Source organism: Mesocricetus auratus, unplaced genomic scaffold (assembly GCF_017639785.1).
Source record: "Mesocricetus auratus isolate SY011 unplaced genomic scaffold, BCM_Maur_2.0 Super-Scaffold_6723, whole genome shotgun sequence".
Lineage (NCBI taxonomy): Eukaryota > Metazoa > Chordata > Mammalia > Rodentia > Cricetidae > Mesocricetus > Mesocricetus auratus.
Genome location: NW_024429183.1, coordinates 12,819,837 through 12,941,053, shown reverse-complemented (window position 1 = coordinate 12,941,053; position 121,217 = coordinate 12,819,837). Strand labels below are relative to the sequence as shown.

The window sequence follows — 121,217 nt, the reverse complement described above, 5'->3', positions numbered from 1 at the left end:
TGGCAAGTTTGAGGCCAGTCTGGGATATATGAGACCGTTTCTCAAAAGAAAAGTGAGCAAAAAATGAATTCACTGTCCCCTCTTCAGATTCCTCTAAAGAGTAAAAGACCTGGAAAGAATTCCTGGCTCACCTGAGAAGTGCTTTTATAAATGCAGGCCTCCACTAGAGGTTCATGTTGATACATCTCAGCACCCATAAAGTTGTCCTTCCCCATGGGGAGAGCCTCTCTGGAGTTCTCCTGCCTTTGGCATTTTTCTGCTGACCCAGTAACAATCCACAGGCCTCCCATCTTGCTGCCAGGGTAACAAGGCGCTTTACAGGAGTGGTTCTCTGGGAGGACTGCTGAGGCACAGTGCCCCCTCGGCTTTGCACATCATTAAGGATAATGCTTAAGGATAAAGGTTAAATAAACTTAAGGAGGGTAGCAGGGGAAAAATGGTGGATCTGTACCTTAACTCACTAAAATAGATGTCAAATGGATCACAGAACTGAATTTAAAAACCCCTACAAGGAATCCTTTTTAATATACTGTCACATTTTAGGTATTGCAAGTTTTGTAGTTAGATTTTCCTCCCATGCTTTATGGTTCCCCCTATAATGAAGGCTTTAATTTTATTTTTTTTTTATTCCATTTTGTTAGAATACTCTTTACAGCTATTTTAACTCATTCCTATAGTCCCTGGGAGGCTGTGGAGGCATGCCATTTAACCAAACACTAATAGGCACTTCCTTGGTATCCTGGTCTCTGTGGCTTTGCACTCTGGGTATTTAACTCTTCTGTCATGATGAAGGCTTCTGAGTATAGGGATAGAGGACTGTCCCTTTTGTTAGAATAGGGGACCAATGTAGAGAGGCTGCATCAGCATTATTCATAGAAACAACCTACCAGGGCTGACACTAGGGTGCTGTACAATCAGCTGTGACCTGGGATGAAAGCCATCACTCCATCACCAGTCCACAGACTATCTGCCTTGCTTTTTTTTTTTTCTTTCAAGACAGGGTGGTTGTCTTGTGTATGTGTGTGGCCCTGGCTATCCTACAACTTGCCAAGACCAGGCTGCATTGAACTCAGAGATCCACCTGCCTCTGTCTCCCAAGTGCTGGGATTAAAGGTGTGCGCCACCACTGCCTGGCTATCTGCCGTGTTTTAAAGTAAGATATGTTCTGAATCATAGTGCTCATATCACAACCCTTCTCTGGACCCAAAACCTCTCACACACAAAGAGCTATGGTGCCTCTTACGTGAACACAAAGCACTATTACACACACTTTTGAATGAGCATGTATTAGTCTAGTAAGCAGAAAAATACAAATAACAAACCATGATTAGTAAAATGTTTCTCATAGTCACTTAAAAATTTCTGAAAATGATGTTATCACTGATTTATCTCATTCATACAATGTATGAAGTAACCCATAAGTCTGCTAACGGCATAATGTTTTTGTTTGGTCAGAACTTCCTTTCTAAATTGCTGCTTGGCATGAAATCCCATGGACTAGAACCAAACAATCGAGTCAGGTACAGAACAGATGGAGTGAACATGAGGAAAGACAGGCCCCATCTTCAAAGGGCCGAAACACCAATCTTCCTCTGAGTCTGTGATTTTGTTGACTTCCATCTTGTCTGCCAATCTGAAGGATAAAGCAGCAGCCAAGATACTTGCCGAAAGGAATGGGTGGGTGGGGCACTCAGGGCTCTACTGGTTCTATAAAAGGTATCTGAGCTACAGCCAGGGCTCTCCTGGCCTGTCTGAACCACTTTTGCCTGGAGGGTTAGTTCAAACACATTGGAGGCAGAGTGGGCAGCAACTTCTGGGCCCAAACATCACCAGCAGCAACAATATTGCCATAAAAGAAAAATGTGGCTTTAAAGGGAGATAGAGCTAAGGACTCTTTTTTTGAGACAAGGTCTCACTTTGTAGCTCTGGCTACCCTGGAACTCTAGATTGGGTTGGCCGGGAATTGAGATACTCCTGCCTCTGCCTCTCAGGTGCTGAGATTAAAGGTGCTGAGGCACAGTGCCCCCTCGGCTTTGCACATCATTAAGGATAATGCTTAAGGATAAAGGTTAAATAAACTTAAGGAGGGTAGCAGGGGAAAAATGGTGGATCTGTACCTTAACTCACTAAAATAGATGTCAAATGGATCACAGAACTGAATTTAAAAACCCCTACAAGGAATCCTTTTTAATATACTGTCACATTTTAGGTATTGCAAGTTTTGTAGTTAGATTTTCCTCCCATGCTTTATGGTTCCCCCTATAATGAAGGCTTTAATTTTATTTTTTTTTTATTCCATTTTGTTAGAATACTCTTTACAGCTATTTTAACTCATTCCTATAGTCCCTGGGAGGCTGTGGAGGCATGCCATTTAACCAAACACTAATAGGCACTTCCTTGGTATCCTGGTCTCTGTGGCTTTGCACTCTGGGTATTTAACTCTTCTGTCATGATGAAGGCTTCTGAGTATAGGGATAGAGGACTGTCCCTTTTGTTAGAATAGGGGACCAATGTAGAGAGGCTGCATCAGCATTATTCATAGAAACAACCTACCAGGGCTGACACTAGGGTGCTGTACAATCAGCTGTGACCTGGGATGAAAGCCATCACTCCATCACCAGTCCACAGACTATCTGCCTTGCTTTTTTTTTCTTTCAAGACAGGGTGGTTGTCTTGTGTATGTGTGTGGCCCTGGCTATCCTACAACTTGCCAAGACCAGGCTGCATTGAACTCAGAGATCCACCTGCCTCTGTCTCCCAAGTGCTGGGATTAAAGGTGTGCGCCACCACTGCCTGGCTATCTGCCGTGTTTTAAAGTAAGATATGTTCTGAATCATAGTGCTCATATCACAACCCTTCTCTGGACCCAAAACCTCTCACACACAAAGAGCTATGGTGCCTCTTACGTGAACACAAAGCACTATTACACACACTTTTGAATGAGCATGTATTAGTCTAGTAAGCAGAAAAATACAAATAACAAACCATGATTAGTAAAATGTTTCTCATAGTCACTTAAAAATTTCTGAAAATGATGTTATCACTGATTTATCTCATTCATACAATGTATGAAGTAACCCATAAGTCTGCTAACGGCATAATGTTTTTGTTTGGTCAGAACTTCCTTTCTAAATTGCTGCTTGGCATGAAATCCCATGGACTAGAACCAAACAATCGAGTCAGGTACAGAACAGATGGAGTGAACATGAGGAAAGACAGGCCCCATCTTCAAAGGGCCGAAACACCAATCTTCCTCTGAGTCTGTGATTTTGTTGACTTCCATCTTGTCTGCCAATCTGAAGGATAAAGCAGCAGCCAAGATACTTGCCGAAAGGAATGGGTGGGTGGGGCACTCAGGGCTCTACTGGTTCTATAAAAGGTATCTGAGCTACAGCCAGGGCTCTCCTGGCCTGTCTGAACCACTTTTGCCTGGAGGGTTAGTTCAAACACATTGGAGGCAGAGTGGGCAGCAACTTCTGGGCCCAAACATCACCAGCAGCAACAATATTGCCATAAAAGAAAAATGTGGCTTTAAAGGGAGATAGAGCTAAGGACTCTTTTTTTGAGACAAGGTCTCACTTTGTAGCTCTGGCTACCCTGGAACTCTAGATTGGGTTGGCCGGGAATTGAGATACTCCTGCCTCTGCCTCTCAGGTGCTGAGATTAAAGGTGTGCACCACCACACCTGGCTAGGACTATTTTCTAAAATGCAAAATTGTTCCTTGAATTTCCCCCTACTCTATGCACAAATTTGTCAAGTCCAAACATGATTCTGAATGAGGTAGGTAGTCTCTACTCAGGCCTTGGTCTTTGAGGTGCCCGTCAAGGCCTTTGCCATGAAAGCACTAGGCTCCCAGGCAGGGACAGTGCTGAGGGTGGCGCCAGTCGCTGGTGAAGCTTCTCAGTTGGCTATTTTCTCGATCTCATCCAAATCATCTGTGTCCAATCTTTCTATCTTCTTATCTGAGGGAAAAACAGATTGGAAGACCACCATGAACTACCATGGAGATGCAACAGAAGTCATCTAGAACAAACATCATGGCAGTCTGGGGAGGTGCTTAGCTGTGGGACAGTGGTGCGTCCTCCGGGCACAAAGCAAGCTTTCTGAGCCTGAGCAGCTGACTACAGGTCCCTGGTCACGCATACTGACATCCCAGGGAAGTTGTCAGGTTCTCCTAGCTCGGTGTCAGGGCGCTGATACTCCAGTCCCCCAGCCCTGAATGTGCAGGTGCTCTCCTGACAACATCCAGGTGGAGCCAGCTGTGCAGGGACAGAGCCCACCTCGGGGACAAAGGAAACCTCCCCTCCCCCACACTCCCCTCTGAAAAGGGTTCCAGGCACAGCTAACTCAGGGACTCACTAAAATGCTCCTGGATTCTGTTGAGGATGTTCATGCTGTGCTTGCTGTCAACCATGTTTACTGCCAGACCCCTCTTGCCAAAGCGGCCAGTGCGTCCGATGCGATGCAGGTAGGTCTCATTGTCTGGGTTCCCGTCCTTGTCCACAGGAAGGTCAAAATTGATGACGACAGACACTTGTTCAACATCAATACCTGCACAAAGGGGTTGCAGGGAGGCAGGCAGGAGACAAAGGGGCCACCGTCAACCACAGAAACTACTGGAAACATGGCTTGGGCAGGTCACTGGTCGCTAAAGAGGACACCTACAGGGCTGTAGCCTAGGCAGAAGGACAGAACTCTGGCAGAAGAGAGAAAGCAAGTGTCTGGAAGCCTGAGTGTCTTCCCACCAAGGCAGGACTGCTGGCTTTGGCTTCTTCCAAGTGTTTCTGACTGTCCTCCTACAAAGGAATGTCCCTAAAACCCTCCCACCTCCGTGAGACTACTTTTCTTGCTCACAGGGCCTGGGACCCCAAGCCTGGTGAACGGGACCAGTGTCTGCTCACCACGGGCACACACGTTGGTGGTCACCAGGACCTTCTCTTTGCCTTCCCGGAAGCGCTCAATCACAGCTGCCCTCTGTTCCACCATCATTTCTCCACTCAGCAGAGCCACCTGGTGTCCCTCTTTGGAGAGTTCTGCTGCCAGCCAGCTAGCTGTTTTGCGGGTCTGGGAAAAAAAGCCAAAACCAAAATCAAAACAACAAAACAAAACAAAAAACACCAAAAACCAAACATTTAAAAAATATTAGCACTGAAAGAGACTATTGCGGACCTAGAAGACTCTCTGAAATTTACCAGGTAAACATTACGTAAGCTAAAACTGCCAATCTTACAGTACAATAACAAGCAGAAATGTCACCTGGGAAACAATTTTACAGTGTTACCACTATAAAAATACACTTGGGTCTAAAGACATGGTTCAGTGGGCAAAGATACGATGCTCAGGGTGATAACCAGAGTTTGAATCCAGAGACTCACATGGTGGAAGAAGAAAACCGACTTCCCAGATATCCTGACACACTGTGGCATGTACACACACAAATTAATTAATTAAAAAAAATACACTTAACGCTGATGCAGAAAAATCTGAAGTTGAAGGCCAGTCTGAGCTATATAGTAAGACCTTATCTCAAAACCAAAACAGATCTGGATGGGTCACAAGAGGGGTAAGGGAAATCAGAGTCTTTGAGCTGTCCTTGTCCTGAAGAGAAATGTCAAGAGTTTGACATGTCAGACATGCTATGTCAGAGACATGAAGGGATGATTCTGAGTAAGGGAATTCTCAAGAGATAGGACTACTGAATGCAATACACAATCCTGGACTGACTGCCTCAGGTTTAACATAACATAAAGCAAAAAGGGCTGAAGAGATGACTCAGTAGTTAAGAGAATATATTGCAAATTTAATCACAGCACTTGGGAGGCAGAGGTAGATGACTCTGAATTTGAGGCTAGGTTGGTCTACAGAGCCTGTTCCAAGACAGCCAGGGCCACACAGAGAGAAACTCTGTCTTGAAAAACCAAGGCAAAATAAAATAAAGATCACAGTAGAAAGAACTGTACTGGCAGAAGATGAAGTGTGAGAAGGGGCTGAAGGAAGGAGTGGCAGTGCATCCCCTGCAGGCCTGCGGCAGCTACTCACATGGCAGAAGATCATGGCTTGGGCGATGGTGATGGCCCCATACAGGTTGCACAGGGCCTGGAACTTCTCCTCTCTGCTATTGCAAAGGACATAATACTGTTTGATAGTGTCCAAAGTCTCCTCCTCACGCTTAAGTTTGATGATGTTGGGGTCTGGGACCACTTTCTGGGCAAACTTCCACACTGAGTCTTCAAAGGTGGCAGAGAAGAGCAGCATCTGGCAGTTTCTGGGCAGCATCCTGCAAGTGGAGGCCCAGGCACTTTGCACGACTCCAATGTTTTGATCAGAAAGAACACAAGCCCAGCCTCTGCAGCCTGGGTGGGCTGCAGCCCCAGCAAGCTGAGTGGCATATAGAACATCCTGGGGAGGGAGGAGCAGACCCAGTGTGGCACTGGGCTGAATGAGGGTTCCAGGTCTCCCTTCTCAGCACAGGCTGGGAGCATGGTGAGAGCATGTGGAAATGGCCCAGCACGCAAATACTGCTGCACAGACCAGAGCAGAGAACCCAGAGATGCAAGAGGAGGCTTTGGCTCCAGTCCCTACCTCTGGATGCGGATGCTCTGGTCTTGGTGGCCCTGAGTTGCTATCATCACGTCAGCCTCGTCCAGAACAAACACCTTGATCTTCTTGGGGTCAATGAACTTCAGCTTGGAGCACCAGTCCAGGACGGTTCCGGGGGTGCCAATGACAATCTGCTCATTGACCTTCTGACCTCTGTCCACTGTGGAAAAGACATGTTTTCTTCAGGTATTCCAAAGGAAAGCCAGCTCTGGAAATAAAAGCCTTATACACCCTCTCAGAACTGTCAGAACAAATAAACTCCAGATTTCAAAACACCTATGGAGGCTGGTAAGAAGGTCAGCATGTAAAGGCCTCTGTCAGGCCTGAGAACTGAATTCAATCCTGGGAAGCACATGGTGGCAGGGAAGGACTGACTCGCACAAGCTATCCTCTGACCTAAACACACCGTGGCTACTATTCTCCACTGCACAAACAAACACACACTCTTCAACTGTGAAGTAGGACAATCCCTGTACAGTGCATTTTAGAAACAAAATGTGTGTGCTGATATATTATTTATGACTTAATAAAGATTACCTGAAGGATCAAAATGCAAAGCCAGCCACACTAGTTAGCTATAGAAGCTGGGCAGTGGGCTGGGCACTGGTGGCGCATGCCTTTAGTCCCAGCACTCGGGAGGCAGAGGCAGGTAGATCTCTGTGAGTTCGAGACCAGTCTGGTCTACAAGAGCTAGTTCCAGGACAGCCTTCAAAGCCACAGAGAAAACCTGTCTCAAAAAACCAAACAAGCAAACAAAATTAAAAAAAAAAAAAAAAACCCACAAAAACAAAAACAAGCTGGGCAGTGGTAGCACACATCTTTAATCCCAGGACTCAAGAGACAAAGGCAGATGGATTTCTGTGAGTTCTAGGCCACCCAGGGTTACATTAGAGTCAATCAGTCTAAAAGAGAAACAGTTCACACAAAGGAGACCTCAGCATTTGAGATCCCACGCCTTTAATCCCAGCTCTAAACAGGTATATAAGATAGGAGCGGGCATTCAGTATTCAGTCTCAGGGAATTATTCTCTACCCACACTGAGTACAAGACAGCCCTTTCAGTCTGCGGTAGAGGTAAGAGCTAGTGGCTGGCTGCTTTGCTTCTCTGATCGTCAGCTTGAGCCACCATATATGTCTCTGGGTTTTTAATTTTTGTGTTACAATGTACAGGTTTCTTTCTACTTTCTCCTAAAAACTTTGAAAAAAAATTTTTATTAGATTGTGGTGGATATGCTTGGTGCCTTCAAAGGCCAGAACGGGGATCCAGATCCCCTGGAATTGGAGTTATAGATAGTTAGCTGCCCCATGTGGGTCCTAGGAATTGAACCTGGGTCCTCTGAAAGAACAAGTGCTCTCTCTAATACTGTGAGCCATCTCTGCAGCCTCTCCTAAGCTTCATATCCGGCCCTTGTTAACACTGTTTATCATCCTCTTCCATGCAGCTCACTTCTTTCCTCCTGAACTGGGTGGCCTGAGTCAAGGATCCCGGCACAGACTCTGTCTGCTTTCTCTCCTATAGACATTCTATTTGTATAGCGAGTTTCCCAAAGGACACATCTGTAGCTTAAAACACACACACACACACACACACAAACACACACACCCATCCACCCACCCCACGTCTCTGAAACTGTTACTATTTTCAGGTCTTACCCCATATACTCACATTTATTGCCTCGAACAGCATAAGCTAGCTTCAGTTCTGGATGAAATTTGCCCATCTGCTCAATCACCTTTCCTGTCTGAAGTGCCAGTTCATATGTTGGGGACAGGCACAAACACTGGCAGAGGAATTGCAGATGAGTTTAGTAATAGACAAGAGGCATAAGCCCACAAGTACCTGATGATATTATCTTTTAAATAGTGCTGGGGACCTCTTCCTCAAGCAGGCCCACCTCTCACCTGCTGAATGAATGCCTTCAGTAGGGAACCTGCCCTAGTGGGAGCCCTGCTTCAGTATTGGTAGAAGCCTTAAGAAACTACTGCTTAAATTTGCTGTCAGCAAAAGAATTCTACCCTGTCAAAGACTGAAGCACTTAACCTGCTTTGTGGGAGCCAAAGACTAATGTTAGTCATACCTCACCAGCTGGCACTACACTGCCTCAGGACATGCAAGCCAGAGCCCCCAGGCCTCTAATGCTCACCTGAGGGTATCTGTCTGCTGGTTCCACTCTGCTGAGCATAGCTAAAACAAAGGCGGCTGTTTTCCCAGTACCAGACTGTGACTGGGCAATAAGGTTCTGTGGGCTGCATTGACAAAGAACAGAAATAATTTAATATTGGAGCAAGATGTGGTGATCCATGTTTTTAACCCTAGCAGTTAAAGAGTCAGAAACATGCAGATTACTTTGAGTTCAAGAGCAGACTCCAAAGTAAGTTCTGCTAGGCAGAAAAAAAGTTAATATTGGTTAAACATAATCAAACATCCAGGGCTGGTGAGATAGCTCAGAGGTTGAAGAGCACTGTCTGTTCTTCCAGAGGTCCTGAGTTCAATTCCCAGCAACTATATGGTGCCTCACAACCATCTATGAGATATGGTACTCTCTTCTGGTGTGTGCATACATGTAGGCAGAATGCTGTATATATGATAAATAAATAATTCTTAAAAAAAAAAACATAGTCAAAAATCTGCCAGGTGGTGGTGGTGCACACCTTTAATCCCAGCACTCCAGAGGCAGGTGGATCTCTGTGAGTTCGAGGTCAGCCTGGTCTACAGAGTGAGTTCCAAAACAGCCAGAGCTGTTACACAGAGAAATCCTGTCTCAAAAAAAGAAAAAAAAGAAATCTCAAAATGTTTTTCCCTAGATAGTATGAATTTCTCTCCACTTAAGTTTCTTTATATTGTCTATGTTTCTGCACTGAAGAGAAATTAACCTTAATACATTATTTCACCTAGAATGCTGAGAATTGGACCTGTGCCCTGGCACATGCTATGCAAGCAATCTGTCACTGAACTATATTCCTTTTTTTCCCCCTGAGACAGGGTTTCTCTGTGTATCCAGGATAGACTCCAAAGTTACAGAGAAACACTGTCTGGAAAACACCAACTCCCTGCCTCAATAAAAAGAATTGATTATTTAGATGGGTTCACACCAACAAAACTCTGATTCCAGACTTTGCAGTGTCCTAGTTTTATGCCCCAAATGTACTAGGGAGATCAAGAATGCAGAGTAAGAGCTGGGCCACCAACGTCCCAGTGATGTTTTCTGCTGAGTTAAATAACATGTTCCCAAATTCAGCTCTTTCTGAACACTCTCTAGATCTAATGGGTGTTTTAGAAGGAACCTTTTCAATCTATCTCATCTGACTCAATAACCATGGTGTTTTGTCATTAAAAAAAGAAGTTGAGCTAAAAAGTCATACAAAATACTGTATCATTTGTCTAAGCTTTAAAAATATGCAAGCTGCCCTTAGATAACTATACACATAGTGAAAGTACAAACACCCAAGGAGATAATAACCATCTCAGATGACATTTGCTTCAGAACAGGTAGGCAAGGGGTGGGAAGGAGGGTTTAAGGGAGATTCCACAAACAACTGAACTGATGTTATATCTTATATTCTAAAGCTAGAGAGATATTACTGGTATCCTTCTGTATAGTTTTTGTTATGGAGCTTAAAATTTTCTAAGTAGTATTTTTAAAAACTTTTTTATATGTATGGGTGTTTCACATATGTATACAAAGAGGGCATCAGATACTCTGGGATTAGTTATACACATGGTTGTAAACTACAATGTGGTTGCTAGGAATTGAACCTGGGACCTATGAGAGAGGACCAAGTGCTCTTAACTGCTGAGTCAGCCCTTTAGTTCTTCAAAAACAGTTTTTTGAACCAATTTTTTTGTTTGTTTTTGAAAAGGCAGAGATTAAACCTAGGTCATCAAGAATGCCAAGCAAGGGCCAGGAGTGTTAGTACACATCTTTAACTCCAGCACTCAGCAGAACTTGAGGCCAGCCTGGTCTACACAATCAGCTCCAGGCAGGCCAAGACTACATAGTGAAACCCTGTCTCAACAAAACCAAAATGAACGAATAAACAAACAAATAAATAAATGAAAAGAATGCCAAGGAATCGGTCTACAATTGAGGTAAGTTCCAGATACTATTTCTGGATTTACTTATTCACTTATTTAATTTTGAGATAATGTATCACTGTAGTCCACTCTGGTCTTGAAATCAAAATCCCCCTACATCAGCCTCTCAAAGGCTAGAATTATAGGTATGATCCACCAGATACTCAGCTCCAAAATATTATCTAAAACATAAGAAAAAAATTTTTTTGAGACAGGGTTTCTCTGTATTGTTTTGGAGGCTGTTCTGGAACTAGCTCTTGTAGACCAGGCTGGTCTCAAACCCATAGAGATCCATCCACCTGCCTCTGCCTCCCAAGTGCTGCCTCCCAAGGCGTGCGCCACTACCACCCATGCGAAGAAAAATATTTTAAACATAAAATCTTATAACTGTCTAAAACATTAGTTCTCAGCCTGTGGGTTGAGGCCTTTTGATGTTTTAACAGCCCTTTCATAGGGGTCACGTAAAACCACTGGGGAAAAACACGTATTTACATTACCATTCATTAACAGTAGCAAAATTAAAGAAAGTAATTTTATGGTTGTGGGGGTCATACAACATGAGGAATTGTATTAAAGGGTTACAGCATTAGCAAGGTTGAGAACCACAGGCCTAAAATGGATAATTATTTCTATCTATCTTTTTTTTTTGAGATAGGGTTTCTCAGTGTAGCTTTGGAGCCTATCCTGGTACTCACTCTATAGACCAGGCTGGCCTCAAACTCATAGAGATCTGGCTGCCTCTGCCTCCCGAGTGCTGGGACTAAAGGAGTTAATTTTATTTTTACTGCTAAATGGAAACAATGAAGAACTGAGTGCATGGGGGGCATGGGAGGATGGGAGAGGGAACTGGGATTGATATATAAAATAAGATTGTTTCTAATTTAAATAAAAAAGTAAGAAAGGGTATTTAAAAAACTGAGTGCATAGAGATGTGGAGTTGTCTCAATGGTTAAGAGGACTTCCTGCTCTTTCACAGGACAGAGGTTCAGTTCCCAGGATCTATGCAGGGTAGGGCACACACCACCTGTAAATCCAGATCCAAGAGATCCAATGTCCACTTTTAGACTCTGCGCACACACATGCACATGCTCACACACAGATACATATACATCTATGTACATAATTATAAATAAATCTTTTAAAGAATGATTTACTATTTTTTTATTCAGTGCATTGTTTTGCCTATATGTATGAGGGTGTCAGATCACTGGAACTGGAGTGACAGACAGTTGTAAGCAGCCATGTGGGTGCTGGGTATTGAGCTCTGGTCCTGTGACAGAGTAGCCAGTATTCATGACCACTGAGCCATCTCTCCAGCACTTGAAAATAAATCTTAAAAAATATATTTACATAAAAAAGAAATTTGAGGGGCCGAAGAGATGACTCAGTGGTTAAGAGCACTAGCTGCTCTTCCAGAGGTCCTGAGTTCAATTCCCAGCACCCACATGGTGGTTCTATCTATAGTGGGAGGCCTTCTTTTGTCATGTAGGCAGAATGCTATACACATAATGAATGAACTTTTAAAAAAAGAAAAAGGAAATGTGAGCCAGGCAGTGGTGGCTCACACCTTAAATACCAGTAATCAAGAGGCCAAGGCAGGCCTTGGATCTCATGAATTTGAGGTAAGCCTGGTCTAGAGTAAGTACCAGGACAGTGAGGGATACACAGAGAAACCCTGTATTGAAAAACCAAACTAAAGATGAACAAACAAACAAACCCCAAGAAAAAGAAAAGAGCTCACATCCATGCGATTCTCCCTGCACTTCTAAAGCTCTTTTCCTGAGAAGGCGGGTTATCCCAGACAGCCCGTTTTGTGCCCAGAAACAATGAGCCATTCGCGAAACACTTAGTTAAACCAGATATGAAGAGGTACAGCTGGGTCTGTACTCACGGTTCAGCAAGCATCATGGGCAACGCATTCTCCTGGATCTTGGATGGTCGATTGAAGCCCATGGCATAGACTCCCTGGAGAAGCTGGGGTTTCCTAGGAGGAAAGACAGAGATGAGATGGGTTTCTAGCAATTAAAATGTTTTCAGCGGTTCATCATATATCAAGACATGATGCCTCCTATCTCAATCAAACTATTATTCTAAAATCTACATTTATTTATTCTCTATGTATGCATGTGCCATGGTGAACAGGTGGAGGTCAGAGGGTAACATGAACAAGTCAGTGCTCTCCTTTCCCCATGGAGGTCCTGGGGACTGAACTCAGGTAATCAGGCTTGGTGGAAAGTGCCTTTACCCAATGAACCACCTCACCAACTCCAAACTATTATTTAAAAAGATTTATTTTTACTCTATGTGTATGAATTCACATTTATGCAAAGGTGTGTGGGTGCCCATGGAAGGCAGAAGAATGTAACATGAAAAATAAATGAGCCAGAGACAGATACTGGGGTTCAAGCTTCAAGATGAAGATCAGAGAAGCAAAGCAACCAGTAGATCTTACCTCTACCCAGCTGAAATAGCAATCCTGTCACCATGAAAATTGTCAGAGGCAAAAGCTCTGAATTTCTGTCTCCTCCTCCTTCTACTCCTTTCCTCAGCCAACCATGTCTCCTAGTGCTGGGATTAAAGGCGTGTGATCCCAAGAGCTGGGAGTGAGCTCTTACTCTTCACGCTTGTGTAGGCCAGGGTGGTCTTGAACTCAGAGCGATCCATTTGTCTCTCTCCTTAGTCCTGGAGTTAAAGGTGTGTGACACCATTGCCTAGCTGCTACTGATAACTAGTATGGCTGTGGCTGGCTTTGCTTTCTGATACTTCGGGCAATCTTTATTGAATCATAATTAATATATCACCATAGAAGGGGGCACTGGATCCCCGCAAACAAGCAGTTATGAGCTGCTTGATGTGGGTGCTGTCCTCTGCAAGAGCAGCACCTAGTGCTATGGATGAACCATCAGTCCAGCCCTCACCCATCCAAAGCATCACCTTACACTATAAATGTCACTCTGAGACTGTTACAGTTTCTTAAATAGACCTGAAGAACCCACACTTTCAGCAAGCCATCCTAGCTGGTCATGAAATACATTATAAAGGTAAATTCCTAAAATAAACACTGCTTGCTACAGAGATGTAATGTTCAATTTCTTTGGAAAAATGGAATTTTCAGGGGTTTTTTGGCTAGTGTCTCAAGTAGCCAAGGCTATCCTTAATTATTTGGTCTTGCCTTTTATTGGGGCAGAGAGGGATGTTTTTTTAAGACAGGGTTTCTCTGTGTAGCCCTGGCTCTTCTGGAACTCACTTTGTAGACCAGGCTGGGTTCAAACTCAGAGATCTGCCTGCCTCTGCCTTCCCAGTGCTGGGATTCTTTTTCACCACTCATTTTTCATAACTATTTTTATTTCTTGGAGACAAGGTCTGTCTATGTAGCCCTGCTGTCCTGACTGTCTCTTGAGTATCACCAGTTATGCAGACCAGGATTGGTGCATGCACTAGAACTGCACTGCCATCCTGAATTTCAGTATTTCTCTATTTAGATGTCAAGTGTGAGCCCCAATTTTGTGTACTCAGCTGGCTGAATACACAGGGCAAGAAAAAGGAAGAACAGTGATTAAGCTAGTTTCTATTTGTTGATATGGTAACCCGGTAAGTGTGGTTGTTGGGACAGTTTGAATGAAGTCAGAGGCCAGAGCTAGCTACTAGTCAACCAAGATTAAACAGAGGTTTTGGAGGACTGAGGAGAGAGGACAGGAGTAGTATGGCAGATGGGAAGGGATCGTGGCTCTTTTGGAGGCAGGAACAGAGCAGTAGGAAGGCCTGGTGGTTGCTCTGTTTCTCTGATCTTTCAGGTTCTTAGCCCGATACCTGATTCCTGAATTTTATTGATAAAGAACAATTAAATTGGCCAGGTGGTGGTGGCACACATCTTTAATCCTAGCACTCGGGAAGCAGAGGTAGGCAGATCTTTATGAGTTCGAGGCCAGCCTGGTCTACAGAGTGAGTTCCAGGACAGCCTCCAAAGCTACAGAAACCCTGTCTCAACTCCACCAAACAAACCAAACAAAAACAGAACCAGAGGTTTTGGAAGACTGTAGACAGACAGGACAGGAAGTGGTAAGGCGGGGCTGAGAGGGATCAGGACTCTTTTGGAGGAAGAAATGGAGCAGGTAGGAGAGGACTGGTGGCTTCTCTGATCCTTCAGATTCTTACCCCCATACTGACTCCTGAATTTTTACTGATAAAGAATAGATTAACACTTGACTTATTTATCATTACTGTGTGTACTGCATGATGTATCTATGCGTGTGGGTCTGACAGTCATGGTCCATGCACATGTGGATTTTTCAGGAGTTAGTTTTGTTCCTCTACCATGGATTCTGAAGACTGGACTAAGGTTATATCCAGTAAAAAGACACCTTGCCAGCCCAGCAAGCTTTTTGCTTTTGTTTTTAAAGGCTGGCCTTGAACTCATTATGTTGCTGAGGGTAGCTTTGAATTCCTGATCATTTTACCTTTCACCTCCACCTTGAGTGCTGTATCACCGCCCACCCTTCAGAGCTCAGCTTTTCACAGAAAAGCTAATAGCTGGGCATGGTGTCTCACACACTAAAGAAAGTTGAGGTAAAGGACTGCCTCAAGTTGTGTACTATTCCGGACTACACAGTGGTAGTGTATATTGGATCTGGTCAGCCTAAGCTACTGAGACTTTATCTTTAAAAAAGAAAGAGGTGTAGGGAGAGGACTAGCGAGATGATATGAGTATGATCTGTCAGATGGGACCCACATGGTAGAAAGAGGGAACTGACTCCCACAAGTTATCCTCTGACCTCTGCACATGCATACACACATACAAATAAATGCAATAAAAAAGTTTAAAAGACAAAGGGGCTGGAGAGATGGCTCAGTAGACAGCTGTTCTTCCAAAGGAACTTACTTGGTTAGATTCTCAACACCCATGTGGCAACTTACAACTCCAGTTACATGGGATCTGACCGCCCTCTTCTGGTCTTTCTGTGTAGGCAAAACATCCACACAGAAAAAAAATGAAAATTTTATATTTTAAATAAAAATGGTGGCTCAGGCCGGGCGTTGGTGGCGCAGGCCTTTAATCCCAGCACTCGGGAGACAGAGGCAGGCGGATCTCTGTGAGTTCGAGACCAGCCTGGACTACCAAGCGAGTTCCAGGACAGCCTCCAAAGCCACAGAGATACCCTGTCTCGAAAAACCAAAAAAAAAAAAAAAAAAAAAAAAAAAAAATGGTGGCTCAGAGGCAGGCAGATCTGGGTTCAAGGCCAACCTGGAAAAAGAGTGAGTGCCAGTCTAGCTAACAGGTAAGCTATGAGTTCATCAAGAGACCCTGCCCAAAAACAGGATGGGAAATAATAAGAACAGTGTCCCCAATGTCATTGTCTGGCCTCCAAGTATGTGCACATGCATTCCCATGCACAGGTACACATACACAAGTCCCACACACACAAAATGAGAAAACCCCAAACAATAAAATAACCCAAGTACTCTAGGCAATCTAGGTTCCATCCAGTTACCTTCCATCAAATAAGTAAGAGAAAACCTGCCTAAAAGAACAATTTAGGAGCTGGAGAGATGGCTCAGCGGTTATGAGCACTGGCTGCTCTTCCAGAGAACCTGGGTTCAATTCTCAGCACCCACATGGCAGCTCACAACTGTCTGTAGCTTCAGTTCCAGGAGACATGACACCCTCACACAGACATACATGTAAACAAAACACCAATGTGAATGAAATTAAAAAAAGAAAGAACAATTCAAGCTCCAAGCAGTAGCTCAGATCTGCAAGTGCAGTACCTGGCTGGCCAAGGCAGGAGGATCTGTATGAGCTCCAAGTTAGCCATGTGGCTACATAGATTCTTTCAAAAAGAATCAGCAATCCATCAGCAGCTAAACTGAGAGTACAAGTCTTTCAAATGAAAGGCATTTAAAACTCAGTGAGCTCAGAAGAATTCATTCAACAGTTGAGACAACTGGCTCATACCTGTAATCCTAGCACTTAGGAGGATTACTGAGTCCTAGACTAACCTACACTACCTAGTTGACTAGACACAGTAGTGTTCACTACAGACACAATAATGTTGACCTCAGACACTGTAGTGCTAACTACAGACACAGTACTGTACAGTTCAAATAATTAAAAACAGAAAACCCCGGGACTGGAGAGATGGTTCAGTGGTTAAGAGCAAACTGCAGCTCTTCCAGAGGACCTGGGTTTGATTCTCAGCACCCACACAGCATATAACAGTCTGTAACTGAAATTCCAGGGGATCTGATGCCCTCTTCTGATCTGCAAGCATTGCATATACATGGTGCACAGACAAACATGCAGGCAAAACACCTACACACATAAAATAAAAATAATAAATCTTTAAAAAAAAAAAGAAAACTCCTTCTGAGAGCTATTAAGTACATTTATTATTAGGGGGGGTTCCTTCCCTCAATGCTGGCCTATCAAAGGCTTCTATGTATTTTAGGTGTCAAGAATCCAGGCTCTTCAGACAGTTTCTAAAGCAGGCTAAAGTTTGTAAAGCCTGTAGACTTCCAAAGGGCTTACCTAATTAGACATTTCTGACATCCAGAAATCACCTGTCAGCCAATATTTTATTCAAAGCTCTAAGACTATAAAAGAAAAAAAAAAGATTTTCAGCTATGATGAATAAATCTGTAGCACTTCAGTTTCTACTAAGAAAATCATGTACTGTGGTACAACACCTGTAGTCCTAGTTACCCAGGAGGCTCAGGTGGGAGGATCCTTGAGCCCAGGTGTCCAAGGCTTGCAAGGGCAACACAGTGAGATCCCACATGCACACTGTAACCCAGGCAGATCCTGAACTTCTGAATCTCTTACTTCAAAGCAGCTAGGTCATGGGCCTGCATCACTACCAGGCCACCGAGATTTAGTATCCAAAGAAAAAGAAAAAAGTTATACTGGAAGCAAAAAGGGTAGCCAAAAAAGAGTGTAGAAAACCATCACTTATTCAATACAGTTTCATTTGTCCTAGGCTGGCCTCAAACTTGCTGTATAATCTAGAGTGACCTTGAGTTTTTAAAAAGATCCTCCTGCCTGCACAATCCCCCAAACGCTAGGATTACACGTGTGCCATCTAATTCCTGTTTTGTGCAGTGCTAGGGATCAAACACACGACTTCATATTTGCTAAGCAAGTACTTATTCTATTACAACTCTCAACCCTCCCAAACTAATGTTTGAGTCAAGTAGATTTATTTGTTTGTGTTTTTTTTTTCCAGACAGGGTTTTTCTGTGTAGCCCTGGCTGTCCTAGAACTCAGAAATCTATCTGTCTCTGCCTCCTGAGTGCTGTGACTAAAGGCATGAGCCACAACTGCCCAGCAAATCATGTAGATTAACTACTCAAAAGATGTAAATATGATTTTCAAAACAAAACAAACAAACAAACAAACAAAAAACCCCACATAACCTTTTTTTAAAGCCAAAGATAAAGTCCAGAAAATGTAACCTTGGCTGTCCTGGAATTTACCCTGAAGACCAGGTCTGCCTCTGCTGACCAAGGCATGTGCTACCACCGCTGACTTTTAGTTGTTGCTGTTGTTTTTTGAGATAGGATCTTTCCACCTAATTCTGGCTAGACTGAACTCCACTTGCTTCTGTCTACTTGGATTAAACATGTGCACCACCATGCCCAGTTCAGAGATGTTTTTTCACTGGGACTGGGTAACAGCTGTTCAAAGCAATGGATACTCACAGGCGAAGCTCTTCAAAAGACTTCACTGAGTAGAGAGGGGAGTTTGGGTCCCTCTGCAGGACTTCTACTTGGTTGGTGTTATCCACAAGATTGCTTCTGATGAGCTTGTTGAGTAAAGACTGAGCAGCTCTGTCCTCTGTCAGGAAGAAAGCAGATGTTCTTCATCCACATGAGGCAAGGCCTGCCCTTGAGAAAATACACTCCCTATTTCTGCATCAGACCTTTACAAGCACTCAGTTGGAGAAAAGCCCAATTCCACTCCCTTTCATTTTTGATTTATTACAGAGATTGTCTCACATGAACTCACAGTTCTGGGAGTCCTGCCCTTGCAATGAATAAGCTATTTTTTGTTTTGTTTTAAACCTCATTTGCCTTAGCTTCCCAAATAGCTTAGACTGAAAGCATGATGCTTCTAAATGACCTTATCACCTACAGTGACACCCTTTTGTTTTCTGTTTCTCCAGTGTTGGGGATAGAACTCAGAGTCTAGCATACATGTCCAGCCTGACACACTCCCTTTTTGCTTCTTGTATGTGTATGTAATGTATGTGTTGCTATGAGCACAAAGATGTGCACAAGTGTACACATCATGCATCTTCCTCAAATGCTTCGTCACCTTATTTTTTGAGATGGGGTCCTTCAATGAGCCTGCAGTTTATTAATTTTTTTAGACTGGCTGGGCAGAAAGCTCAGGATCCCCGTTGTCATTCCATCCACTCCTCCATCCACCACCAGAGCTATGCTTACAGATGAATTACTACTGCTCATGGTTTTCTTGTGGTACAAACTGGGGGTATAAACCCAGGCCACCACTTCATGGGGGGCAGGCCACTGTTGAAGACATTTTCTTTGGCTTCAAGTTCAGCGCACTTTTGTGGAATATTAGTTGAAAATGAATTACATTTGTTTATACTGTGGAATAATTCATTTAATGATGCAAATGCATTGCATTCTTTTATATTGCATTTGTTTAACTCAGTGAAGCTGTGTTAGTTTGCCTGTCTAAAATACTTGATTGGTCTAATAAAGAACTGAATGGCCAATAGCTAGGCAGGACAGGGATAGGCAGGGCTGCCAAGCAGAGAGAATAAATAGAAGGAGAAAAAGAAAACAGGGAGGAGGTAGTAAAGGAGGAGAGGAGGATGCCAGGGGCTGCCACCCAGCCACACGATGGAATATATAGGAGAGGTATACAAAACTAGAGAAAGGTAAAAGCCCAGAGGCAAAAGGTAGACCGGATAATTTAAGAGCTGGCCAGAAATAAGCCAAGCTAAGGCTTGGCATTCCTAAGAAATAAGTTTCCATGTGATTATTTTGGAGGTGGGTTAAAAACTACACGCTCTTTTGATGTCCCCATCACTTCCCTGTCTTATAACTCAGTGTTTCTAGCTTCAGGTAGGTAAGCCTTGGTTATACCAAGTCTCTCACAAGAGTACCTCAAAGAATGGTTACCTTTCTCTTCTTCCTCAGTCTTCTCCGCAGTGGTACTGGTTTTGATGACACCTACACAAGAAAACAGTCGTCACCAGGAAGACAAACACAACCCACGTATAGGTTGGGACAATGGAAACACTAACCCTAAAGTGAACAAACGTAAAGAACTGGCATTTTTAAATGCTTAGTGGATTCTGTGTTTACAAAGCATGTAAGAGCTTAAGAAAAAACTTAAATTTGAACACAGAATCACAAAAATATTGGTTTCTGGGCTGGAGAGATGGCTCAGAGGTTAAGAGCACTGACTGCTCTTCCAGAGGTCTTGAGTTCAATTCCCAGCAACCACATGGTGGCTGACAACCATCTACAATTCAATCTGGTGTATATGTAATTAATAAATAAAAAAATCTTAAAAAAAATATTGGTTTCTGACTTAGTTATCCTAAAAAAAAAAAAAGCATAGCATTACATAGCAAATTCTATTTCCTATTTTTTACCTATAAGACTAGAAAAAACTCGGCCGGGAGTTGGTGACACACGCCTTTAATCCCAGCACTTGGGAGGCAGAGGCAGGTGGATCTCTGTGAGTTCGAGGCCAGCCTGGTCTACAGAGCTAGTTCCAGGACAGTCTCCAAAACAATACAGAGAAACCCTGTCTCGAAAAACCAAAAAAAAAAAAAAAAGACTAGAAAAACTCAAAAGTCTGACTAAACATTTTGTGATTAAACTATAAGGTAACAGATACTTTCAGGCTCTGTTGACAGAAATATAAAATTGTAGAATACTGCCTTACATGATGGTGAATGTCTGTAATCCCAGGACTGGGGAAGCAGAAGCAAGTTCACTCATGAATTTGAAGCTAGCCTGGTCTATATATAAATTCTATATCAGTCAAGGCTATATATTGAGACCCAAACCACTAAAAATAAAACAATTTTAGAGAGGGAATTTTATGCCTTGTTTTTGAGACAGGGTCTCATGTAGTCCAGGCTGGCCTAGAGTTTGTTATGTAGCAGGGAATGAAAATGATACTGAATGTGTGATCCTCTCGCTTCTATTTCCAAATACTTAGATTATAAAGATGCAGCAGCATTCCTGATTTATATGATAGTAAGGATTGGACCCATGTTCCTGGACACTATCTAGCAGCCTACCCCTACTTGGAAAAATATTTTTAAGCCAGGTGGTGGTGGCCCTCGCCTTTAATGTCAGCAGTTGAGAAGCAGAGGCAAACAGATATCTGTGAATTCAAGGCCAGCCTGGTCTACAAAACAAGCCTGTGATACAGAGAAATCCTAACACACACAAACACACAGTGAATGATTGGGTAAAAGTATTTGCTGACACACACACACACACACACAAAAGTATTTGCTGACACACACACACACACACACACACACACACACACACACACACAGTGAATGATTGGGTAAAGGTATTTGCTGCCAAACATGATGACCTGAGTTCAATCTCCAGGTCAGACTCGGCAGACAAAAACAACTTCTTTAATTGTCCTGACTTTCTTTTTTCATCCCCCCCCCCCCGCTTTTTTTTAAGACAGGGTTTCTCTGAAGCATTGGAGCCTGTCTTGGAACTCCCTCTGTAGACCAGGCTGGCCTTGAACTCACAGAGACCTGCCTGCCTATGCCTCCTGCCTCCTGATTGCTGGTGTGTGCCACCATTGCCTGGCTATAAAAATTTATTACAGACTTATTTTTGCTGTAATTATATAATGTCTAAGCACATGAGTGCAGATGTTCTCAGAGGCTAGGAAAGGAAGTATTTATAGGACACTGTGAGTTATCTGATGTGGGTGCTGAGAACAGAAATGAGTTTCTGCAAGAGCAATGAGAACTCTTAACTACTGAGCTATCTTTCCAGCACACCACAATTTTTTCTCAAAGTCTTATACTCTTGACCTAGCAAATCCATTCAGAGTAATTAGTGTAGAAACACATTTCACAACATGAAGTATTGAAGCTCATAGTTATTCTAAGACATACTGTTTATAATAATACCAAATTGAGACAAACCCTAGATAACTGATTAATGACATATCAACATAATGCAATGCTGGTCAATATGGAGAGCATGCAAAGGAATATTGTGGCATGAAAAAAAAATACAGTATACTGTGCATTGTCTTGTCATCTCTCAGAGGTAGGGAGTGATAGGGAGAGAGGAACCAGAGAACAGAGACAATGAAAATATGAATCCCTATAAACCTAAACAGTAAGCAAAACGAAACTAAAATGTCACTAACAGTAGTTACTTATGTGTCACAAATTTAACTCAGAATTCCTAAAATTTATTTATCCTGTCCTAACCCCCAGTACCTCAGAAAGGCACCTTATCTGAAAATGGAGTTAAGTGTGCCCAACTCCAATATTACTGGACCCATATAAAAAGGGAAATCTAAGACTGAGGAGTAACAGAGCACTTGCCTTGAATGTCTAAGACTCTGTGTTTGATCCCCAGCATTTCCAATCACCCAGTCAATCAGTTAATCAACAAAGAAAGAATGCTATGTAGAAGAATACCATGTGAGATCTGGGTAAAATCATTAAAACCCAACGAACAGCAAAAACTGCCAGCCAAGGCTTAGAATAAGGTCTTTTTACAAGCTCTCAAAAACAACAAACCTTGCTGACACCTTGATCTTAGAATTCTTATCTCCTGAGCTTTCAGACAATAAGCTACTATGGGTTGGTTTTTGGGTTTTTGTTTTGTTTTGTTGTTTGGAGAAAGGGTCTTACTCTGTAGCTCTGGCTGGCCTCTAACTCAGAAATCCACCCACCTCTGCCTCTTCTGGCTTACAGCAACACATTTGGGAGCTATTGTGGTTTTAACTACCCACCTTTGAGGTGGTTTGTTAGAGGTACCCCAGCAAATGAACACAGGTAGTCACAGAACAGTAGACACTGGGGCAGTGTGGAAAAAGGAGGCCTTGTGCCTTTTCATACTTTCTTTTTTATTTGTTTCTGAGACAAAGTTTTGCTATGTAGCCCTGGGGAGGGGTAGGGGGATGGTCTAAAAAACTTCAATAATCCTCCGGATCACTGGCATCACAAATGGAAGCCACCACGGCTGGCTTTAATCTAGTCCCGTTTCAAAAGATTTAAACATTAAGTAAATATGAGAGCAATCCAATAGTGACTTGTGTGTGTGCTTTGGGGTTTTTTTTCCCCCCAAGACAGGGTTTTTCTGTTAGTCCTGGCTATCTTGGAACTTACTCTGGCCTCGAACTCAGAGATTCCCCTGCCTCTGCTTCCCAAATGCTGGGATTAAAGGTATACACCAATACCACCTGGCTGTGACTTTTGTTTTTAAGGCTCCATTGTGGTGCTGACATCTGTTGAATGACTCTAGGACAGTTCACTGCTCACTGCACATGTGAGCGGTGGCACAAGCACAGGTGTAACTCTGGTACCTAGTCTGTAGTTACCCATGACTCACCATTGGTGTCTGCTTTGACTTTTTCTTCTTTGATCTGCAAACTGCTCATCTGAGTAAGAATAAAAGGAAACAGTAAGCAAAAGATCTGACCAAGGAAGGCAGTGGGGATGCATGGTGAAAGGTTAACAGAAACTACTGCAGAGCTGGTTGGGGGAACTAGTTTGTTCTACCCAACACAGAAGTGCTAAAAGCCTGGGCAAAAGCACCTCATGTTTCCTCAACAGCATAAAAAGAGGAGGTAGGCATGGGTTAAATGTAATGGTATAAGGAAAAGTGGGGGAGCTTGAAATTTACACTCTCTAGAACATCTCCAAGTTTTTGTTTGCCTAGGTTTGGATGATGATAGGGTAAACCCAGGACACAGGACTCGTGGCCTTTATTTATATTTTTTTTTGTTTAAGATTTATTTATTGTGTATACAGTATTCTGCCTGCTGTATGCCTGCAGATCAAAAGCACACTAGGACCATGTGCGTGCTGGGAGTTGGAACTCAGGGCCTCTAGAAGAGAGCAGTCAGTGCTCTTAATCAATGAGCCATCTCTCCAGCCCCCAGTACTTGTGTCCTTAATGGCAGATGTGCTACCAGAAAGCCATGCCCCAACTTCTTTAACCCTATCAACAGCAAATCAATCAAAGTCCTCTATCCTATCAACCACCTGCATGGTAGGTTACTCTAAAATGCGTTACAATAAACTGGGTGTGGTGAAACAGCACTTGGGGATGGAGGCAGGAAGAATGAAGCTGAAGGTCGTGAGTTAGAAGCCAGTTTGTGCCGCATGAGACTTTGCCTTTAAAAAAACAAAACAACAAAACTATTACAATGAAAATTCTAGAACTTCAATAAAAGTTGTTTTTTTAAATTAACTGTTGGCTACATGGTCTTTATCAACAGAAACTGGATTGTTAATTTATAACAGAAAATACACTCAGAGCAGAAATTAATAAATTTGCAATCAAGTCTCCACTTTCACAAACTTTAAAATTTATTTCGCCTGCATGTCTGTCTGTGTGAGGGTGTCAGAAGCCCTGGAAGTAGAATTACAGACAGGAGTGAGCTGTCATGTAGATATTGGGAATTGTACTGGGTTCTCTGGAAGAGCAGTCAGCGCTTTTAACCACTAAGTCATCATTCCAGTCCCTCACAAACATTTCTTATGACCTAAAAACTGCTAAGAGTGATTTGAAGATGGTAAAGATGGTAATCTTGACTGTCAACTCGACAGTCCTTAGAATCAATAAAAGACAACCCTCTGAGGAGTTTACCTGAGGGAGGAAGACCACCACTACACCAAATCTGGGCAGCACTACTCCCTGCATTAGGGTCCTGGACTGAATGAGAAGGTGAGTGAAGCATCAATCATCATCATCACCACATCATCATCATCAATCTCTCTCTTAAGGACCACTGTGACTCCCAGCACCATGCCTTCCACCATAATGAACCATGTGTCCGTCCTTCTTAAACCATGAGCCAAAATAAACTTTTAAGTTGTTCTTGTCATGTATTTTGCCACAGCAAAGATCAAAGCAACTAATACACTGGTATTTAAGATATGTTCCCAGGGCCCTAGGTCTGCCCCCAGGTCCCTTAATGTCAAGAGTTGTTGGTTTTTTGAGACAGGGTCTCTCTACATAGCATTGGCTGTCCTGGGACACACTATGTATACCAGTCTGTCCTTGAACTCACAGAGACCCATCTGTTTCGGCCTCCTAAGTACTAAGATTAAAAGCGGGAGCCAATACACCTACCATGAACTGTTATCCTTCCTGGAATATTGCTCTCAGAATTACTATACTCTGCTAAATGATAATGTCTTTTCCAAGTTGCCCTCTCCAACTGACACTACTAGGCCTTTGAGAAAAGGAGATCTACTCACACATGCATAACTTACCTTTCTATGGCTGTGATTTAAAAAAACATAATCAGGACAATTTACAGAAGAGTTGACTTGGGCTTGTGGTTCTAAGAGTTATTCTAGGGTAAGAGTCCACTATGGCAGATCAGAGGCATGGTGACTGCAGCTAGAAGCTGAGGGCTTTCATGTTGAACTGCTTTTGAAATAGGGCTTTTATTTTCCCCACAAGGCTTGTCTCCAGTGGCCAGCCAATCAAATGCCGCACACAACCTCTAATGATTAATATTGCCTCTGTGGACAGGAAATGTACACAGGTCTACGTGGCGAAAGGTGTATGTGTGTTGGGGTGGTGGTGGTGAAGCATTATCTCAAGGGGCATCAGGTGTATGTGTGTTGGGGTGGTGGTGGTGAAGCATTATCTCAAGGGGCATCAGGTGTATGTGTGTTGGGGTGGTGGTGGTGAAGCATTATCTCAAGGGGCATCAGGTGTATGTGTGTTGGGGTGGTGGTGGTGAAGCATTATCTCAAGGGGCATCAGGTGTATGTGTGTTGGGGTGGTGGTGGTGAAGCATTATCTCAAGGGGCATCAGGTGTATGTGTGTTGGGGTGGTGGTGGTGAAGCATTATCTCAAGGGGCATCAGGTGTATGTGTGTTGGGGTGGTGGTGGTGAAGCATTATCTCAAGGGGCATCAGCCTTCTAATCAACAAGCATAATGGCTCGGTAAAATATCAAGGATGTCTATCTAGGTGATACCGGTGATCTTCATATTATGAGATTAGGTACATATTTTTTACCCTTGCAGTGCAGGGTGTCCACCTGGGCCTTGTTCAGGCTAGGCAAGTGTAACTTACAAAACTTAAGTCCCCAGCTTTGGATAGTACACTTTAAAAAATGAGAAAGGTAGGTATGGTGGTACCCTCCTGCAATTCCAGTTAGGACAGGAGGATTAGTGGAGTCCAAGGGTTTGAGGCCAGACTGAGATCTCCTTCTCAAACACACATAATTAAATTGAAAACAATTCCCAATCACTCTTTTAAGGATAATCTCATATTAAACATTAGATTTGAATCTTCAGATGGAGCTCATAAAATAGTTCAGTGGGTAATTGCATGTCATCAAGTCTGGTGAACTGAATCCATCCCTGGGACCACGCTGTAGGATGAGAACCTAGCCTCACAAGTTGTCTTCTGACCTCCACACACACCATGATGCATGCATGCTCAAAACGCATACATACACAAAATACAATTAATGGTTAAAGAAATAAATACTGGAGCTACAGTGAAGGTTCCGTGGTTAAGAGAGCTTGCTGCTCTTGCAGGAGTTTAGGGTTTGGTTCCCAGCATCCACAGTAAGGCTCATGTTGGTTTCTACCTCCATTTCCCTCTTCTAACATATGTAGGCACAAAAGGAGTGCACAGATAAACACAAAACAAACAGAAGCAGATATTAAAGAAAGTATTTGAGCCACCCGAGCTAAACAGTGATCTGCAGGCCATCCGGTCTGTCTCAAAAACAAAACAAAGGCAGCAAGCCTGTAATTCCAGCAATTAAGAGGAGGTAGAAAGACATCAGGAGTACTTAAGGACAGCCTCAGCTACCCAGCAAGTCAGAAGCCAACCCGGACTAAAGGAAACCCTGTCTCGAACACACCAACACACCACCACCACCACCACACACGTCTAAGAAATGAAACTAAATGTCACTAAAAAAAATTTTTTTTTTTTTTTTTGGTTTTTCGAGACAGGGTTTCTCTGTGGCTTTGGAGGCTGTCCTGGAACTAGCTCTTGTAGACCAGGCTGGCCTCGAACTCACAGAGATCCGCCTGCCTCTGCCTCCCGAGTGCTGGGATTAAAGGCGTGCGCCACCAACGCCCGGCGTAATGTCACTAAAATATTAACTAAAGAGTTTGTATTTGTAGCTATGCGAAGCATTAAAGCAAAGCAAAAAAAAAAAAGTTATTCCGGAGAGCTACAAACTGCCAAACACATTACACACATGTAAGAAATTGGGTGAAAAGTAGCATAAATGCACCCCAAAACTTTCCCTTAACAATGGAAAAGAGAACTTTATGTTGCCATTTGTTATAAAAGGACAAGAGAAGGAGCCAGTTTGGGGCCTCGCACACATAGTGAGGACAGAGTCACCACGGGAAAACTTTTCAGTTCAAATTCGGATACGAAGCTCGCTGCGGATTTTCTTCACTCTAGAAGCAAATCAGCACTAAGTGATTGCCCGCAGCAAACTCCTGCGGCGCGCGGGCCGACCCGACTCGGAGGTCCCGGTGCTGGAAACAGCGTCCGCCTGAGTCCCCCATCCCCGCCAGGCCACTGACCGACTTGACAGCGGCTTCCTGTTCGTCCACCGCCAACGCCCAGGAGTCGGTGGCCATGGTCCCCGAGGCAAGCGGGATCTGCAGAGGCTCCACACCCCGCCAACACCAGCGTGAAGTCCCAACCAGCGCCAAGCGCCACTCACGCGGAGCGGAAGGAGACGTGCGCGGGGCTGACGTCAGTTCCTGTCCCGCTTGGTCGTCATCCACTCGCGCCCCCCTCTCAGGACAGAAAGCATGCTGTGTTTTAAGAACCTATTTCGTTAGGTGTGGTCTGATTGTGAGTTGTGCCCAAGAGCGCTGCAAAGAGTAACTTTTAGTACTCACTGTATCTCTTCATTTCATAGTAAAATAGTTTTAAGTACGGTTTTGAAACTCTGTGGTTTTGAAACAAGGTTTCTTGCAGTTAGCTGCCTTAAACTGTTTTCTCCTTCACTTGTCAAATGCCGAGATAACAAGGGATCCGACGCCTTTTACTAGCCTTTTCGGTCGCAGACATATACATGCATACACATAATGAAAAATAAAATGAGCCGAGCGGTGATGACACAGGCCTTTAATTACACAGGCAGGTGGATCTCTGAATTCGAGGCCAGCCTGGTTTACAGAGCAAGTTCCAGGACAGCCTCCAAAACAATACAGAGAAACCCTGTCTCAAAAAAACAAACAAAAAGACCCCATCTCAAAAACAAAACAAAACTGTATAAAGGGCTGGAGGTGTGGCTTCATCACTACAGAGCGCTTGTCCAGCATAAGGGATGCTTGGGTTTTGATTCCCAGCACTAAGATTAACAATGAAAAAATGATTGTGAAGTATTTTTTGAGGATATGTAAAACTTTCGAAGACATTAATATGGCACATTTTGCAATCCCTGGTGTTGCTTGCTATCTCAGAATTTAGTAGTAAAGATGTACCTCCTTACCCTTACTGTACTGGAGTACAAGGGAAGACATATATAAAGAAGCAGATCCCAAAGGGCAGGAGCAAATATGAAGTAATGTTAAGAGGGGTCTGGTACCAGAAAGTCTAGGCTTATTATGAATTTGTCTCTTCCTAACGGAGTGTTGTAGGCCCATTCACCCATTTGTTGTGAAAACTCAATGAATTAATTGGCTTTGGAAGACTGCTTGACATTATGTCAATAAGGGAAGTACAGGGCATTATGGGAGATTAAGACAGAAATGGAGCATAAGATTTTACCACTGAAATAGGAAGAAGAGATCCAGTGCAAAGTGGAATTTAAGATTCATGGGACTGCCAGGCCGTGGTGGTTCATGGCTTTAATCCCCAGCACTTGGGAGGCAGAGGCAGGCAGATCTCTGTGAGTTTGAGGCCAACCTGGCCTACAGTGTTAGTTCCAGGACAACCAGAACTGTTACACAGAGAAACTCTGTCTCAAAAAAACAAAAACAAATTTAAAAGGGGGGAGGAGGGCTGAAGAGACAGCTCAGAGATTGAAAGCACTAATTACTCTTCCAGAGAACCTCAGTTCAATTCCCAGCACCCATATGGCAACTCACAACTGTCTAAGATCTGACACCCACACAGACACACACATTCAGGCAAAACATCAATGCACATAAAATAAAAAGTGATTTAAAAATTCATGGAATCGCTGGGCGGTGGTGGCGCATGCCTTTAATCCCAGCACTCGGGAGGCAGAGGCAGGCGGATCTCTGTGAGTTCGAGGCCGGGCTGGACCGATAGCCTCCAAAACAATACAGAGAAACCCTGCCTCGAAAAACCAAAAAAAAAAAAAAAAATTCATGGAATCACAAATTGTTTGGAAAATCTAGGTGGCAGAGAAGACGCAGCCTGCAGGGTCGTCAGTGTGTTGAGCTTTTTTTTTTTTTTTTTTTCTGGGTGAAGGGGGTTTAAAGACAGTTTCTCTGTGTAACAACCTTGGTTGTCCTGGGACACACTTCATAGACCACACTGGCCTTGAACTCAGAGATCCATCTGCCTCTGCTTTCCAAGTGTTGGGATTAAAGGCTTGCACCACCACAACCAGGGAACTCATTTTTTTTATCTCCAGTCAATAGGTACTAAAAATTTTATTTGTAAAATATCAATATTAATCGGAAATTGGTAGCACACACCTTTAATCCCAGCACTCAGGAGGCAGAGGCAGGTGGATCTCTATGAGTTCGAGGCCAGTCTGAAGTGCCAAGACAGGCTCAAAAGCTACACAGAGAAACCCTGTCTCGGGAAAAAAAAAAGACTTTTTGCCTGCACTTATATTTGTGTGTCAGATCCCCTGGAACTAGAGTTACAGTGGTGAGAAGCCATGTGGGTGCTGGGAATTGAGCCTGGGTCCTCTAGAACAGCCAGTGCTCTTAACCATGGGGCTCTCTCTCCAGCCCTGAGATTTTTCTAAGAGAACAGGATTTTCAGGAGGGGACTGACAGTTTGTCCCCTCCCCTTGTATTGTGCTTCCTGACCCTCTGCTGCACTAGAGGGCTCCTATTTCCAAGTCCCCTTTCCTTCCCCCCACATTCACATCAGCTAGAAGCCTGGAGGTGAAATTTTCTACTCACCTTAACTATGGCAATTTCTTCCCATTTTTGTTTTTGCTTCAGCTTGAGCGGGATGACGTGAAGAACTGAGAAATTAGGAAGGAAAGTACACAGGCCCATCACATTAGAACTGGAGCACAGTACGGGCTGCGTGAAACAGGATGCATTTGAATGAAGCAGGCACCTGGACTGGAGAGACCCTCTCAACTTCATTTTGTACTTGAAACAAAAATGAAAAGTGGTTTCTGTCTTCTTTTTAGATCCAGTCTCGCTTTGACCTCACAGTTCTCCTGCCTCACCCCTCTGACTGTTGAGATTACAGGCTTGTGCTACCAAGCATAGCTAAGGCTGTGTACATCTGGTTGGCTTGGAACTATGTAGACCAGGTTGGCCTCAAACTCTTAGAAATCCACCTATGCCTGTCTACTAAAAAACTAGGATTAAAGTCATGCATTGGCACATCTGACAAGCCATTGTTTGGAGACACAGCAATGGACAACTGATCCAAAGGACTTGGTATTTTATTGGCTGAGGAGCAGGAAGCAAGATTTATGTTGAATTCCAGGTTTCTAATTTGAACAATAGGCAACTGTGATGCCATTTTGTGAGGTCAAGTTAGAGGAGGAACTCAGAGCAGGGTTAAAGGTTTGAGTTGGTGGGTTTGCTGGGCTCCAGTATAAGCACAGTGGTTTCTGCTACCCTAGAATTCAACAATCAGGTCTTGGGATAGGGTTTTCTTTTTTCCTTTTTTTTGGGTGGGGGAGCAGGTGTTCCAGCAGATAGAGCCAAAGGATTAAAGAAAGTTACCGGTGGCAAAGAGGAGAAAATGACCAAGAACTAAGGCATGAAGAGATTAATAAAAGCATCAAGGAGCTTAGGACATGGTCAGAAAAAGACCAAAAAGTAGCTAGAATACTCTAGAATAGCTCTAATTCCCGTAGAAGTATCGTTGCATACTGATGAGAAATCAAGTATGAATAGAAAATGTATTCCAGATTAGGCTTGCACAGACTATCAGTGTCCTTTTCAGGAGAACTGTGGGGAGCAGAACTACAGAGGGAGTACTACTGGTGGTCAATGCATTCAATAACCCTCTTGTAACCTTTGGCCAGAAGGCGCAAGTGCTGGAGCTGGTGTAGTACTGTACACTTTTAATGCAGATACTGGAAAAGCAGAGGAAGACTGAGTTTAAGGCCAGCATGATCATGTCTCAACAAGATAGGATATAAAGAGATGGTTCAGTTGTTAAAAGCACATACTGCTCTTTCAAAGGAACGAGGTTTGGGTCCCAGCTCATAATTGCCGGCAAGGAGAGTTCTAGGGATTGGATGCCCTCTGCTGGCTAGGGTTAGGGTTAGAATGCAGACAAACCACCCACACACAGTTATGAAAATATATTTATTTAAAATGGTGAGCAAATCTTAAAACTTAAACTTTGTGTGTGGATATGCACCATTGCCCCACTAATAAGGTCTAAGGGCAACTCCCTCAGGCAGGTTTTCTACCTTTAGAAGCTGGTTTCTGGGATGAACTCACTGAGCCACTAGCCAGATCTTGATAATGTCTATGCATATTTAGCAGCGAATGCTGTCAGATAACAAAATAAACAGAGCACACACACACACACACACACACACACACACACACACACACACACACACACACACACACCAGGCTGATTTGGCCACATAACTGGAGTTGTCCTTTTTTCCCTGCCTGCCTGCCTCACTCCCTCCCTCCCTCTCTCCTTGAGAGAGCATTTCTGTGTAGCTCTGGCTGTCCTGGAACTCACTCTGTAGACCAGGCTGGCTTAGAACTCAGAGATCTGCCTCCTGAGTGCTGAGATTAAAGGACGCACAACCACAGCCTAGCCTGAGTTGTAAAAGGGAGGCTTGCCCTCAGGGATAATTATAGTAACCTAAACTCAGTAGACTGTTCTTAAATTGAGGAATTTTAGAGTTCTGGGAACACACTGATAAGGATATAAGAGAAGAGTAAAGACTGAAAACAAGTGCTGTCTTTTAGGGAAAGCTGTCTTTTACCTTGGCAAAAGCTAGCCACAGTCCCAGGCTAAAAGGGCCCAGAAAGGTCTGCACTCTCACTCATGTCCCTCTTCTGTCCATGAACTATAGCTGAGGCAAAGGGGTGAGTGTCCCATTTGGAAAGCACACATGTCAGGCATCTCTGTCAAGTTTCACCTCACCTTTTATTTTGGTGAGACATGATCTATATATATAGCCTCACAACAGTACTCAAACTTTCAGCCCCTCCAAGTGTTAAGATTACAGATGTACGCCACCATAACCAGCTTGTCCTGTATGCCCCCCCCCGTTCTATTCCAATTCCCCATTTAGTAACTGAAACTACTACACAGAAGCCACCTCCTTGGCCCCTGGATTCTAAAGCCACTGCAGTCTGGAGGCCAAGAAAAGCATGTGCTATCCTCATGTGTCTGTGCCTTCACACTAGGTTTTCAAAGCTGTTCTGGGGAAGCCCTATCTCAGCTAATGGATTAAAAAAAGCAGTGTATGTATTAGTTGGGTTAATCTCATGCCCCAGGGTCCTTTATGGAAGATACATCAACATCTGGTCAACAAAATACACCATGTTTATTCTCAGGCAGAGAAAAAAGTTCATATAAAATTACAAGGGTTTCCCAAGAACCTGGTGTGTCTAATGAGGGAGGGCCAAGAGAAACTTGAAGAGGATCCCTTAAATCTTAATTACCTTGGGTGGTGCAGGTGAAGGAAGCAGTCAGTCTAATTTCATTACATTTGTGATTTAAGAATTTCTGAATGTACTGCTAGTGCTTAATGTTGACTCCTCAGCCTCCAGACCTGCTGCTGGCTACACCTGTTCTTCAGACTTCCCAATCCTGGCTATTCTGTCACAGCAGAATAGTGGACTATGACACAGTCAAAATCTAATTACTGGGTCTTGGTAGTCCTGCCTAGAATCCCAATGCTCAGAATGCTGAGGCAGAATTGCTTTGATTTCCAGGCCAGCCTGTGTTAAATAGTGAGACCCTCACAATCACAACAACAAAAAACATTCTATTCTGTAAACCTTGACTTTTCTCTCCCACACACGGCCAGACTGAACTCTGTCTTCCTAGTATATCTCTTTTAGCCTTGTCAATTGACTTTGGAGTCAAAGTGTACATATTTCTAATTAATTCCTGTCAGCCTGCCGAGTGCTGGGATTATAGATATGCACCACTGTAGTACTTTTTATTCTAGTCTTCTGCTTTCTGTGACGGGGTCTCCTGTACACCAGGCTGATCTCAAATTCTCTTTGTAGCTAAAGATGACCCTGGGCTCCTGATCTTCATATCACTTCCTAAACAATGGGATTACTGGCATGTTTCACCATTCTAAGCTTTAGTCTTAGTATTTCCAGGCTGGATTCCTCTTGTCACAAGACTGCTTTCTCATGTACAAACCCCACTCCTGCTAGTGCTGGGACCGACAGGTGTGACCCATCATCACTCTTGGTCTGTAGCCATACTGCCCTATTTATGCGCCCCCCCCATGACTGAGAGGATGTATCTACAGACTGAATTTATCAGCAATGACTTTTATCTGGCTAGTTAGCCTGAACCCTGTTTTACTGCAGTGGGGTAGGAATTGTGTGTGTGTGTGTGTGTGTGTGTGTGTGTGTGTCCCTCTGGCAAGTAAGCAGAATCCTGGGTCAATGGAGAATTCCAAGAAACTCATGTTAGAACAGTACCAACTGAAATAGACTAACTAGGCAATGATTAGCCTAAGGCAAACATGTGACTTCACTTAATAGCAACAACCATAAGATGCTACTTCCTTCTTATAATCATTAAAGTCTTAGTAACATGAACACTTCATAATTAACATCAGTAAAGACTATGTCTCACCTTTAATCCCAGCACTTGGGAAGCAGAGGCCAAATTCAAAGCCACCTGGTCTATCACAGAGTTAGTTCCAGGATATCCAGGGCTATAGAGAAACACTGTCTCAACAAACAAACAAAAGTCTATGTCTCAACGATTAGATCTTATGAATACAACAAATAAATGATACTCAGAACACCTCAGTCTGGCATGATGGTGCACACCTGTAATTCTAGCACTCAGGAAACTGAGGCAGGAATTTGGAGTTTGAAGAAAAAAAACAAAAAACCAAAAACCAAAAACCAATAAAACCTATTGCTTGTGGATAATGAACATCACAAAAATTTTCATTAGACAAAAACATTTCTTTCCCTGAGCTTCTCTCTTCTTTTCCTGAGCTTCTTTGTTCTAGGGTTCAATTTACCATTTCATAGATACATAACTTTATTGAAATCAGTCACAAAGAATCCCTGGGCCCAAGGATTGGCAAGCTCAATATATTCTTAGACTCCTGACAGCACTAAGCTGGCCCTGGGGGACAGGTGGTGGTAGGAATGAGTGTGGACTGTGAAGGAATATGGCCTACAGTGACATCAGTGACATTCCAGAATCATCCATAATTGTGGGTCTAACCTTTTTAAAAAGTATGTCATCCTTTGAGTCCTCCCAAGAAATTATTTAAACTCAAACTAAATGCATATACTTCACAGACATCATGAACCCAGCCAGTGAATTCTCAGGGATCCAAAACACTAAGAACGGCTGAGCTACACTTCCACCAGAGGCCACCGGAGAATCTGCTGCACAATTTCCCCATCTTCCTCTTCATACTTAGGAAGAGTCTACATACTTCTCTAGGTATAGTCCTTGTTTTTAGTTATTTCAAGTTTGGTTCACAGGATTTTGGGAAAACAAAAAATTTCTCCTCTGCTAAGATAGATCAGAGTTGGCCAGGAGCAAACAAAGAGTTCTACTCAGGCAAACGCCCAGATGATGGAGCTGGCCTTTAGATACAGGAGCACAGAAAATGCCTCTTCCATGGTTGGGAATAACAATTTTTCAGTGTAAAGTCTTAGTCTTACCTAGCATATGTAAGGCTTTGGGTTTGAGTCCCAGCACAACACATACATTAAAAAATCCTAGAAAGAGGAATCACTCTATGTCCAAGTCAAAGAACTGAAGAAGATGCCTTCTAGCTCATTTCATCTCTGCTGTCACTTTGTGGGCACCTACGGCCTAGCCAGGTGTGAGGAATTCTCCATTTCTATTGTTTGCATTTACTAACTCTACTCACAGGTGCCAAGTGAGAAAGGAGCAAATGCTCGGTGATTATTCTTGTCTTGGACAGATAAATGGCTGTGGTCCATCTTGTCCCTCACCACACTCCTTTGTATTCATTCCAGGCACTGTGAACACAGATGATCAGAATCCCTTTAGAATCGAGATGCCCAATGTCTGTAAGCATTACCTAGCTCTGACAGAACTACCTTTTGGAACTGCATGCAAAGCAAGAATTTTTGACAACTGCTGATCATGTCTAGACCTGTTTAGATTGAAGCTGCCCGTCAGAAACTTGAAGCTACAGTATTCACTGAGTATCCGAATCTCAGGTACCCTTTTATTTGGCTGGCACTAGTAAGGGTTAAGGTGATGTTACAGATGTAAAAACGATGGTGCAAGTAACCCATGATACGTTTTGTGTGATGACTTTTCCAGGGTCTTGCAAAGTATGAACCCAGAACCAACTAATAACCAGATATGTACTGCACACAGATTGCTACCTGCTGAAAAGAACAGGTTATGTTTCTGAGGTACAAACCTGAATAGAGAGGCCCCAAAGGCATTTTGGTCCAACATAGTAAATTTCTTCCTGGAATGAGTTAGTCATAGCACACCAAGTCCTAAGCAGCAGCTCACAGACCAACTCCTCACGACATCCTCTTGACACTAGGACTGGCTTACATACCTAACCTACTTGGGGACTCTGCCTCTGTGAGCCCTCATTTCTCCTGCACTATCACTTCCACAGGGCTGGTCTGCATACTCTGAGTCAAAGAACAGCTAAGGTTTCTCATAAGAAATCGGGGCATATGATCTAGACTAGATAATGATGGAGAAATTATGGCCAAAAAAAAAAAAAAAAGACGGAACTTCTAAAAGGTAAATTTCTGTGTATTCATGCCTAATCTTCCAAAGTTGTGTAAACAAATTTTCTACCATCCCCCATCATTTGCCCAAACGTAATTCTGAATGAGGTAGGTAGTCTCTACTCAGGCCTTGGTCTTTGAGGTGCCCATCAAGGCCTTTGCCATGAAAGCACTAGGCTCCCAGGCAGGGACAGTGCTGAGGGTGGCGCCAGTCGCTGGTGAAGCTTCTCAGTTGGCTATTTTCTCGATCTCATCCAAATCATCTGTGTCCAATCTTTCTATCTTCTTATCTGAGGGAAAAACAGATTGGAAGACCACCATGAACTACCATGGAGATGCAACAGAAGTCATCTAGAACAAACATCATGGCAGTCTGGGGAGGTGCTTAGCTGTGGGACAGTGGTGCGTCCTCCGGGCACAAAGCAAGCTTTCTGAGCCTGAGCAGCTGACTACAGGTCCCTGGTCACGCATACTGACATCCCAGGGAAGTTGTCAGGTTCTCCTAGCTCGGTGTCAGGGCGCTGATACTCCAGTCCCCCAGCCCTGAATGTGCAGGTGCTCTCCTGACAACATCCAGGTGGAGCCAGCTGTGCAGGGACAGAGCCCACCTCCGGGATAAAGGAAACCTCCCCTCCCCCACACTCCCCTCTGAAAAGGGTTCCAGGCACAGCTAACTCAGGGACTCACTAAAATGCTCCTGGATTCTGTTGAGGATGCTCATGTTGTGCTTGCTGTCAACCATGTTTACTGCCAGACCCCTCTTGCCAAAGCGGCCAGTGCGTCCAATGCGATGCAGGTAGGTCTCATTGTCTGGGTTCCCGTCCTTGTCCACAGGAAGGTCAAAATTGATGACGACAGACACTTGTTCAACATCAATACCTGCACAAAGGGGTTGCAGGGAGGCAGGCAGGAGACAAAGGGGCCACCGTCACCACAGAAACTACTGGAAACATGGCTTGGGCAGGTCACTGGTCGCTAAAGAGGACACCTACAGGGCTGTAGCCTAGGCAGAAGGACAGAACTCTGGCAGAAGAGAGAAAGCAAGTGTCTGGGAGCCTGAGTGTCTTCCCACCAAGGCAGGACTGCTGGCTTTGGCTTCTTCCAAGTGTTTCTGACTGTCCTCCTACAAAGGAATGTCCCTAAAACCCTCCCACCTCCGTGAGACCACTTTTCTTGCTCACAGGGCCTGGGACCCCAAGCCTGGTGAACGGGACCAGTGTCTGCTCACCACGGGCACACACGTTGGTGGTCACCAGGACCTTCTCTTTGCCTTCCCGGAAGCGCTCAATCACAGCTGCCCTCTGTTCCACCATCATTTCTCCACTCAGCAGAGCCACCTGGTGTCCCTCTTTGGAGAGTTCTGCTGCCAGCCAGCTAGCTGTTTTGCGGGTCTGGAGTGAAAAGAATTGTTTTTATTTATTTTATTTTATTTTATTTTATTTTATTTTTGGTTTTTCGAGACAGGGTTTCTCTGTATTGTTTTGGAGGCTGTCCTGGAACTAGCTCGGTAGACCAGGCTGGCCTCGAACTCACAGAGATCCGCCTGCCTCTGCCTCCCGAGTGCTGGAATTAAAGGCGCACGCCACCAACGTCCGGCTTTATTTTTATTTTTTTTAAATTATTTTATGTACATTGGTGTTTTTCCTGCATGAATGCCTTTATGTGAGTATTGAATCCCCTGGAACAAGAGTTACAGACAGTTGTGAGCTGCCATGTGGGTGCTGGGAATTGAACTCAGGTCCTGTGGAATAGCAGTGAGGGCTCTTAACTACTGAGCCACCTGTCCAGCCCCCATGAATTGTTTTTAATGAAGAGCCATATAAAATAAAAATAAAAATAAAAAAGATACCCACAAAAAGATGGATCGTGACCTATATGATACTTCAGGCTCTGATGAATTCAGTGGGCTGTCCAGGTTTAAACTTTCTCATGTGTAGAAGTTTCAGAACGATGGCAAGATGGTGGGGGCGGGACACGGAACTGGAATAAAATAATCTGGCTGCCAGGCATTGGTGGTGCACGCCTTTAATCCCAGCACTCGGGAGGCAGAGGCAGGCGGATCTCTGTGAGTTCGAGACCAGCCTGGACTACCAAACGAGTTCCAGGACAGCCTCCAAAGCCACAGAGAAACCCTGTCTCGAAAAACCAAAAAAAAAAAAAATCTCTGCCTAGGACTGGAGAGATGTTTCATTCATTAAGAGCACATAATGCTCTTGCAGAGGACCTGAGTTCAGTCCCCAACACCTACATTAAGTGGCTCAAAACCACCTATAACTGCAACTCCAGGGATCTGATGCCTGAAGCCTCTAAGGCACTTGCACACATGAGCACATATACATACCACACATACCACACAGCAGATCACAACAGATTAAAGGAGAAAGAAATGGCTTAAGATGTTTTCTTGCATGGAATTTTGGTCTTATAATTAATTTGGATAAACTAATTAACTGCTGTTACTTTTTCATGTAAGACTATGTTTAGCCAGGCATGGAGGTGCACACTTTTGATCCCAGCACTTGGAAGACAGAGGCAGGTGGATCTCTGTGAGTTTTAAGATAGCCAGGACTACACAGAGAAATCCTGTCTTGAAAAAACAAAGACCAACTATATCTCCATTTCTGAATAGTCCATATACTTAATGTTTAAAAAATTATAAGCATGTCGGGAAAATGACTCAGAGCATAAAAGCGAATGTTGGTACAATCCTGACAACTTGAGATCATATCCAAGCTGATGTAAAAGTCTAATGTACACATTTACAGGCTAGTGAACCTGGAGTATAGACTGTAGCTGCAAACAGGAGAGACCCTGCCTCAAAGACAAGGTAGAAGACTCATACTGTAAAAATCTTCTCTAACCACCTCACAGCGCTATTCACATACATGCACAACACATTATTGATTGATTGATTGATTTGTTGGGTTGCTTTTTCGGGACAAGGTTTCTCTGTGTAGCACTGGATGTCCTGGAACTTACTCTGTAGACCAGGCTGGCCTCTAACTTACAGAGATCTGCCTGTATCAGTCTCCCAGGTGCTGGGATTAAAGTTGTGCACAACCACGGCCCAGATCATTCATTCATTCATTCATTTAATTTATTTATTTATTAGACAAGGCCTCTCATTGCATATCAGTGAGATGGTCTTGAACATCTGCCAGAGACATCTACCTGACTCTGCCTCCTGCTAGGACTTAAAAGTATATGACTGGCCATAGTTTTTATTTTTTTTTAATTTATGTAGTGTTTGATAGGAAGGAAGGGGTGAAGCATGAACATGCTACTGAGCACTTGAGGAGTTCAAATGATAACATTCAGGATTCAGTTGTCACTTCCAACCAGGCGGATCCTGGGAATCAAATCCAGGTGGTGATGCTTGACAACGATCACCTGTACTCATTGGGTCATCTTGGCAGCCTAAGTGGTTTACTTTTTAAATTTTTATTATATTTATGTAGAATGCATGTATGTGTGTACACAGGCAACATGTGGGTTCTGGGAATTAAGCTGGGGTCATTATCCATCATCTATTGAAGTACACTGAAATCCAGGGCTGGAGAGAGAAGGTTCAGTGGTTGAGTATACTTGCTCCTCCTGCAAAGGACCAGTACTCAGTTCCCAGGACCACCTGTAACTCAGCTCCAGGGGGATATAAAGTCTCTCCTGCTTTCTACAGGTACTCACACACATATGTGCATACAGATACATGCACACACATAAGATACATTTTTTAAAATTGTATAAACAGGCATGGTGGTGATGCTTTTCATCCCAGCACTTGCAGAGGCAGAGGCAGAGGCAGAGGGATCTGTGTTCAAGGCCAGCTAGGACAACATAGTGAGACTCTGCCAAAAAATAAAAATTAAAAAAAAAGTTATCAGCCGGGCGGTGGTGGCACACGCCTTTAATCCCAGCACTCGGGAGGCAGAGGCAGGAGGATCTTTGTGCGTTCGAGGCCAGGCTGGACCGATAGCCCCCGAAACAATACAGAGAAACCCTGTCTCGTAAAAACCAAAAAAAAAAAAAAAAAAAAAAAAAAAAAAAGTTATCAGTGGATTTTCTTTCTTCCTTTCTTTTATTTTTTCCTAGACAGACTTTTTCTGTGTATATAACCTTGGCTGTCCTGGAATCAGCTGTGTAGACCAGGCTGGCCATGAACTCTGAGAGATTGCTTGCTTCCTGAGTGCTGGTGTTAAAGGCACGCACCATCACCATCTGGCTTCAGTTTTTTGTTTTTCTGCTTTGTTTTTGTGGTGCTGAGTATCAATTCTAAAATAATGCATGTTAGTCAAATATGCTACAACTGAGCTACATTGTCAGCTCATTATTTGTGATTTGGAGAATTTCCTTTTTTTTTTTTTTTTTTTTTTGATAAGGTTTCTCTGTGTTTAACAGCTCTGGCTGTCCTAGAACTCACTTTGTACACCAGAATGGCCTCAAACTCACAGAGATTCACCTGCCTCTGCCTCCCAAGTGCTGGAACTAAATGCTTGTGCCGCTACTGCCCGGCAGGAGAATTTCTTTTAAAAGGAATCTGTAAATATGCTCAACTAAATCAACAATAAACTCAAAAATCCAAGGAGACTATTGCCCAGGCAGGTGGAGGTGGACTGTCACTTCCCTTCATTGCAATTGTCCTCTTCAGCTGAGCAGTGGAGATTACTGCCTCCCCGAGGTGCCAATGACAATGCTATTCATTGGCCTACAAACAGCAGGGAAGAGCAGTGCATCCCCTGCAGGCCTGCGGCAGCTACTCACATGGCAGAAGATCATGGCTTGGGCGATGGTGATGGCCCCATACAGGTTGCACAGGGCCTGGAACTTCTCCTCTCTGCTATTGCAAAGGACATAATACTGTTTGATGGTGTCCAAAGTCTCCTCCTCACGCTTAAGTTTGATGATGTTGGGGTCTGGGACCACTTTCTGGGCAAACTTCCACACTGAGTCTTCAAAGGTGGCAGAGAAGAGCAGCATCTGGCAGTTTCTGGGCAGCATCCTGCAAGTGGAGGCCCAGGCACTTTGCACGACTCCAATGTTTTGATCAGAAAGAACACAAGCCCAGCCTCTGCAGCCTGGGTGGGCTGCAGCCCCAGCAAGCTGAGTGGCATACAGAGCATCCTGGGGAGGGAGGAGCAGACCCAGTGTGGCACTGGGCTGAATGAGGGTTCCAGGTCTCCCTTCTCAGCACAGGCTGGGAGCATGGTGAGAGCATGTGGAAATGGCCCAGCACGCAAATACTGCTGCACAGACCAGAGCAGAGAACCCAGAGATGCAAGAGGAGGCTTTGGCTCCAGTCCCTACCTCTGGATGCGGATGCTCTGGTCTTGGTGGCCCTGAGTTGCTATCATCACGTCAGCCTCGTCCAGAACAAACACCTTGATCTTCTTGGGGTCAATGAACTTCAGCTTGGAGCACCAGTCCAGGACGGTCCCGGGGGTGCCAATGACAATCTGCTCACTGACCTTCTGACCTCTGTCCACTGTGGAAAAGACATGTTTTCTTCAGGTATTCCAAAGGAAAGCCAGCTCTCCACTCTGAGACACTTTGTAGCTATTTTGTATTTAATACTAATGATTTTCTGTTACTACTTTAAGGAAAGTTTGGATGCCACTATAATATCTAATGGGCACATTTAATCAAATTTAGAATTTATGAAATCATAAAGGTGTAACAAAGCATGATAAAAGAGGAGTTAGGTATGGTAGTGGACTTCTATAATCCTAGTACACAGGAGGCTGAAGCAGAATTGTAGGACTAGACTTTAGCAACTAAAGAACATTTTGACTACAAATGGGCAAGGGTAAAGCAGATATTAGTTTTCTAGGGAACTTTAATTTTCTTGGTTGGAACAAGGGCATTATATTATATAATGTCCACATGAGACGCATACTGAAAGACTTAGGAAGAATGAATTACAATAAGACAATTTACTTTCAAGCGTTCCACAAAAATGTATAAACATATCAATAAAGAAAATTCGGCCGGGCCAGGCAGTGGTGGCGCATGCCTTTAATCCCAGCACTTGGGAGACAGGAGCAGGCGGATCTCTGTGAGTTCAAGACCAGCTTGGTCTACAAGAGCAAGTTCCAGGACAGCCTCCAAAGCCACGGAGAAAAACTGTCTTGAAAAACAAAAAAAAAAAAAAAAAAAAAAAAAAAAAAGAAAATTAGGCAAATGTTAAGTTTCTGAATCTGGGGAGCATACATGTGTTCACTGAACTGTTTTAACTCCTGGGTATGTTTTGAAGTGTCTCAAAATTAAAAGGAGTTATTAGATTTATTTATGATCTAGTCCCACATACTCATACTCACATTTATTGCCTCGAACAGCATAAGCTAACTTCAGTTCAGGGTAAAACTTGCCCATCTGTTCAATCACTTTTCCTGTTTGAAGAGCAAGCTCATAGGTTGGAGAAAGGCAGAGACACTGTAGAGAAGAGAGTGCAGAATAAGAACTCTTGACAAAAGTCTGTTTGGCCCCGGGGGCCTTCATATTAGAAGCTACCCATCCATCTGGGGCCACAGGAAAAATTATATAAAGCAGACGTTTGTCAAAAAAAACAAAAAACAAAAAAGCACTTCTTTTTGCTTTCAGGACAAGGTTTCTCTGTGTAACCTGGCTGTCCTAGAATTTACAGAGATCCGCCTGTCTCTGCCTCCAGAGTGCTGGGATTAAAGGTGTGCACCACCAATGCCCAGCTAGCAGTAGTGCTCTTAACTGCTGAGCCATCTTTCCAACCACAACATTTCACTTTTAAACTGCTGGGTCACAGCTAGAATTATTAGTGATTAGACTATGGCTAGGTAAAGACACTTGAAAATAGAGACTGCCAGCCAGGCATAGCAACAAATATCTTTGATCCCAGCACTCACGAGGCAGAGGCAGGTGGATGCCTTGAGTTTAATGCCAGAGTGTTCTACAAGGACAGCCAACACTAAATAATGAGCTTCACAATGAAAACCAATTTCGAAAAAGGAAGAAAAGGAGCAGCAGTTGGCCACTGAAGCATACACACACACACACACCCTACCCATGAGCAGCTGTGCTAGATACATTTTGTTGTATTTCTACGACAACACCCATAATTTCAGGAGGAAAGATGTGGGCTTAAGAGGGCAGACTTCATCATGCTGAGGAAGCTGTAACTGCAAAAGTATGAAGTATCTGGTCACATTGCCATTGCATTTACAGTCAGGAAGCAGAGAGACAAATGCTAGTGCTTCCTATCCCCCTTATAAAGGGATGACGTCATTCACACTCAATTAAACTCACTTGGAAACACCCTTACTGACTCACCCAGAGGCATGTAGACATCCCAGGTTTTTTTTTTTTTTTTTTTGGTTTTACGAGACAGGGTTTCTCTGTATTGTTTTGGAGGCTGTCGGTCCAGCCTGGCCTCGAACTCACAGAGATCCGCCTGCCTCTTCCTCCCGAGTTCTGGGATTAAAGGCATGCGTCACCACTGCCCGGCATCCCAGGGGATTTTAAATCTCATCACATTGATGAACAAAGTTTGAAATTCCAGTTGAAGATTAGGTTCTTTCTCACTTAGAAAATTCTCAGAACTTTCTCTTCTTTTTCTCCCTCCTTTTTAGGGGCAAGGTCTTGCTACATGGACCAAGCTGATCTCAAGATGACTATAGAGCCCAGGGTATCCTTAAATTCAAACTCAACTTCTCTCTGCCTCTTAAACTCTAAGATTACAGGCATACACTATCATGCCTGGCAGTTGTTAGAACTTTCTAACTTATGAGGATTGTAAAATGAAATTTTTTTTCTACAAGAAAAAGCATCAAGCTTAATAGCAGTCGTCAAGGATTTCTACATTCTATCTGTATTCAATTTGAATTCTGGTTTATATAAAATGGGATCAAGCCAGATGTCGTGTCCCATGTTTATAATCCCAGCACAGGAGAGGCTCCGGAGGGTTGCTGGAAACTCATGGCTAGCCTGAATCATTGTAGTAAGTTTCAGTACAGCTCAAACTAGAGGGAGACCTTAAAAGAGGAGGAGGAGGGAGGCCCTTTCTGAAAAAATGATAAAAGCTTTTTGGTTTGGTTAAGATGAACATATAAAGAACATTTCATAGCTATATAGAATGGAATACTATCCAAAATTTGTAAAATGGATGGACTTAGAATTTATTAAGGGGGGCTGGAGAGATGGCTCAGAGGTTAAGAGCACCAACTGCTCTTCCAGAGGTTCTGAGTTCAATTCCCAGCAACCACATGGTGGCTTACAACCATCCATAATGAGATCTGGTGCCCTCTTCTGGCGTACAGGCATACATGGAGGCAGGATGTTGTATTCATAAAAATAAATAAATCTTTAAAAAAAAAAAAAGAATGTATTTAGGAAGGTCATACAACCTTAAAGGAAAGAAACACACTTTCTCCTTCACTTGGGAATTCTAGCCTATAACATGTATGTAAACAAATATACATGTGGATACAGTATAACCTGTAGAAAGGAGAACAAGAAAGGTAAATATTGGATAAAAGAAGAGAGAATCCAAGTAACAAATTTTAGGCCAGGGCTTCATAATACAGAGACCCTGTCTCAAAAAACAAAACAAAACAAAACAAAAAATATGATAATGAAAGTATTAATGATCTGGGTTTTATTCCCAGCATTCACATTGAGGCTCACAACCCTCTGTAACTCCAATTCCAAGGAATATGCTGCTTTCTTCTGGCTTCTGCAGGAACCAAACACACCTGGTGCACAAACACACTAATAATATAGGCAACATAAAAGTAAAAACAAAAATCCTATGTGGGTGTTGGTGGCACATGCCTTTAAAACCTGCACTTGGGAGGCAGAGGCAGGAGGGTCCAAAGCTACAGAGAAACCTTGTCTTGAGAAAAAAAAAAAAAAAAAAGAAAACTTCAATATAAAGCACCATAGGTTCAGAATGATTCTCTGTGTAGCTCTGGCTGTCCTGGAACTCACTCTGTAGACCCGGCTGGCCTGGAACTCAGAGATCCACCTGAATCTGTCTCCCTAGTGATGGAATTAAAGGTGTGTGCCGCCACCGCCGCCAACACCCCCAGAATGATTTTTCTAATTGTATAAATCCATTAAAATGTAGAATTTGGGTTTGGCTAATAATACTGCATAATTATTTTTATATAAAAGTATTTTCAATGAAGGTTTTGTTTATAATATATATATTTTTTTATTTTTTCAGATTATAATTACATCATTTACCCTCTTCTGTTTCCTCCCTCCAAACTTTGCCTTGTACCTCACCACTGCTTTCTTTCAAATTCATTACCTGGCTGGGCAATGGTGGCACTCGCCTTTAATGCCATCATTCAGGAGGAAGAGGCAAGTGGATCTCTGTGAGTTCAAGGCCAGCGTGGTCTTTGTACAAAGCAAGTTCCAGGACAGCCAGAGCTAAACAGTGAAACCCTGTCTCCAAAAACAAACAAAGCAAAGCAAATTCATTGCCTCTTTTTTCCTAAATATATAAACATAACCTGCTCAGTCTAGTTAGTTACATGTATGTATATGTTTCAGGGCTGACCATTTAGAAAGAGAAGAAAAAAGACAGGGTTTCACTCTAGCCCAAAACAGCCTGAAACTTTTACGTACATGCTACCCTCAAACTCACAGCAACCCTCCTGCCTCTGCCTGCCATGTACTGTGATTACAAGTGCAAATAACCTGACTATCCACACACTGGCTTTTAGTTCAGGAATACTGTTATCACCTTTAGCCTATATGATAGTCAGAAACTCAAATTCTCAAAGTTCTTACCTGGGGATAGCTGTTTGCCGGCTCTACTTGGCTGAGCATGGCCAACACAAAGGCAGCTGTTTTGCCAGTACCAGATTGAGATTGGGCAATTAAGTTCTGTGGGCTGCACAAGGGAAAAAAAGGTTCAGGAGCTCCACCATCAAGTAAGTTTTCAAAGGGCTAGTGAGTTGGCTTAGCAGCTAACTAAAGCAATTTCCAAAACACAGATGGTGGTTCACAACTATCTGTAATTCCAGTTCCAGGGGATATGATACCTTCTTCTGACATTGTCCGGTACCAGAAAAGCAAGCAACACACATACATTCACACAGGCAAAACACACAGATAAGAAAGTTTTAAAAGTTTTTCAAAAACAGAAGTGAACAAAGTTTAAAAATGAGTTTTTGGCCAGGTGGTGGTAGTACACACCTTTAATCCCAGCGCTTGGGAGGCAGAGGCAGGCAGATAGATCTCTGTAAATTCGAGGCCAACCTGGTTTGCAAAGTGAGTTCCAGGACAGCCAGGGCTGTTACACAGAGAAACCCTGTTTCGAAACCCTCCCAAAAAGAAAGAAAATATCGTAATAAAATCCACTATTTTGTCAATTAATAAGCTAACAAAAATACAAATTTGAGAAAAAGAATAGACAAAACTTAAGAAAATAAATGTCAAGACCAGAGAAGTGTCTTCTCATCACGGTAGAAATAAGAAATTCAGGACGCTGGGGATGTGTCTCAGTTGGTAGACTATTCCTCTAGCACGAAGAAAGCCTTAAATTTGACCCCTATCATTGCATAAACGTGGTATGGTGGTCCATGCCTATAAATCTAGCACTTGGGGGTTTAGAAATTCAAAACCATCAAGTCTGGAGAGAAGGCTCTATATTTACAACTGCTTGCTGTTCTACAAGATGTCAGTTTGGTTCCCAGCAGGTCAATAGTCTAGGGGATGTAGCTACTTCCCTCTTCTGGCCTCTGAAGGTACCTGTACATGTGTTGCATACACTCAAACAGATGCATTACAAAAGAAAAAGTCATCTTCAGCAACATAAGAGAATTTAAGGCCAGCCGGGTCTATACTGAGATTTTTTTTCTCAAAACAACTCTTATTGTCACCAAAATCAACCTCATACCTCACCAAAAACAAGCAAAAAAACATCAAAAAGATTAGTAGACAGATACATGAAAAAATAAAAATGTTGCCGGGCGTTAGTGGCGCATGCCTTTAATCCCAGCACTCGGGAGGCAGAGGCAGGCGGTTCTCTGTGAGTTCGAGGCCAGCCTGGTCTACAAGAGCTAGTTCCAGGACAGCCTCCAAAGCCACAGAGAAACCCTGTCTCAAAAAACCAAAAAATAAATAAATAAATAAATAAATAAATAAATAAATAAATAAAATAAAAATGTTACTGGTATAATCTAGGTTGTAGGTATATGGGCATTTTTCTATAAAATCTGTTCAAATTCACTGAATGTCTTAGGCTTTTCATAACAATATATTGAGAGTAAAAATAACAAAATGGCTCAGTAGGTAAAAGGTGCTTGCTGCAAAGCCTGATGACCTTAGTTTGATTTTCTAGGAACCACATGATGGAAGTCAAGAACTTGACTCCCTGAATTTATGCTCTGATCTCCATGCACATGCGCATGCGCGCACTCTCTCTCTCTCTCTCTCTCTCTCTCTCTCTCTCTCTCTCTCTCTCTCTCTCTCTCTCACACACACACACACACACACACACACACACACACACACACACGTAATAAAATCCTTTTTTAAAAGCCAGACAAAGCCAAAGCAGAGGCAGGTGGATCTCTGTGAGTTCGAGACCAGCCTGGTCTATAAGAGCGAGTTCCAGGACAGCCTCCAAAGCCACAGAGAAACCCTGTCTAGGGGTGGGGAAAAAAAAAGCCAAACAAATAGCTGGTATACATTGTGGGGTTTTTTTTGTTTTGTTTTAAATTGCTGAAGCTGGACTTGAATTCACTTTATAGCTTGAGCAGACCTTCAACCTTTTATCCTCATGCCTCAGCTTCCTAAATATCTGGGATTATTAGTCATGAACCAACAGGCTTAAATTGTTTTAAAAAATACCAAATGACAGATGCTGTAGTTTTATGGAGTTACATACGGTTCAGCAAGCATCAAAGGCAATGCATTCTCTTGTATTTTGGATGGACGGTTGAAACCCATAGCATAGACTCCCTGGAGAAGCTGTGGTTTCCTAGAAAAACCATTAAAGATGAAAGTCACTTAGATTGAGGAACACAGCAAAGTATACAGGAGATTTTTTTCCTCTTTTTCACTTGTACACATAGTATCTAACTGAGAACTGAACACAATGTGGGAATACAACTAAAGCTTTTACAGACTGCCTGAACATTGTATTTAACAGCCTGAAGTACCTAATGCATATTATTACCTCATGTAGGTAAACATATGCTGTATGAAAAATACGTATAGCCAGGACATGATGTCTATATGACTGCAGAAAGCAATGGATACTCACAGGCGAAGCTCTTCAAAAGACTTCACTGAGTAGAGAGGGGAGTTTGGGTCCCTCTGCAGGACTTCTACTTGGTTGGTGTTATCCACAAGATTGCTTCTGATGAGCTTGTTGAGTAAAGACTGAGCAGCTCTGTCCTCTGAAAAAAGAGTAGGGGAGTATTTAAAGTCCATAAATTGAGTTCCAGGACAGCCTCCAAAGCCACAGAGACCCTGTCTCGAAAAACCAAAAAAAAATAAAATAAAATAAAATAAATAAATAAAGTCCATAAATTTGGGGGGCTGAAGAGATGGCTCAGAAGTTAAGAGCATTGGCTGATCTTCCAGAAGTCCTGAGTTCAATTCCCAGTTATAGATGGTGACTCACAACCATCTATAACAAAATCTGGCACCCTTTCTGACATGAAAGTGTATATGCAGGTAGAATACTGTATACATTAGAAATAAATAAATCTTTAAAAAAGTCTGTGAACAGCCTCCAAAGCCACAGAGAAACCTTGTCTCAAAAAACCAAAAAAAAAAAAAAAAAAAAAAAAAAAAAAGGCTGTGAAATTAACAGTCATAGGTATTTAGGGTTAGGGTTAATTTTGATTTTAAAATATAATAAAAAATGGAAAATTTCTCTGAAATATAAACCATTAATTCCTTTACATGCTGATTAAACTGAACTTTATCTTAGCACTGTAATACCTACTCAATGTCAACACAAGTTGGGTCTAACAGTGAAGCCTCATGCTAGCAAGGAAGCAAGCTGGTCCTAAGACCTGCTGGCAAGTAGTCTAGCTGAATTAGAGAACTCCAAGGTCAATGAGAGACCATCTCAAAAAATAAGGTGGAAAGATGATTAATGGTTGCACTAACTTTTAATCCCAGCACTCAGAAAGCAGAAGCAGGTGAATCTCTGTGAGTTCAAAGTCAGCCTGGTCTACAGAGCGAGTGCCAGGATAGGCTCCAAAGCTATACAGAGAAACCCTGTCTCAAAAAACAAAAACAAAAGCAACAACAACAAAAAATTAATCCCAGCACTAAGGAAACAGTGGCAGAGGTAGGCAGGCCTCAGTTCCATATCCATGTGAGCCCCAAGACAGACAGACAAGGCTACAGAAAGATGTGAAGAGTGACTGAAGAAGATACCTGATGTTAATCTCTAGCCTCCATATGCGAGTGCTTGCACGCACACATGCATGCGCATGCACACACCCCCCTCAAACTGGGTGTGGTGGCACATGTCACTAATCCCAGCACTCGGGACAGAGGAAAGAAAATTACCACAAGTTCTAATTCAACTGCATAGAGTTACAGGCCAGCAAGGGCTACATAGCAAGATCTTGTCTGAAAAACTTAATAAATGAATGAATGAATGAATAAATGAAGCCTTGTCATAATTTTTTCTAGAAGATTGAACCTCATTTACATAGCTTAAAGGCTATATTACCTTTCTCTTCTTCATCTGTTTTCTCTGCATTAGCACAGATTTTAACAACAGCACCTTGATCAGATACAAAGTAGATGTTACTCAAAATCTTATCCCATATCTAGCAACCCAGACAATTCTAATTCTAAGGGGAGAAATTATCAAATTTTTACAACAAAACAAGTAAGGAAACCAAGCCACTACTAAAACAAATTTATTCTCTCTAAATAAAGTTTAGAAGGTCTGGAGAGATGGCTCAGTGGTAATGAGCACTGACTGCTCTTCCACAGGACCCCAATTCAATTCCCAGGTCCCACATGGCAGCTCACAGCTTTCTGTAACTCTAGTTCTAGGGAACCTGACACCTATGGCAAAAAACCAATGCACATAAAATATATAAATTAAAAATAAAATTTAGAAACACTGCTTATATAAGATTATTTGCCTTGTACTATTTTAAAAACATGCATAGTTCTGCCACAGCATTGACATTTCTGAAATAGTATAGAATGGTAGCCACAGCACTGATTAGAAAGCATCTTTGTGCGCAAAATACCTGCAAATCATATCGTCAATGTGAACACAATGCCATAAAAATACCATATATGTAAATTACTGACTAATAGAAATATATAGTCAAGTAATATTGTAATTACATAAAAACATACACATGATTGTGTTTTCAAGTGAGATAAATATTAACATTGCTCTGATCTTGGTTGTTTGCTTCTTGTGGTTCTTGAGAACCGAGGGCCTTGTTTGTATATGTAGGCATGCACTTTATATTACGCTTAAAGCCCTACTCCACCTTACATTTTTTAACAGATATAAAGTCAGGTTGACATTTAGAACATGTAAACTGACAAGTTGCTCAAACTTTATGTGCATCCCACTATAAACCAAAGAACAGTTAAAAACAATCATCCCTGTCAACATAGTCCTACAATAAGCAATAAACTGAATAATTTACATGCTAGGTAGGTATTCTCATTCTTATATTAAACATTCTTTAATTATATAACCCAGTTTATTGATACCCAAGTCAAACAAATATCAGTATCCACTACTGTCCTTTGTCTAGTATAAATGCACTAAATTTCCAGGTAGTTGCTATATCAAAATAGAAATACCTAAAAATTCTCTTCAAACTAGCTTTAGTTACTCACCATTGGCATCTGGTTTGATTTTCTCCTCCTTAAGATGCAAGTTGCTCAACTAAATGGAGAATGTGGGGGGGAACGGAAAGTGTCAGGAAAATCACTTAAAGACCGAGTTAACAGAGCCTCCCTAACAACAGTGGAAGAACTATTCTCAAGACCTATTCGCTAGGCGTATTCAGTAGCAATGATTCATTAGCTTGTTCTGCTGGGTTCCTTTTACTTCCAAATGGTTAAAAGAAAATAACACAATTTGCCATAAATACAGCAGTAGGAAAGAAAACAAAGATTATACAGTAGTCCCGAACTCACATTTCCTAATTACAATTTCTACGAAGAATTATAATTTGTAAGCTTGCTTAATGCTTTCTTTTACAGAGACTTTCTCAGTAAGATTTCGTCAGAACTGTCTCCGAAAATTAAAGAAATGCAAAGACTGGGAAAAATGTAGTCTCCCTTTAGATAGCCAAGACCAGGCAGAGCAGCAGTGACCCAATTTAGTTATATGGCTGGGTAGGTCTGAGCCAGACCAGGACAGCTAACACGCAGCCGCACATTCAAGCTGCTTTGTGCTGGGTCTGACATTTTAACTAGCACATCTTGGAGCACTGTGGCAACAGGCACAACCAAAATTACCCAAGACAGGTTCAACTGGGACTAGAAAAGAAGAAATCGATCAGAGAAATGTTCTAAGACAAGAATTACCAGGACTTTGTCAAACAGTATAAATTAGAAATATCCTGGTATGACTTATGTCCAACAATGAAAATGTAAATATCTTAATAGGGGGCTGGAGAGATGGCTCAGCAGTAAAGAGCACTGACTGCTCTCCCAAAGGTCCCGAGTTCAATTCCCAGCAACTATATGGTGGTTCATAACCATCTACAATGAGATCTAATTCCTTCTTCTGGCATGCAGGAGAGCATGTAGGCAGAGCACTCACATATATAAAATAGACAGACAGATAAATGCCTTAATGACAGGGAGTATTTTTTATTTGCATCTAGCACAAAGCAGTAACACTAATCATGAAATATATTAAGTAGATACTCAGTTATCATCTAGCAAAGGGTTTAAAGACTGAGGAATCATTATAATGAAATGGTTATTTCTTAAACCAGTGCCAGGTTCTCTAAGTCCATAAACAAGGAAAAGAGGAAAGTTGAATTGGTAGCTAGATGCAGATGGAGGAACCCCACTGGTCTTCATGGAAACTAAAACTTACAGAACCTGTAGTGTTACAGAACAGTAGGGAGGAACATATGAAAGACAGTAGACAAAGAAGATTAGCAGAAGGAACAAAGGAAATCTTAAAACTAAAAATCCTTCATTCAGCCAGGCAGTAGTGGCAGACGTCTTTAATCCCAGCCCAGCACTCCGGAGGCAGAGGCCCCCAAATTTCTGAGTTCAAGGCCAGCCTGGTCTACAGAGAGAGTTCCAGGACAGCCAGGGATACACAGAGAAACCCAATTTCAAAAAACCAAGGTGGGGGAGGGGCTAGATACTGGGCATGGTTACCCATACCTGTGATCTCAGAACTCAACCAGTGAAAGCAGGAGGCTTAGGAGTTCAAGACCATCCTGGACTACATGGTAAGTTGGAGGCCAGCTCAGGCTCCATGAGACCCTGTGTCTAAAAGGAGGAGGGAAGGACAGGAGGAAGAAGAGAGTACATTCAACAAAAGAGAAAGGAAGAAAGAATGCCTCTGAATGAGATGGATAGCAAATCTGCAGCTTTCCCTTCCCCTCCAAAAATGAGCTGTACTCTAAAAATAGGAGTGGCCTGGTAGTTCAGCTTGAATCAGACTAAAGGTCATGAAAGAAACAGGGGTATTAGAATGCTTGATGTACTTGGACATCTTGATATAAAGACTACTAGCATAGAACTAAGGAGTGCACTGCTAACAAACAAACCACAAAGCAATTAAAAACTCCAAGAAAAACAAGTTTTATCGAGTAGGTAAGGGACTGGCCAAGGAGACTCAGTGGGTAGACATTTGCCACCACACTGAAGACCTGAGTTCACCCCTCAGGACCTATGAGGTACAAGGAAAGAAGCAACTCCTCCAGTTCTCTTCTGTTTCCCACATCCATGCTATGGCAGATCACTCCCCACACACACAGTCAAATACATGTAACTTAAAAAATGGAAAGAGCTAGTCATGATGGCAAATGCCTTTAGTCCCAGCCCTTGGGAGGCAGAGGCAGGTGGATCTCTAAGTTCAAGACCAACCTAGCATATATAATGAGTTCCAGGACAGTCAGGACTATGTAGAGAGACCCAGTCTCAAAAAAAAAAAGTACGTAGGAAATAATAATATAAATAGAATGTCCATTTAATTAAAAGATAACATTTTAATCAAAACTGGAATCTTGGCCTGGTGGCTCATACCTGTAATCCTCAAACTGGGGAAAGTAAGGCAGAAGAACTGTTGAAAGTTAAATTCCAGTTGGGCTACATAGTGACTTAAAGTTTATAATATATGTTAACATACATAAAATTACATGCAAACAATAAAATTGTCTTAATTTTTTAAAAGAACTGCAAAAATAAACCTCCAAGCCCCAAATCATTCAATCAATGAATGAGCCAATCAACTAAATAGATACCCCCCAAAAGAAAACAAACAAACAAACAAACAAACAAACAAACAAATAAATAAATAAATGGGACTGGGAATGTAGCTCAGTTGGTAGAGTGCTTGCCTACCACACAGGAAATTTGAGTTCCATTCTAAGAACTGCATGAACTGTGCATTATAACTATGCATTCCTGTAATCCCAGCACTTGGGAAATGTTAACAAGATCAGTTAATGCAGTCAATACAGAAATCAGTATGGACATAAAAAACCAGACAATAGAACATGATCCACATGATTCGGCTATACCACTCTTGGTGTGCTCAAAGGATGGAAGACAAAGTCAAGATACCACAGAGATACTTACACATATGTACTTATAGCTACAACAGTCAGGAAATGGAACTAGCTTGGATGTCCATTCATAGATGAATGGATAAAACAAATGTGGTATACACAGTGGAATTTTATGGAGCTATAGAGAAAATATATCTGCACAAAATGAATGCGACTGGAAATCATTATGTTAAGCAAAATAAATCAGACCAAGGAAAACAAATACATGTTTTTCCCTCATAATGCAAAATTACATATGTGGGTGTTTGTACACCTATTTATATGTGTATTTATAGGTCACAAAACTAGAAAGGGGATCCCGAGGGAGGTGAGAAATAGGGGATAGCTGAAAGCAGAAACAGGGCTTCAAGGGTGAAGAAAGAGACCCAGTGGAGGGAAGGGCCTGAGGGAGAGTACGGGAAGAGAACAAAGAAAGCATCATGACACATATATATAAAGATGCTACGGCAAAACCTAGTACTTTGTATACTAACTTAAAAATTCACCAAAAATATTTCTCGCCAGGCAGTGGTAGCATGCACCTTTAATCCCAGCACTCAGAAGGAAGAGACAGGTGGATCTCTGTGAGTTCCAAGCCAGTATGGTTTATAGAGCAAGTTCCAGGACAGCCAAAGGCCTATAATCCTAGCACTCAGGACATAAGAGACAGAGGATCAGGAGTTCCAGTCCTATCTATCTATCTATCTATCTATCTATCTATCTATCTATCTATCTATCTATCTATCTATCTCAAGGTCCTGTCTCATAAAAATACCCTCCTCAGTGAACAAAGCCCAAAACACCACTTTTCTTTAAACTACATGGATTAATAACTATATATATTATAGTAAAAGTTTTGACCTAAAATAAGCTTTTTTCTTTCAGGTTTGCCTTGAACTCCTCCAAGAGATACGATGAGAGGTGCCACATCATGCCAGCCTGAACCTTTACTATTTAGAAGCTAAACAAAAGAGCCTAGAGACACAGGGAAGGGCCCAGGCCCTGCCCCAAATGATATAACAAGACTTTGAAGATCCCCTCATGGAAGGTCTCACCCTCCTGGGAAGCAGTAAGGTATTGGGATGGGGGCTGGGGGGGGCAGGGGAGGAGTGGAGGGAGAAGGGGGATTGACATGTAAAACAAGCTTGTTTCTAATTTAAATTTTAAAAAAAGGAAAAAGCCGGGCATTGGTGGCGTATGCCTTTAATCCCAACATTTGGGAGGCAGAGGCAGGCGGATCTCTGTGAGTTCGAGGCCAACCTGGTCTACAGAGCGAGTTCCAGGACAGCATCCAAAACAACACAGAGAAACACTGTCTCGAAAAACAAAAACAAAACAAAACAAAAAGTTAAAGTAGACAAATCCTTATTCTTGGAAAATTCACAGACATATGTACTGAGAGTTACATTCAAATCTCTACCAAATTTCAGAATGTGTAGAAATTGATTCTACATAACAGTATTTAACTCAAGTCTTGCTACAATGTATCAGGCTAAGAAAAAAGAGCTAATCAAGAGAGGATTTACTGACAGACAGACCAGTCAATCATCCAGCACTAATAACCAAGTGGAAGGATTTATAGAGGAGTAAGACATGGTCCCTGAGCCCAAGAGACTCATATCTGAAGATACATAAAAATTGCCATCCGAGGTTATGAGTGCAATCGATTATCAACCCTGATACCAGGAAGACAGGCAGGTGGCTGGATCACCCAAATTGAGTTTATACAACGTGGGAGGAGCTGGATAATCAAAGTCAGCTTTGGGGTCAAGTCCCATTCCCGCCAGGCTCCTCCGCCCTGCACTAACCTAAACAGTGTCCTTCTAAAAAACCGAGATCCTGACAGGCACTGGCCCCCTGGTCCTCCAGCGGCTGGTGAAAACTCACCGACTCGGCCGCGGCTTCCTGTTCGTCCACCGCTAGGGCCCAGGAATCCGTGGCCATATTCCCCGCTGCCGGGCCAGTGCTGACAGGCTCGCCCGCTTAGGCTGTGCGGCCGCGGGCTCAGATGGGTCGCAGCGAGGTCCAGCTCCGCCCCGGGGGAATCATTCACCACGGCGCAGACAACCGGAAGCGGCGCACCGCGGTGTCGTCAGAGTCCGCGTCAGCTCTGCGCCCCTATAGTCCAGGGGACCCGGCACCTCTAAGGTAGTCTTCAGGTCCCCGCTCCTCCCACTCTGCCGCAACTGAGGCAGGCACCCAAGATTAAATGCTCTCTCGGACTAAAGGAGGGAAATCACACTCACACCCAGCACGGTGGCATAGAAGAGCTCATATAATTGTTAGTCAGAATGCATAAGCAAGCAAGTAGCTGTTTTAACTTTTCATGTTATTTAAAATGTCTCAACTTACTGGACTTTTAGCTAAGATCAAGATAGTATCTGTTCTTATCAATTTAATAAGATGTCTAAGTATTGGCAATCAGTCCCATGAAACAAAGGGTTAAGTGCTCAAAGATCTGTTCCAAATTGAGCTTTGAAAACACCAAATTCTTGGTAAATTGAAATTTCTTGGTAAAATATCAGATACCAGAAAAAGTCAGTTTGTCCAACCAATCCAATTCAATTCCTGGTGGCAAGAGTCACTTAATAAGGAAATATATGGATTTTGGAATCATCTATGCCTTCTTCGGATGGCCAGCTCTCCTCTCCTATGTAAAGGTTGTGTAGCTAGCATTTTATTTATTTAGTTTTCAATAATTTTTTTTTTTGGTTTTTCGAGACAGGGTTCCTCTGTGGCTTTGGAGGCTGTCCTGGAACTTGCTTGGTAGTCCAGGCTGGTCTCGAACTCACAGAGATCCGCCTGCCTCTGCCTCCCGAGTGCTGGGATTAAAGGCGTACGCCACCAACGCCTGGCTGTTTTCAATAATTTTTAAAAGACTTGCATATTTTATGTGCATGGGTGTTTCACTTGCATTTCTATGTGTATCGTATGTGTATCAGGGGCCCATAAAAGTCAAAGAGGGTATTGTATACCCTAGAAGTGGAGTTATGGATAGCTGTGAACTACAATGTGGGTATTGGGAATTGAACCCAGGTCCTCTGCAAGAGCCGCTAACACTCTTAACCTCTGAGCCATCATTTTTCCAGCCTTAGTTTTGGATAATTTTTAAAAGGAGGAAATAGCTCTAGTTTTTAAAGTACTAAAATAAGGACCAAAATACTTGCTTTCCCCTAAATGGGATCAAACAGGACATTATCCCTGGTTACTTCCCTAGAAGCAATTGGAGCATTTTCCTGGAACTTTATGAGAACATTTTACTAATATTACATGACAAATTAATCTCGAGCAATGTTGAGCAGGTAAGGATGGTGTAGTCAAGGGGAAAACCAAGCACAGTCTGGGAGCTATGACCACATTTCGTAGTCAGAAGAAACCCTGGGGAACATCATCTAGAAAGACATTCAGTTATTTTCTATTTTTCAAGGCTACCGAAGGTTAAAAAAATTCCAAACAAATGAACTTAAACAGTAAATTATGCAAGATGAAATATAAAGCAGTAGGTTCTCCTTGCTCAGCAAAATGAAACAAACTCACATAGATGTGTGTGGAGAATGGAAGTCATCAGAAACACAATGGGGACTATTTATGAGGGGTTTTAATTCACAGTGATCTGCCTGCCTCAGTCTCCAAATGCTGGAATTACAAGCACGAGCCATCACCCCCACCTGAAACTTCATTTTGAATTCTGAAATTATTTTCCATGTGCTCATTTACTTTTGAGACAGAATTCCAGAAAACCAAACCCAAACTAAAAATTGTACATCAAGTCATGGTGGTACAACCTAATCCCAGTATTTGAGATGCTGAGGCAGGAGAATAAGGAGTTGGAGATCAACATGACCATCTTATTTAAAAACAAACAAACAAACAAAAAAAACCTTAGTTTGGTGATACAGCCTTTAATCCCAGCACTCAGGAAGCACAGGTAGGCTGATTTCTATGAGTTCGAGACCAGTCTGGTCCACATAGTTTCAGGCCACCCAGGGTTATAAATAGTGAGACTATCTCAAAAAAAATTGTTTTTACCTCATGTCATGAAGGGAATACCTCAGCTTCTGGGGAATGGGAGGAAAATTAAAGAGGGCATGAATGTGACCTGATGTGCTATGTCCTTTATAAAATTGTGAAAAAAATTTAAAAACAAGTTACACACACACACTACCTAGGCTCCTACCAGTGGGCTTAAGAAATAAAACAATAGCCGGGTGGTGGTGGCGCACATCTTTCATCCCAGCACTCAGGAGGCAGAGGCAGGCGGATCTCTGTGAGTTCCAGGACAGCCTGGTCTTCAAAGAGTTCCAGGACAATCTCCAAAAACTACAGAGAAACCCTGTCTCAAAAAACAAAAAATAAAACATCAGTTGGCTGTGATGGTGCATGACTTTAATTCCAGCAAGCCCTGTGAATACAAGGCCAGCCTGGTATACAGAGCGAATTCCAGGACATCCAAGGCTACAGACACCCTGTCTGGAGAAACCAAAAAAAACATGAAACTGGGGCTGGAGAGATGGCTCAGAGGTTAAGAGCACTGGCTGCTCTTCCAGAGGTCCTGAGTTCAATTCCCAGCAACCACACAATGGCTCACAACCATCCACAATGAGATCTGGTGCTCTCTCTTGGCTTGCAGGGATACACGCAGACAGAACAATGTATATGTAATAAATAAATAAATCTCAAAAAACATGAAACTATTCTCTTGCTTAGTAGGACATGCTAGACCCTGAATGTATTTGAAAACCTCAAATGTTCTTGCATACCTCAAACACAAAATTTCAACTGAAGAACCCTCAAATCCCAACCAGGTGGTTTCCCTTGTAATTCCTGTACTTGGAAGGTAGAAACAGAAAGATCCAGTACAAGGTCATTGTTGGCTATATAATGAGTTTGAGGGTAACCTAGGCTAGTGTGATGTTTCAGGATCTCAACAAAGGAAAGAATAAAAACACCCTCACAACGGGCACAGCTATCCTGAATTAAATTTTGTGTTAGCTGGATGGTGGTGGCTCACATCTTTAATCCCAGCCAGCACTCAGAAGGCAGAGGCAGGTGGATCTGAGTTCAAGGCCAGCCTGTTCTACAGAGTGAGTTTCAGGGCAGCCAGGAACACACAAAGAAACCCTGCATGAACAGCGACAACAAAATAATAATAAATAAATAAATAAATAAATAAATAAATAAATAAATAACGTGACTCTCAGACTCCACCTGTAATAAAGCTGAGCAATGTGAGACTCTTGAGAAGGGCGTGGAGAAAGACCCCTTATGCACTTTAATTCAGTCTCCTGTATTTAATCCCTTGTAGCGGTTGCCAGTCTGTTTCCTAATTTATGGTAAGCAGACAACTGGGTTCTGAGAGATCCCAGGGACCTCGGGCCTGGTGCTTAGCTGTCTTCTCCCCCTTCTTTCTTGCAGTGGGGAAAGCACCTAAAGGAACACAAGGAGAGCTACCTGCAAAGATACTCACGCCACTTAAGGTCAGGGAAAGTGGATTCCGCCCTTGTGCTCGGGCTCGGGCTCGGGCTCGACCCGGCCAGCAGCTCCGGCCACCACGGCTCAACATGGCGGTTAGGCTTCCTCAACTGCCACTCACAATCTGAGCCAAGCCTAAGCTCCATTGGCTGAGGCTTTGAACTCGGCTCCTCCTAGCCAATCAAAAGAGGGCAGGGAACGGCTCTTGCATGGGCACGTGCACATGAGAACTCTTGCCTCCAAAGACCCATAGAAACCTTGCCCAGAAGGTCTCTTGAAGTCTCAAGTTTGTCATTTGTTGCTGCCTTGATCACTGACTAGAAATCCCTTGACAAAAGTACAGTGTCTATTTTTCAGGAAAGGCGAGTCTGAGCCGGGTCGGTGGTGGCTCACGCTTTTAGTCCCCGCACTCGGGAGGCAGAGACAAGCAGATCTGAGTACGAAGCTATTCTGATCTCTATATTAAGGTCCTACAGAGTATTCAAAACAAAACAAAAAAAGAGAAGGTCTTGCTATGAACTTGTGAACAAAAACTACTGAAAAGAGGCTGTGTGTGCAGATACTGGTCGACTGATTAGATGATATTTCAGTACTGCAGAGAGATTGGACTGTGGCCAGTCCAGGGACTAATTTCTTTATTTTGAGCTGGTCTAGCCCTCTAGAAACAGGCCTTCTTTACCCATCTCTGTGTTGGACCTAAAATCTTGTACCAATAGAAACTATTTGGAATCTGTTAACTTAGCGCTAGCTGACTTCCACCAACCCAAAAGCTAAGGATGCCTTCAGATAACATCTTGGACCTATAGAAAACTTTCCCCACCTTGTTATATTCACCTCTCTGATATATCCACCAATGTATTTTAGATTACCTTGATTTATGACTTCTTTGTTCTGTAAAACTAATGAAACAGTTTCCATGTTGGAATATGTAATTTGGGGTTTTCTCATTTGTGAAAGGGGAATACTAGCAGGCATAATGATACAGTTTAAAAATTAAACTTTGTGTGGGATATTTAGTGTAATGCCTTGTTTATTAATTTTTGTTTGTTCGTGTGTTATTTTGAGACAGGGTCTACTATAGCCTAAAGGTGTTCTTGAACTCCGAGTCCCCCTGCCTCTACCTCTCAAGTGCAGGAATTAGACGTGTGGGTCATCATTAAAGGCTTTCCTCGGAATGGTGGTAGGTTTTCTAAAGCAAATGGAGAGACGGCTGTCCTTTAACTTGTGTTAGGTCATTTCTATCTCTTCACAACCAAGAAACTGGAATAAGAAGGACAATACAAAGCTATGCCTGGTAGCACAGGACTGTAATCCAGCCTTCTCTGGAGGCTGGGACAACCTGGACCACTTATCCAGACCCTGTCTCAAAAAGAGAGAGCTGGAGCTACTGCTAAGCGCTAAAGCACTTTGGGGTGGTTGAAACACTTACTGCAGTCCAAAGTACCGTTAAACGAGAAATTCAAGTTTACTTGCGGTAACAATAAGAACATTTGATTGGTGCACACGTGTATTCCTAGCTCTTGACAGGCAGGGTGGCAGGAAAATACCCTGATTTCGAGGCCAGCCTGGTGTCTGTTTTTAAAAGGTCGAAAAAAGAACCTTTGAGGTCTGTGTATCACTTTGCAGTTAAAACAGGAGTGCTCTGCCAAAATCTGTAATCGCCACCAAATTCATGTTTTCATCCCTCTTATCTGTAGACTACTAGGGAATTACCAAAATGTCGGCCTCCTAGAGCCAATGGCCAACCCTGTCACGTGACACTCATGTCCCAGCTTTCTAGATCATTGCATCAGCCGAGCCCAGCAGCCTTCCCAGAAACCGGCTTGCAAACTCATTCGCGCTCCGAATGATTGGCGTGTGAGTGGACCAATAATATCTGTGGAAGAAAAGGCGTAACGGAGCGCTTTTCATGAGAGGGCTCTGATTGGATGGCGAGGTACGCGTCTGGCGCCGGTTGTGGCGGCCGGGTACTGCTGTGTGTGTGCGCATCTGAGGGAGCAGGTAACGGGGGCGTCTGGCGGTGGGCTTTGGGCGAGGGCCCGGACCCTGGAGGAAAGCAACAGGGGCCTCGAGAGCTCTACGAGAAGAGCCGGCCCTTGGAGGGGGTGGGGCAGCTGCAGTCGGCCGCCGGGTCGGGCCGCCCCGCCCCTGGCCTGGGGAGCGGGATCTAGGCTGCAGCCGAGCCTCAGGCTCGGTAGGAGCTCGAACTCCAGAGTAGCTTTTGCTGTTCTCTCGGAGCACTGAAAGTAGAGCGGCCTCGGGTGGACTTGCCCAGGCCCAAGACCTTGGGAAGATCGCGGTCGTTCAGTGACCACCCAGTCCTAAGGGTTTATCTCCTCTAGTTTTAATCCCTTAACGAATTGGGGGGGGGGGGCTGAAGTCCAGGGTGACCCTGGTGGGTGGAGTCCAGGTGAGAGACATCTCCATGCTTTTTAGGTTCTCATACCTTATCCCAGACTCAGCTCTGTAGACCGGGCAGGCCTTGAACTCGAGGCTGTTCTGCCTGGGCACTTGGAGTGCTGAAATTACAGGCGTAAGCCACCACTCTCAATATCCCTTCCTCAGCCTCCTGAGCGCTGGGATTTTTTTGTCTGGCTGGGGACACAGCTTTGACAGTCTTCATCCTCTGTAGGGCTAATAACCAACGTGTTAGATCCCAGTTAACACTTGTTATTTCTGTATATAGTGGTCTCCCTATGGAGGGCACTGACTGACTCTCCACCTTGGTTTTCAGTACAATACATGTTCATTATGTTGAATAAGTAAGCAAAGATAGGAAATTCAAATGTTCTTTGGAATGTGACTTTACCTCAGGTTACCTATTTAGAGAAGCAGTTTTCCTTACCAACTAGGACTTGTTAGAAGGGTAAATTCATTTTTGCAACCATTGTTGAGAGAGGCATGCAGAGGAGGGTTGAAAGAAGGCTATGTGACAAGACTTCTGAAAACCTTCACCTTGACAATCCTTATGAACAGCAAGAACCAGTTTTTTTCACTCAGCCTGGTTTAGCATCTTTTTACCCCTTTGGGGCATCTGAGTGATATGTTTGAGTTGTAAGTAAATCAGTTGGAGTTGTGGTTGGCTGTGTCAGGATGTGGCTATTTTTAGAAACTCTATGCTTAGCCGTGCTGTGGTGGTGGTGGTGGTGGTGGTGGTGGTGGTGGTGGTGGTGGTGGTGGTGGTGGTGGTGGTGGTGGTGCACACTTTAATCCCATCACTCCAGAGGCAGAGGCAGGTGGATCTCTGTGAGTTCGAGACCAGCCTGGTCTACAGAGCGAGTTCCAAGACAGCCTCTAAAACAACACAGAAACCCTGTCTCGAAACACCCCCCCCAATAATTAAATAGACAAAAATAAAAACTATGCTTATTGATGTAAATAGTATTTATTTCATTAGGTTTTGGTCCTCACAAAATCCTGTTCAATACAGGGACTAAACTCAGGCTAAAGTGATGCAGGTAAGGTTAGAGCTGGGTCTAGAATTCTACAGACTTTTAGATAATATCACGAATGAGATAGTTGTCATTTTTCTGGATACCCAGTGCAGCATGGCACTACATCACTAGGCAGTTACTGATACACTGACCAAAACTTGTCTTTTCTCCCCTCCCCCCCCCACACACCCTGCCTTTCAGAGACACATTACATATGCAAAAGGCTTTGAAACTGTAAAGTTGCCTTTTTTTTTTTTTTTGACTTCTCGCTCTTCTGAGTCCCTGTGCTTATTTATTCAGTCGGCTTTTCTTCCTATAGCATGCTCATTTTGAAACAATGCATACTTTCACTGAGCTACACCCCCAGTTTTTTTATGCATAATAAATAAACAAATCTGCAGGCCAGAAGAGGGCACCCAATCTCATGATAGATGGTTGTAAGCCACCATGTGGTTGCTGGGAATTGAACTCAGGACCTTTGGAAGATTGGAAGAACAGTCAGTGCTCCCAACCTCTGAGCCATCTCTCCAGCCCCCACCCCCAGTTCTTAGTAAGCCATATATATGTGAATGATTAATTTTGTTTTATGTACATTGGCTTGAGGTTTTAGATCCCCTGGAACTCTGGAGTTGTAGACAGTTGTGAGCTGCCATGTGGGTGCTGGGAATTGAACCCAGGTCCTCTGGAAGTTCTCTTTACCGCTTGCTGAGCCATCTCTCCAGCCTGGGTTGGTACATTCTTGATACTTTAGGGTGGCCCGTGGAACATATAGGCTTATCCTTGGGCTCACCAAAGTGTCAGCCCAAACCTAGCAGCTCTGGCTTTGGGGATCTGGAACTGTGAACAACTCTTAGGATGCAGGTTAACAAAGAGTTTGAAAGATCTAGGTGAGTAGATACAGGCCCCTCCTTTCGTTGAAATGACTCCCTCAAGGATTCAGATTAGAATCCAGGTCTCCTAATCTCTCCGCCTTCCTCACTGGGACCGTAGAGACCATGAAGTCCGTGATTCTTTTCTGATTCCTGGCATTGGATGCTCAGCGCGTGTTTGTGTAATGAATGAAAACATGAGGAAGTCACCGCTCTGCTTGATGTCTGCTGAGGTTGACAGGTGTAGAATGGCTGGCTGCTCTGCGAGTGCGGCAAAAATCTTTCTTTGACAAACACTATTCCCTGGGACATTGCAACACAGAGAGTTTAAGATCAAAAAAGAAAAGCTAACCTTTGTCATTCTTTGACTTGGCTTGAGAAGCCACGAGTCTTGCATAATGCCTACTTTTAGTTTTATTTCCCCTAGTTTCCCATCATCCTTTCTTTTGGTTAGTTCCCTGAGGTGCCTTTCAAGATGGACTCCCCGCTAACAGCAAGAGAAATCCGGGAGCGGTTTATAAATTTCTTCAGACGGAATGAGCACACCTACGTCCACTCTTCGGCTACCATCCCGCTGGATGACCCCACGTTGCTCTTTGCCAATGCAGGCATGAACCAGGTAAAGGTTTTCTTTCTTTCTTTCTCCCTGACGACTGACTGACTGACTGACTGAAGGAGCAGAGCGGCAGGTAAAGCTCTTGGAGTCAGACAGACTCTGGGTTCTGTCGCTTACCAGGTAAACCTATGTGGCTTCCTGCAGTGACCCCGAGCTTCTGAAATGAAACAGTGCTGCTTGGGGATTATGTTTTGTAAGAGGGGTTGGAAAGATGGCTCTCACACCCGGCCAATACATTCATTTTTAGTGAGTCTTGAAAAGATGATTTTTTTAGCATTTGAGATCAAGGATTTGATGGGCCAGGTGATAGGTGCGGGGTGTGAAAGTGTGTTGCTTTAATCCTAGCAGTTGAGGAGCAGAGGAAGATGGCTCTGCTTGAGGCCATAGTGATCTTCAGGACAGCCAGGGCTACATAATACAGAGATCCTGTCTCAAAAGAAAGATAGAATTTAAGAGAATTTGAGGTCAAACTAGTATACACAGTAAGACCCAGTCTCAAAGAATTAAAAATTTTTTTTCTTTTTGGAGCTCAAGACAATTTTTCTTTCTTTCTTTCTTTCTTTCTTTTTTTTTTTTTTTTCTGAGACAGGGTTTCTCTATATTGTTTTGGAAAGTCTCCTGGCACTTGTTCTGTAGACCAGGCTGGCCGAGAACTCACAAGAGATCCACCTGCCTCTGCCTCCTGAGTGCTGGGATTAAAGGTGTGCACCACCAACGCCCAGCTAAGAACAATTTTTCTTAACATTTCAAAGAGAACCCCAAGACAAGCAAACCTGTGCATCTGTAGCAGTTGCCTAGAGGAGAAGGGAGAATTAAAAAGCCATGCTGCTTGTGTTGAGCTGTCACGGTGGTCAGTCAGACAGGCAGGGAGAGAAGCGTTAGAGGAAGAGAGTAAGGAAGTCGAAAGTGTCTGAGAAAGCATTCTCAGAGCAGAGGTAGAAGGAAGGAAAGAAACCATACTTTACTGCATAATTGAGAAAACGGGCTGACTCAGAAAGGTGTGTGGCTACAGCCCTGTAAGCTATTGCCCCACCCCCAAAAACAACGTTTCAAGATTTTATCTTTTCATTGTCTCTTTCTTCTGAGGACAAAAAAACTATTTTTCTTGGAGAGTTTGGGGGCTAGAGAGATGAGCACTGGCTGCTTGTCTGGAGGATACAGGTTCAATTCCCAGCATTCATAGGGTGTCTCACAATTATTTGTAACTTCATTTCTAGGGATCCAATGCCCTTTTCTGGCTCCTTGGGCACAAGACGAACACATGATATACAGACATATATGCAGGCAAAACACTGATGCACATAAAAATAAAATTAAAATTTTTCTTAAAAATGTTTACAGCGGGAGCAGTGGTAGTTCACGCCTTTAATCCCAGCACTTGGGAGGCAGAGGCAAGTGGATCTCTTGTGTGTTTGAGGACAGCCTGGTCTACAGAGTGAGTTCCGGGACAGCCAAGGTAGAGAAACCCTGTCTCAAAAAACAAAAAATGTTTACAATGTTTTCTTTCTTTTCTTACTGGAGATTGGACCTGGGGCTTCAAGGTGTTATCAGCAAGGACCAGGCTGGCCTAAAACTCACAGAGATCCATTTACCTCTGTCTCCCAAGAGCTGGCATTAAAGACATATATCACCACACCTGGCCTAGCCTAGCAAACATTTTTTAATCTTTTTTATGTTTATTTTGTTTTATATGTGTGTGCATTTTGTCTGTATGCTACATGTATACCTGCCAGAAAAGGGTGTCAAAGTCCTTGGAACTTGTTGTGAGCCATCATGTGGGTGCTGGGAATGGAACATGGTTCTGTCAGAACAGCAAGTGCTTTTAACCCTGAGCTATCTCTTCGCGCTCTTAAAATCTTTATTTATTTTCATTTTACATGTATGCATGCTGCTTGTACATATTCATGTACTCCACGTGCATGCTGTGCCCACAGAAGCCAAAAGGGGTAGTTGAATTCACCTAGAGTTGGAATTAGAGACAATTGTGAGCTACCACACACATGCCGAGAACTCAGCTTGGTTCCTCTGCAAGAGCACCAAGATCTCTTAAATGCTGAGCCATCTCTCTGGTCACAAGTAGCTGCTGGTCTCTAAGTTTGAAAACATGAAGTTGCACAGGCCTGGTGAGAACAATAAACCCCAGCTGAATGATTGGCAGTGACACGTCAGAGTGTGATCGGATGAATTCCCAGGACAGGGCATAGCAAGCCTGCGTGTCCAAGCTGTCATCAGCTGGTGGTGATTACACTTCTCTAATCCATCTCCGTGTTTTTCTTCTTTGTCACCTTTACTCACAAGTGTCACATGAGTTTTACCAGAAGGATGATCTGAGATAGTAGTTCTTTGCCTGTGTATGGGTTGTGACCCCTTTAAGGGGGGTCACGTATCGGATATCCTGCATATCAGGTATTTCATTGCAATTTTTAACCATGGCAAAATTACAGTTAGGAAGTAGCAAGGAAATAATTTTATGGTTGGGGGTCACTGCAACATGTGGAACTGGATTAAAGGGTCGCAGCATTAGGAAGGTTGAAAACCACTGATCTAAGTTATCAGGGTTGTTACAGACAGTTTCACACATCTGCTTTCCCTGTGCAGGTGCTATTACTAGCAGTGGTGGAGACCTTTATTTAGGGAATTAGGTCTAGGAAGCAGTTGCTCCAGATGGTCTTTGCCTTGGTTCCGTCATTCTCCTGCTTCTAAGTATCAAGGCTCACAAAATCCAAACCACTTCCTGCCAGGTTAAGGACACTTGACATAGCCTGCAGTCCTTTAAAAGTTAAACTGTTCCTTTCTCTTTTTTTAGTTCAAACCCATCTTCCTAAATACAATTGACCCATCTCACCCTTTGGCAAAGCTGAGCAGAGCTGCCAATACCCAGAAATGCATCCGTGCTGGGGGCAAACACAACGACCTGGATGATGTGGGCAAGGACGTCTACCACCACACCTTCTTTGAGATGCTGGGCTCCTGGTCTTTTGGAGATTATTTCAAGGTAAGATCAACATAGGTGACTTAGTTTTCTTGTTTGTTTGGTTTGGTTTGGGTTTTTTGTTTTGTTTTTATTTTTGTTTTTCAAGACACAGGGTTTCTCTGTGTAATAGTCCTGGCTGCCCTCTGTAGACCAGGCTAGCCTCAAACTCACAGAGATCCACCTACTTCTGCCTCCCAAGTGCTGGGATAAATAAGACATGCGCCACCACCTCCTGCGTAGTTTTTTATAACACGAGGATAATTTCCACAAAGGGAACAAGTTACTAATTTTTATTGTTTTAAAACATGAAATTATCATTTAGAAGATTCAGGAATAAAGGCATTTAATAATTCTGAGACTCCCTAGAAAACTTTTGTCATTTGATGGTTTCAGTTTCTATTTCCTATATAAATTGAATCTTTGTAGTTCATAATGAAGAGATATTGAGTCCATGTTCTGTGTCTTTCTTTTTTTAGGAATTGGCATGTAAGATGGCCCTGGAACTTCTCACCCAGGAGTTTGCTATTCCAGTTGAAAGACTCTATGTTACTTACTTTGGCGGAGATGAAGCAGCCGGCCTAGAGCCAGATCTGGAGTGTAAACAGATCTGGCAAAATTTAGGGTAAGGGGGCTGGAGAGATGGTTCAGTAGTTGAGAGCTCAAACTGCTCTTGCAGAGGACTGGAGTTCTGTTCTTAGTCCTGAAGCTATGGTTCACAGCAAGCACCTCAAGGGGCTCTAACACCTCTGGCCCCTGAGGTACCTGCATTCACATGGACATCAATTTTACAAGTTCTTTAAAGAAATTCTTAAATATTAAAAAAGGGGGGGTGTTAGAGATAAGAATGTAACCTGCTTAGTGAGAGAGATTCCTAAATTCAGGATGGTCAGCCATCCACCCATAATCCTTCCCTTTCTTTTCAGTGGGTTCCAAATATATCCTCAGTCACTCAACTATACCCCCAGCTCCTTGGCAGTTACTACATTTCAGTGTATAGCCCAAGTTTGATGTCATACCTATAATCCTTATACCCTGGTAGCAGAGATAGCAGGGTTCTGAGTTCAGGGCCAGTTTTGGCTACAGAACAAGCCTCTGTCTTAAAAACAAAAAAAAAATTTCATTTTAAGTTTTGACAGGAACATGCCACATCTAAACCATGGTAGTCTTTGGAACTTTTGTTAAGAAAACATGTCATGTAGTGAATCACAGCATTGATGCCAGCACTTAGACGGCAAAAGCAGTGGATTTCTGTGAGTCAGCCAACCCCATCTACATAGCTCTGTTCATGCCAGCCAAGACTATATGGTGAGACCCTGTCTCAGGAAAAAAGACAAGAAAATTTGCTTAAATTATGTTCATATTCAAAATAAATTTTTGTTTCGTTTTTTTGAGATAGAATTTCTCTGTAGCTTTGGGTGCTGTCTTGTAACTTGCTTAGTAGACCAGGCTGTCCTCAAACAGAGATCCGCCTGTCTCTGTCTCCCAAGTGCTGGGATTAAAGGTGTACCTCACCACCACCAGCCAAAATATTTTTTTTTCTAGGCTTTATCTGTATCTTGACATATTGGGTTGTGATCATAGAATTATGAGGAGTCATGTTCTGCTTCCTTAGTAGGCTTTGAATGTAGGCTATAAGTGATTGCCAAAGAGGGAGACTCTCTGGCATTGTGTGGTAGAAGCAAGTCTTGAAAGGAATCCTGTTGATGGCATCAGATGGGTTTATCTTGTTTGCTCTTTGCAGATTGGATGATGCCAAAATTCTGCCTGGCAACATGAAGGACAACTTCTGGGAGATGGGTGACACGGGCCCCTGTGGTCCCTGCAGCGAGATCCACTATGACCGGATTGGTGGTAGGGACGCAGCACACCTCGTCAACCAGGATGACCCCAATGTGCTAGAGATCTGGAACCTTGTGTTTATCCAGTATAACAGGTAGTGTGGGCCCTGCTCCTTCCTGTTAAGAACAGTCCCTTTTCTTTAACCAAGCAGAGAAAGAGAAATAAGCTGTACAGCTGTGTCTATGGCTGAAGTTTGTTTGGGATCTGTATTTCTGGAGACAGTGAGCAGCTTCAGATGCTCCTGGGATCATGCACTTTTTAAAATTCTATTGTCAGGGTTCCATTCTGATTGGAACAATGTACCTCCTTTAGAAGCTAATTTTGTGTCATATAATGCCTTGCTGAGCCATTTGCCTTCTGTTTAAGAATAAGGAGCTGGGAATGGTGGCGTATACCTTTAATCCTGGCATTCAGGAGGCAAAGGCAGGATGATCTCTATGAGTTCAAGGCTAGCCCGGTCTACATAATGAAGCTACACAGCTAGGGCTATGTAGAGACCCTGTCTCAACTCTACTGCCAACTCCCCCAAAATAAGAAGTAAGGCAAGGGTGCTGGATATGTGTCTACCCCTCTCTTCACAAACCACACAAGGGCACATGGTGAATAGTAACTTTCAAACAATGCTAAGTGAGTTTTAACCAACAGGGCCCAGAGAAATAGCCTGGGTCTTTGCTTCAACTTCCTCTTTTTATCATACAGGGAAACTGATGGCCTTCTGAAACCTCTTCCCAAGAAAAGTATTGATACAGGGATGGGCCTTGAGAGACTAGTATCTGTGCTGCAGAACAAGATGTCCAACTATGACACTGACCTTTTTGTTCCTTACTTCGAAGCCATTCAGAAGGTACTGATCCTTCTATGGAGGTTTGCAGGTTAGACTTTTAGCACTGCCATCATAGATGAATGGCCATGTGCTTTGACAGCCCAAAGTACTTGTTGCCACCTGCCTACTTCATTATTGTTAGCATATCTTTGTCTGAATAAGGGGAATTCTGTGTGTCGGTCTAGGACCTGGCTTGATGCTCTTTGGCTCTTTCCACTATCACTTTCTTGGATTTGTGGGATGTGGCAAGGTAGTCATCCTTTCTTTCCCAGACCTCCTCGCCCTCTAGGAGCCTGACTGTCATCGCCCTCTTCTGCTCTTTACCTGTAGGGGACAGGTGCCCGGCCGTACACTGGGAAAGTTGGTGCTGAGGATGCCGATGGAATTGACATGGCCTACAGGGTTCTGGCTGATCATGCTCGGACCATCACCGTGGCACTGGCTGATGGCGGCCGACCTGATAACACAGGACGGGGGTAAGTCACTCTCTGGGCAGGGTTTGGACTGGATTTTAAGGCCATACTTTTTATTATTGCTCTGTTGTTGTCTTTTGGAGAGGTACAGGAATCCCCTCCTCCCCTCTTTCTAAGAGCTAAAGGGAGTTTTAATTTATTTTAAGACTATATATTTAACAGTTTCTACTAAGTACTGAGGGAAAGCCGGCACTAAGGCTGTCAGACAGGATCTTGGCTCACCCCAGGAACCTGCAGTCCTGACAAGCTGGCCTAGGATAGGATCTTATACATCAGTCTGGTTTTGTCTTAGTAGGCAAACCAAATTTCTGTGAAAGCAGAGGGGAACAAAAAGTTCATGTTGCTCTGTTTTGAGCAGGGTCCTAAAGGGCCACCATGGAACTCCAGCTGTGGTGTTTCCTAGTGGATACTAAGGTCTGCTTTTCACAGGTATGTGCTGAGGCGGATTCTTCGCAGGGCTGTTCGATATTCCCATGAGAAACTGAATGCCAGCAGGGGTTTCTTTGCTACATTAGTTGATGTTGTCGTACAGTCCCTGGTACGTAGAGAAAGTTCCTGCTTTCGTTTTCTAGTCCAAGAGGCATGTAGTGGGTGGCATACTGTTAATGGATTTTTTTTTTTGTAAGATTTGTTTTGCCGGGCAGTAGTAGTGCATGCCTTAGTCCCAGCACTCAGGAGCCAGAGGCAGGTAGATATCTGTGAGTTCAAGGCTGGCCTGGTCTACAAAGTGAGTTCCAGGACAGCCAGGACTGTTATACAGAGAAACCCTGTCTCGAAAAACCAAAAAAAGAGAGATGTATTTATTTTATGTATGAGTGCTCTATCTGCATGTACCCTTTTATGCCAGAAGAGGGCTTCAGATCCCACTAGAGTTTATATTGAGCCACCTTGTGGTTGCTGGGAATTGAACTCAAAACCTCTGGAAGAGCAGCCAGTGCTTCTAACTGCTGAGCCATCTCTCCAACCCTTTAATGGATATTTTAAGAGCAAGATTGTGGAGGTCAGGTATGATGGTACACTTCTTTAATTCCAGCACTCGGGAGACAGAGGCCAGTGAGTTTGGGGCCAGCCTTATTTACATTGCAAGTTACAGGCCAGCCAGGATTATATACATCTCAAAAAAGAAGGGGTATGTCGAGGAACAGTCTCTGGTCTGACTGAGCCTCTTTTGTCAGGGAGATGCATTCCCTGAGCTAAAGAAGGATCCAGACATGGTGAAGGATATCATTAATGAAGAAGAGGTACAGTTTCTCAAGACACTCAGCAGAGGGCGGCGCATCCTGGACCGAAAAATTCAGAGCTTAGGAGACTGCAAGACCATTCCTGGTGAGACCCAATTTTCACCTTCCTCCAGCAGGCACAGGGAATCCTTCTGAGAAAGAGTGGTTTCTCACCTCTTCCAAGGCCTAAAATATTTTAATTAAACTGCTTTTGGTATAAAGTAAGACTTAGAGCAAAAGTAATTATAAAAGAATTTTCTGTGGTAAAAGTATTCAAACAATGCAGACGTGAAAAGCGAATACCTTTTCCAAATACATTTTTCGAGGCAAAACAACAACAGCACTGTTAGGAGTTAACTTGTTGGTACCTGCAATCTCAGCATGCTGAGGCAGGAGGCTTACAAGGCCAAGTATGTGATACAGAGCAAATACAGTCTCCAGAAGATAACAAAAGATTTTTGTGTCTATTCGCATGATATCGAAAAATAAGTGTTTTGTTGTTTTATGTTTGCATATAGAAATAACATTTGGGTCAGGGTGGTGGTGGTGCACACCTTTAATCCCAGCACTTGGGAGGTAGAGGCAGGTGGATCTCTGTGAGTTTGAGGCCAGCCTGATCTACAGAGCGAGTTCCATGACAGTCTCCAAACAATACAGAGAAACCCTGCCTCAAAAAACAAAAAGCAAGCAAATAGAAATAACATTTGGTGTGTGTCATCTTTATTGTTTTGGAGGCTGTTGGTCCAGCCCGGCCTCGAACTCACAGAGATCCACCTGACTCTGCCTCACCATTGCTGGGATTAAAGGCGTGAGCCACCATTGCCTGGCTATTTTCTTTTTATTGGTGTATAATGTTTAAAGAGAAAGATTAATAAACTCAAGAAACAGAAATTTACCTTCTGTTCAGTCCTAAAGGATTAGACTTGCCTTAACTCTGTTCACTTTGGTCACTCCCAGCAGTCCCCTGGGAGGGCTTGGCCTGGCTAAGGAAGGGTTTGTCCATGTCATTTTGATGTAATTCCTTTTTACTCTAGGAGATACTGCTTGGCTCCTCTATGACACTTACGGGTTCCCAGTGGATCTCACTGGGCTGATTGCTGAAGAGAAGGGCCTGGTGGTGGATATGGATGGCTTTGAAGAAGAGAGGAAGCTGGCCCAGGTAAGGGATGGAGAGGGACCTGGGGGTGCCGGTCTTCCCAGCTCACCTCTGTCTCCAGGGTGCCTTCTCTTTTTCTTTTCTTTTCTTTTCGCGTTTTTCGTTCTTTCCAAGACAGGGTTTCTCTGCGGCTTTGGAGGCTGTTCTGGAACTCACAGAGATCTCTGCCTGCCTCTGCGCCACCACCTATCCACCTTCACCTTTTTTTTTTTTAAGATTTATTTGTGTATTATGCATACAGTGTTTACCTACATGCCTGCAGGCCAGAAGAGGGCACCAGATCTCATTACAGTTGGCTGTGAGCCACCATGTGGTTGTTGGGAATTGAACTCAAGGCCTCTGGAAGAGCAGGCAGTGCTCTTAACCTCTGAGCCATCTCTCCAATCCGTCTTTTTTTGGTTTTTTAATGACAGTGTTTTTCTGTGTAACTCTGGCTGTCCTGGAACTCACTCTGTGGACCAGGCTGACCTCGAACTCAGAGATCTACCTGCCTCTGCCTCCTGAGTGCTGGGATTAAAGGGGTGCACCACTAATGCCAGGCCTGATTTTCTTTCTTAAAAAAATAGTCTCTATTTTTCTTATCACCAACACCAAAAAAGAAAAGAATGTGTAGTGTAGGCAGGAAAGGCAAGAGCTACTCAGGTACAAATCAGTTTGACTTCTTTCCCTTAAAAGTCTTTTCCTGCCGGGCGTTGGTGGTGCACACCTTTATTCCCAGCACTGGGGAGGCAGAGGAAGGTGGATCTCTGTGAGTTAGAGGCCAGCCTGGTCTACAGAGGGAGTTCCAGGACAGCCTCCAAAACAAGACAGAGAAACCCTGTCTGGGAAAAAAAAAAAAAAAAAAAAAACCTCTTTTCCTGCTGGGTGGTGGTAGCATGTGCCTTTAATCCCAGCACTTAGGAGGCAGAGGCAGGCGGATCTCAGTGAGTTCAATGCCAACCTGGTTTACAGAGTTCCAGGACAGTTATACAGAGAAACAATGTCTTGGGGTCAGGGAAAAACAAACTCAAAAAAGCCTTTTCCCTAGACCAGTAACTCTCAGCTGGGGCATTTGCAATAATGTGTTAACAGCAATTTTAGTTTTCACCTCATCTTGTTGATAGAGCTTAGAGATGCTGCTCAGTGTCCTGCATGCAAGAGGACAGCCCCAAAACAAAGGCTGGTCAAGCTCCAAATACCAGCAGTGCTAAGATTAAGAACACTATTCTTTAGTTTTTCCCGGGCCATGGATTAGCAAGCCTCACTTCTCTTTTCTCCTCCACTGAGGTAACTCAGAGTTTTTTTTTCTCTTGTTTTGACAGCTGAAGTCACAAGGCAAGGGAGCAGGTGGGGAAGACCTCATCATGCTGGACATTTATGCTATCGAGGAGCTCCGGGCAAAGGGTTTGGAGGCGACAGACGATTCTCCAAAGTATAACTACCATTCCGACTCCAGTGGTGCCTACGGTGTGTTGCTGTTCCTTCTGCTTCCTCTTAAGTCTCATAGGCATCCTTCCTTGGTGGTTTCCTTAACTATTTTGAATTATAGTTACAGAAAGTTGTTTTTTAAAACATCACAGGGGGGCTGGAGAGATGGCTCAGAGGTTAAGAGCACTGACTGCTCTTCCAGAGGTCTTGAGTTCAATTCCCAGCAACCACATGATGGCTCACAACCATCTAAAATTCCATCTGATGTATATGTAATAAATAAATAAAAAACAAAAAATAAATTAAAAAAAAAAACATCACAGGGAAGTTCCAGCTACTTTTCCCTTACTTGTAACACTTTACAGAAAAAAAAAGGCAGTTGGCCTTGAAGCATTATGTTGAACTCTGCACAGGCATAATATAATTTTAAAGAATCTAAATAAACAAATAAATATGCAGTTCTCTGCCTGGCAGAGATATTATACCAAAATCCATTTAGTGAGGTTGTTATTTATTTTGCCACCCCCCCCATGGGAAGGAAGTTTTATTGGTGAAAGGGAAGGGGAAGAAGGTAGAGAGGGAGGGAGACAGAGAGACTTGGTCTTTCAGAAATGGCAGGAGAGTTTGTTTTGTTTTACATTTCTTGAGACAGCATCCTACTGTGTAGCCCTGGGGAGTCTAGAACTTCCTACATAGACCAGGCTGGCCTTGAACTCACAGGAATCCACCCGTTTTGGCCTCCTAAGTGCTTAGATTAAAGCCATGTACCACCATGCCCATCCCAAATCCATTAGCTTTAAGTGTGTGTGAGAGTCAGAAACAGAGTAAGAACTAGAGTATTACAGCTGTATGAAGCAGAATCAGATTTACCAAGTTTGTTGTCTAAGATAGAGAGTGACCAACTGTCCAGTTTGTTCAGACATGCCTCAGTGTTAACACTGAAAGTTTGTACCCTAGAAAACCCCAAAGTTTTAGAAACTGGAACAGTTAGTCAACCTACTGAGTATTGATTCCCTGGTAGAAAATCAGTGTGCTAGTTATTTTGTAAAGTCTAATGATCTGGCTTTCAAAATAAAATTAAACAATTAGGACCTAAGTATCAAGAAATAGAGTTTAGGAAAAGTCAGCTAAGAATATGTGATTGGAGCCAGGTATGGTGTTACATGCTTTTAATCCCAACACCCAGGATGCAGAGGCAGGTGGATCTCTGTGACTTGGAGGCCATCCTGGCTTATATAGGCCAGCAAGGGCTACATATTAAGACCCTGTCTCCAAAACAACCACAAAGAGAGTATGTGAATTGGGCTGGGGATGGTAACTCAGTGGTGAAGTGCTTGTGTAACGTGTGAGTGTCTGTCAATTGTAACACGGGGAATATATGTATCAGCCAAGTCCCTGACCTCTCTTCCCCTATTTTTGTTTGTTGAGCAGTGTTTGAGTGCACAGTGGCTACGGTGCTTGCTCTGCGCAGGGAAAAGATGTTTGTGGAAGAGGTGGTCACTGGCCAGGAATGCGGAGTAGTGCTGGACAAGACCTGTTTCTATGCTGAACAAGGAGGGCAAATCTACGATGAAGGCTACTTGGTGAAGGTTGATGACAGCAGTGAGGATGTAAGGCCAAACGTCTTTCTTGTTGGCTGTGGAAGGCTAGGCATGGAGCTGGGTGGCCTCTTTTGTTCCTTCATACTCTGGGCTGTGGAAGCTGGTTTGACAGATGTTTGGGTTTTAGTCTTTTGTTGGTGTATCTTCTGCAGACAAGAGAGCTGCTTCTTTTTTTTTTTTTTTTTTTTTTTTGAGACAAGGTTTTTCTGTGTAGCCCTGGCAATCCTAGAATTTATTCTGTAGATCAGGCTAACCTCAAACTCAGAGATCCTCCTGCCTCTGCCTCCTGAGTGCTGAGATTAAAGGCGTGCACCACCACCACCTGATGAGGACCGCTTCTTATATGTGTGGCCGTCTCAATGTGTCCCCTTGTAAGGGGATCCTTGAAGCCAGTATGCAATGCAAATGTTAGCACTTGCTTCCTTATGAATGAGGATAATAAGGACACTCTTCACTTGTTGATTGGTTTTGTTGGCTTTTTTGTTTTATTTTGTCTTGTTTTGTTTTTGGAGACAAGCTTTCTCTGTATAACAGTCCTAACTGTCCTGGAACTCTCTCTGACCAGGCTGACCTCGAACTCACAGAGATGGCCTGCCTCTGCCTCTCAAGTACTGGGACTAAAGGTGTGCGCCACCGACCCAGCTTGTTTTTTGGCTTTTTGAGGCAGGGTCTCACACATATAGCTCAGGTGGGTCTTGAATGCCCAGTAACCTGCCTCAGCCTTTCCTGTGCTGAGAGTAGAGGCGTGCATCGCCATACCCAGCAGAGACTACTCTTGAAGGGCGAACATTTTACAGAAAGCTCAGCCTCTGACTTGGCCACTGCTAAGTGTTTGGTCCTGATGAGAGAGTCACTTGGTCTCCTTTGGTAGCTGATTTCTACCAGTAGGATAGGACCCTTTCATAGAATGTTAAGATGTTCCTTGCTGAGGAAGTAGCTCAGTTGGTAGAGCACTTAATTGGCATGAACAAGTGGGGCTATGTACTTGTAATCCTAGCACTTGTGATGAGAAGCCAGAAGATTAAGTTTCCCTAGGCTACCCAACACATTAAAGTACAGTATGTGTATCATGTAATGGTAGCTAGCGGCATATGTGTATAAAGGAGAATTGATATTTATTATTTGGAAATTTTCATTTTCCTATTGGTGTCTTTGACTCTGCAGAAAACTGAGTTTACAGTGAAGAATGCTCAGGTCCGAGGCGGGTATGTGTTGCATATAGGAACAATATATGGAAACCTGAAAGTGGGGGATCAAGTTCGGCTTTTTATTGATGAGGTAAGTTGTATATGCTAGTACATGCTTGATGTTTATTTATTTACTTAGGTCTTTTGTTTGTTTGATTTTTTTTTTTGTTTTTTGTTTTTTTTTGTTGTTTTTGTTTTTGTTTTGAGACAGGGTTTCTCTGTGGCTTTGGAGGCTGTCCTGGAACTAGCTTTTGTAGCCCAGGCTGGTCTCGAACTCACAGAGATCCGCCTGCCTCTGCCTCCCGAATTCTAGGATTAAAGGCATGCAGGCATGCATCACCATACCTGCCTTTTTTTTTTTTTTTTTTTTTTTTTTTTTTTTGGTTTTTCTGTGGCTTTGGAGGCTGTCCTGGAACTAGCTCTTGTAGACCAGGCTGGCCTCGAACTCACAGAGATCCGCCTGCCTCTGCCTCCCGAGTGCTGGGATTAAAGGCATGCGCCACCAACACCCGGCTTCCTGCCTATTTTTAATATTCTTTAAAGTATATTTATTTTATCTCTGTGTGCACATGCGGCAGCATGCATGTGGAGGTCAAGGACAACTTGAAAGAGTCAATTCTTACCGGTACCAGGTATTGACTCAGATTGTCAAGCTTGGTGGCAAGCACCTTTGCCCACCAAAACATTTCTTTGGCCTATCCTAAGTGAAACTGTTAGCAAACTGCAATAGTAAATTTTGGTGCATTTTGTAGATTGTAAGGGAAGACACTAACACTAAAGCCTATTTGCTCCCAAGTTAATCTTTTCATAAGTGTTTTATTTATTCTTTGACAATATCATACATGTATACAATTTATCTTGATCCTGTCTTAGAAACACCCCCTTCTCCTGTGGGTTGCTTTTCAAACTCCAAGAACTTTTTTAGGAGCCACGGAGCCTGTATTAAGAACCACGAAGGCAATGTGTGGGCCTATCTGCCATCCTTGTTCTTGGGCTTAAGCAGGAGGATTAAGAGTTTGAGGTCTAATCCCAGCACTCGGGAGGCAGAGGCAGGCAGATCTCTGTGAGTTCGAGGCCAGCCTGGTCTACAAGAGCTAGTTCCAGGACAGCCTCCAAAGCCACAGGGAAACCCTGTCTCGAAAAACCAAAAAAAAGAGTTTGAGGTCACCTCTGGGTTACACAGTGTGACCCTGTTTCAAAAAGAGAACAGAACTAGGCTCTGTTGGATGTGGCAGAGCCCCAGAGTAATAGCTTAAAAGCCGATAGCTCTGTTATATATGAATCAGGGGCTGTTTCTCCTTGCTTGTTGCTCATCTCTAGGCTTTGCTCAGGATTTGGTTCCCTGAACCAAAACAGTAGTTGTGAGACGTGTTGTCCAGGCCAGGGGTTAGCAAGCGTCCTTTTGGAAAGGGTTGGATCCTAAGTGCTTTTAGCTCTTAACACTATACAGTCTCAATCACAGTTCGTCAGCTGTGCTGTGGTCTGTATGTTTGCTGTGTATAAACAGATGAATGTAGTTGTGTTTCAATAAACACATTTATAAAACCAACAACAGGCTTGGCTTGGTGGCATGGGCGTTTAATTCCAGTACTCAGGAGGCAGAGGCGGGTAGAACTTTGAGTTCCAGGTTAGCCCAAGTTTCATAGTGAGCCACTGTTTCATAAAAAAACAAAACCCAAACAGACAACAAGTCAGATGTGGCCAGTGAGCCCTGTTCTATGCAGAGGAAAGGGGAGCTTAGTTGTGCACCTACACTTACCTATAAGGAAAGCTGGGGAAACTGTTTTTACCCTGAGCAGCCTTATATTGGACAGATTTTTCTAGTACTTGGGAACAGCTTTCTAGCAGCCATCTCTGCCCTCTGCAGCCCCGGCGAAGACCTGTCATGAGCAACCATACAGCCACGCATATTCTGAACTTCGCCCTGCGCTCCGTACTTGGGGAAGCGGACCAGAAAGGCTCACTGGTTGCTCCTGACCGCCTTCGGTTTGACTTCACTGCCAAGGGAGCCATGTCCACCCAGCAAATCAAGGAGGCTGAGGAGATTGTCAACGCCATGATTGAGGCAGCTAAGGTAGGTTCTCGGGACATGTGCTCCCTCTTCCTGCACTTTCTGCCTGGGAGGCTCAGCAGTCCAGATGGTCCCACTCTATTGAACCATGTCCTGACTCTTCATGGAGACGCTGAAAGCGATGGTTCTCTGACTGCTTTTATAGTGGTGACCCGTTAGCAGCCAGTGTTTTACGCTTACTTACATACAGTGTTTTCACTTCAGATTTGGATCACAGTTTAACAGAAAGGTTAGAAATTCCTGTCTGGCTTCTTTGCTCTTGCATGAGATATTTTTTCAGAAGACTTAAGGTGTGTGCCAGACTCAGTGGGGTTTCAGGCCCTGCTCTCTCCACGGCTGCTTCCTCACCTTCACAGGTTTTCCAGCTTTTTTTCTCTTGTCTTCTTTTTATGGCAGCCTGTCTATACCCAGGACTGTCCCCTGGCAGCAGCAAAAGCCATCCAAGGCCTTCGCGCCGTGTTTGATGAGACCTATCCTGACCCTGTGCGAGTCGTCTCCATTGGGGTCCCGGTGTCAGAACTGTTGGATGACCCCTCGGGGCCTGCCGGCTCCCTCACTTCTGTTGAGTTCTGTGGAGGAACGTGAGTACCTTGGTAGGAACAGCCACAGATGAGCTCACCTGCTGTTGGCACCCCACTTTGAGGATATGAAACAGACTAGACCAACTGTCATATTCCTTTGGTTGTTTATTATTTTGCCATGCTAAGCAAATGTTCCACCATTGAGCCTCAGACTCTCCTATTTCTAAGACTTTGTGCCAACCTCAGAATTCAACTGAGTGTTAGTGCACACTTTGAGTTTCCTGAGCAACTGGAGAATAAGCCCTATTTTTAGATCCATTTGTTTTAAGGCAATGTGTGAAGACTTTTAAAAGTAGGACTGGCCGGTTGTGGTGGCGCACGCCGGTAGGATTTGCTGAAGGAGGCAGAGGCAGGAGGATCACGAGTTCGAGGCCAGCCTGGGCTACACATTTTTTGGGGCTGGAGAGATGGCTCAGCGGTTAAGAGCACTGACTGTTCTTCCAAAGGTCCTGAGTTCAATTCCTGGCAACCACATGGTGGCTCACAACCACCTTGAATGAGATTTGGTGCCCTCTGCTGGCTTGCAGGCAGAAGACTGTATACACAATAAATAAATATAAAAAAAAAAAGTAGGACTGGAGAGATGGCTCAGTGGTTAAGAGCACTGGCTGCTCTTCTAGAGGTCCTCAGTTCAATTCCTAGCACGTGACAGTTTACTGTCTGTAACTTCAGTTCCAGGGGATCTGACACCTTTGTACAGACAGACATGCAAGCAAACACCAAAGCATATAAAATAAGAATAAATAGATCATTTATGGGTGTTTGTTAGTTTGTTTTTAATACTTCTTTATTTATTATGTATACACACACCAGAAGAGGGCACCAGATCTCATTATAGATGTGAGCCATCATGTGGTTGCTAGGAATTGAACTCTAGACCTCTGGAAGAGCAGCCAGTCCTTTTAACCTCTGAACCATCTCTCCAGCTCCCTAAAAAAAGTGTTTTAAAAAAAGTTTTTTGTCTCGGAAAAAAAAGATTTTTTAAAGTAATCTTCCAATATTCTCACCTACATAAATTTTACATATATTAAAATATAGCTCATGTTCCACCAAAAGATCAAAATGTCATTTGCAACCTAATGTGTCCCCTTTTATACTTGGAATGTTCTGAGGCCCTAGCTTCAGGCTCAGCCCAGCCTTCCCTCCCCCCTGTCCTTTCTCTTGCCTTTGCTTCTGGCCTATGATCTTAAACTCCCTTCAGAGTGAGAGGTCACTGGGGTGGCAGGTGGTGGATGTTTTTAATCCCAGCACTTGGAATGCAGAGGCAGACAGATGTCGGAGTTTGAGGCCACTCTGGGCTACATAGTGAATTCTTGGCCAGCCAGGGTTACACAGTATAAGACTCTTGTCTCAAAAAAATAGATCTTTACCTACTGCAAAGGATTGGATTCTTTTTGGGAGGAGGTATCTCACCCAGGGCTCCCAGACTTCCTCTTCTTCATAGCCTTTTATGCTCTGCCCTTCAGGCATCTACAGAACTCTAGTCACGCAGGAGCTTTCGTCATAGTTACTGAAGAAGCTATTGCCAAGGGTATCCGGAGGATTGTTGCTGTCACAGGTGCTGAAGCCCAGAAGGTGAGGTCAGGCCAGTGAGTGGGCCCTGCCTGTCAGAGGAAGCTATCACTGCACAAGATTTCTAGCTGTCAATGTTTGTCTTTTACATTGTGGGCCCGGTACATAATGGCACTTGCCACAAAGACTAACAACCTGAGTTTGTTGCCAGTGACCCACAAAGTGTAAGAAGAGAACTGACTCCATAAAGTTGTTCTCTGACTCCCACACATTCTGTTCTGTGCACACATGCACACACCACACACACACATCACATACAAAATAGTAATAGAAAGAAATTTCCCAAAACAGCATCACAATACATAAACTCTGCATCTTCCTCCCCACACAGCTGTGTGGGAGGGCAAGTCAGAGTTCTCCTGCTTCATGTGCTCTCCACATAGCCCGCATGTCCTCTCCACATAGCCTGCATGTCCCCCTAGTGTGAGGGACATGGCACAGAGGACCGTCGTTCTGTGGTGGGGACTCTAGCTTGTTTTGGATCCTGGGGAATGGTCATTTCACCAGGTGAAGGGCTGCTCATTCGTGAGTACCTGCTTACCCTTGAACCTGAGTTACAGTGCGGCCTTTGCTGGCAAGGTGTGTGTGGCTGGAGCACTTGCTTCCTGAAGGAAAGAAACCCCTGGTGTTTACAGCTCTACTTGTTCTCCTAGGCCCTCAGGAAGGCAGAGAGCTTGAGGAGATCTCTGTCTATCATGGAGGCCAAAGTGAAGGCCCAGACTGCACCCAACAAGGATGTGCAGCGGGAAATTGCTGACCTTGGTGAGGTGAGGATGGCCTCTCTCTGCTTCAGGATGTGTTCGCTCCTTAGCAAACCTGAGGAGTAAGACCATCCCTATGCTTGAACCTTCTGTCCTTTTATTTGTTGTACTTGTTTTGAGACAAAGTCTTATTTTGTAGCCCAGACTAGCCTAGAACACTCGATAGCTCAGGGTGACCTCAGATTTGTTCTGGCTATCATCTCTCTGCTAAATGAGCCACACACTGGGTGGGGGAGGTGGGGCGTAGGGTTTTTTGTTGCTGCTGCTGTTGTTTGAGAAAGGATATCACTATGTAACCCACTGCTCTTGAACTGTGTATAGCACAATGTCTGGTTATTTCTTAGTATGTTAAGCTTCCAGCGAGTTCACAGGGTATGTTAAGAGCTAAGCCCTCTTTATAATGACATTTTATCTCCAGCCCTGTTGTGATAGCTGCTACATTAATAGAGTGCCTGGTTTTGTTTGTTTTGGTTTGGGTTTTTTTTTGTTTTGTTTTGTTTTGTTTTTCAAGACAGGGTTTCTCTGTATTGTTTTGGAGGTTGTCCTGGAACTCGCTCTTGTAAACCAGGCTGGTCTTGAACTCACAGAAATCCACCTGCCTCTGGAGTGTTGGAATTAAAGGCCTACGCCACCAAAGCCCTGCTTGTTTTGTTTTTTTATCCAAAATTTTTTTGGGGGTGGGGGGATTCTCCTTCTCGCCTTCCCTCCTCCTCTCTCCTCTTCTACCCTCCCCCCTAGAGTCTTAAAGCCAGCAGATATTGTTGTGGTGTTTCTCTGTTCTCTCAGCCACTGACTATGGAAAACTTTGGCTCAAAGACGGTAGGGTGGGTTAGAGTGGGCTTGAATTTCATCCTACCACCTAGTAGTCCAAACCTGGACAGACTTGTGTTTTGGTTCCAGGCTTTGGCTACTGCAGTCATCCCCCAGTGGCAGAAAGATGAACAACGAGAGACTCTGAAATCCCTGAAGAAGGTCATGGATGACCTGGACCGTGCTAGCAAAGCCGATGTTCAGAAGCGAGTAAGTCTTGGCCATGGTGGCAGCTGGAAGAGCCCGAGGTTTCCCTGGACAGAGGCTCGTGGGGTTCAGAGTCTGGGCTCTTAGCCTGAGCCTCTCTCCTGGGCTTCTTGTAGGTGTTAGAGAAGACAAAGCAGCTGATTGACAGCAACCCCAACCAGCCCCTGGTCATCCTGGAGATGGAGAGCGGCGCCTCAGCCAAGGTAAGCAGGGACTAGGACCAGGGCTGCCCTACTTGTGAGCTGTGTGTGTTTTCCCTCCGAGCCTTGTCAGACCTCTGGTGGCTCTAAGGCCCACTGCTTAGTACTGAAGCTAGGCTGAGCCATGGAGAGATCTGGGAGCCTGAGGAAGAAGGAGCTCCCTGGGAGAGGGTTTGGGCAGGGCCCTGCCTTTGGTCTTCACATGGGTTCCTGGGGACAGCATCTGCTAAGGAAATGGGGTGGTGCTCTGAGAAAGCAGGGCTCCCTTCCCTGGTGCTATGACTTGACATGAAGTTACCCCACAGGCCCTGAATGAAGCTTTGAAGCTGTTCAAGACACATTCTCCTCAGACGTCTGCAATGCTCTTCACAGTGGACAACGAGGCTGGCAAGATCACATGCTTGTGTCAGGTTCCCCAGGTCAGAATTCCCTACGGCCTCACTAGATCAGGCAGGCTATGGTGGTACACGCCTTTAACCCCAGCACTCTCAGGAGGCAGAGGCAGGTGGTTCTCTGTGAGTTTGAGGCCAGGCTGGTCTACAGAGCGACTGCCAGGACAGAGGGGGGAAAAAAGCCTGCAAACCCCTATGTCAGTGGGAAATGCTATCTGTAGCTTCTCAGAGAGGGGTTCTTGGTAGTATTTGCCAAGACACTGTATGTGCGTGTGTGCACACGCGTGTGTGTTCCCCCAGGCCTTCCTGTTGGTAGATATATTAACTACTGGCTGACGCCTGGCATTGCTTTTTGTTTTTACCTTGATAGTGGCTATAGCTGCTCCCCTGTAGCAGCTGTGAGTCAGTCAGTCTTGGCCTCTGGTAGTGTCACCCAGGATATGAATGGGTATTGGTGTCTGCCCTCCTCGTGGTGTCCCACTGTTCCCTACCTCAATCCCATTTTCTATTCTAACTACCATTTCCCTTTCCTGTCTTCTAGAATGCAGCCAACCGGGGCCTAAAAGCCAGTGAATGGGTGCAGCAGGTTTCAGGCCTGATGGATGGTAAAGGAGGTGGCAAGGATGTGTCTGCCCAGGCCACAGGCAAGAACGTGGGCTGCCTCCAGGAAGCCTTGCAGCTTGCTACTTCCTTTGCCCAGCTCCGCCTGGGCGCTGTCGAGAACTGACAGGAGGGAAGCCCTCACTGGGAAGCATTTCCCCATCCGCCAGATGTGTCAGAGTGCTGACTGCATCCAGGAGCTCCCTGCCACGAAGACGTCTGAGTCTTGGACTTTTCAGTCGCCCTATCTATCCGTCCTAATCCAGCAGTAACTGGAGCATACCTGGAGCTGTCCTGTGACTCCTTGCCCCTTTCCGTTACTGCTCTGAGCCATATGTGTCCACGCCATCTGTCTAGAATCACTACCCCAGGAATGCTGCATAGCATCATCATGATCTTGTCTAGATAAGGTAACTCTGCCAACCCGAGACTTCTGGGTCCTCTGCGGTAGAGGAAGCCTTGTTGCTGCAGAAAATAAAAAGGACCATGTGCAATACTCAATGCATCATTCTCCTTTTTCTCCGGGGGTGGACCCTGACTTCCTGTATGTCTGCAGAGTACAGGCCACAGGTCCAGCTCGTTTCTGATTGATATTATCACAGAATACATCCTAGACCCCTGACCGTGAGGAGTGGCCCCTGGGATAGCAGAGACAGAATGGATGGGCTGAATTGAGGCATTCAATAGAGTGGGGAAGATTTCTACTCAAATCCCAAGTGGAGAAACAACTTTCTCAGTCTCTTGGGACCATGGGTGTCTCTTCTCTGCCTCCTTTTGAAGTTGCTGATATGAGGTCAGACAACTAATACAGGAAGTATAAGCATGCAGGTATCTGTCTCCCAGAAACTCTGTTTCTTAATGTAGTTCAAGGCCCTGGCCTGGCCCAGCCCTAAATGATTAGTTTGAGTCTACAAACAGCAGAGTCCGGAAGCAGTAGTGTGTGGGAGGTAGAGATATTGCCTGCTCGTGTCAGTTCGTCAGGGTGTTAGAAATATGTATGTATATGTATATATATACATAGATGTGTGAATGTGTCTATATATCCAGTATAGGAAGAGTGATTTCCATCAATTTATTAAACAAGTGTTAAAGCTAGCTGGGGGACTGAGTACAGGAGTGAACGAAAAGCCCTCACGTGCAAGTTTATGTAAAAAAGTGTGAATGCAAAATTCAAGAAATAACCTTAACAGGTCAGAGTCACAAAAACCAGGCCAAGTCCAGCTGTACCTCCTCCACGCCTCTAGGTGGCGGAGCAGCCACCTACCACTCTCCCGATAGGCTTCGCGCGGGCGCGCCTGTTTAAGCAGGCGGAAGAGCCGGTGCGCAAGGTAGCTCCACAGGCGGAAGTGGCCCGTACGCCGGTAGCCGCCATGCCGGGAGACCACCGTCGTATCCGCGGGCCGGAGGAGTCCCAGCCGCCGCAGCTGTACGCGGCCGACGAGGACGAGCTGCCTGCTGCCCGCGACCCGACGCGGCTACGGCCGGTGTACGCGCGCGCGGGGCTGCTGAGCCAGGCCAAGGGCTCAGCCTACCTGGAGGCGGGAGGCACCAAGGTGCTTTGCGCCGTGTCGGGCCCGCGCCAGGCCGAGGGCGGCGAGCGCGGCGGCGGCCCTGCGGGAGCGGGCGGCGAGGCCCCGGCCGCCCTCCGTGGCCGCCTGCTCTGTGACTTCCGCCGCGCGCCCTTCTCCGGTCGCCGACGTCGCGCGCCCCAGGGCGGCGGCGAGGAGCGCGAGTTGGGCCTGGCGCTGCAGGAGGCTCTGGAGCCCGCCGTGCGCCTGGGGCGCTACCCTCGCGCCCAGCTCGAGGTGTCGGCGCTGCTGCTGGAGGACGGCGGCTCCGCGCTGGCTGCGGCTCTCACGGCTGCGGCGCTCGCCCTGGCCGACGCGGGAGTGGAGATGTACGACCTGGTAGTGGGCTGCGGCCTGAGCCTCGCCCCGGGACCCTCGCCCACTTGGCTGCTGGACCCCACGCGGCTCGAGGAGGAGCACTCTGCGGCCGGCCTCACCGTGGCGCTCATGCCGGTGCTCAATCAGGTGGCCGGGTTGCTCGGCAGCGGGGAAGGCGGCCAGACTGAGAGTTGGACGGACGCGGTGCGCCTGGGCCTGGAAGGCTGCCAGCGCCTTTACCCAGTGCTGCAGCAGTGCTTGGTGCGGGCTGCCCGCCGGAGGGGCGCCGCCGCCCCGTCCTGATTGGAAAAGCTGAGCAACAAGGACACGCGCGGATGTCTGCTGTCGTCCTTCTTTCCCAAACGCACCGGCTGCTGGTCGCCTGGCTTGGCTGAGCTGAGAAACGAGAGTGGGAGGTAGCTCGCCCCGAAACAAAGCACCGGACAGCTGTGTTGGAGCGGCTTAAAGGGCCTGAGCAGCCTTACTCCCTAGTTGGAAAGGAAGGACTTCAGCTGGATTACCTGCTGAGTGAGCTGTGGTCTTGTAAGGGGCGGACCCTGTGCAGGCCAGCCTTTGGCTCCAGTGTATGATAAACTGCTTCTTTTGAGAGGACGGACAAGGGGACTTTGCCTTCTCACTACCAGAACTAAAACATAAAAACCTTTTTTATACCTGAAAATACATCTTGTGGTTTTTCTTGGTACTTGAGTTAGAAACAATGCTGTTTTGAACTGGGCGTGTGTTGAGTCTGTATTGTACTGCCTTAAATTTCCCTGTCTCTTAGCTCACTGTAAGTGAAAAGGAGTGACGTGCCTTAGAGGAGAAAACTCCTGCCCCAGAAGCAGTGTCTGAGGTGAAAAGACCGACATGTCAGAACAGCCAGAGCTGCAGAGAAACCCTGTCTCGACTAAACGACAGGAGAGTTAAATGGCCTCAGAAATCTGGGTGCACACCTATCCTCCCCTTTGGTTTGGTGAAGGACAAGACCTAGGAGTTGGGGACTGAAAATTTATGCTCTAGAAGGAAGCCTGTCACTTTCTCCTTTGGCCAGTAGAAGAGCATGACTGGAGGTTTCCATGAATTTGCAGAATGGTAGTGCAGAGCTTTAAACCCAGCACTGGTGGAGCAGAAGCAGGTGGATCTCTGACTTCTATGGCTGCAGAGCTACATAGAGAAACCCTGTTGCAAAAAAAGGAAAAAAAAGTGGAGTCCTGGGCTGGCTTCATCATCTGGTGTCTCCTGTCCAGTGTTGGCTCCTGGGAACAAGGCTCAGGGCAGCAGTGGACTACCAAAAGGAAGAATTCCTAAGTACTGTGGCACCATTTACAACCTGGCTACTCCTTAGGCAGAGCTGACTTGACTGACCAGGAGTGTAGGGTCCCTAATCTACACTGAGTTGAAGGAAGCTTTGTGAGGCTGTTACGGGTATCCTAGGGGTCTGCTCAGTCTCTTATGAGGACCTCATTAGAGCCCCTGATCAGGATGAAGAAATACACTTTTTCTTTTTTCCCTTGTGACATGACTCTTTGTAGAGCAGATCTGAAGTTAGTATTATACCAGTGAAAATCAAGATTAAAAAAACGGCATAAACGTTAATCTGCTTACTTTGAAGGATAGCTATGGCTTTGTAGGGTACATGGTGGTGGGTTTAACCAAAAGGGGTTGGTTAGGTGGGCACACATATAACCTCACAGTTGGGTGTCACTGTAGGGACACAAGTGTCTTTACTACTGTGGCTGAAGAAAAGAGCTTCCACACCACCAGGTTTAGCGGTGCATGGGGAAGGAAAATAAGCAGTCTGCATTCAGTGAGGGCTAATAGTGTTCTTTGGGGTCAGGGTCCTCCTGCAAGACTGGGGATGGTGAGATACTGCTGGTTGTGGGACTTCCCTACGCTGCCCACCCCTGGATTCATGGAAAAGACTTCAAAAGTTAAACCCACTACCATCGGGAGGTCTTCTGGGTGGGTTGGCTGAATCATGCTTCCATTTGCATCGCCCCAGAAAGGTTACTTCAGGTTGTGTGGGGTCTTCCAAAAACACAAGACAAGGAAACAATACACCCAAGAAGTAACACTGGAGCCTGGAAGGGTCCCCACCTCTGGGCTATCCAGGTCCAATGCTTGATTCTTCACCTGTAGGATTAATAGGAGAGGCTGGCTTAGCACGAGTGGGAGGCATAGTTTAGGAGAGAACCTACCAAAACCTAGGTTCCCCCATTCCCCTCCTACCCCTATGTCTTGGGACCTTTGCTGAGTCAGAGACTAGAATAGATTCTTTGGGGGATAGGAGGGTGCTGGAGATTGTCTGTGCTAAGCATACCCACTACCACTGAAGTCTGGAAACCCAGAACTAGCAAACAAGAGCAAACATTCTTTCCCTAAAGCCTATTCTTTTTCCAGGGCAATTGTGGCTTAGGCCCTAGGGAGCAGTGAGGACTCTCCTGAGCCCATCCAGCCTGAGTTAGGCAGGGGGTCATGAAGGAATTGACCATTACCAACCCTGACCTTGATGAGCAGACTTGGGAAGCAGTGTGGGACAAGGGTAGCGGAGGAAGAGACAAGAGGGCAGAGAAAACAAATAGTCATCAGTTCAGATTTGGATTGTTTCAATGTAGGCACATTAGTATTCCACAGCCTCCTTCGGCAGCATGGTACAATGCAGCCCCAAGACCCAGAGGCAACCAATGGGATGAGGCCAGAAAAGTGGCAGAAATTCAGATTTTTAACAAGCTTACGCCGCCCCCCCCGCTTTCCTTTCCAGAAGATGATATTTCTACCCAAGATTGACTCAAGTGTCCAAATGCCTGGCAGTAGCCCCTGATATAGCTGAGCTGAGATAACCAAACCCAGAGTTAAAGCTGGGGAGGCTGTCCTCGGCATTGCTCTTGGGTAGAGGTTGTAAGTCATTGTCTGGACCCTATGACTATAGGTTCCTAGACAAGCCAAAATGCCCTGTCTTTGCTCAGAGAGGCCACAAGTAGGGTGAAGGAGAGCAGACGGCTCACTGCTGGCCCCTTGTCTGTGCTCTGTGCTTCCCACTGAGCAGCCCCTTGGTAGGTAGGTCTCTGGCCCCTGGACACCTGCTGGAGCTCAGCATTTGTGCCTTGCTTCCAGGACACCTGTGACAAGTTCTGTCACTTTCTTTTGTTCCTGTTCTGAGAGTGGATAGTCAGTTTGGAGGTCCCCGCTGAGTCAACCAGGAGCCCAGCAGTAATCTAGAACTGCAGAGAACAAGAGTGAAAATGAGGCATCTGGGGGGTACTAGGACAACCTAGACATCACAGAGGTCTTCTGCTCATGGGAACTGCCAGGTGAAATGAAGAAGTATAATACTGGAGGCCTACAGTGAGAGAAAGCCACAGACAGAATCCCCAATGCTGGTATCTGCAGGAGCAGGAAAAACTGGGACTCGCTGTGAGTGTGACCTGGGCACCCTCTTGAGTACCTGACCTGTGTGCTGATGCCACTGCTGCTCCATGAACTCCAGACTCTCCAACAGGCTGTCCACCTGGGCTTTGATCTGGCTCAGCTCCCGCCTGATGGAATTCAGCTCCTCGGTCTGGACTGCTGAGAGAGGGGGGCAGGGTTGATGCCCACGTGAACACAGAGGCCGCAGGGAATGAGAAATACTGCCAGGGTTTCCAAGCATCCCTCCCTTCAGATCAGGCCACCCAACGCCTCCCTAGCACCGACAGTGAGACCTGAGCCCCTCACTCACTCTTCCTCTGCCCCGGGGGCAGATGGCTGTTCCTGCAGACCTTGTAAGGGCTGTAGGTGTTCTTGACCCTCCGACTTAGGTGGACCCTGCGGCTCTTGGCAGGCACCTGGTTGATGACTAGAGGGGTTCTCTTGCTTCCATCCACCCTAAAGACACAGGAGAGGAGGGAGCAGTCAAGTCAGCTGGTTCCACCTCTGCCTTCCCCAGGCAAAACTCACCCACTAGCTAGAGGGGTAAGCCTTCTCTGTTCCACTCATAGTTCAGTTCATAGTCACCACTGCTGTGGCAACAAATGAGGGGAAACCAGAGTCTGTCTGTCCCTCAGCTGAACTTGGGAGGCCAAGTATACAGTTCCCTCCCTCCCTCCCTCCCTCCCTCCCTCTCTCCTTTTCTTTCACCAGTCTTACATAGCCCTGGTTGGCCTCAAACTCCCTTTGTAGCTGAAGCTGCCCTTGAACTCCTGACCATCCTACCCCCACCTGTCACTCTTCCTTTGAATGTCATGATTCCTCCGCCAGAAGACACCCTAGGGTCCTACCCAAAGTCATTTTGGAGACCACAGCAAACCAGCTTCTCCATGATTGGACTCTGCCACCCCCACCCCCACCCCCGCAGGTGGCAGTAGGGGGACAATGTCCTGCAGCCCGCTGTCCAGCCAGAGCTCTTCTGCCTGAGCCAGGCACTGCTGATCTTCGGGATCTTAGTCAGGCAGAGGATGAAAGGGAAAACTTAAGCCAGAGCCCAAGGTCTCAGTGAGGGTATGGAGACTTTAGTCCTAACATGGAAACTGCCAGAATGCAGAGGTCAGCAAACTCGGAGGCCAGCAGCAAAAGTTAAGGCTCCCGCTAAGTCACCTGTCCTTGGCTGCAGGTCATGGAAAACGGCCAGCTCCTAAAAGGTACCAGGCTCTAGGGTCGCTCTCACCCCGCTTCACATGAAGAGATCTGTGCAGACTAGTGGGTTCCGTACATGAAGGGCTGGTGCGAATACACAACGCGTTGAGCCCTGTAGGGGATGAGGCTGGTGAGCATGTTGCGTTGGGAATAGGGTCTAAAGTTAAGCAACTGTATCCCTTAAGGTGATGTTGCCGTCGTGCCCAGCTCAAAGGCGGACTCCGAGATCCAAACGAAGGACAGGTTGCGGGTCGCCCTTTCAGGGTACCCAGAACTGTGATGAGATTTCCGGCCACCTCTGCTTCCTGGCTTCTGGAGGGCTGGGTGGGCGGTTGATGACATTCAGAGCTGCTTCGGATTCCGGCCGGTAGGAGGAAGATCGAGCGAGCTGGCGCAGGTCATGGGGGGAGAAGGCGTGCAGCCCTCCCCAGCGATGTGGGTCTGATTACAGGGAGAAGTTGTACGTCTAGGGCTCCAGATGATGAGTTTTAGAAACATCTGTTCCATTCCCTAAACAGAGACTAAACATCTGAACCAGTATGACACCTTCCTTCAGCACGGCATTGGTGGTTCAGTGGTAGAATTCTCGCCTGCCACGCGGGAGGCCCGGGTTCGATTCCCGGCCAATGCAGCGCTTATTTTTCTTTGCGTCTTTATCCTTTATTTCTAAAATTATTTTTCTTAAATAGCCAGAAATGAGTGTGTGAAGAGAGACTACTTCGTCCAAATATGAGACTGCAGGGTTATCGCATTCATTCCTGCATCCTCGCCAGTTGCCAGCAAGGAGTCTCATGGTTGAGTTAGTTCCTTCACGTACACAGCGACCCCGACCCTTGACTTTTTCTTCCAAGAGGAGCAATCTGGTTGCACTAGGGCTAATTGCTACAGTCTGTCTAAAAACTTAAGACTTTCCACACACGAGAGAGCGGAGGACGAGGGGGGAGGGAGGAGGGGGAAAAGGGAAGCGAGCGGCTGGGAGGAGAGAGGGCTCTAGGCAAAAACCAATCTCCCAGAGCTCCACTTTGGAGCAGAAAGGAACACGTATGGACCACTCCTTTCCCCACATCCTCCACATGGACCAGGTCGTTCAACCTCAGAAAAACATGCTAGAAACCAGTTCTTCTGAGGGCAATCCAAACCAAGAGGATCAGACCATGCTGCTCCCATCAACTGGGGAAAAATTTAGAAGTGTCCCAGTCCCAGTGAAAGCCACTTCTGTTTGCTTCTGCCCACATCTTGAATGCCCAGAAACCCTTCTGAACACAGCTCGAAGTCCCCATCGGTCCACGTGCAAACCTTTCTCTTAAAGTGCTCCAATAGAGGCTAACAGAATTGGATTCAAGCTTCGTAGGCCAGAAGTTGGAGTGAAAAATATGGACTTTAACAACAAAAGTATCAAGACCAAAAGTGTCAAGAACTGACCAACTGTACAGGCCCCCACGTAGCCTCAAAATGCCCTTGTTTTAAAAAAAAAAAAAAAAAAAGCAGGAGCTGGGTGGTGGTGGGGCAAGCCTTTAGTCTCAGGCCTCGGAGGCAGAGGCAGGCAGATCTCTGTGAGTTCATAGACCAGCCTGGTCACTCTCTGTGAGTTCAAGACCATCCTGGTCTACAAGAGCAGCCTCCAAAGCCACAGAGAAGAAACCATTCCTCCCAAAATAAATAAATGAACAAGAAGCGGAATTGATGGCTTCTGAGCCTTTTAACAGAGAAGCCTAGAGTCCCAAAACCAAACTCAAGTTGTTAGTCTTGTTGGCAAGCACCCTTACCCACTAAACCATCTCAGTAGCTCTGTTCTTTTTATTTTTTGTTTTGTTTTGTTCCAGACAGAATCTCACTATGTAGCTCTGGCTGTCCTGGAACTCACTATATAGTCAAAGCTGTCCTGAAACTCACAGAGATCCTACTGCCTTTACTTCCCAAGTGCTGAGACTAAAGGCAAGCACCACTAGCCCAGCCTGCTCTTATTCTTTTAATATCTGATATGTCCTCTATCCAAGGATTATATAGTAAATGAATTTTTGGTTTAGGAAGATAATCCTTGCTGTACTCATTATCTCCAGGAAGGGTGCACCCAATCTTTAATCCCAGCACTTGGGCAACAAAGGCAGGAAGATCTCTGAGTTTGAGGCCCGCCAGGGCTCCACAGTGAGTTCCAGGCCAGCCAGGGTTAAATAGGGAGATCTTGTCTAAAAATTAAATAAACCAATGAGTGGAAGGGAGAGAGATGGATGGGAGCATTAGGGGAAGTTGAAGGGAGTTAGTGGTGAATGGATATGATCAGTATACACTGTATAATGGTATGAAACTTTCAAGGAATAAAAATATTGTCTTAAATGAAATAGCTGCATAGTGGTGGCGCATTCCTTTAATCTCAGCACACAGGAGGCAGAGGCAGGTGGATCTCTGTGAGTTCAAGGCCAGCCTGATCTACAGAGCAAGTTCCAGTACAGCCAGAGTTAAACATAGAAAGCTTGTCTCGAAAAAAAAAAAAAAACAAAATAAATAAATAAAACAAAAATGCAGATAAACACATATAAAACAACTGAATGGGTAAAGTGACTCAGTGGGTAAAGGTGCATGTCACCCACACTGATAGCCTGAGTTTGATCCCCAGGACTCACATAGTAGATGAAGGGAACCAACTCTTGCAAGTTGAAGTTGTCCTCTGACTTCCACACAGGAGCCATGAAATATAGACACTTGTGTGAATGGACACACACACACACACACACACACACACACACACACATGCAAATTAATAAATGTAAAATTTAAATTCTAAAGTAACCACAAAAAATAAGTTTTCCTAAAAATTGTTTTAGGCATGCCAAGCTAAGGACAAGTTGTCATCCAGAAATGTCCCTAGACATCTAGAAAAACATTTTCTGACTCCCCACAGGAGAGGTTCTCCTTGGAAGACTCCCTGACTCTAGGCTGGCAGACGTCAGGTAATGTAGGCTTGATAAGGTGGAATGCACTGACTCAATTCCCTCAGTAACAGACAAGACCTGAGGCTCAAGAATAAGTCACAGAATTGAGCAGCCTGAGTTGCAGAGTGGGCAGCACACTTAGGGAATCTAGATTCCCTTTTCCATCTCAAACAAGTGGATGATCAGTCTCCCTTGCTGACAGGATGGACTCACTGGAAGATGGCCGTGTCCTGTGTCCTCTTCTGGCCTGGATGGGCAGAGCCTGGCCTGGACTCTCCAGCCATGTTCAGTCTGAGGGTGAGAGAAGAGTGGAACAGAAGCCAGGGAATGAAAAATGGACTGTAGGAGGATGGGTCCTGTGCACACAACAATGGGCAGCCTGGTTTTGGAAAAACCCTGGCAACCCCTATCCAGGGCTATGCTCAAGCTCCAGAAGGCCATACTGGAAGTCCCCTAAGGATTCCCTTTGCATCTTTCGAAACAAGAATTTCCTAAGGCTGGAAAGGTTGCATTATTTCCTTCAGACCCAAACCCACCTCGTTGCCCAGGCCCTGGAGTTTAGGGTGGCACCATCAAAAGACAGGAGGAAGAACGTCCGTGGTCCTTGTGTCCTCTGAGGAGACACCCAGTGCTGGGCCCGGCTAAGTCTTGAGAGTCCTCCCACTAGCAGCCCAGGATGGAGAGTGCCCGTGGCAGCCAGCCTTGGCTAGCCTGCCCCTGTCAGACCCACGCCCAGCACCTGCTCCTGAGCTAAGCCTCAAAGAGCCAGGGTTGCTGGGAGCCAGAAGCAAAAGGAACTTTTAGAATGCTATTTTTTATTGTTGGGGGTGAGGCACACACCACAGAGTGCATATGGAGGTGGGACAACTTGCTGGAGTCACAAGATAAAACTCAGCTTGTCAAGCTTGCCCAGCAAGAACATTACCCACTGAGCCATCTTGCTGGCCTGAAAAAGGAACTTGTTTTTCTTTAAATCCTAAATTCACAGGATTTTGGCCTTCAGTCAAATAGCTTCCCAGATTCCAGACAGAGATTTTTGTTTTTTGTTTTCTGTTTTTGTTTTTGTTTTTAACTCGAAGGAGGCACATGCCTGTGCACTCTGACGGCAGGACAAACAGAATGGAGAGTTTAAGGTCAACCTGGACTACAGATCTGTTTAATACAATTTAATAATAACACTACTGGCTTTTCCAATAACCTAAGAGTTGCAGCTCCTTCTGCCCATATGTAATCAAGTCCCATAGTTCAACTTATAGAGGATGCTGATTGTGGATGCCTCCACTTATGGACCCCCACATTTCTGCTCTAACTAGTAGGCCAGGCTGGCCTCTAATTCACAACCCTCTCACCTTAGACAGTCAGCAGAAAGCCACAGGCATTGACCACCACACCAAGGAAAATATTTTAAATACAAAACAACCTCTCAGCTCATATTGTGTGTGTGAGACAGAGACAGAAACAGAGAGACAGAAAGAAACAGACACACACACACACATACAGAGAGACAAAGACAGAGACAGACAGACACACCCACACACACCACCCACACCCACACACACACACACACACAGACACACACACACACACACACACACACACACACACACACACACACACACACACACGGAATACACCCAGAAACCAAAAAGAGGATGTCTTTATCACTCTACTTTATGCCTTTAAAACACTGTTTCTCCATCAGATGGTGGTGGTGCACACCTTTAATTCCCGCACTTGGGAAATAAGGCAGGCAGATCTCTGTGAATTCTAGGCCAGTCTGGTTTACAAAGTGAGTTCCAGGACAGTCAGGGCTAAATAGAGAGATTCTGTCTCCAAAAATCAAAAAACCAAAACCAAAACAAAACAAAAAACCAAACAAACAAACAAACAAACAAACAAGACTGTTTCTCACTGACCCTGGAACTAGGCTGGCAACTAGCAAGCTCCAGCAATTTTTCTGCCCCCCAACCCAAGTGTTGGGACTATAAGCCCTGGTGGTAACTGTTTATTTAGTATTTATTTAGAATAATTTAAAATTTTATTTTATGTGCACTGGTGTGACGGTTTCAGATTCCCTGGGACTAGGGTCACAGACAATAAATGGTAAGCTGCCATGTGGTTGCTTGGAATTGAACTCAGGACCTCTGGAAATGTAGCCAGTTCTCTTAACCTCTGAGCCCTCTCTCTAACCCCTGTTTGTTTGTTTGTTTTTACTTTTCTCTCTCTTTTTTCCATGTGGATGCTTAAACCCACAGGGATGTCTGCTCAATGGAGGAAGTAAAAAAACCCTACATTTCACCCCCAAAGTTGGGCGTGGTTCTTGTTAATGATATGGTAACCTTTTTATCTGTAAAGCTAGACACCAAAATCCCCCAGAATGATTATCCCAGACTCTCCCTCCCTAGACCTTTGTCTTTCAGTCAATAGAACCCATCATTAGGTTCTATCATAGAGTTGTTGCATGTACTTTATAGTCTGCTGACCTCTAATGTTATCTCTTTCAGAGATCATACCAGATCCTAGGCCAATGGTTCTCAACCAGTGGGTCTTGGCCCCTTTGTGTCTGGGGGTGTCGAATGAATGACCTGTTCACAGGGGTTAAATATCAGATATTTGCATTACAATTTATAACAGTAACAATGAAATAATTTTATGGTGGGGGGTCACCACAACATGAGGAACTGTATTAAAGGGCTACAGCATTAGGGAGGTTGAGAACCACTGTCCTAAGCCTTTACTTCTTAAAGGTGTTTCCATGCAGTCATGCCTTAAACTTTATTGTGCACCCAGAACTGGAATGATTGTTGCCTGGAAACTTTTTCCAAATTCTATTGTGTTTAAATATGTGTACAATAAACTGCCTGGCATTAGACTCTCTAGAAATTTGACCAGCCTGATTACTAAGTCAGGCTGAACCAAGTTTTAATTCTCACCTTTTTTTTCTTCCTTCCTTCCTTCCTTCTTTTCTTTTTTTTCAAAACAAGGTTTCTCTGTGTAGCCTGGGCTGTCCTGGCCCTGTAGACCAGGCTGGCCTCAAACTCACCGAGATCTCTGGCCTCTGTCCACCTAGTGCTGAGATCAAAGGTATGCACCACTACCGCCCTGCGGTGTGCACCACTATTGCCTGGCTCATTTTCAATTTTTTGTGGTTTGTTTTCCTGTCTGTCATGATGTTTGCAGGGACAACTGCAGTGCAGGAATTACTCTGGCCCTCTGATCAATCTTTCTACTAACTCTCCAACACACATTTGTAAAAGAAGGGTCATGAGACCCTTCTTAGCATTGCCAATTAAACATACCAGTTAAGCATCAGCTGGAGTCACCTTAAAGAAGAAAACAAAGGAGCTCTGAGTTCTGTAGCCTGCTCCTGGTGGGTAAGCCAGGGCCAAGGAAGCAGAGACCAAAGTTCCTGACCGAGAAAGATCCCACAGTTACTGTTTTGATTATACTGCCTCTGGGTACTGCTGACATGACCACCTCTCTGCCTAGAAATGGTGGGAAGATGGCTCCCTTGGAACCTGTGGGGCTGGCTGGGTTCAACGAACTAAGTAGGAACTTCAGTGAAGAATTGGGACAAGCCTGGGAGGCGGGTGCTGAGGACCATGGATTCCCCCTCACCATCTGGACAGATGGGATCTGGAGGGGGTGTGTGGTCTCAGCTCTGCCACAGATTCTCTTGTGACCTGGAGGTAATGTCCAGTAGGGGGCTGGATCTCTGCAGCAGTTTTGAAGTTCACATGGATAGTAGGGCAAGCAGCCAAGATTCTGAATTGGGGCTCCTTTGAATTGGGGCTCCTTTATCCATTGGTGTGAAATCATAGCAAGATCAGCTGGGATCCCATATTCTCAAGTGCAGGGGCAGGTTTTGTGATTATTAACCTGTGCAATCACAGGTGTCCCATGAGGAGAACTTTCAAGCTTTGTTATTTTGAAATTCTTTCCATTTTTAATTTTTTTGGGGGGGTTTCTTTTTTCTTTTTTTGTTTGTTTGTTTTTTGAGACAGGATTTCTCTGTGGCTTTGGAAGTTGTCCTCAAACTAGCTCTTGTAGACCAGGCTGGTCTCGAACTTACAGAGATCCACCTTCCTCTGCCTCTCAAGAGCTGGGACTAAAGGTGTGCGCCACCACCACCGAGCCCCATTTTTTTTTTTTTTTGTTTTTTTCGAGACAGGGTTTCTCTGTATTGTTTTGGAGGCTGTCCTGGAATTCGCTCAGTAGACCAGGCTGGCCTCGAACTCACAGAGATCCGCCTGCCTCTGCCTCCTTTGTACTGGGATTAAAGGCGTGCACCACCAATGTCCGGCTCCCATTTTTAATTTTTAAAATTGCATGTATTTGTTTGTATATGTGTGTGTATATGTACATCTTCACACTTGGGCCACTGAATGTTTATGAAGGTCAGAGAAGAACTCTCAGGAGTCAGTTTCTCACTATGTGGAACCAAACTGAGACAGATCCTATGTTCCTGAAAGAAGCTGAAAATGCTTCTTTCTATCTTCCTTTCCCAGCCTTCCTTAAAGTCAAGACCTGAGCACCTGACTTAGGACTTCCAATCAGACCCATAAACCCAGCTTTAAAAATGGTGACATACGCTGGGCAGTGGTGGCACACACCTTCAATGCCAGCATTTGGGAGGCAGAGGTAGGTGAATCTCAGTGAGTTCAAGGCCAGCCTGGTCTACAAAGTGAGTTCCAGGGGGCTGGAGAGATGCCTCACAGGTTAACAGCACTGGCTGGTGTTGTTTCCCTCTTTTCCCTGGAGAAGCAAAACACACCCTCCTTTACTATGGAGTTCAGGCTGGCCCAGAATGCAAAATCTTCTTGCCTTAGATCCCCAAACACTGAGATCACAGACACTAAACCCAGGTTACAAGCAGAACTTTTTGGAAGAACCAGATCCAGTTCCTACTGCTTATCAGGTCTGCCAGTGCAGGAAGGAAGTACTGGGCTATTTATATTTATATAATGTATGTGTGCCCGTGGCAGTCACAGGACAACGTGCGGGAGTCAGCTCTCTCCTTCCACCATGAGAGTCCCAGGCATTGAGCCTGGTCACCATACTTAACAGCAAGTGTCTGCATCTGCTGAATTATCTTGCTGCCCTGACTTTATTTGTTTGTTTGTTTTTAAAGCAGAGTTGTACATCATAACCCATATTGGCCTTGAATTTACTATATACCCCAGCTGTCCTTGAGATAACTGAATTCCTCCAGCCTTAGCCTTCTGAGTGCTGGAATTACAAGGACTGAGCCACCACATCTGGCAACATAATGAATTTCTATATTCTGGGGAATCAGACATCCTGGTCTAGAAGAGCTTGCCACATCATGGAAAAATAAAAGTCCCCAGATGCAATTCCACAGAGATAGGCATATGGTAAGCCAAGTCCTGTAAATTTTCCAGAATTTACTATGAAAATCCACTATGAGCACAAAATCTTTCTGAAAAGCTTATTGAAAACCTGTAATTCTTTTTCTTTTTCTTTTTTTTTCCCCAAGGCAGGGTTTGTCTGTATTGTTTGTCTCTAGACCAGGTTGGCCTCGAACTCACAGAGATTCATCTGCCTCCCGAGTGCTGGGATTAAAGGCGTGCGCCACCAGAAACCCTGTATGTTTCCCTAGGATTGGTGACTACATGGAATATATGTCTCCACCCCATGATGACACCTTAGCGGTGTCCACTGTACATCTGCTACCTCTCAAAACCCAGTCTCCTGAGCACAGATATTGGGGTGGAAGGATCTGGCGCCTGAGGTCCCCCTTCCTCCAGCCTCTGTGGGCACGCTACGGTTTCCAACACGCCTGCCCACCGAGGACCAACACTGGAACATGCAACTCCCCTAGCAAGAGTTAGGGCTAGGGGAAGAACTCAAGGAGCTGTGGGAGGGACTGAATTACCGGGAAGTGGGCGGGCCTCTCACTCTAGGGAGGTGGGGTCAAGGCGGGGGCGGGGCCTCTTCGTTTGGTACATGAATCCTGAACACTTTTAAAGTGGCTTCACATCTCTGTCGTCCCAAGTGGACTCTTAACTACAGGCCTGGGGGCCAACGCAAGAAGGTAAGGCCCTCCTGCCTCCAAGCAGGCATCGCAAGCGGCGGGCAATGCTTCAGGCATAGTTCTGGCAGACTTTTATCGACTGGAGAAAACAGATGAGCTGACCTAGAAGAGTTTGCCACACCAAGGAAAAGTAAAGTCCCCAGATGAGATTCCACATATATAAGCATGTGATAGGTCCCTCAGGTGTCCACACTGTGAGCGAGGGGTCAGTTCTTCCTGTGTGCCCCCTGGCTTCACCAGACAGGTTAAATCAGTGAAAGAAAACTGAAGCATTAAGTGATACCAAACTGACTAGGTTTGTTTCTCAGCTATGCTGCTTTGGGCACGTTACTCAACCTCTCTGCTGGCGTTTCTTCAGCTGTAAAATGATACGGTGATGTGTGCTAGTACTCCACAGGCGGAGACAACACACGCTCCTCAGAGTTTCAGGGTTTTTGTTTGTTTTTAACCTTGCTGCTCAAGGCACAATGCTGAGAGCTGCTAGAAGCAAAAGAAAAGAGGAGAAAGAGGCCCTTGAGTAAATTCAAGGCCAGCCTGAAATTGGCCAGCACAACAGAACAAAGCAGTAGCTTCAACGATGATACAAAAACAAAACAAAAGACACACAGGGAAAACAAGACAATTTTGATCAATTGCAAAGCTAACTGATTCATTACTTCATTTAATCCTTTGTAAAGGCTCTGGCCTGGAAAATTCCAGCTTCCCAAGGAGTTTGGTCCAAATGAAGCAGAGCAACTTCTGGCAACTGGCTCTGGCTTTTGCTTCAGGGGCCCATGGAAGCCCGTCTTTCCACTCAAAAGCAGGCTGAGGGTCCCTGGCTCTTCTCTTCCCATGCTAGACTCCTTTAGGACCCCCTATACATTTCTCATGGTGATGCAATGCTACCCTTACCCAGTGTCCAGCATTGTGCAAGTTCTGAGGCCTCTTTAGATGTGGTATATTCAGTTCCAGCCCAGCCCTGGTTTCACACAGGTGAGCAGTCAGACAAACTAACTTGTGCACTCAGGGGCTGGCGGGAGAGCTGCCTGGCCAGGCTCAGGGCCCTGGCTCCCACAGGGAGATGTGCTTCTTAGCTGGAAAGGAAGCATAACAGAGTGAGTCCTCCTAGGAGGGGGACTCTGATGTACTCATTTAGAAGTAGCCATGGCTGTGTTCTCTTAAGAACTCCAAATTCAAATAGGTGGATGCTGGGAGCTTGGATGTTCCAGGTTTTACTTCCCCTCCTCCATAGCTTATTGGGCTGTAGGCAATTAGGGAACAGTAAGGAATCTGATAGATCCCCAGGTGATAGCTTTCATGATTGGAGGAGAGGGACCCTGGAGAACTCCCCAGCAAGATGTGGGTCCAGTCATGTTTCTCTGCATGGGCATGATATGCAATGCTGGGCTATCATCCTCTCGAATCAGACAGCTGTAAATACAAGGCCCAGAGCAGGAAACTCTCTCTGACTCTGTGTGCCCGGACACACGCTGTTCCTATGATTTGGATATCCAAGCAACTTAGAGCAGACCGTTAGCACTAAGGGGTCAGGTATCAGAGGAGGGAAGCTGAGGGCATGGTCTCACCAAACTGACAGATGTAACGGTTCCTAGTTTTACAGCGTTGGTCATTCCAGTTGAAGGCAGCAGATGCCTGCATCTCCACACAGTTCCCAAACCTGCAGGGCCAGGATAAAGAGTGCTTAAGTAGAGGAATGAAACTGGGAATCTAGCAGAGTCTTTAACCCTAACCCCTTTAGGCCACCTGCATCTGTGAGACCCAGGTGTTTCTCATGCAGTGGGGCTGCTGGGAGCCAGGGCCTTTCTGTTCCCCAGACACCACAGGTCTCCACGGAGACTGGGAAGTCCCTCTAGCGCCCCACTCAGCCCAGTCCAGCACTTAGCCACAGCGAGAATAGACGAGCCCACACCCTTCTGCCACCAAGAGAATACATGCCGAAAGTCCCGTCAGGCCTGACTGCAACGAGGGTGTGCTGTGAGAGGTATTTGGAGCCCTTGGTGACCCTATAGACTCACCACCTCTGTCCCTGTCATGGCACTCCTGGGCTTTGAAGACCAGGGCGATGCCACATAGCCAGAATGTTCTCTGTACAGAACAGCTGGTGGGGTATCCATGATGAATGCAGATGGGTAGATGCCAGAAATGACGTATTGGTGCAGGCAGCCGGCAGATAAGGGAGTGGGTTACAGGCAGCAAGTACAAATGGTAATGACATATGGATGCAAACTTCTCGAGTCCCCTCTCCTATGTAATGTGCTTTCTGTGCCTTCCTTACCTCGGCCCCGTGTCTGCATCAGCTGGGTCCAGGCTTCCCTAAAACCAGTTAAAGTCTAAACCATCATAGGCTGGGTGAAGGTTCTTCAGTGGCATCTGAAGCTCAACCAGACAGGCCCAAGTGGGAAGTGGGCTTAGGGGAGGGTAAGCATCCCGGACTCACCCCTGGTTGTCAGGCTGCCCAAAGGCAAAACTGGTGAAGGACCGGTGTTCTCCAGTAGTCCAGCGGAAGGAGTCTTTAGCTGCCTTGTAGGTGAGACCTGGACCAGGGTAGCCAAGGTTGCCCACCATCTGAGAGTCCTAGCCTGCTGCCTAGTACCTTTTATGTTCCCAGATGTTAAACTTCTCTTTCCAGAACCTTCCCCACCCTGTGGTTCTTCCCTCCCTGCAGCCCTCTTCCCTGGAAGGAAATCATCCTGATGACTGACCCATCCCAGGCTCCATACCCCTGCTATCTGCTAGTAGGTGATGTGGGTTGCCACAGTCCACCTGGAGCCTTGTGGGGCTTCGGTCCTCCCCTTTACCATATCCTTCAACTGCCAAGCACTTACCAATCCAGAAATTCCTGGTCTCAAAGTCACTGTCAGTCACTTCGTTGGTGGTCTCCAGGCGGCCCAGGTAGAAGGCAAGGATGTCTTGTACTTTCTGGCTCTCGATCTGGGCTAGTACCCCACCTTTTCCCTGTAACCCCACTCTGGGTCATATGGGACACACTGTAGAGCTCAGGCCCAGAACTGTGTACCCATTCTGTTGTCCCACCACGGCCAGGATCCCAAATGTGTGTGCTGGCACACTAACCACTTCCAGTTTGGAGTAGTTAGCTGGAAGTTGGGGTACCTTAAACTTAGCTCAGCCTGGTGCAAGAGGGTAAGGATTCTGCAGTCAGCATACAAACTCGGGCTTTCCTGTTCCATCCCCAACAACCATCCTGCCTTTAAGAATGGAAATCCATTTTTTCTCCCCTGCCAGACTCCCCTCTGTGTGCACATGAACCCAATTGGCAGTTTATATGCCCAAGCGTGGTCCTGCTCTCACAAGAGTCTTGTCTCAATAACATGGCATCTTGAATATATTTAGGCCAATTGTCAGTATTAGCAAGTCAAGAAATACCAAGGGATACCTGTGTTTCTGGCTTCAGAAAACCATGTGTTCTGACCCTCCTGAGCTAGCATCCCAGCATGCCCACCACTAGCTGGAGCTGCGTCAAGACAGCTCTTTCCATAGGCCTTGTTCCTGGGTGTTAAGTGGGCTCCTGACTTGTATGAGTCTTAAACCTACGACTCCTGCTTTATCCTAATGAAGAGAGCCAGGCCAGGGGAAGTTGAAGAAACCATGTCTTGGTCCAAAGCCACCCAATCACGACTCTGTTTGAGACCCTGGGAAGGCAAGGGCCAACCCTCACCTGACATTTCATCTTGGCTCCGTAATAGGTGTCTGCCTCGGAAGACACCATGAAGCAGTCTCCATCAATCCTCAGGTCACAGGTGTGAAAAGGAAAGTGCACCTTGGCTGGCAGGAGGGACAGGAAAGCCCAAGTTTGTATGCCGACTGCAGAATCCTTACCCTCTCCCTCCAGGCTAGCTAAGTTTAAGGTACCCCAGCTTCCAGCTAACTACTCCAAACTGGAAGTGGGTAGAAGTCAGTAGTGTGCTGGTAAACTTGCAAGTGTGAGAATCTCAAGGGGGGGGGCTGGGGAATCTAGGGCTGCTGAGATGATTCAGTGGGTAAAGCGCTTGCTGCCCAGTCTGATGTTCTGGGTTCAGTTCCCAGGGCCCACATGGTGGAAGAAGGAGAGAATTGTCCTCTCACATCCACACCTGCTGTGTCACACACACACACACACACACACACACACACACACACACACACACACGTCATTTAAAAAAAGGGAGCAGTAGTGACACATACCCTTAGTCCCAGAATTCAGGAAGCAGAGGCAGGTGGGTTTCTGAGTGAGGCCAGCCTGGTCTACAGAGTGAGTTCCCTGACAGCCCTGTCCCCAACACAAAAATCTATAACTTGTAGCATTTGCCAATTCCATTGGTATAAATATCCCACTGCGGCCAATTTGAGGATATCCCTGTGTTTCTCCTGAGCAAGGAGTTGGTAATAGCTCGACACATGGACTCTTAGGAGCTGGTAAAATCAGATGCAGCCTTCCTCCCACCCCACTGAAGAGGGTTCTGAGAGCAACCTCGAGTTGAAACTCACTGGCACACTGGGCTCCCCCATAGCCGACATCACAGATGCAGGAACATTCTTCTTCCCGGAATCGGCCATGCACACACTGCACACTGCACCTCACTGCCGAGACAGGCCAGCCACAGCTAGAAGCTCTCCCAGAGACACAGCCTGCAAGGGCAGGCTTCCAGCTCCTGCCATGCTTGGCTGCTTTGGTTTGGTTCTCGTTGTAGAGAGAAGCAGACTGAGGTTCAGAAGGCCACGGAGCAGTGGGACAAGAGGGACCCCTTCTGCCTCCTAATTCTATCTTTGTTTCAATAGATAGTCTGAAGGGCCAAACCTGATTCTTTTTATTTTTTTTAAGCCAGAGTGTTACTCTGTAGCCCTATAGCTTACTATATAGCCTAGGTTGGCCTGGAGCTCATGACAGTCCTGCTGCCTCAGTCTCCCAAGTACTAGGATTATAGCCCTAAGCATTTTAAATTGTATGTATAGCTTAGGGTATGGCACACAGCTGGGCCCAGTGAGTTTTTTATGAATGAATGCACAAAGTCTGAAAACCCAGTAATCAATACTTTAAATGCACTTGAGACGCCCTCAGAACACTCTGAATCTTGGGCCACCTCAGCCCTCCAGCTGCAGGACACACCACTGGAAAGATGTACACCCACCCAGGTGCATCCCCTCAGGGCAGCCTGAATAGGCACTGAGTCCTCACCTTGGCAGTACCTCCCTGTGTAGCCCGGGGGACAGTGACAGTGACAAGTGCTAATGTTGAGATGGCCATGATTTCTGCAGCTCACGCGACATGGGTTTCTGGGAACCTCTGGTGAGAAGAGTAGGTAATTCTGAGAAGGGGCCTCTCTCTCCAGCAGGTCAGGCAGAATCTTTCCAGTCTGCTGAGGCCAAGACTTCCGGGACAGCCTCTCAGACTGCTTGGTCCCACCGATTCTAAGCCCTTTGTGCCCCTGCTGTTCCAGATACTCACCACAGAGGCCCCCTGCGTGATCCCAGGCTTTGAAGCAGCCGGAGACGCTGGCTGTGCAGAGCGAACACCAGGGGCCTTTCTTATACGGGGCGATCGTCTTCCCGTTGACATCCCAGTTGCCTCTGTGAGAGCAAGCATCAGAGGGTCTGGAGAACCTGGCCTTGGGCGGGGCAGGAGCAGGCGCTTTGGACGGAGTTGAGGCAGGGCCTTTTACGGGGAGGAATGGGTCCTGGATGCCTTCCCCATGGGCTCCTTTAGCACCTCAAGCCCAGTCAAAGATTCAGGGGGCTGGATGTGGCAGAGAGACCAGCAAGGAAACAAAAGATGACTTCTGTGTGGATCGATCGTGGATACATGCCCTCAGAACAGAAAGGCCTGCACTTCATGGCCGGACACTTTGTATCCTCTTCCTTTCCCCAAGAGGTAAAGGCGTTTTGGGTGGCTGCCGTGCATAGCTCACCCTGAGAGGAAGTCATCCATCCACTCTGCCTCTTCAGCCTCCCTGCCCTTCCACCCCACCCGGCCGCCAGTTATCACTCAGCCTATGGTGAGGGGCTTACCCGGGGGAGTAGACACAGACAAAGGCTTCCATGGCTGCCTGGTCCACAGAGCACAGATGCCTCCCACAGCCCAGCTGGCTGGAGGTGGCCCACACAAGCTGCAGAGAAGACAATGGTGCAGAGACCCTTTCAGACTAGCCTTACTTCAGTCTGGGGGATTGCAGCGCAGGCAATGGCACCTGGGGAGGCTTTGGTCTCCTTTACCTCCCTGGGGCCCAAGGAACAGCAGCTCTGCTGAGCAGAGCCATCAGAGTTGAGAGAAGCTTTTGGAAGGCAAGGGTTTTGAAGGTTACTAAGTGTTGGAAGGAGGGAAGATTGTGAGCAGATGGAGAGAGTGACAAAAGAAGGATATCAAGGACCGTGTGTAAGATTGGGAAAATGGCCACAGCCTTCCCTTCTCCCTCTACCAGTGGCATATCTGATATTTACATTACAATTCATAACAGTAGCAAAATTACAGTTATGAAGTTGCAATTAAATAATTTTATGGTTGGGGTCACCACAACTTGAGTAACTGTGTTTAGGGTATTGAAGCATTAGGAAGGTTCTAGGAAATCGCTATGTAAACAGGTTGGCCTCAAACTCATAGACTTCCACCTGCCTCTGCCCCCCCCCAGATGTTGGAATTAAAGGCATGTTCCATCATGCTCAGTTTATAGACTGTTCTTTTCTTCTGGAGGGTTAATCCAGGGCCTGGCACATACTAGGCAAGGGCTCTACCATTGAGCTACATTCCCCAAGTCTACTAACCTGTACTTTTTTTTTTCCTAAAGGAAAACCTCATATCATTTAGGTTAGCCTCAAATGCTCTGTGCACCCAAGGATGACTTTGAACTCCTGATCCTCCAGCCTTTACCTCCTAAGTACTAGGATTATAGGCATGCTCCATGTCTTGCTTTAATGTAATGTAATTTTTTTTTTGGTATTTACGAGACATAAACCGGGTTTCTCTGTATTGTTTTGGAGGCAGTCGGTCCAGCCTGGCCTCAAACTCACAGAGATCCCCTTGCCTCTGCCTCCCGAGTGCTGGGATTAAAGGCGTGCGCCACCACCGCCCGGTAATTTTTAAGTTTATAATTTTAGAGCTAGAGGTATAGTTCAGTGGTAAAGTGTTCTCCATCATGTGCAAGTCCCTGGGTTGAATCCCTAGGACCACACATACACAAAATTAAATGAAAAAAAAAAAAAGAGGAGAAAGGGACTGGAGAGATGGCTCAGAGGTTAAGAGCACTGGCTGCAATTCCAGAGGTCTTGAGTTCAATTTCCAGTGGCTCATAGCCATCTGTAATGAGATCTGGTGCCCTCTTCTGACATGCAGGCGGAATACTGTATACATAATAAATAAACAAAGCCTAAAAAAAAAGGAAAAAGGATAAAATATAATTTAAGGAAATAAATCCCCATATCATCATTGAAAACAAAACAAACAACAACCAAAAAACAGCCTAAGTAACAATAAAAACACTAATATAAAATTTATGGCAGATGGTGGTGGCTGATGCCTTTTTTTTTTTGTGTGTGTGTGTGTGTATACAGTCTTCTGCCTGCATGCCAGCAGAGGGCACCAGATCTCATTCAAGGTGTGGTTGCCTGGAATTGAACTCAGGACCTCTGGAAGAACAGTCAGTGCTCTTAACCACTGAGCCATCTCTCCAGCCCGGCTGATGTCTTTAATACCAGAATTTGGGAGGCAGAGGCAGGTAGAGCTCTGTGAATTCGAGGCCAGCCTGGTCTAAGAAGCTAGTGCCAGGACAGCCAGGGCTACACAAAGAAACCCTGTTTCAAAAAACAAACAAACAAAAAACCCTTATGGGATGGGGCAGGAGGATGGCTCGGCAGTTAAGAACACTGGCTTCTCTTTCAAAGGACCAGGGTTCAGTTCCCAGCACCCACATGGCAGTTCATAACAGTCTATAACTCTATTTCCAGAGGATCTGGCACCCTCATTCAGACATACATGCAGGAAAAACCCCAAGGTACATTAAAAAAAAATAAAAACAAAGTGTATGGGAAGAGGCTGGCCATGATGGCGAACACCCCGTCGGCACAGCACTGGAAGCTGGAGACAAGCGGCTTACCAAGCCGCGGTCACCCTGGGCTGTGTAGTGAGACCCTGCTCAAAGAAACAACAACACAGAGTGGTGCATTCTGCACGTGAGAGGTTGAGACAGGAGGATTGAAGTGAGCTTGAGGCCAGCCTGGCCGTGTTGGAAGACCCTGTTTAAAATGGAAATGTAGAGGGGAAAGGAAACAAATTTAAAAGTTCAAAATTCTTAAATTCATATAACAGAAATATTTAAAAAGACTAATATGGGACTGGGGCTGTAGTTCTGTTGGGAGAGTGCCTGCCTAGCATTGTAAAACCAGGTATGGTGGCACTTGCCTGTCACCCTAGCACTTGGAAGCAAAGGACCAGAAGTTCAGGTCACCCTTAGAGTATCTATAAGCCTGGAATACTTGAGACCCTGTGTCAAAAAAAAAAAAGACTTCAAAACAAACAAACAAACAAACAAAACCAAAATGACTTCATATTAATGAGATAAAAATCCACATCAGGCTGGGCGTTGGTGGCATACCCCTTTAATCCCAGCATTCGGGAGACAGAAGCAGGCTGATCTCTGTGAGTTTGAGGCCAGCCTGGTCTACAGAGCGAGTTCCAGGACAGACTCCAAAACAATACAGAGAAACCCTGTCTCGAAAAACCAAAAAAAAAAAAAAAAAATCCACATCAGAAGACAAGAAGAGGTGGAATAGTAGCTTACCCCTGTAATCCAATACACACACACACACACAAAGCATACAAACAAACAAACAAACCACAAAACAGTGGGCCAGAGAGATAGCTCAGGAGGTAAAAGTGCCAACTACCCAAGATCCAACCCCCCGGAATTGTCCTCTGACCTCTGCATGTGTGTGGAGGCATACACATAAATAAGCAAATAAAATATTAAATGAAAGGATGACTGGGAAGACCATGGCCTAGGTACATCAGCAATACACTCACCTGTGTGTAGTGTGTACAGGTGGCGTTGTGGGCACACTCAGCATCCCCATGTCTATACTGAAGTCCTTCAGCGAACCAGAGGTTGACCACTTCGACAAAGGATGCTGAGCCCACAGGCAATAGCTGCACATTCCAGCCCACTTGCGGGATGTGCTGTGGGGCAGATACCAGGTCCGGGGTGACTGAAGTGCCACAGAGGGCTGCTCTGGCTTGAGCTGCTTGGGCCAGGCTCTCACTCCAGTCCTGGGAGTGGCAGAAACAAAGACATCGTCAGGTGGTGTATTCATTTTTTCCCTTTCCAGTTGCCATGTGACAAAAGCAGCTTAGGGGAGAGACAGTTTACTTGGCTCAAATTCCAATTCATCCCCACAGAGAAGACAAGGAGGCAAGAACTTGAAGTTGTTGGTCACAACCAGTCAAGAGCAGAGAGAGAACGAGTCAAGCATGCTACGCTCAGCTCACTGCATCCTTTTCCCTGGTGCTACGGTCTAGGACTCAAGCCCAGGGAATGGTGCCACCCACTGTTTCTTTTTTTTTTTTTTTTTTTTGGTTTTTCGAGACAGGGTTTCTCTGTGGCTTTGGAGGCTGTCCTGGAACTCACTTTGTAGACCAGGCTGGCCTCGAACTCACAGAGATCCGCCTGCCTCTGCCTCCCGAGTGCTGGGATTAAAGGCGTGTGCCACCAACGCCCGGCTCCCACTGTTTCTTTTTTCTTGGTATTTTGTTTTTGTTTGTTGGTTGGTCGGTCTGTTTTTGGTTTTTTGAGACAGGGTTTCTCTGTTGCTTTTTGGCTATTGTCCTGGAACTCGCTCTGCTGGTTTTGAACTCAGGGATTAAAGGCACGCACCACCACCGCCCAGTTTCTTGGTGTTTTTAGACAGCTTCTATCTGTGTAGCCCTGGCTGGCCTAAAACTCTCAGAGACGAGCCTGCCTTTGCTGGGATGAAAGGTGTGTGCTAATGTGCTCAGTTAGTACCACCCACTTTTAAACTGGGTCTTCCTATGCCAGTTAATGCGTCGAGACTGTCCGCCACAGATGCACCCCCAGGTCAACCTAATATAGACAATCACTCAGTGAAATTCTTTCTCAGGTGATTCTATTCAAGTTGCCATAATCAACACTAACCGTTACAACTGGCCTTTGGGTAAGAGGGAAGCTAATGGCAATGAGTCATCTCCCACTTCTCTGAGCATCTGTGGGGTGCCAGGTCATACTGAGCAAAGAGCTGGTTTCCTTACTGCAGAGTCACAGTGGGTTCTGGAGGGGCCTCCGGAGCTGCCCAAGGTATGTCAGGAAAGCAAATTGTGCCTCCTTCTTCCTGAGTCTTGCAACGACATCCTTAGGCCCTGCCTAGGGAACATCACCAGCGCAGGCAAGGGGATGATTTCTCTGTCATGTTCCCCATCTTGTAATATGAGCCTGGACAGTACCTGACTTGCAGGATGGCTAGCTCTGTGTTTTCTTTAAGAGCTGTCTCTGGCCACAGTCAGAACTCTGCTGCTCCCATCTGCCCAAATGTGATTTCTCCAGGCCTTTGACCGAAGGGCCCTGAGAAAGGGACAAACCACCAGCCAGCTAATCATAACCCTCAGGGTCCTGGGTGTGGAAGGACTCACTGCCAGGTATTACCACTTGGAAGACCTGGCTGCTCAGGACAGGAGGCATGAGTTGGAGACAGAGCCATGCAGAGGAGGGCAGGGGAGAGAAGCAGACCGCTCCCTCCTGGCCCTCCCCCACCTCCTGGGAAACTGACCCCTGAGCTCTCAAGGTCGCCACCCACTGTGGCTGTCAGCCTCAGTGGACTTTATGGGAGGCAGCCATGGGGAACCTTGCCCTCCCTTTCCCATTCCACCCTTGTTCCCGGGTCTGTTCACATGGGCTGGGTCTACTGGTGTCCCAGACTATGAAGGCAGCATGTCTGAGCCCCCATGATGATCAGCCCCAACCCTGCAACCTCAATCATGGAGCTTCTAAACTGCAAATAAGTGAATGAGTGAAGAACTTGGGAGAGGCCCCTAATACTTGCTAGACAAATCCTGGTCACATACCAGTCCCCCACAGCCCAGCGGGACGCTGCTCCCTCCCTGCTCTTCACCTCTCTGTTTCTGTTGGACTCCTTTGTGGAGCTCCTTTTCCCTGGAGGAGAGAAGCCTGGCTCCTCCATATTTGTTGATCTCCGTGGCAACAGGATGCCAGGAAAGGCAGGTTGGTCCTTTATTGAGTGTGAGTTGCTGAGGGCCCTGACCTCAGTACTAAGGGCTTTCCCTGAAGAAAGAAGCTACATAGTCCTCCAGCAACCAAGACCATGGTGCCCCCAGTGAAAGGGGATCTGGCACTGGCAAGGCCTCCTGAGCTCACTTTGGAGCTCAGGACCTCTGGCAGCCCTCTCGATACAGAGTGGTTGGGCATACTCACCATTCTCTGCATGTTGGCTGCAGGAGGCTGGACTTGGCTGCGCAGACGGTTGTGTAGGGAGAGGATTAAGAAACTCTCCTTCCTGCTCAGGGCTGGAGGCCAGGAGAGAAGGTTAGGTTGATGACCAGCAGCACCTGGGACTTCTCCATAGCCAGGCAAGAGTGCTGTCCCACCCAGGGACACAGATCTGAGATGAGGGGGGACAGTGGTAGGTGGGTAGGGGAGAACTCCCAGTACAGAGATGGAGGGAGGCCGGGAGAGAGACAGGGAAGTGCGTGAGGACAGACCAAGCGTAGAGCGATGCTGTGAGCTTGTGGCTTGTGGGTAGGGGATGATGTGGGAAGTAGGAGACCCAGCCCTGGACTAGAAGCAGTGCTAGCAGCGGCTCCTTTCTCCCATTGTGCTTCTTCTCAGGTCTCAGCTGCAGGCTGTCACCAGTACCTTTCCCTAACTCCTGGACCCATCTGCTTCTTCCTTCTTCCTCCCCGGTATCCTTCCCCCATGCCCCTCTGGATTGTCGTAATGGGTCCCCCATCATATCACATGAGTCCTGGGTACCTGACCTTTGGCATCCCTTCTTCAGGCTCACAATAGCACCCCTACTCCCATTTTTGCCCGTGTATCCCTTACCTTGGAGAGCTGGAACTGGTTCTGGCATTTGGGGTGCTGGCACCTCTGTGCAGGTGATGCCAAGGAGAGACAGGAGCAGAAGCAGGAGACCAAGCCATTGGCTCTGGCCTCCCCGACCCAGGGAGAGCTCTGGATGAATCCTTGGCCTGCCTGGTGCTGCAGACATGGCTTCTCTCAGCATTCCAACTAACTTCCCAGGCTTCCTGAAGCTATTCACAGTCTGAAGGAGTCAGGCTAAGCTGCCAGACAAAAGGAGGAGGCTAGTGAGTCATCATTGTGTCCAAACAGCCTCCCCTCAGTGGTGCACCGGCTTCAATGGAGACATAGAGCCCTTCTGAATGCCGCCTGCCTCCAGCTTCCGTGTCTGCTCCACAACAGCAAGCAGAGCAGTGTGCACTGACCCTGTGGCCCCTGCTAATCATTGTAGGATTATTAGCACCCTCGGGGAGCCCCCAAAGACCCTGCTGATTGGCCTACAGACATTCCAGGACTGTGGATTAGCGACCGATGGCTTTACCCTGGCAGGGACAATGTCCCCCAAGCCCATGGACAGCTTCTATTCCCCAGCTCTACTCGTGGGGTGGAGGCTGGGACTTTGGCAGGGAGCCCATAAAGCAAGCAGGAACTGGGCAAGACCCCAGGGGAGTTCTTTCCTTTCTTGGGAAGCTCATCCCAAACACCCAGCCATGAATTAAACATAAGGCAGGAAGTAACTATTCACCAGACAGGTGCCACTGGTGGGATCGTAGAAGAGTGAGCTGAGCCGCATTTTCAGGAGGAAAGGTGTGCCTTACAGGGATACTTCTGGGCAGTGTGAGAGGACCAGGCCAGCTCCAGGGCCCACCATGCTTACCCATGTGACTTTGGGCCAAGACAGGGGCAAGGCAGACAAAGAGGAGGGCGTGTGATGGATGCCCTTGGCTGACTTGAGTCCTGCTGGGTACAAGCCTGCCTCTAAACAAACAGACCACAGTGGAACAGGAAGACAGCAAATTGCCATGGTGTTTGGGGCCTAGCTGAAGCCTACATAATCCCTCCAGAATCTATGAAGATCTGCCACAGCCAAATCAAAGGCTGGCATGCAGACCCTGTATAGCCAAAGGCCCCCCAAGGCTACTCTCCTAAAGCGCGGCCTTGCAAACCATACTTTGTTTTTGTGAAGTTGGTGTAGTCCCTGACCCTGGAGTCGGCACTGTCTCAGATGTCACCCCTTTGGAAATTCTGCTGGGGCACAGGTGGAATGCATGGGCTTCTGGAGAAACGCTAATGGAATATGGATGTCAGGCAGTGAGGACAAGCCCAGCAGCAAGGTGTGCATCTTTGTACAGTACCCAGGGCCTCAAGAGCTTCTTCTGCCTCCAACAGGTGGCTTGGCAACTTCAGGCTCACCATAGTAGGTCCTATCCATGATGAATAAGACCTGCATTTTTATTTGTAAAAAAATTGCTGTTATGTGTGTGTTTGAGTATGGGTGTCTGAGTGCTACAACATGTGTGTGGAGGTCAGGAGATAACCTTTGAGAGAGAGTTTTCTCCTCCTTCCTGTTGTTCCTAGAAGTCAAACTCAGGTCACCCAGCTTGGTGGCAAGGACTATTTCCCACTGAGCTAAATTGCCAGCCCTATAGCCATCCTCTTAATAGAGCTTACAAAGCATGTTTACAGCGTAACTTATTCATGTCACAACAACCTTGTTCTGATGCTATTTGGCAGATGGGGAAGATGGACACAGTGAGTCTCAGGGCATTGCTCAGGGTACATACATCCCAGCTAATTCAGAACCTCTTGACATTCACATTCCCAGGGTTTTGACTTATTTACATAGTGGATCTTTCAGAGTTCAGTTTTCAATAACTTCTATCTGTGCTGGTGATAAATGACTCCATTCCTGGTCCTAGATTCCAGGATAAATATGTCTCATTGTCATTGGACTTTGAATTGGATAGAAGGAAAATAATTACTGGTGGAGCAACTTTAAAAAGTTTTCCTTCATTTTATGTTTATGGATGCCAGTGTGCATGCATCGTGAGTGTATCACCCACAGAGTCAGAAGAGGGTGTCAGATCCCCTGGGACTGGAGTTACAGATGGTTGGGAGCTGCCTGTGGGTGTTGGGACTTAAACCCAGGTTCTCTATCCTCTTAACAGCTGAGCCATCGCTCCCGACTATGGTGAGCATGAAGTTGTCAGGCCGTCTGTTGGAGCCTGAGGCCCTGGGTTTGTACAAAGCCACACCTAGCTACACACCCCACTCCCTGACATTCAAGTTGACAATCATATTCCATTAGTGTTTTTCCAGTACTTTTTTCATATGTAGCATAGAGTGGTTTGAATTTGTGAGCCATGCCTAGAGTCCCAGGTAGTTTGTCACAGCTGTGAAGTCTGACTAATGTCAGAAAGATGTTCCAACTTACTCCACTAAGATCAGTATTAACATCAAAGCCAGGTATAGACATCACAGGGAAACTACAAATCAGAATTCCTTATGAATACAGACACAAAACCTCTTTCAACAGAATATATAATCTGATTTAGCAACATATAAAGTAGATCAAACACCACAACTAATTAGTATTTAATTTAACAAGAATGCAAGGTTAGTTTACTATTTGAAACTCTAGGTTAATAAGTGTCTTAGGGTTTCTATTGCTGTGAAAAGATTCTATGATCATGGCAACACTTTTTTTTTCATAGTAACTCTTTTTTTTTTTTTTTTTTAGTTTTTCGAGACAGGGTTTCTCTGTATTGTTTTGGAGGCTGTCCTGGAACTCACTTGGTAGACCAGGCTGGCCTCAAACACACAGAGATCCGCCAGCCTCTGCCTCCCGAGTGCTTGGATTAAAGGCGTGTGCCACCAATGCCTGGCTTCATAGCAACTCTTATAAAGACAACATTTAATTGGGGTGTCTGGCTTACAGCTTCAGAGTTCAGTCCATCATCATCATGGTGGGGAGCATGGCGATGTACAGGTAGACATGGTGCTGGAGTAGCCAAGAGCCCTACATCTTGCAGGCAACAGGAAGTCAACTGAAACACTGGGAAATCTCACAGCCTGCCTCCACAGTGACACACTTCCTTCAACAAGGCGCCACCAATGCCTGGTACCACCACACTTCTTAATAGTGCCACTCCATATGAGATTACGGGGGCCATTTACATTCACACTACCACAATAAGTAAAGGACAAAACTCAGACGGTTGTCTCACAGATAGAAAAAGTATTTGAACTGGGTATAAAGTGCTTTCCTAGCATGAGCAGGGTCCTAGGTTCAATCCACAGGTCAGAAGGGGTAGGCGACAGAAAAAGTATTTGATAAAATCTGAAACCAGTCAACCTAGTGGTACAAACCTCTTGTCTCAGGTATTCTGAAGGCTGGAACTGAAGGATCATTTGAGCCTAGGAGGTTAGGTCAGTTTGGGCAACATAGCAAGACCCTGTATCAAATAATTAGAATACCTAACACAAAGCTTTGCAAAAATTCTCTGGATGGGATAGCATAAACCTTTAGTCCCAGTACCCAGGAGGCAGAGGCAGGCAGATTTCTGTGGGTTTGAGGCCAGCTTGGTCTATAATGTGAGTTTCAGGACAGTAAAGGCCATGTAGAGAGACCCTGTCTGAAATAACAGAAACAGAAACAAAAAATTTCAACAAATTTAGGAATAGATATGAAATTCCTTAGGTAGGTATGGTGGCTCATGTTTTTAATCCCACCGTTCTGGAATGCTAAAGTGGGAAGATTAACAGAAATTTGAAGCTAGCCTGCAGTATATAATGAGAACTTGTCTAAAAGCAAAATAAATAAAAGGATAAATGAAATCCCTGAATCTGATAAAGATTCCTAGTCAGGACTGAGTCGTAACATCCCCAATAGGCAGGATTTCTAACTCTAGTATTTCAGAACATGACTTATTTAGGATCTTTTCAGGGGTAATTGAGGTTAAGTATGCCTTTTGGGTGTGCTCTAATCCAGTCTGACTGATGTCCTTGGAAGAAAGGATTATAACACAGGTACGGAGGGAGACGATGATCTCTGCAAACCGAGGAGTGAGACCCTCAGGAGAAACCAGCATGTCTGTTCTTTGCTTTTGGTCTTTAAATGTTCAGAACTGGGACTAGATACATTTCTGTCAATTGCCCTGCCTTGCATGGTCAAGACGGGGTCAGTTACAGAAACACCTCAGACCTGGATCTGACAGCCAAAGGCCTGTGCTGTTCTCAGTGACAGCTGAAGACCTGCAATCACTGCCCCCAGCAAAACTGTGGAGACCACCAGAGCCTAAGGGAACCTGTCTGGTTTCATTTTAACTGATACATAGGCCCTTTAGATTACATTTCCAGTCATAGTTTATCCTTTTCAGATCTCTAAGGATACTGACTGTAGTTTTAAAAATACAAACACCATTCCAGGCTTTGGCTGCCTTCTCAGTTTTCTTCCTAACTAAAAATCAGGTGGCTGGCCTGGCTTCCTAAGGCTGATGCCAGGTCTAAAAACTATTTGCCTTGCTACCAGCTTTCAAATAAGAAATAAACTTACCAAATAGGTTTCAAAGTAACTTTTTTTTTTACTATTTCTTTGTTTAAAGGAACTTGTTTTACACTGACTACTACTGTAATCAACCACCTGTGCCTCCTGATAAAGAACTGGATAAAAAAAGATACAAAGTTTAAAGCTTAAGCTCTATGGATTGAAAAGTGTAAGGTCCGTGGACATAAAATCTTAAGCTAGGACTGAAAAATGATTTAAGATTTATAAAAATAAAAAATGTTTCAAATCTCTTCCCCTCTCTATGCTATTGTTATATTGAGACTTCAAAAGTTCAGAGTTTTGACATTAATCCTTAGAGCTCTGATGAGCTATAAATCTAGCTCTGGTAAACACTGACTAGTATTATCATAGTCACAAGCTCAAGATTTTAAATTCCCTTTGGTTGTTTTCTAAGAATAGAATTAAAAGTGTTTCTCATTGTGCTAAAAACATCTGCCTAACCTATCTATATTTTCCACGATATAGATTTCAGTACAGATTACAAACGATAACAGTGCTAACGTATCTGGAACTTTTGCCTCTTGGAAACGTTTCATATAAGCTTCAGGAAATCAACTTGGAGGATTATTCTACTTCTATTCCTTCTTGCAGTCGTCATCAGATATTTAGGATCCTGCTCTGCCCAAAGAGAGATTCACGCACTTCATTTAATAAACAAAAGGGGAGAGGATGCCAGAGGACCAGTCCGAGGAGCAGCAGGTGGCAGTTAGAGTTTGATGCGTCAGCCCACCAGGTGAATCCCTGATGGGTGAATCTTGGACAGGCGATACCCTGAGACCACAGGCACCAGAATGTCTTTTGCTTCTGCTGTGCCTTCATGTGTTTGCCATTGCCATCTTTCTCTGGTATCTGGCAGGATGTGGATGGGTGTCGGGGGGATCCCCACTCTCTGTAATGCAGTATGATTATCTCATGGAAATATCCCATTCTACTGGGCATTTTTACCTGTGGATTGTTATGAAGATGATTTCTTCTTAAGATGTACTGTCTAGTTGATAATAATGCTAGTTTAAATAAAGTTTGTTTTTTGTTTGGTTGTTTGGTTGGTTTTTTGAGACAGGGTTCTCTGTGACTTTGGAGGCTGGCCTGGAACTAGCTCTTGTAGATCAGGCTGGTCTCAAACTCACAGAGATCTGCCTGCCTCTGCCTCCTGAGTGCTTGGATTAAAAGCATGTGTCACGTTAAAAATATATTCAAGGAAATGTCACACAGATAGGGCCTAAGAGTTTCATCTAAGGAGCTGCAGAGATCACCTTTCAGGTTAACTATTAAGGGAAACAATGGAGTCCCAGGAGCCAGGCTGGCTCGAATTCTTTTAATCTTAATTGTAAATGAGAATTTACAAAGATCTTTATTACGGAGATTCAATGGGAAATACAGAATCACAAACACAGGAGAGATGGAAGCCTCTGTGGGTCCAGCTGCCGAGTCCGGCTGTTTTGTTCTGGAGAGATGTGAACGACCGCAAGGCTTGTTCTGCTCTGACCTCCAAGAGAGCCAGTGAGACCCCTTCTCTTCCTTACAAGAGATCACATCCATATATATATGACCTTGAAACTTAAACTTATATACATATATGTATGTATACAATATATGTATATACATATATCTTGATTAGAAGTAGAAATGTATAGTGCAATATAACAAAAAATCCTTAAATTGTAACAATATACAAAATATCTTAAACACATGTAGAAACATGTACATACAGTATGACAAAAATAATTTTACATCTGTGTGAAAAAACATTGTAAACAGAAACAGGAACATACACAATATGACAAATATAATTTTGAGTTTGTATCAATATACAAATTATCTCAGACAGGAATACAAAAATAACAATGAAAGTTGTCTATAATTAATAGTTGCTAAAGTAATTTACAAGTAGATACACTATCTCACTTGTTATCCTATCCTACCTATTCTTTTTTTTTTCTATACCAAACAAGAGTCCTGAGTCCAACTATTATTATTCTGCCCCCAACCCTATAATGTTATAACCAACCCTGAGAAAACCCCAAAACCATCCATCACGACTGTTGGGAGAGGGGGGATTGTTTTCTTAGAATTACTTCCAGCGATATCTCCATGGGATCCTGTAAAAAAGTAAAATGATGGTTAAGTCTCAAGAGTACTGCCGATAATAACTGTACACAGTCTCTGAGCAGTGGGTAGGGTTTATGTGAAGTTCTCAGAAGTGGTTCTGGCTAGAGAGTTGTAAGAAGGTGGACCAACTCAGCTAGCCAATTTGGAATTGTCTTGAGCAGTTGTTTTTGTTTTTTGTTTGTTTGGTTTTGTTTATCCAAAGCCAATCCTTAAGTGGTGCTTATTGGCTGATGGAATCATTAAAAACCAGGTGGAATCGTTGTTGTGGGGCCCCATCTTCTTTCTAGAGACTTGAGAGATGGCTGTTAGGAAAATTTATTGTTCACTTGGAAAACCTAAACATTATTAATATAAAAATGGAGAGTTAATTTTTGATAGATATGCATCCAAAGAAAGGTACTTTAATGTTGAAAGATGCATTCACGGGTTTCGCTGTGCATGATAGCTGGAAACAAAGGCTTTTCATTGTTGTTGTTGTTGTTGTTATGTGATAGGGTTTCTCTGTGTAACAGTCCTAGCTGTCCTGTAACTTGCTCTGTAGATCAGGCTGGCCTCGAACTCACAGAGAAATCCGTTTGCTTCTGCCTCCCAAGTTCTGTGATTAAAGGTTTGCGCCACCACCACCAGGCTGAAACAAAGCTGTAAAATAACTTCAGGTTAGATCAGATGTTTTGATAATAAATAACTTGGAGATGAAAAACCCTAAAAAACAATCTAAAGTTAACAAGGACACATAGCTGAGTTATAGATTCATTAGGTTAGGGTCAAAAAGACAAAACAGCCCAACTGTTCCTAGTTGATGTACTTTCCTTGCTAGGACTGATTGGTGATCAAAGGAGGTGATTAATTTCTTGTACCTATTTCTGCCCTCAATCTCCTAGTATAAAAAAACTATTAATGGCCGGGCGTTGGTGGCGCACGCTTTTAATCCCAGCACTCAGGAGGCAGAGGCAGGCAGATCTCTGTGAGTTCGAGGCCAGCCTGGTCTACAAAGAGAGTTCCAGGACAGCCTCCAAAACAATACAGAGAAACCCTGTCTCAAACAAAACAAAACAAAAAATAAAAGAACTGGCTGAGAAAATACCTTGTTTGCTTACACTGTGTTAATCTATAGCAAGTTGCTTGGGTATGAATGTACACAGGTTCTTGAGGATAATTTGTTTTTCACCTGTGATACACAAAATGTTTAATTATGTAAGGGATATGGATAACATACTGGCTTTTTCTTGTATTCACTGTAATCATTCACTTGAAAAACAGAATGTAAGCACATTGTAATCTCTATATTGCCTGAAAGATTTTGTTGGGGTATATAAACTGTAGAATAAAAATAAAGAGAAAGAATAAATAAGAATAGAGTAAGAAGGAAAACATGAAGTATGAGGGAATTGGGAGGAAAACATCAAGAGAGACAGAAGGGACATTTCTGGATAAGAAAAGAGAATACAGAAGAAGAATAAAGAAGGAAACCATCAAGAGAATGTGTGAGTGTCTTTTCCCTTAGGCAACCAAGTTTGATACCTGGAACCCACACAAAGGTGGAAAGAGAGACCCAAATCTGACAAGTTCTCCTCTGATACCCAGATGTACCAACCCACACAGTAAGTGAAACAAATAAATGCATAAAACCAAACGTCAAAATAAACAATTAAGTCACAAAAAATAAATAAGGTAGAGAGCAATGGAGGGGGAGTCCTCTGGATTCCACATGCATCTGCAGTTGTGGATACACACCACACACATGCATACACACACACACACACACACACTACACATGCATACACACATGCATACACACACACCACACATACCCACACATATACAACACCACACACATGCATACATATACACACACTACACATGCATACACACACATGCATATACACACACCACACACATGCATACACACACACCACACATACACACACATATACAACACCACACACATGCATACACACACACACTACACAGTCATACACACACACACATGCATATATACACACACATCCCACACATGCATATACACATACACCACACACATGCATACACACATACACGACACACATGTATACACACACATACACACACACACTTGCATACACACACACCCCACACATGCATGCACACATACACACACATACACACACCACATACAAATACATACACATACATACACACATACACATGCCACACACATGAATACACACACACACCACATACACACATACACACACACACAAATACCACACACACATAAAATTCTGTACTTCTTGGTATAACACTAGCCTAAGCATTCCAAGCCACTAGGTTTAATACTAAGTATCACACACATTAAAAAAAAAACAAACCAAAACAAAAAACTAGGGACTGGAGAGACGACTCAGAGGTTAAGAGTAGCTTCCAGAGGTCCTGAGATCAATTCCCAGCAACCACTGAATGTCTCACAACCATCTATAATGAGAGCTGGTGCCATTTTCAGGCATGCAGGCATATATACAGAATACTGTATATACAGTAAATAAATAAATCTTTAAAAAATAATCTAGTCAGGCCAGGCATTGGTGGCCCACGCCTTTAATCCCAGCACTCGGGAGGCAGAGGCAGTCGGATCTCTGTGAGTTGGGGGCCAGCCTGGTCTACAGAGCGAGTAACAGGACAACCTCCAAAGCAATACAGAGAAACCCTTTCTAGAAAAAAACAAAACAAAACAAAACAAAAAATCTAGTTAGGCGGTGGTGGCACATGCTTTTATTCCCAACACTTGGGAGGCAGTGGCAGATGGATCTCTGAGTTCAAAGGCAGCCTGATCTACAGAGTGAATTCCAGGACAGCCAGGGCTACAGAGTGAAATCCTGTCTTGAAAAACCAAGAGAAAAAAATCTAGTATTAATTGAACTGAATCAATAGATAAAATTTGGCCTTGCCGGGCGTTGGTGGCTCACGCCTTTAATCCCAGCACTCGGGAGGCAGAGGCAGGCGGATCTCTGTGAGTTCGAGGCCAGCCTGGTCTACAGAGCGAGTTCCAGGACAACCTCCAAAGCCACAGAGAAACCCTGTCTC

At 44.9% G+C, this 121,217-nt stretch overlaps 5 protein-coding genes and 2 non-coding genes across 12 annotated transcripts; 3 read left to right on the top strand and 4 right to left on the bottom strand.

Moving 5' to 3' along the window:
* Window positions 1–1,270: 1,270 nt before the first annotated feature.
* Window positions 1,271–27,628, bottom strand: LOC101836613 (ATP-dependent RNA helicase DDX19A). Its single transcript, XM_040736868.1, has 12 exons — window positions 27,457–27,628; window positions 23,264–23,312; window positions 19,823–19,873; window positions 18,371–18,506; window positions 12,567–12,659; window positions 8,745–8,847; window positions 8,267–8,381; window positions 6,584–6,761; window positions 6,041–6,278; window positions 4,903–5,065; window positions 4,361–4,552; window positions 1,271–3,963 (listed from the first exon to the last, which is right to left on the bottom strand). Exons 1-12 carry the CDS (start codon window positions 27,511–27,513, stop codon window positions 3,902–3,904), a joined length of 1,437 nt encoding a protein of 478 aa, XP_040592802.1. The 5' UTR covers window positions 27,514–27,628; the 3' UTR covers window positions 1,271–3,901.
* Window positions 27,629–35,986: 8,358 nt separating this feature from the next.
* LOC121136438 (ATP-dependent RNA helicase DDX19B) lies at window positions 35,987–59,283 on the bottom strand. 2 transcript variants are annotated; one of them, XM_040736855.1, is made up of 12 exons: window positions 59,173–59,283; window positions 50,800–50,848; window positions 49,655–49,708; window positions 48,224–48,359; window positions 47,846–47,938; window positions 45,742–45,844; window positions 42,291–42,405; window positions 41,281–41,458; window positions 40,738–40,975; window positions 37,208–37,370; window positions 36,667–36,858; window positions 35,987–36,269 (listed from the first exon to the last, which is right to left on the bottom strand). In XM_040736855.1, exons 1-12 carry the CDS (start codon window positions 59,266–59,268, stop codon window positions 36,208–36,210), a joined length of 1,479 nt encoding a protein of 492 aa, XP_040592789.1. In that variant the 5' UTR covers window positions 59,269–59,283; the 3' UTR covers window positions 35,987–36,207. The 2 variants fall into 2 exon arrangements, with proteins under 2 accessions (XP_040592789.1, XP_040592794.1); XM_040736860.1 differs by lacking the exon at window positions 59,173–59,283 and adding an exon at window positions 55,593–55,756.
* A 1,767-nt stretch (window positions 59,284–61,050) lies between these two features.
* Aars1 (alanyl-tRNA synthetase 1) lies at window positions 61,051–84,466 on the top strand. 2 transcript variants are annotated; one of them, XM_013115566.3, is made up of 21 exons: window positions 61,051–61,178; window positions 63,935–64,099; window positions 66,903–67,091; window positions 67,547–67,692; window positions 68,812–69,003; window positions 69,609–69,753; window positions 70,063–70,208; window positions 70,635–70,743; window positions 71,381–71,531; window positions 72,460–72,584; window positions 73,883–74,027; window positions 75,420–75,598; window positions 76,754–76,867; window positions 78,644–78,850; window positions 79,244–79,428; window positions 80,895–81,003; window positions 81,654–81,767; window positions 82,662–82,781; window positions 82,895–82,981; window positions 83,284–83,397; window positions 83,912–84,466. In XM_013115566.3, exons 2-21 carry the CDS (start codon window positions 63,956–63,958, stop codon window positions 84,095–84,097), a joined length of 2,907 nt encoding a protein of 968 aa, XP_012971020.1. In that variant the 5' UTR covers window positions 61,051–61,178; window positions 63,935–63,955; the 3' UTR covers window positions 84,098–84,466. The 2 variants fall into 2 exon arrangements, with proteins under 2 accessions (XP_012971020.1, NP_001268606.1); NM_001281677.1 differs by lacking the exon at window positions 61,051–61,178 and having other exon boundaries at window positions 63,956–64,099; window positions 83,912–84,097.
* Window positions 84,467–85,076: 610 nt separating this feature from the next.
* On the top strand, window positions 85,077–86,592 carry Exosc6 (exosome component 6). The gene has a single exon (XM_005073040.4). It carries the CDS (start codon window positions 85,341–85,343, stop codon window positions 86,157–86,159), a length of 819 nt encoding a protein of 272 aa, XP_005073097.1. The 5' UTR covers window positions 85,077–85,340; the 3' UTR covers window positions 86,160–86,592.
* A 963-nt stretch (window positions 86,593–87,555) lies between these two features.
* LOC110341444 lies at window positions 87,556–90,960 on the bottom strand. The gene is made up of 4 exons (XR_005873505.1): window positions 90,499–90,960; window positions 89,575–89,720; window positions 89,307–89,423; window positions 87,556–87,989 (listed from the first exon to the last, which is right to left on the bottom strand). It is a non-coding gene; the product is annotated as an uncharacterized LOC110341444 (transcript).
* A 67-nt stretch (window positions 90,961–91,027) lies between these two features.
* On the top strand, window positions 91,028–91,098 carry Trnag-gcc. The gene has a single exon. It is a non-coding gene; the product is annotated as a tRNA-Gly (tRNA).
* Window positions 91,099–93,291: 2,193 nt separating this feature from the next.
* Window positions 93,292–111,963, bottom strand: Clec18c (C-type lectin domain family 18 member C). Of its 4 annotated transcripts, XR_005873499.1 has the most exons (15): window positions 111,506–111,963; window positions 110,876–110,967; window positions 108,460–108,702; window positions 105,456–105,553; window positions 104,896–105,017; window positions 104,626–104,733; window positions 103,938–104,030; window positions 103,129–103,235; window positions 102,278–102,407; window positions 101,890–101,986; window positions 101,728–101,765; window positions 101,468–101,550; window positions 101,018–101,109; window positions 100,344–100,525; window positions 93,292–93,688 (listed from the first exon to the last, which is right to left on the bottom strand). XR_005873499.1 is itself a non-coding variant. In XM_040736831.1 (14 exons), the coding sequence occupies exons 1-13, from the start codon at window positions 111,684–111,686 to the stop codon at window positions 101,059–101,061; spliced, it is 1,443 nt and encodes a 480-aa protein (XP_040592765.1). In that variant the 5' UTR covers window positions 111,687–111,963; the 3' UTR covers window positions 100,081–100,525; window positions 101,018–101,058. The 4 variants fall into 4 exon arrangements, 3 of the variants coding, with proteins under 3 accessions (XP_040592765.1, XP_040592775.1, XP_040592769.1); XM_040736831.1 differs by lacking the exon at window positions 93,292–93,688 and having other exon boundaries at window positions 100,081–100,525; XM_040736841.1 differs by lacking the exons at window positions 93,292–93,688; window positions 101,468–101,550; window positions 101,728–101,765 and having other exon boundaries at window positions 100,081–100,525; window positions 111,506–111,961.
* Window positions 111,964–121,217: the final 9,254 nt, after the last annotated feature.

Bases quoted from the DNA above. Each gene is read 5' to 3' on its own strand.
- LOC101836613 (XM_040736868.1), bottom strand. From the start codon at position 27,513: ATGGCCACCGACTCCTGGGCGTTGGCGGTGGACGAACAGGAAGCCGCT. The intron at 18,507-19,822 runs GTAACCATTCTT...TCTTCCTGACAG, and splicing joins GACTGAGGAAGAAGAGAAAG to AGGACAGAGCTGCTCAGTCT. The intron at 6,279-6,583 runs GTAGGGACTGGA...CTCCACTTGCAG, and splicing joins CAGAGCATCCGCATCCAGAG to GATGCTGCCCAGAAACTGCC.
- Aars1 (XM_013115566.3), top strand. From the start codon at position 63,956: ATGGACTCCCCGCTAACAGCAAGAGAAATCCGGGAGCGGTTTATAAAT. The intron at 72,585-73,882 runs GTAAGGGATGGA...TTGTTTTGACAG, and splicing joins AAGAGAGGAAGCTGGCCCAG to CTGAAGTCACAAGGCAAGGG. The intron at 83,398-83,911 runs GTCAGAATTCCC...CCTGTCTTCTAG, and splicing joins GCTTGTGTCAGGTTCCCCAG to AATGCAGCCAACCGGGGCCT.
- Exosc6 (XM_005073040.4), top strand. From the start codon at position 85,341: ATGCCGGGAGACCACCGTCGTATCCGCGGGCCGGAGGAGTCCCAGCCG.
- LOC121136438 (XM_040736855.1), bottom strand. From the start codon at position 59,268: ATGTTGAGCCGTGGTGGCCGGAGCTGCTGGCCGGGTCGAGCCCGAGCC. The intron at 49,709-50,799 runs GTGAGTAACTAA...TATCTGATCAAG, and splicing joins AATCAAACCAGATGCCAATG to GTGCTGTTGTTAAAATCTGT. The intron at 47,939-48,223 runs GTGAGTATCCAT...TGGTTTTTCTAG, and splicing joins TCTTTTGAAGAGCTTCGCCT to GAAACCACAGCTTCTCCAGG.
- Clec18c (XM_040736831.1), bottom strand. From the start codon at position 111,686: ATGCTGAGAGAAGCCATGTCTGCAGCACCAGGCAGGCCAAGGATTCAT. The intron at 110,968-111,505 runs GTAAGGGATACA...CCTGGCCTCCAG, and splicing joins ACCAGTTCCAGCTCTCCAAG to CCCTGAGCAGGAAGGAGAGT. The intron at 102,408-103,128 runs GTGAGGGTTGGC...GTGGGGTTACAG, and splicing joins GAGCCAAGATGAAATGTCAG to GGAAAAGGTGGGGTACTAGC.